Here is a 140962-nt window from a genome sequence, read left to right as displayed (position 1 = left end):
CCTGGATGATATAGGACCTGTGCCCAATATCCTACTTGAAATATCAGGAACATAATGATCTTTTTCTAAATGTCTTTTCTTTTTTTTTTTTTTAGGGTGTCACCCATGGCATATGGAAGTTCCCAGGCTAGGGGTCGAATCTGAATTGCAGCTGCCAGCCTACACCACAGCCACAGCAACACCAGACCCAAGTTGCATCTGTGACCTACACCATATCTTGCGGCAACGCCAGGGATCAAACCTGCATCCTCATGGATACTAGTTGGGTTCATAACCCCCTGAGCCACAATGGAAACTCCTCCAAATGTCTTAAAAGAATATGCACTTTCTCAAATTATCAAAGTTTCTCTCAGCTAACAGAGGTCTCAACCCATTACACAAGCCCATCTTTCATGGGAAATAAACTGGCATTGATAATAGCCAGCAGTTCTTTTGAATTTTTCTGAAAGAACTTTGGTTTCTTTCTTTCTTTTTTTTTTTTTTTTTGTCTCTTCTAGTGGAGGTTCCCAGGCTAGGGGGACTAATCACAGCTGTAGCCGCCATCCTACGCCAGAGCCACAGCAACACAGGATCCAAGCCCCCCATCTGCAACCTATACCACAGCTCACAGCAATGCCAGATCCTTAACCCACTGAGCAAGGCCAGGGATTGAACCTGCAACCTCATGGTTCCTAGTCAGATTCGTTAACCACTGTGCCACGACGGGAACTCCCAGAACTTTGGTTTCTATTTCACAGGTGTTCAGCTCTTCACATGCATAGCTGATCTTCACATCTGCTTTGGAAAGGTTCTCCTTTATCTTCGCAGGATAAATTCTCTCTAAATTGGTTTTTGGTGTAAATTTATTTTTCTTCCTTTCCTTTTTTTTGGGGGGGAGGGGTCTTTTTGTCTTTTTAGGGCAGTGCCTGCAGCATATAGAGGTTCCCAGGCTCAGGGTCGAATCTGAGCTGTACCTGCCGGCCTATACCTCAGCCACAGCAATGCAGGATCTGAGCCACGTCTTCGACCTACACCACAGCTCACAGCAACACCAGATCCTTAACTCACTGAGCAAGGCCAGGGATCAAATCCATGTCTTCATGGATGCTAGTCGGGCTCGCTAACCACTGAGCCATGATGGGAACTCCCTGTTTCTTTTTCTTGATACATTGCAGAAAAAGTTTCAGCCAGACTCTTGGCCGCCACCTCTCCCTATTCTTTTGTAACTGCAAGGACACATTTACAGACTTTTAATGTGATCTTTAAGTGCATCAATTAACTCACCTTCTTCTGTTAGAGTACATTTCGTTTCTTTTTTCTTCAAAACATTCTAAATAACTACTTCATTCACCCAAGTCAATCTATTTCTTCAAAACCTGTTTTGGAGTTCCCATTGTGGCTCAGTGGGTTAAGAATCTGACTAGCAACCATGAGGATGGGGGTTCAAAGCCTGGCCCAACTCAGTAGTTTAAGGATCCAGAGTACACATTTTCCCGAAGGAATCCATGAGGATCTAGGTCAGGTCTACATTCCTCTGTCTGTGCTGCCATCACCTGGCAGACTATCTCCAGGACCAGTATAACAGAGAGCATCACTTTGAACCTTTCATGTTCCCAGGACCCCCCTGCCAGCTACCTCAGACTACAGAGAACATGCTAGAACATTTGGCCCAGAGCCAAACCAGTGCCTGACAACAGGTGCAGACCTCATTAGAAGTGGGGAAGAAAAGCCAATGGACAATGGCTCTCCCTTTTTTGAGTAAATGTTTTATTCTAAGGCTCTGCAGGTCTTGTCCTGCCCACAAAGCTCAGAGAAAAACTCCCTATTCTCAGCTCCCCTCCTTGGTTTGTATCTGGCTGGCCTTTGAATGTGTTAGGGAGAAGGCTGTAGGAGTTACAGAGGACCTCACAAAGAGTTTAACTTATTTTGCTAATTTTACCTTTAAAAACTAAGGGGTACTACTCAGCCATAAAAAAGAACAAAATAATGCCGTTTGCAGCAACATGGATGGACCTAGAGACTGTCTTACTAAGTGAAGTAAGTCAGAAAGACAAATACCATATGATATCACTTATATCTGGAATCTAATATACAGCACAAATGAACCTATCTACAGAAAAGAAATAAACTCACAGATATGGAGAACAGACTTGTGGTTGCCAAGAAGGAGTGGGAGGGAGTGGGATGGACTGGGAGTTTGGGGTTAGTAGATGTATACTATCCCATTTGGAGTGGATAAGCAATGAGATCCTGCTGTATAGCACAGGGAACTCTATCTGATCACTTGCGATGGAACGCGTTGGAGAACAATGTGAAAAAAAGAATATATGTACACATATATGTGTATGTATAATGAGTCATTTTCCTATACAGCAGAAATTAACAGAACATTGTAAAACAACTATATCAAAAATTTTTAATTTTAAATCAAAAAAAAAAACAAAAACCTAAGAGAGAAGGGGCAGTTCCCACTGTGGCACATTGGATTAAGGATCTAGGATTGTCTCTGCAGCATCTCTGCAGTGGCTTGGGTCACAGCTGTGGCTCACATTCAGTCTCTGGCCCAGGAACTTCCATATGCCATGGGTGTGGGGGAGGTGGGGAGGAAACCTAAGGGAGATGCAAGTGACATTTTTAATGTCTTCACATTTCAAGAATGTGTAGTTCAGCTAGGATCAAAGAAAGCATGATTGTCAAACTATTCCTATACCCAGGCCTTGTGCAACTCAGTGAGTATTGACAATGAAATGTGGGACAGCTGGGAATTGGATGGTTTTAATTGGCACCAGGAATGAGTAGGTCTGACGACCCCAGCTAAATTTACCTACACATCTCAAAGTTAGCTGTGGGTGAGCTGATCTGGGTTGATGTGGGCAGTGCTGGTGATCTTGGCTAGATTTGTGCCTTAGGGTCATCGGATGTAGGATCGGCTGGGTAGACTAGCTCAATGTGTCTCCGGGTCAGCTGGAAATCAGCTGATGTAGGTTGGACTGAGCTGTGCCCAAGACTCTACCCTGTCTCTCATCTTCCCACTAGAGGAGTGGAAACGCCCAGTCACACTTTCACTTGGCAATGGGAAAGGCAGAAGAGAGTCTTTGCATGTCAGGAAGTTTCCTCTGACTATGAGACAACAACTATTTGGATGGTCTTTTCTTTTCTTTCCATTAAGTCCTTACTCTTAGGGAGACTAACGGCTATTTGGAACTGGCATATAAAGTAAGAGCAGCTGTGGATGCCCATATCTTCTTTTGTTTCTGAGGTTCACATCACCAGCTCCAGAACCACACCATCTTTGTCAGGATCTGCACCTGCAAAGGACCCAGCATGTTCCTTCTTTCCACATGGAACTCCACTCTGAAACAAAGTCTTGAATTTGGTTAGCAGAACCAGAATCACATGTCTGCATCCTAATGGGAAGGAAAGCTGGGAAAGGTAAATGGTTCCAACCTGAGAAGGCAGGATTTCTAATGTGAGGAAATATGATGGTGGAGAAAGAGTGGTCAGAAGATTTGGGGCAGCCATGAATGACAGATGCTCATTACTGTTGCTACACTGGGTTTCATGTGACCCGCTACTCTGGGTTTAACACTTTATCTATAGACTAAAAATAAGGAAAATATTTACCCTTATGAAGTGGCTTATAGAACTCTAATAGTGACAAAGAGGGACAAAGTGACACAATGTTATCCTCTGTCAGGGCATCTGAATGAGACATACAAAGAGGTAAGCACTTAGCAGACAGAGAAAAGTGGGGTTATGAGACTGGAGAGAGGATTTCCCGCTGTGGCACAACAGATCAGTAGCGTCTCTGGAGAGCTGGGGCATTTGATCCCTGGCCAGCCCAATGGATTGGGGATCTGGCAAGGTTCGCAGCTAGAGTGTGGGGCTGATTCCAGGACTAGAAACTCCATATGCCGCAGGGTGGCCAAAAAAGAAAAGAAAGCAAAACAAATGAAAACAAAAGAATGGAGGGAAACAAGAGCAGGGCACATCACATGACTCAGAAGTGATTCTAGCAAAAGCTGTTGTGCTATCACCAGATCTGCCACAATACCTGGATGAATATTCTAGTTTTATGTGGAGCCTGAAATAACATTTACATCCCAAAAGAGGCCATCTCGGAACCCATCTCTGCTCCCGCAATCTGATACCTGCAATGCTCTGCATCCCCTGAAGTAGAGCATACTCCAAGTGTCCAGTGGTTGCCCATTAGATTTGAGCTCCTAAGGGACCCACATCTGATTAACTTGTACCTCATCCCAAATAATCTCATGTTTATGGAAAACGCTCAGGAGATGTTTGTTGAAAATTGAAACGAGTGTGCAAGTGATCAGTGCTGTGGGATTCAGATGGAGAACAATGGCTATTCTAACCCCAATGTGCTCAGTATTCTGGGTTGGTCCTCTCAGCACAGATTCATGATCTGCAATCCTCTGCTCTGCTTTCTGGGCCTTAGAAAGATGACCTCCAAGGACAGCATGCCCTGCACCCCCTTACTTGTGGCTTTCCCTTGGGAATGGCTGAGGAGAAGCACTGCTTCTGATAACAGGCAGGAAGGAGAGACCTGGGAACTCATTGCCTACAGCCTGCAAGGTTCTGGCAGCAGCTGTGTCACTCTATGGCCACACCTACTGCCAGGCAATCTCTCTTCCATGGTTCTAGCTCCCTGGGTCTCCAGTGACACTGCTCACTTGTCTTGCTTTTTCAGGTGTTATGATGGTAAGAGCTCTAAACTGTTGCTAATCCCTGGGTACTTCACCAGCCTTTGTTGGGTGCCTTAACCCTGCTCTGCCCACACCCTGTAAACAGTCCTTGTTTAAACTCTTCAGTGTACCCATTTAGTGTACCATTTATTTCGAGTCAGCACACTACCCGATATTTTATAGTCATATTATAGAAAGAAGGAGATAGTACTGTACTTGTCCACATGTAGTCTTACCCCTTGGAAACAGGCCAAGTTCACACAGTCTGAAAGAATGTGCAAAACAGCCTTTAACTTTTAGCACTGGAGATAATGGACTGACTCCTCTCTTTTCTTATATCAGTTTTGACTCCCCAAATTCTTTCACCAGAGCCAGACCTCGACCTCTTTCTCCCCGACTTTATCAGAGAAATCTCCTCCCCTTCAGCTACAGAGGGGTTTTGTTGTTGTTGTTGTTTAATCTCCCTTTCCCTGGTTTCAGAGACCCATTGCTTCCTGTACCAATTGTGAGTCTTTTGACCTAATCAGGTTCCTTGCCAGATGGGGTTGGGGTTTCCAACGCTGGACACCCCAGATAGTAAGAGGAAAAAGAGAATTCAGTGGTCTGCCCTCAGGTTGTGGTATCTATAAAACAGTCAGATCATCCATGGATAAAGTTAAACATCCTGTAGGTGTTTCCTGAACCTGCTGGAAGTTGTCCTAAATGGCTGGATGTCTGCTATGAGCCTGGCCTGACACAGATCTAATTCTGGAAGAGAAAGGGAGGAGTTGAAGAGGGGACCTCCATCCTACCACCCTAGAACCTTCTTCTTTGGGGAAGAAGAACTCAAGCTTAGCTTTCAATAAAAACAAGACTAAATGAGGGATAAGGAAGAGGGCATTTTGGAAAGTAGAGAAGAATGTGAGCAGAAAAGATGGGAAGGTGGCAGTCAGGAAGAAATGAGTATACCACTGTGCTGGTTGATGTAAGCGAAGAAGAGGGAGATGGGTTTGGAGAACTGAGCAAAAGACCAATTTGGGAGGCCGTAAATGCCAGAATAAAGGTTTTTATTTTATTTATTTATTTATTTATTTATTTATTTATTTATTTATTTTGTCTTTTTGCTATTTTCTTTGGGCCGCTCCCTTGGCATATGGAGGTTCCCAGGCTAGGGGTTGAATCGGAGCTGCAGCCACCGACCTACGCCAGAGCCACAGCAACGCGGGATCCGAGCCGCGTCTGCAACCTACACCACAGGTCACCGCAACGCTGGATCGTTAACCCACTGAGCAAGGTCAGGGACTGAACCTGCAACCTCATGGTTCCTAGTCGGATTCGTTAACCACTGCGCCATGACGGGAACTCCCAGAATAAAGGTTTTGTTGTTGTTGTTGTTTGCTTTTTAGGGCCGAACCTGAGGCATATGGAGGTTCCCAGGCTGGGGGTTGAATCAGAGCTACAGCTGCTGGTCTATACTACAGCCACAGCAACGTGGGACCCAAGCCGCATTTGTGACCTATACCACAGCTCATGGCAACACCAGATCCTTAACCCACTGATCGAGGCCAGGGATTGAACCCGAAACCTCGGGGTTTCTGCTGCACCGTAACGGAAACTCCCAGAATAAAGGTTTAAGGAGTCTAAAAGGTACTTAGCAAGGCAATATTTCAGAATTCACGTATAAAATCAATTGGAGAGGTAGAGGCAGGATGGTAAGTTAGAAAATATATGAAGTTATCTAGATGTGAGGCTTTGAAGTTCTGTGCCAGGGTAGCTGTCCTTGAAAACATTACAAAGGAAGATACTATGCTTTGATTACAGGGTACATGTGGCAGAAAAGGGAAAGTAGAAGATGAGGATAAGTTTTGGAATTGAGACTGAGGGGCTGCACCTGCAGCATATGGAAGTTTCCAGGCCAGGGGTAAAATTGGAGCTGCAGCTGCTGGCCTACACCACAGCCACAGCAACACAGAATCCGAGCTGCGTCTCTGACCTATACCGCAGCTCAAGGCAATGGATCCTTAACCCACTGAGTGAGGCCAGGGATTGAACCCAGGTCCTCACGGATACTAGTTGGGTTTGTTACCACTGAGCCACAACAGGAACTCTCAGCATAGTTTTTGGATCTTCTCAGATCCCTACATATAAACAGAGAAATAGGAAAGCAAAATTAAAAGGGGTAGAGAGTTCCCTGGTGGCCTTGTGGTTAAGGACCTGTGTTGTCACTTCTGTGGCTCAAGTCACAGCTGTGGTGCCAGTTCCGTCCCTGACCCGGCACATGCCATGTGCACAGTGGCCAAAAAAAGAAAAAAGAAAAAAAAGAAAAAAACAGAGACAATATTTACAACAAAACAGGAGGATAAGTTGTCCCTACAAACCACAAAATATAAGCAAGTGGGGACGAATCACCAACAACCACAAACCATGATATTAGAGTTGATGCAAGAGAGAGGAAAGAGACATGAATCAGATATCTGATGGACCAGAGAACTGGAGAATCCCCAAGGGACACAAATAATTGCCTGAAAACTCAGTGAGCTAATCTGAGGATAGCAGCTGGAACTGGGAGGGGTTTAGCCATTCCAGTATCAGATGAATGCAAGGGAGTCCTCGTAAGACCTGAAAGGATTGGAACAGTTTCACCCATGAGTTCTCAGTACTGACCATCGAAACCCCCCTGCTAGGACACAGCTCTGAGGAGAAACTACTGGCCTTAGAATAAAAAATTGCTCAGGATAGAGAAAACGAAATAAGGAAGAGATCCAGGTAAAAAGTGCTTGAGGGGAACAGGGTCAGGAAATCTCAGAAAGCAGTCATAGGTTTAAGCATTACATAAGAACAGGAAGCACCACTGTCAATTTAGGAAAGCTATCTGAACCAAGCCTCCTAAAAGTTTATTTTATTTTATTTATGTTGTGCTTTTTTAGGGCTGCACCTGTAGTACATGTAGGTTCCCAGGCTCGGGGTCGAATTGGAGCTGCAGCCACTGGTCTACGCCACTACCACAGCAACCTGGGGTCCAAGATGTGTCTGTGACCTACACTGCAGCTCATAGCAATGCTGGATCCTTAACCCACTGAGTGAGGCCAGAGATGAAACCCACATCTGCCAGGATACTAGTTGTGTTCGTTACCACTGAGCCACATTGGGAACTCCCTGAAAGTTTAGAGAAACTAATTTTACTTAAGAATAAGCAACAGAAAAACATCAAAGTCAAATCCTTGAGATTACTACAAGACGAAAAAAAAAGGGCAGAATAACAGCTTTACAAAAAAATTAAAGCACACCGGAAAAACATATTCAAGAGACAGATGAAACCTGTGATATACTATTTCAAAATGGACTTTACTATATGAAGAAAACATTTTAAAATGTGAGAAAAAAACATAAATCAGAATTAGAAAAAGTTATAAATTAAGTAACCTAAATTAGGTAATAATACTCGAAAGAGAATTTGAAAAGAAAAACTTGTTTTAGAAATTAACACTAAACTAGGGGAAACAAGAGCAAAACACACACATACATAACACACATGGATGAATAGTGACTTATGAGAAATAGAATGTGAAAAGAAGGACATTTTAAAACTCCAAAAAAAATTTTTTTAGGAGTTCCTGTTGTGGCTCATTCAGTTGTAATGAGCCTGATTGGTATCCATGAGGATGCAGGTTTGATCCCTGCCCTCACTCAGTGGGTTAAGGATCCTGCATTACCGTGAGCTGTGGTGTAGGTCGCAGATGCAGCTCAGATCTGGTGTTGCTGTGACTATGGCTAGGCCAGCGACTGTAGCTCTTTTCAACCCCTAGCCTGAGAACTTCCATATGCCTCAGGTTTGGCCTTAAAAAGGAAAAAAAAAAGAATCATAGAACATATAAACTACTATACATAAGATAGATAAGCAACAAGGATTTACTATATAGCACAGGTAACTGTATTTAACACCTTGCAATAACCTATAATGTAAAATAATTTGGAAATACATAGAGAGAACTAAATCTCTTTGCAATGCCTCTGAAACAAACACATATTGTAAATCAACTATACTTTATTTATGAAAGCAAAATTGTACTAAGTTCCCTGGTGGCTCCGTGGGTTAAGGATCCAGCATTTTCACTGCTATGGCTCTGCTTACATCTGTGGCTCAGGTTCAATCCCTGGCCTGGAAACTTCCGCAAGCTGCCAGTCCAGCCAAAAATATATATATATATATATATTATAGAACACATAAAATCAAAAACAACAATAAAAGAGCTCTTACAGTCAGTATTTCTAAAACTAGCTTTTTTATTTGTTTTGTTTTGGCCATGACTGCATTAAGTGGAAGTTCCAGGGCCAGCAATCAAACCCATGCCACAGCAGTGACAAGACCAGATCCTTAAGCAGTAGGCCACCAGGGAACTACTAAAACTAGCTTATTTGAAACATTCATTCCACAGGAGGTTACTATATACTACCTCAAAATTAAAAAAAAAAAAAAAAGCTTAAATGGTCAAATACATAACTCCAAGGAAATGGAGATAAAGCGATATTTTTATTGTCCAATATCTTAGGGCTTTAAAAAATGAGTGTGCAATTTGATGCATTAAGAAGAGACTATAGGAGTTCCCATTGTGACTCAATGGGTTAAGAACCCAGCTAGTAACCAGGAGGAGGCAAGTTGGATCCCTGGCCTCACTCAGTGAGTTAAGGATTTGATGATGCCTTGAGCTGCAGTGTAAGCTCAAGCTGCCAGTCCAGCCAAAAATATATATATATATATATATTATAGAACACATAAAATCAAAAACAACAATAAAAGATCCTGCATTGCTGTGGCTGTGGTGTAGGCCGACAGCTACAGTTCTGATTTGACCCCTAGCATGGGAACTTCCATATGCTGCAAGTGCAGCCCTGAAAAGTAAAAAACAAACAAACAAACAAAGCAGATTATAGTTATATTACTTCCCAAACTTATTTGATCATGGTTTATTTTCTTTTCTTCTCAAAAGTTATAAATATTGCAAGTTTATTAAATACAGTAATGCCTGTCTCTAATAGAAGCAAAAAAGGGATTCTATTATGTTTATCATTTTATAATACAATCTTCTCAATGAGAACAGGGACTTAGTTCTATTTATAACTTTATACCCAATGCCTAAATCAGAGGTTTATATATAGTAGATGCTCAAAACAATGTATGAATCTGGAGTTTCCGTTGTGGTGCAGGGGAAATGAATCCAACTAGTAACCATGATGATTTGGGTTCAATCCCTGACCTCAATCAGTAGATTAAGAATCCGGCGTTGCCGTGAGCTGTAGCCTAGGTCCCAGATGTGGCCTGGGTCCTGTGTTGCTGTGGCTGTGGTGTAGGCCAGTAGTTGTAGCTCTGATTAGACCCCTAGCCTGGGAACCTCCATATGCTGCAAGTGTGGCCCTGAAAAGCAAAAAACAAAACAAAAACAAACAAACAAATTATGTATGAATCAAAGAATGATTTCTCAATATGGCAAGCAGATGGGACTAAAAACCTGTTTTGGAAGAAAATGAAAATCAAATTCTTTTGTCGATTTTGTAGAAACTCAAAGAGTAATGGCTTGATTAACAAATCTGCTGTTATTTCAGTGGCCTAATGTGTTTCTTTCAGATTACTGTGTTTTCACAAGTAAAAAAGTTATTTTGGCTACACCTGTGGCATTCAGAAAGAACTTCAGGGAGTTCCCGTCGTGGCGCAGTGGTTAACAAATCCAACTAGGAACCATGAGGTTGCGGGTTTGGTCCCTGCCCTTGCTCAGTGGGTTACGGATCCGGCGTTGCCATGAGCTGTGGTGTAGGTCACAGACGCGGCTCGGATCCCGCGTTGCTGTGGCTCTGGTGTAGGCTGGCGGCTACGGCTCTGATTCGACCCCTAGCCTGGAAACCTCCATATGCCGTGAGAGCGGCCCAAGAAATAGCAAAAAGACAAAAAACAAAAACAAAAACAAACAAAACAAAAAACAGCAGAAAGAACTTCAGGCCAGGTATTGAACCTGAGCCACAGCCATAACAACACCAAATCCTTAACCATTAGGCCACCAGGGAACTCCTCTCCACCAATAAATTTACAAGGATGATTATTTAAAGGAAGCTGTAATAGCCAAGTGCTAAGTTCTATTCCTTTTATGAATAACATATAAATTTACCATTTCTAGAAATTTACCTAGACTTTCATTTTATTGTCTAAACATTTTCTTTTGCACCTTTTACACTTCCAGGGAGGCAGTAAACATCATAGTTAATTAAGATTGCAGGCTTTGGATTAGGTAGTGATACTCCATTCTTCTTATTTCCTTCTATTCTTATAGGAGGAAATTTTAATACCACAACATATTCTGACGTCATGCTAGAAAAGGAACCAAAGACCGTCAGTCAAATTAACATATCAACCAGAGACTGTATTTCCATGTTGTCCAACTCTACTATTTATTTCAGCCTGGCATTTTGAGAGAAAAAAAATGATCTCATGAGTACAGCCTGGAACTAAAATTAGAGTACTATTTTTCATTTCCAGTGCTACCTCTGATAAGCCCTGTAATAGGAAAATTATTTACCTTAAGTGCATTTATTCCTTCATCTAAAGCAATGACAAAATTCTGATCTTCAGGGAAGCAGATAAGATGATAACAAATAACGTAATTTTGTGCTATTTCTTATCTCAGCATATTAAGGAAGAAGCAGGGTGTGGTGGAAAGTGCAGTGGGCTGAAAGAAAACTTGGATTCTAGTTGTGATATGTCACTAGATGGCTGGGGAGTCTTGTACACATTACTTAACCCCTGTGGGTTAGACTCTAGCTGCTAGATGATCTCTGGGATCCTTTCCAACTTTTAAAAAAACAGCCTAAGAGTCTAGTCATTACTCTGGGGATTACTATTGGGCGTGTCTAAAATGTGTCTGTAAATTCTTCCTTCTATTGACTCATGCTGGGGTGTTTGAGGGGACCAAAAACTTCCACCACTCTTCCCTGCCCTAATTCCAAGCCAACTGAGGAATAATACAGAGTATAAGGCATGAGGGGCTGGATGAGCCAAAATATCACCTTTATTATTAATAAAGACCAGAGTGGATAATATGGCATATACCTGTGGGGAATTGGACGTCTTAAAACTGAAGCCCATAGTTTTTTTTCTTTTCTTTTTCTTTTTGTTTTGTTTTGTTTTGTTTTGGTTGTGTTTGCAGCATGTGGAAGTTCTTAGGCCAGGAACTGAATCTATGCCATAGAAGTGACATGAGCTGCTGCAGTGACAACACTGGATCCTTAACCCACTGTGCCACAGGAGAACTTCTGAACTCCACACTTAGAAGACAGTTTCACTCAGGCCCAGATGTTGAACTGTCCCAGATCTCCTTACATAAAATCAGGTATAAGCAAAGTTTTTGGAATAGAAGAACAAGGAAGATGTGGGCTCCCAGGGAAATTTTTCGGTTTTGTTTTCCCCTTCCTTCCTTCCTTCCTTCCTTCCTTCCTTCCTTCCTTCCTTCCTTCCTTTCTTTCTTCCTTTCTTCCTTTCTTTCCGGCTTCACCTGAAGCATATGGAAGTTCCCAGGCTAGGGGTCAAATTGGAGCTGCCCATGCCGGCCTACACCACAGCCACAGCAACTCAGGATCCAAGTCTCATCTGCCACCTACACCACAGCTCAGGCAACACTGGATCCTTAAGCCACTGAGTGAGGCCAGGGATCTAACCCTCATCCTCATGGATACTAGTTGGGTTTGTTACTGCTGAGCCACAATGGGAAATCCTAGACCTTATTTAGATCCTGAGTCAACAAAATAATTGTAGGAAATTTTTATGAGATAATTTGGGAAATGGACACTGACTGGATATTTGTTAAATTTTTAAAATATGATAATGTTTTTATAATTATGCTTTAAAAAAAGACTTTACCTTTTTGAAATACATACTAAAATACCTAAGGATGGAAATGACATGATACCTAGAATTTGTTTCATAATATTCCTTTTGGGAAAAGAGGGGGCCATTGAATGAAGTATAAATGAACATCATTGACCATAAATGTTTTGTTGAAACTGGGTGTTGGGTGCATGAGGGTAGACCCCTCTTCTTTCAGCCTTATGATGTGTTTTAAATTTTCACTAATCAAAGATTTTTAGGGAGTTCCCATTGTGGGTCAGTGGAAATGAATCTGACTAGTGTCCATTAGGATGCAGGTTTGATCCCTGGCCTCTTTCAGTGCGTTAAAGATCCGGCATTGCCATGAGCTGTCATGTAGGTCACAGATGCGGCTCAGATCCCGCTTTGCTGTGGCTGTGGTTTGGGCCAGCAGCTGTAGCTCTGATTCAACCCCTAGCCTTGGAACTTCCATATGCTGTGTGTGTGGCCCTAAAAAGACAAAAAAAAAAAAAAGATTTTTAGGAGTTCCCTGGTGGTTCATTGGGTTAAGGATCCAGTGTTGTCACAGCTGTGGCTCAGGTTGCAGCTGTGGCCTGGGTTCCCTGGCCCAGGAACTTCTGCACGCCATGGGCACTCCAACCCAAAAAAAGGTTTTTAAGAGGTATTTGTGCTATTCCTATGTATTATCTCAATTATCTCATTTAATCATCATAACTATCTTATAAAATAACTGAAACAAATTTGTTTTATGGATGAAGAATCTGAGGCTCAGAAAGATTAGATAATATGCTTGAGGTGACACCTATAAGTTAGAGGCCGGCACTCAAATCCATGCAATATGCTCTAAATCCCATGTTATTCTCCACACCACACTCTCTATGATGAGCTGTACAGACATCAATCACCAAGCAATGCATCATCATGCATTGTTTAGTGGACAATAAAGTGAGAAGGATTGGAGAAACAAAGTACATACCATTGCTTTCCTTCAGAATGATGAATCTGTGGTATGTGCTTCTCTAATGAGAAAGAGAGTAATACCAAACCTCAGCTGCTCTGAGTTGATTAGTGAGCCCAGAGAGACACATACGACTAAATGGGATTGACTTAAAAGTTCCTGATGTGAAAGACAGGATGACTTTTTTCTATGTATCATTAAAGACCATAATAAAAGCAATCTAAGATATTAAAATACATCCTCAGGTCTGAGTTTACCCATTTCACCTGAGAGTTGACGTCAAAGGAAGGTACAAGTCAGGAATCAGGGAGTAAGATAAAAGGTAAATGGCACAGATTTATGAAAGAGTGAGTTCCAATAATTAAATAACTAAAAGGTAATACATAAGTAAGAGACATTGCCACACAAGTTGTAACCAAGAATGCCCTGCAGGAGTTCTCGTCATGGCTCAGCAGTAACAAATCCAACTAGGATCCATGAGGATGAGGGTTCAATCCCTGGCCTTGCTCAGTGGGTTAAGGATCCAGTGGCATCGCAGTGACCTGTGGCTTAGGTTGAAAACGTGGCTCAGATCCTGCATTGCTATGGCCGTGGTGTGGGCCAGCAGCTACAGCTCTAATTCGACCCCTAGCCTGAGAACTTCCATATGCAGCTACTGACCTATAACATAGCCATAGCCATAGCCATAGCAGTGGTGGATCCTCAATTCACTGAGCAAGGCCAGGGACCCATGTCCTCATGGATACTAGTCAAGCTCATTTTACCACTGAGCCATGACAGGAACTCCTAAGAGTCTTACTTAAAAAAAAAAAAAAAAAGCCTCAGGGCTGAACAAAAGGTCTTAAAGACTTTGCCACCTTCTAAAAATCATGAAATATTGGGAAAAAAATGACTTTCCTTATATAGGATTTAAACTTTTCTAAAGTAGTTCGACCCTCTTCAAAGGAAATTTCACACATAATTTGGAGGAATGCAAAGTGAAGGGAAAAATTCTTCATTTAGGGACATTTAGATGGTTAAAGAATGCAATCCCCACACCCCCCACACATGCCCAGTGGTAGTGTGATAAAGTGTTATTAGATTTCATACTGTTACGAAACAACGTTTCATAAAAAAATGATTAAGCATGTAAAATAAGAAAATACCTCTGATTTTTCCAAAAGAAGTAAAAATATTAAATGTCAAAAAGTAACTCCTGATTTATCATATCTACTATAGTCCCTGTTCACTCTGTAATATATTGCTTATTTATACAGGACAGCCCAGCAGATGTCACGTCTGATTATCCTACAGGTTTGGAGTTGTAGTTTATTTTTAGCTAGGATAGCAAAAGAAAGTTTAGTGCCTTGAATGAGCTTAAATTGCAAAAAACTTGAACCTAAACTTTGTTATATCTAGGACTTTCCTGAAACTTTAAGATTGATCTGGAAAGGAGGAGAAAGTGAACACTATTCAAAAGAAGTAGGACAAGGAAGATAGGGTGAAATAAGCATCAGTAGTGGAATTTTCCAGATTAACTATTCACCCTGGACGTGATACAGTTATTAATGCTGTATTAGAAAACCCAGTTCTGACCAATGAGCAAAAACCTTTCAATGAAAAATATCTGGCTATTATCTATAGTGTTTAGCACAGTTTTCAAATCACAGTATTCTGAATTTAATTTTACTGTTAGCCCCTCTTAATATTTGGCAGGCAGAGTTGTGCAATCTGGAAAAAACCATGATGGGTTACCAGGTTTTTTTACCATTAGCACTATTCTTTTTTAATTCCATCGTTGTGAAATAAAAACAACAAAAAACAACTAAACTAGTTTAGCTATCAAAACTAAATGTGTTAGGGAAGCAATCCCGTTTACCATCACATCCAAAAGAATAAAATACCTAGGAGTAAACCTACCTAAAGAGACAAAAGACCTGTACTCTGAAAACTATAAGACACTGATGAAAGAAATCAAAGATGACACAAAGAGATGAAAAGATATACCATGCTCATGGATTGGAAGAGTTAATATTAGCAAAATGACTATACTGCCTAAGGCAATCTATAGATTCAATGCAATCCCTATCAAATTACCAAGGACATTTTTCACAGAACACAAACAAAATACTTTAAAGTTTGTTTGGAAGCACAAAAGACCCAGAATAGCCAAAGACATCCTGAAAAAGAAAAATGGAGCTGGAGGAATCAGGTTCCTGGACTTCATACTATACTACAAAGCAACAATCATAAGAACTGTATGGTACTGGCACAAAGACAGAAATATAGATCAGTGGAACAGGATAGAAAGCCCAGAATTAAACCCACGCACCTACAGCCAACTAATCTATGACAAACGAGGCAAGGATATACAATGGAGAAAAGACAGCCTGTTCAATAAGTGGTGCTGGGAAAATGGGAGGGCCACATGGAAAAGAATGAAATTAGAACACTCCCTAACACCATACACAAAAATAAACTCCAAATGGATTAAAGACCTAGATGTAAGACCAGACACTATAAAACTCTTAGAGGAAAACATAGGCCAAACACTCTCTGACATAAACGACAGCAGCATCTTCTCAGATCCACCTCTCAGAGTATTGACAATAATGAACAAATGGGATCTAATCAAACTTCAAAGTTTCTGCACAGCAAAGGAAACCCTAAACAACATGAAAAGATAACCCACAGAATAGGAGAAAAATCTTTGCAAGTGAATCGACTGACAAGGGATTCATCTCCAAAATTTTTTTTTTTTTTTGGTCTTTTTTGGCATTTCTTGGGCCGCTCCCATGGCATATGGAAGTTCCTAGGCTAGGGGTCGAATCAGAGCTGTAGCTGTCGGCCTACGCCAGAGTCACTGCAACTCGAGATCCGAGCTGTGTCTGCAACCTACACCACAGCTCATGGCAACGCTGGATCCTTAACCCATTGAGCAAGGTCAGGGATCGAACCCACAACCTCATGGTTCCTAGTTGGATTCATTAACCACTGTGCCACGATGGGAACTCCCATCTCCAAAATTTATAAATACCTTCTGCAGCTCCATACCTAAAAAACAAACAACCCCATCAAAAAATGGGCAGAAGATCTAAACAGACAGTTCTACAAAGAAGATAAACAGATGGCCAAAAAACACATGAAAGGATGTTCAACATCACTCATTATTAGAGAGATGCAAATCAAAACCACTATGAGGTACCACCTTACACCAGCCAGAATGGCCAGCATCAAAAAGTCTACAAACAACAAGGGCTGGAGAGGGTGTGGAGAAAAAGGAACACTAGTACACTGTTGGTGGAATTGTAAGTTGGTGCAACCACTGTGGAAAGCAGTATGGAGATGCCTCAGAAAACTGAAAATAGAACTCCCATTTGATCCAGCAATCCCACTCCTGGGCATCTACCCAGAGAAAACCATGACTCACAGAGACACATGTACTTCAGTGTTCATTGCAGCACTATTTGCAATAGCCAAGACATGGAAACAACCTAAATGTCCATCGACAGAGGAGTGGATCAAGAAGATGTGGTACACATACACAATGGAATATTACTCAGCCATTAAAAGCAATGAAATACCAGCATTTTTAGCAACATGGATGGACCTAGAAATTATCATGCTGAGTGAAGTCAGTCAGACAATGAGACACCAACATCAAATACTTTCATGAGACACCAACATCAAGGGCTTTCACTGACATGTGGAATCTGAAAAAAGGACACAATTGAACTTCTTTGCAGAACAGATACTGACTTACAGACTTTGAAAAACTTATGGTTTCCAAAGGAGACAGTTCGGAGGGTGGGGGGGGGATGTGCTGGGGTTATGGGATGGAAATCCTATAAAATTGGATTGTGATGATCATTGTACAACTATAAATGTAATAATTCATTAAGTAATAAAAAAAACCTACATGTGACCCAAAGACCCCCAAAAAACAAAACCAGGGCTGAACAAAGGGCTGAACCATTTTCTAAAAATGACAATACAGGAGTTCCGTCGAGGCACAGCAGAAACGAATCTGACTAGGAACCATGAGGTTGTGGGTTCAATCCCTGACCTTGTTCAGTGAGTTAAGGATCCATCATTGCCATGAGCTGTGGTATAGGTTGAAGACAAGGCTCAGATCTGGCAGTGCTGTGGCTGTGACTTGGATTAGACCCCTAGCCTGGGAACCTACATATGCCTCGAGTGCAGCCCTGAAAAGCAAAAAAAAAAAAAAAAAAAAAAAAAAAAGACAATACACACACACACACACACACACACACACACACAGAGACTAGAAGTCACAAGGCAGTAGTTTGATAAAATATACTTCAAAACAAAAATGCCAGAGACAGAAAAGTATGGGTAAATGGGAACCTTCACTTACTGTCAGGGAAAATAGAAATTGGGTGATACAACTATTTGGAAGAGAAACTTGGCCATATGCAGTACAGAGGTGTACTGTACCACCTCACAAGTTAGCAGTTTCACTTGTAGCCAGATGAACTAGAGAAATTCTCAGACATGTGCACAAGATGCTATCTATATTCAACGCAGCACTGTTTTTACTAAAAAGAAAAGAAGAATCTAAATTTTTATTAGTTTTAAAACAGAAAATCAAATTCACAAAAGGGAATGAAAAAATCTACATGTATCAACATGGGTAAATTTTGAAGTCATTCTGAATAACAATGATGAGTTGCAGGAAAATATGCACAGGATGATGCAATTTATATAAACTTTCAAGTTGACAAAATTATATGTATTTTCAAAAGAAATAAACATGATGGAAGATACTATGAGAAAAAGGATGTATATGTATGTATAACTGGGCCACTTTGCTGTAGAGCAGAAATTGACAGAACATTGTAAATCAAATATAATAAAAAAATTTTTTTAAAGAAACAAATCTATGAAAAAAGTTTAAAACCATGGAAGCACACTGTTTAAGATGCTTGTCAAAATCACAGGTAAATCTTATGTGGGAAAAGAATCTGAAAGAGAATGGATATGTGTATATGTATAACTAACTGAACCACTCTGTTGTACAGCAGAAATTATCACATTGTAAATCAACTATAGTCCATTTAAACTTTAAAACAACAACAACAACAAAAAAAAAGAAAGTAAAAAAATAAAAACTTTCCAAGTGAAAAAAAATCACAGGTGACTCCCTTGTTTAGGCTAGGCCTAATTTAAATTTTTTACAAATAAGCAATGAGGTAGAAGTTTCAGAATTTTTTCAAAATACTAGAGATTATTCAAAGATTTTTTTCAAACTTTCTATTAATTCTTTCTGCAAAAGTGTTCAAACGTGCCCACACTGGTTGCATCACTCTACTTATGAAATTTCTTCTTTTTCATACGTCCAAGTGGATCCAAACACCACAGACCCATGACCTTTTTACAGAGGCAGACACAAGGGCTTTGATCTCAATTAACATAGGCTTCAAAGTGGGCAAAAAGGTACTGCGGCCATTTAAAAAATAATCTCTCCAGGGATCAAAAGAAATTATAGCATAATATATAATACATCCACTCATAACCTCATTTGATGGGTGGATTCTTCCCTGTTCTCTATTAGCAACATTAATCAGAAGGCTGGCATACTTTGTGAACAGCTTCTCATGGGAACTTTGCAAGCCCCCTTATTGCAATGACATGAAATTGATCTTAGAAATATGCTTGTAGATCCTGGTGAGACTTACTTGAGAACAACAGTTAACAGTCAATTTATTTTTGCTGTCTCCCCCTCCCCCCTTTTTCTGAATGACATAAGAAAATGTTTAAACTTTTGGCACATAAGAAGGGGTTTTCAGGTATATCTCCAAAACTAGTTGCACATCACCTTCAAGATGGTGGTTACCTCTGGAGACAGATGGAGAGGAATGGAACCAATAAGAATATAAAAGAAGCTTTGATTGTAACAATTTATTCTTTTATTTTTTAAAGGTGAAGCAAAATTGCAAAATGGTAACACTATCAAACTAGATGGCAGGCCTATAAGTGCTCATTGTATAAATGCATAAATGCACACACACAGAAAACATTCCTGTTTTATGTATGCTTGAAATGTTATACTTGAAAGAGAGAGAGGGAAAGAAAGGGAGGAAGGAAGGGAGAAAGAAAGGAAGAAGGAAAGAAGGAAAAAAGAGAAAGATAGGAAAGAAGAAAGAAAGAAAAGATATCAAAGAACAAACAAAGAACTTGGAAAATATGAGTTCCTGTCATGGCTAGTGGTTAATGAACCTACTAGTATCCATTAGGACATGGGTTCCATCCCTGGCCTCACTCAGTGGGTTAAGGATCTGGTGTTGCCATGAGCTGTGGCATAGGTCGCAAATGCAGCTTGGGTCCCGCGTTGCTGTGGCTGTGGTGTAGGCCAGCAGCTGTAGCCTGGATTCAACCCCTAGCCTGAGAACCTCCATATGCTCTGGGTTCGGCCCTAAAAAGACAAAAAATAAATAAATAAACTTAGAAAATATATTCATAACATGCAAGAAAATGGTCTATTTTCTTAATATATAAAGGCAAATCAATTAGGAAAATCCAAAAAATGATCCAACAGAAAAATTGGGAAAGGATTTGACTTGACAATGTGTATGAAAATAGTGAGTTTTTAAAAGAACCTAAGTATGTATGGATCTTTCCATGTGTGTTTTATGTATTATATACTCATTAAACAAATGCATATCAAGAAAACAATATTGCTTTTCATTTTCGTATTGGCAAAATTTGACAAAACAGTGTCAGCAGGAGTTCCTGTCGTGGCGCAGTGGTTAACAAATCTGACTAGGAATCATGAGGTTGCGGGTTCAATCCCTGGCCTTGCTCAGTGGGTTAAGGATCCAGCGTTGCCGTAAGCTGTGGTGTAAGTTGCAGACGCAGCTTGGATCTCGAGTTGCTGTGGCTCTGGGGTAGGCCAGTGGCTACAGCTCTGATTAGACCCCTAGCCTGGGAACCTCCATATGCCTCGAGAGCGGCCCTAGAAAAGGCAAAAAGACAAAAAACAAACAAACAAAAAAGTGTCAGCAATGGTGAAGAGAAATAATCTGTGTGTTTCAGAGAAGAGTATGAATTGCTATAATCACTCTGGAGGGCAATTTTTCTTTTTGCTTTTTAGGGCCACATGTGCAGCATATGGAAGTTCCTGGGCTAGGGGTCCAACTGGAGTTACAACTGCCGGCCCACGCCACAGCCACAGCAACGTGGGATCCTTAACCAACAGAGTTGGGCCAGGGATTGAACCCGCATCCTCATGGATACTAGTTTGGTTCATAACCTGCTGAGCCACAACGGGAACTCCCAAAACTATACTGGATCCTTTTAACCCAGTGGGCAGGGCTGGGGATTGAACTCACACCTCAGCAGTGACCCAAGCCAGTGCATTCGGATTATTAACCCATGTCGACACAGTGGGAGCACCCAGAGTTTTTAATGGTTGTATAAATGGACAAAGACATATGTGTAAAGGTATCCTTTATTAAAGTGAAAATTGAGGAAAATTAATTTCTATCAGTGGAAGACAGAGTCATTTGATGATACATCCAATGTACTCTGCATTGACAAATGAAGATGTCCATATACAACATAAGATTAAAATGAGCAAGATTAAAAGGAGCAAGTAGGGGAGTTCCCCTTGTGACTCAGCTGGTTATGACCCTGACACAGTGTCTCTGAGGACACAGGTTCAATCCTTGGCCTCAATCAGTGGGTTAAGGATCTGATGTTACCCTGAGCTAGACAAGCTCAGATCTGGCATTGCTGTGGCTGTAGTGTAGGCCATCAGCTACAGCTCTGACTTGACCCCTAGCCTGAGAACCTCCATATGCTGTGGGTGTGACCCTAAAAAGACAGAAAAAAAAAGGAATAAATGTATTGGCTCAATTTAATTGAAAAGTCTGTGAGACGTTTCAGTTCATCTTGAATAAGGGCTCCACAGTGTCCTATTTCTGGAGTTGACTTCATCTTTTGCTCATGTAAATGGTATCCTCTAGGGGTACATACCTGGTAGCCCTGGTCTTCTGGATGGCTTACCTGAAATTACCAAAGGCAAGAATGAATGCTTCTTTTTCAGAAGATTCTACCTACTGTTTCTTAGTGGTCCTAATTCATCAACTGTGGTCATGGGCTTGGGGTCAATTCCCACCAAATTAGATAATGTAGAATTGGCTCTGGAAATCCAAAGGAAGAGGGACTCTGGCCAGCAAACAACAGATGATAATGTTATCCTTAATGCATATAGTTTATCTATCTATCTATCCATCTATTTATCATTATACAGTCCCGTAATGCCTAGACTCTGAGCTCCACAGGAAGAGACTATGTCTGTTTCATTGGTTATCCTGTCCTTCAGGTCTAAGTTGGCACATGATGGGCTGTCAGATAATATTTGTAGAATGAAAACAAAACAAACTCCCTTGCAAATTCATACTCCTAATCATGGCTATGAATTAGAAACACTTTAGTCACAGAATGAGTATCATCAAGGCTATCTTCAACAGTATCTTCATCCAAAGTGATCAGAAGAGATGTTGGTGCAGTGAAAGATACACAACTTATAGCAGAAACACTGGTGGCTCTCTTATTTATTTACTTATTTATTTATTTTTGCTTTTTAGGACCCATCCATAATGAGAGAAGTGTACTAAATTGCTAATTACGAACAATTGGTATAATGGTATGATGGTAAGTCTACTGTTACTATTATTATTATTATTATTATTGCTTGCTAAGGCAGCACCTTCGGCATATGGAAGTTCCCAGGCTAGGGGTGGAATCAGGGCTACAGCTGCCAGCCTACACCACAGCCACAGTAATGCCAGATCCAAGCCGAATCTGTGATCTACAACACAGCTCAGGGCAATACCGGATCCTTAATCCACTGAGCAGGGCCAGGGATCAAACCTGCATCCTTATGGATTCTAGTCTGATTTGTTACTGCTGGGCAACAACAGGAACTCCTGATGGCTCTTTTAAAAAGATGCTGATATTGCTTTTTATTGGTGGAAATTATTCGATAGTTTGTTGATTTACTATTTCTGAGCTATTGCAATAATGGTAAACTCAGCAAATCCAATACTTTGTTGTTCAAATAGGGGTTTAGGGTCAGGTTAATTTATTTATTTAGCTTTGTTTATTTATTTATTTAGGGCTGTATTTGCAGCTTATGGAATTTCCCAGGCTAGGGGTCGAAAGAGCTGAGCTGCTGGCCTACACCACAGCCACAACAAATCTGGATCCAAGCCACATCTGCAACCTACCCTGCAGCTCATGGCAACACAGGATCCTTAACCCACTGAGGGAGACCAGGGATTGAACCCATGTCCTCATGGATGCTAGTCGGGTTCATTTCTGCTGAGACACAACAGGAACTCCAGAGAAAATTTTAAAGTGGCTTATATAAAATGTTTTTCATTTATATTCACTTCCGTTTCTTATTGAGGTATAATATTGAGTAAAATGCACAAATTTTAAATATATAGCTTGATGAATTTTTGTACCTATGTACCTATGAAACCAAATATGTACCTATGAAACCAAAACTCTGATCAAGCTATAGAACATTTTTAGTATCTTTGCATGTTTGTTTCTTTTTAAGACTGCATCTGAGGCATATGGTAGTTCCCAGGCTAGGGGTCGAATCAGAGCTGCAGCTGCCAGCCTACACCACAGCCACAGCAACATAAGGTCCTAGCCATGTCTACGACCTACACCACAGTACACGGCAACTCCAGATCCTTAACCCACTGAGCAAGGCCAGAGATTGAATCCACATCCTCATGGAAACTAGCCAGGTTTGTTTCCGCTGAGCCACAACAGGAACTCCTAGCATCTTTTAGTATAACTGTTTCACGACTCTGTTTCCTGTTGCTACCTTCAAGATAGCTCTCTGCCTAAATTTTTGGACACAGGCCTAATGTAGGGCTACATGATGCCGGTTTCTGGGCCTTCAGATGCTATCATATGGTGAGCCTGCTGTACTGCAACCTGGTTCCTTTAAAGAAGGGCTCCAGCAATTTAATGTTCAAAATGAAAACTGATGATACAGTTTCTGATGCAGCTAACACAGTAGGTGAAGGAATGTTTCTATTAAAAAATAAAAAAGATTCATCTTCCCAAATGAGGATTTAAGATCAGGAAGATAATGACATCATATACACTTATAGTTAAATTGAATATATAACTTTCTGCTTAGATATTTAGCAAATAAAGAAAATAAATGGCTTATTGAAAATATTATCAGCTGCTAGTTATAAAATACCTTGAAGCTGGTAATGCATAGAAAGTATAAGAATAAAATTATGTGCAAGTAATTTATTCAAACCTTTGAACTTATTCATTTTTTAAATTATTATACTGTATTCTCACTATAGATTGTTGTAATTTCCTTTTGAATCATGCAATTCTATAATGGTTACATAATAGTAATATCTCTTTAAAATGTATGCTGAAATTTTTGAAAGCTCACTAGGATACATCATTCATATACATCTTTCCAGTATTTTACATTTTCCAGTATTTTACATTTATGGAGAGAAAAGAGAACTCAAGCACTGAGAATTTTAATGATTATAAAGGAAAAGCATACAGATGATAAACTATTTTGTGTGCACATGTAATGCATGCTAAAGAATATGAGAGGGAAAAAGAAAACGGATGGGCACTAAACAATATTTTATTCCTCTAAATGTGGAGCTTATTAAGAATCTCCAGAAAAGATTCTAGGTCAAGATGTAGACCATGACACATGATTAACCCCACACCCTCCCACCTCCCACTGAAATTCCAAGACAGATTTTTTTTTTTTAAAGCACAAAACCATAACAGTAGAAAATGATTAGACTGTCATCAAGGTACCAGAAAATTTGAGGACTGCCTGGAAAATAGAAAGCAAATAGATTTGAATTTCATGAAAAAAGTCAGGAGGAGTTCCCGCTATGACTCAGCAGAAATGAATCTGACTAGTATCCGTGAGGACCCAGGTTCCATCCCTAGCCTCGTTCAGTGGGTGAAGGATCCATGAGCTGTGTTGTAGGTCACAGACGAGGCTTGGATCTGGTGGTGTTGTCGATGTGGTATAGGCTGGCGGCTGCAGCTCCAATTCGACTCCTAGCTTGGGAACTTCCATATGCTGCAGGTATAGTCCTTAAAGAAAAAAAAAAAAGGAAGTCAGGAGAGGAAACTGCATCTCAGGATACCAAAGGCAAGCCAGGTTCTTTCTAACAGATGCAGATACACTCTAGGCTCAGCATCAGCAAATTCTAAGAGAGGAGTTGTCTGTCGAACAGGCGTCAGTGTAGTTCATGAAAGATGCTTTCTGGGAATTCCCCCTGTGGCACAATGAGATCAGTGGCCTTTTGGGAGCAGAGGGACTCAGTTTCAACCCCTGGCCTTGCAGAGTGGATTAAGGATCTGGCATTGCCTCAGTTGTAGCTTAGGTGGCAACTGTGGCTGAGATCTGATCCCAGGCCCAGGAACTCCATATGCTGTGGGGTGGCCAAAAAAGAAGAGAAAAAAAAAAAAGGATGCTTTCTGGTGAGAGTACTAGGGCCTCAGAGAAAAATCAAAGCTAGACTTGTAGTAACTTCAGAATTTGGCCCCAAAACACAGTAAACAAGATACTTTATAATATTTTCTTTTTCTTTTTTTTTTTTTTTTTTCTTTCTTCTTTTTTTTTTCCTTTTTGTCTTTTGTCTTTTTAGGGCTGTACCCACGGCATATGGAGGTGCCCAGGCCAGGGGTCTAACCAGAGCTGTTGCTACCGGCCTGTGCCAGAGCCACAGCAACGCCAGATCTGACCCATGTCTTCAACCTACACCACAGCTCAGGCAATGCCGGATCCTTAACCCACTGAGTGAGGCCAGGGATCGAACCCGCCACCTCATGGATTCGTTTCCCCTGCGCCAAGACGGGAACTCCAATACTTTATAATATTGAAGGGGAAATTCACAATGGAGATATAAAATTTATGCACTGAAAAACATAGCATCAATATTCATCAAACAAAAACTACAGGCTATAGAAGGAGAAATAGAAACATACATGGGATAGAGGCTCCAATTCACCTCCCCCTTAATCTGTGTTAGACCCAATGGACAAAAAGTAAGACTATAGAAAAAAGTGGAGTAATGTCTTCAAAGATCTAAGGGAAGTTGCTTTTTTTTTTTTAACTTGGCCTTATTGGAGTTCCCGTTATGGCGCAGCAGTATGAGTCTGACTAGAAACCATGAGGTTGCGGGTTCAATCCCTGGCCTTGCTCAGTGGGTTAAGGATCCAGTGTTGCCGTGAGCTGTGGTGTAGGTTGCAGACGCGGCTCAGAACCCAAGTTGCTGTGGCTCCGGTGTAGGCCGACAGCAACAGCTCCAATTAGCCCCCTAGCCTGGGAACCTCCATATGCCTCAAGTGGGGCCCTAAAAAGACAAAGAAAAAAAAAAAAAACAACTTAGCCTTATTGTTAAATAAGTATGAGGACAAAATAAAGATTTGAGAATTAAAAATTTACCTTTCATGCTCCTTGCACAAAGAAAAATTTACTTGAGAAAGTGCCTCAGCACAAAAATAGAAATCCAAGGTACCAGATTATACAACAGTGATGGCCAATAAGCAGAAGCAGGAAAAAATTAAGGAAAGATTTTAGCAGCAAACTTTTAATGACATAGGATTCAGTTTCTTTCTAAATTGGTCGAAGCACAGTATTTGCTGTACTTAATACTTACATAATGCTTATGTAATCATAACAGCATATGTGCTACGTATTAGCTCCCGCTTTGGCATATCAAACGATCCCCAAAGCACATGAGATCTAATAATTACATTGCAGAGGTGCATATGAATGTCATAAATATGACAATTTAAAAAATTGTGCGGCAGGGTATAAAGCCAACATCTTCACGTATATAAGAAATATCAATTTATTCACTACACTGCAATTTAAATTTTGCTCTTGGGAAATATTCCCTTTGTTGCCCCACCTCCCCCATAAGACCCGTTGATGGGAAATGTAAGCACAGATACTGTTGGAGTTTCTCTGCCCTCCCTGAATGAGTCCCATCCAGGCACACAGTTGCCAAAGCATCAGAGAGAAGGGACACCCACTGGTCATTAGTAATCTGTCCATGCAGGTAACTGAGAGCCTCACCGAATGATTATTTCCCATGCAGCAGGTCTCTGCTCCTTTTGGGCCTCACAGGTGGCATGAGAGTCCTGGCAGAGGCTGGGAACCCTGTGCTAGGGGTCCTTCCTTCCTGAAATACCTGACACTGCTATAGTCTTCTGAGGCTTGCCTGCTCCTCAGGGCTCCAGCAAGAGCAGTGTTGAAGCTCTGTGCAGCTTCTCCCCAATACCCAACCCTCAGAGAGTCTCTAGGGGAGCAGCCTCCCCCACCTCCTGCTTCTCCAGGTCATCATGCTTCCTCTCTCATTTCCTGTGCTCCTCAGTGAGCTTAGACTTATGGAAAACAAAGCCAGCAACATTTTACAGCCTGCTTCTGCTTTCCTCCCTGTCCTATACCTCTCCCAAAGTGATCAAATTCAGAACCTGTTACTTACTTGAATGGAGAAATAGAAAAGGGAAAATACAAAATTATTCAGACACATATGAATATAACTAAGAAAAACTGGGAGGTAGATAGAAGTAGAAAGATATGTATCATTCTCATTGTTCGTTGGGAATGCTCAGTCCATACTAAATTTGACAAACTGGAAACTAAACATTTAAATATGTCTTAATTTTTCGTAGTGGACTATCAAAAGATTCTGTTACAGGTGGTAGAACTTAAAGAAATCTGATATTAAAATAAAAGCAGAAATTTTTAACAGGGGTGATTTTGGGGACATGAATTAGTGGCTGAGGAGGAGAGGGGGTAAGTGAAGAGGAGGAGAGTTTTTATTTTCATTTTAATTTATATTCCTTTCTAAACTAAGGCAATTCTGTTCTAACAAAAATTAGACCTATTACAAATAAAGACTATTTTATTTATTTGTTTATTTTAATTTTTTTTTTTTTTAGGGCTGCACCCTTGGCATATGGAAGTTCCCAGGCTAGGAATTGAATCAGAGCTGCAGCTGCCGGTTTACACCACAGCCACAGCAATGCCAGATCTGAGCTGTGTCTGCAACCTACACCTCAGTTTGTGGCAATGCCTGATCCTTAACTTACTGAGTGAAGCCAGGAATGGAACCCACATATTAGGTTTCTTACCGCTGAGCCACAAGGGGGACTCCTCAGACAGATTCTGAGGGAAGAATCATCAACAGTTTTTAATGATTGGTGGGAAAAAGCAGCAATAAGTGGATAAAAAAAGAAAGTTTGACTGAATTCTCTCTTTAAATTTCAAAATGGACATTTAGAGGGGAAAATGCTGATCCAAAGCAACGGCTTACAGTGTTATGAATTAAGCGAAATCTTACCCATCCTTTAAACAAGTAAAACTGATTGCAAGACATCTCTTATGTTTGTTTTCTAGAAAAACTCTACCAGTTTATAGTTGTGACCCACTAGTGCTAATTCTGTCATTTCTACTAATTTTTATAACAATATTTCTTGCCCTTTATTTCTCAATACTTGAAATAAAAGTGTACGTAGTTTAGACCACTCCTGCCTTTTGAGATGAACTGAATTCTGTGTGTGAAATATGTATCTCTCTAAATAAATCCACTTCTTACCTATCAAAAAAAAAGTGCACATAGTTTCTAATGGTGGATTCAAAATACTGTTATTATTGCTGTTGTTATCACTGTTATTATTTTAAAGTACCATTGATTAAAAATATATTATTTGCTAGGTATTTTATATAATGTACCTTTATCTTAAATTCCATGAGAAAGCTATTGTTATCAGACAGGTTTGGGAAGAATTGAGTCTCTTATCCAAGGCCATATGTGGTCTTTAATCTGTGGAATAAAAAGGTGGCAAAGTTGGGATTTTTTTTTTCTTTTTGGCTGCACCCAGGGCATTCAGAAGTTTCTAGGCCAGGGATCAAACCTGCACCAAAACAGGGACCCAAGCTTCTGCAGTGACAACACTGGATCCTTAACCGCCTATGCCACAAAAAAACTTGCAGAGTTGGGATTTAAACCCAAATCTTTCAGGCCAAAGCCCACATTCTTTCCACACAGTTCTATACTGATCTCCATAGCATGCTAATTCAAGACTTGGTTTACATGGACTCTGGAGCCACTAGGCATTAAAAGTTTATTAAGCATATAAAGTAAAAGCACCTTAAAAACCTGGGAAAACAGAAAAAGAGAATCCTTTATGTATAATCCCTTCATCCATTAATTCCAAAGGAGAATTCACAGCCCCTTTCACCCTCCTTTCAGATTTAACTGTTACAGGCAAATCGATTAAATAATTAAATCCCAGGTGTCATCCAACCCCCATTCCTTGCCTTGTCAGAAACAGGGTTGGTCCAAAGAACTGGATCTTTTTTTTTTTTTTTTTGGCTGCACCTGCAGCCTGCAGAAGTTCCCCAGCCAGGGACTGAACTTGCACCACAGCAATGACCAGAGGCACAGCAGTGACAGCCTCGGGTCCTTAACTCATTGAACCGCCAGGGAACTCCAAGGATTTGGTTCTCATCCTAACTTTTCCCCTTTGTGGTCAGCTAACAATAACAATTTTTTTTTTTTTTTTGCTATTTCTTGGGCCGCTCCCACGGCATATGGAAGTTCCCAGGCTAGGGGTCGAATCGGAGCTGTAGCCACCGGCCTACGCCAGAGCCACAGCAACGTGGGATCCGAGCCGCGTCTGCAACCTACACCACAGCTCACGGCAACACCGGATCGTTAACCCACTGAGCAAGGGCAGGGGCCGAACCCGCAACCTCATGGTTCCTAGTCGGATTCGTTAACCACTGCGCCACGACGGGAATTCCACAATAACAATTTTTAAGTGCTAACTATATGCCAGCTGCTATGCTGAGCTCTTTAGATAGGGTATGTCATTTAATTCTTACAACAACCTTACCAAGTATGTATTGATAAGACCCACCTCAATGAAGATTGAGAACAGACACTGAGCAGCTTCAGGACTCAGGTCAGGTTGGTCTGACTCTAAAACTCCAGGTTTGGGACTTTCCGTAGTGGCTCTGAAACAATAAACCCTACTAGTATCCTTGAAGATGCAGGTTGATACCTGACCTTGCTCAGTGGGTTAAGGATCCAGTGGGTTGCTGTGAGTTGTGGTCTAGGTTGCAGACAAGACTTGGATCTGGCATTGCTGTGGTTGTGGTACAAGCCGGCAGCTGCAGCACGGATTTGACCCCCTAGCCTGGGAACTTCCATATGCTGAGGTTGCTGCTCTAAAAAGACAAAAAAAGACAAAATAAGACAAAATAAATAAAACTCCTGTTTGTTTGTTTTTTTTCCACCTGATCTGAACAGTGTCTACCACGTACACCACAGTTCATGGCAACACTGGATCCTTAACCCACTGAGAGAAGCCAGGGATTGAACCTGCATCTTCATGGATACTAATCAGATGGTTTCCGCTGAGCCATGATGGCAACTCCAAAACTCCAGTCTTTATATTACAAGTAGTTCTTAAATCAGTGAATGATTCATTCCTCTTGCTCCTCTTTGGTACCAGCTTCAAGATTTCAAGACTTCTTTTCAAGATATCCATAGGCAAGGCCCATCAGATGAAGACCATCAGGAACACCCTCATACTTAAAGCTGATTTACCTCTTGCTACAAGAGAGCATGCAGTCTCTCCTGGAGATAGGATGACTTGGCCAGAGGGACTTAGGTGGGCTTACCTTAGGTGTGGGCCGAGATGAGTGATTCTGAGGAAGGAGCAGAATCGAGGCTCCTCTGAGGACGAGTGCTGTCACTTTAGCAACTGAAGTTTCTCTGTAGTCTTTGCTCCGGAAGCAGCAGGAACAAAGAAGAGCAGGCCATGTCACTGGTGAAAAAGCAGCGCACTGCAAAGGAGAGGAGCTGTAGAGCATAAGGAGAAACATTGTTTACCTGGCCTTGGCCTCCTCCTGTTGAAAACTTTTTTTTTAAGTTCTGATAGGAATATTCTAGTCTGATTACTTGTTTCCTTGGAAACTACCATTGAAAAAAACCTCTTTATTTGAAGCCCTGGGTTGGAAATTGAGGCTGCTTCCCTGTGTCAAAGCAGCCCATAGAGAGTGAGATGTTCCATTCTCCTTCATATTTTAATTTTTTTAAATATTAAAAAGAATTTTGGCCACTCCCACAGCATGCAGAAGTTCCCAGGCCAGGGATGGAACATGCACCATAGCAGCAATCTGAGCCACAGTAGTGACAACCCTGGCTCCCTTACCCCTGAGCCACCAGGGACACTGATATTTTAAGAAGCAAAGTTTTTCTTAAACTGTGCCAGCGTTTTCCACTCAAAATGTAATGTGAGCCACACACGCAATTTAAATTTTTCTAATAGCAACACTAAAAAGAAACAGGTGGGAGTTCCCATCATGCTGCAGCAGAAACCAATCTGATTAGGAACCATGAGGTTGCAGGTTCCATCCCTGGCCTTGTTCAGTGGGTTAAGGATCCAGCGTTGCCATGAGCTGTGGTGTAGGTTGAAGACGTGGCTCAGATCTGGCGTTGCTGTGGCTGTGGCATTGGCAGGCGGCTACAGCTCTGATTAGACCTCTAGCCCGGGAACCTCCATATGCTGTGGATGCGGCCCTAAAAAGACAAAAAGACCAAAAGAAAAAAAAAAAGCAGTCCTCAAGGACTGTGCCCCTGCTTGGAGGAGGAAGTGGAGAGTCTTACAGTGTTCAAGGAGCAGAGTGTGATCAGCTCATGGATATTTTCTTGACTGGTTGATGGAGAAGTGATTTGGAGTCAGCATCATCAACCTTCTGCTTCAAACCCATCTGGGGTCTACATGCTTGTAGGCTGCATACAGTTGACTTCTTCCACCTGGTGGGGGCTCTACCACCTGCAAAACAGCTCCAAGGACATGGCTCAGAATATTATCTATTGTCTTTAAGGAAGAACTAAAGGTCCTTGACTTTGTTGAATGGCTGAACAATTACTCTGTCTTGCTTGACTGTTTTCCTTTTTCCCTGTATTTTCTTCTCTGATTAAATTGATTATTTGACTAAAGTTTTTCTGTAAACAAAAAGGCAGATGGAGGATTTGAATGGGGGTCCACTCTGGGAAGGCCTCATAGGGTCCAGCTCAGTTACAATTTTAGTAACATACTTTAACTCAGTATATCTACAATTGATCCAAAATATTTCAATACAGAATCAGTATTTTAAAATATTTGATATTTCACTATTTTTCATAGCCAGTCTCCAAAATCCAGTATAGCAAATCTCAACTTTGACTAGATTTTCAGTGAAATAGCTGATCTGTATTTAGATGTCATAAAATTTACGGTTGAAAAAGTGTACTCACAAACCAAAGTTTTTCCAAACATACTTGAGTTTTCTAATAACTGAATCAAATACTAGTTTGTAAATTCAAATTTAAACTACTTAAGATTAAGTAAAATTAGGATTTCCCATTATGGCTCAGTGGTAATAAACCTGACTAGTGTCCCTGAGGATGTGGGTTGGACCCCAGGCCTCGCTCAGTATGTTAAGGACCCATTGCTGTGGCTATGATGTAGGCTGGCAGCTGCAGCTCCAATTTGATCCCTAGCCTGGAAACTTCCATATATCATTGGTGCGGCCCTAAAAAAAAAAAAAAAAATGAGGAAAAAAAAAAGATTAGGTAAAATGAAAAATTCAGTTCCTCAGTCACCCTAGTGACATTTCAGCCACAAGTGGCAGGTGGCAACCACATTGGACAGCTCAGGTCCATGAGTTTAGAGAACAAGTTTTCTCATCACCAAGCCCCTGATAGTAACTAACGAAAATACATTTTACTGGTTCACATTATCCTTAGTTCTTTCTTCTCCTAGCCCATCTTTTTGTAATCACACATTCTCTGCCACATAAAATAAACTCTCAATTTTCTTAGATTCCAGTTTTTCTCTTCAGCTGCAGGGCAGGCCCATCTACCCTAAATCAAAACTGGGGGCTGCTGATCAGCCCTGTTCCCTCCTCTTTGCATAGATTCCACCATCATTGTGAAATAGAGACTATCTTCTGCATCTTCCAAGTACATCTCTAACAGCATCAAGGAATTATAAAGAAGTTTTTCAAAACTCTTCCCTGAAATTAGATGCCATTACAGATAAGACACACCACAGGTTCTTTGGAACAGAAATAATTAGAAGCACCCTGAGTCAGCATTAAAGAGGTTTGGCAGACTCTGGGCAGCTGTCCTATCTATATTTGGCTGTTAGCATAGGGCCGTATCTCATGGAGTTCCCAGGCATGTTTGTACCTTATGATGATTTAATAGAGGTAAAAGTATACCCACAGTTGTGTTTTAGTTCTGCCTCTAATTATGAATCACTTGGTAGATAATTTTAATGAGTCTGTTTTCTGAGGTGTATGCTGATACTTGCTTCAGTGTTGCATGAACAGCTTCAATTTTCAAAATAAAAGAAACCAAAGAAAAACCATATGATCCGATCATTTGGAGAAGCAGCCTGGCGGTGTTCTAGAAAGAACATAAACATTGAAGTCAGAGAGATGTGGATTCAATCTATAGCCAGCTAGTTAAGGCATTAAGAAATGGTATTCCTTTAGAGATGGGCCAGTGGTACTGTTTTAAAAGGGTACTTGGAGTCAAAAAACAGCTACTGTAGCAGTCCCGCTGACTCTGTAATGCTCTGTTTCTTTAGATCAAGATTGGATAATACGTATGTATTAGATTCATTCTGGAGAAGGTTGAGCAAAGTTTATACAGCTTGTGTTCCCATGGAAGGGAGTGTGTATAAATAGGCTTCAAATGCAAACTTAAAGGATTTTGACACTCACTGAAAGAAACAGTCTGGGAGTTTCCATCCTGGCGCAGTGGAAACTAATCGGACTAGCAACCATGAGGTTGCATGTTCGATCCCTGGCCTCACTCAGTGGGTTAAGGATCCTATGTTGCCGTGAACTGTGGTGTAGGTTGCAGACTCAGCTCCGATCCTACGTTGCTGTGGCTGTGGTGTAAGCCAGGAGCTACAGCTCAGATTAGACCCCTAGCCTGGGAACTTCCATATGCTGCTAGTGCGGCCCTAAAATGACAAAGAAAGAAAGAAAAAAAGAAAGAAAGAAAAGAAATAGTCTGACTTTATCAATGCACTTCCTAAGTCACTTAATTTCCCCATTCAAACTACAAAATAAAAAAATTATCAAATAATCAATATGAATGTTCTCTGCATGCTTACCGAAATACATTGGCTTATAGCACTCCATTTATTATTTTTGAGCAATGTATTGATTGGAAATTTTGAATATTTTATTTTTAATTTTTTTTTCAGCCATAGCTGTGGCTTATTAAAGTTCCCAGGCCAGGGACTGAATCTGAGCCACAGCTGCAACCCACTGTGCTGGGCTGGGGATCAAACCAGTGTGGCCACAGAGACAAGCTAGATCATTAACCCACTGTGCCACAGAGAACACTTCTTAAATATTTTACTTTTAAACAATTTTATGATTACAAAACAATTTAGGTTCCTTATAGAAAAAATAGGAAATTATGTAGCCAAAAAAGAGAATGAAATATTGTTATAATATGCTCTAAATGTAAGAATTATTAACACTTTAATATTTCCTTCAAATATTTTTTTCTCCTTTCTATGTGTGAACTGGATCAGGTAACTTCAAGGCAAATTACTTACAACCTCTGTATCTCAGTTTCCTAATCCTAATTACTTTATAGGTTTCTTCTGAGAATTAAGTGGGTAAAGCACTTTCAGAACAGTGCCTGGCACCTGACAAGAGCTTATTAACTATTAGCAATTATTATAAATAGGTATAAATATTTTTATTTTCCAAAACTGGATTAAAACTATATTATAGTTTTATATTCTGCTTTTTTAAAAAGCAGATCACTGGAGTTCCCGTCGTGGCGTAGTGGTTAACGAATCCGACTAGGAACCACGAGGTTGCAGGTTCGATCCCTGGCCTTGCTCAGTGGGTTAACAATCTGGCATTGCTGTGAGCTGTGATGTAGGTCACAGACACGGCTCGGATCCGGCGTTACTGTGGCTCTGGCGTAGGCCGGCGGCTACAGCTCCAATTAGACCTCTAGCCTGGGAACCTCCATATGCCGCAGGGAGCAGCCCAAGAAATGGCAAAAAGACTAAAAATAAAATGCAGATTACTTTGACAGCACTTTCCCATCCCATTCTTTTTTTTATCTGAATATTTTTCAAAGCCTCATTAATAAAAGTTATTGCTCCAGGTAGCAGCAGAATCCTCTTCTTAGAAGAACTGTTTGGAGATTTATATGGGGAATACAATTCGCCAGCATCCAACTGAGATTGTACTCATTTAAATGATGTTTATCATAAAGTATTAAAAAATTACTCTCATTTAAAAGACTGAAAACAGGAGTTCCCATAATGGTGTGGTGGAAATGGATCCGACTAGGAACCGTGAGGTTGTGGGTTCGATCCCTGGCCTTGCTCAGCAGGTCAAGGATTCAGTGTTGCTGTGATCTGTGGTGAAGGTTGCAGACGTGGCTCAAATCTGGTGTTGCTGTGGCTGTGGCGTAGGCCAGCGGCTACAGCTCCGATTAGACCACTAGCCTGGGAACCTCCATATGCTGTTGGAGATGTGTGGAGGCCCTAAAAAGACAAAAAAGACAATAAATAAATAAACAAAATAAAAGACTGAAAACATTACAAGTTTAAAAAGACAAAAAGACAAAAAATAAATAAATAAATAAAGGACTGAAAACATTACAAGTTCACAGGTTATTAATGTTCATTAAAATTTCACTAATTTTAGTTTAGGTTTTTTTTTGTTTGTTTGTTTTTTTAAGGGCTGTACCAGAGGCATATGGAAGTTTCCAGGCTAAGGATCAAATTGGAGCTACAGCTGCCGGCCTAGGCCATAGCCACAGCATCACCAGGTCCAAGCCTCATCTGTGACTACACCACAGCTCATAGCAATGCCAAATCCTTAACCCGCTGAGCAAGATCAGGGATCAAAACTGCAACCTCATTGTTCCTAGTTGGATTCGTTTCTGCTGTGCCACAATGGGAACTCCTAGTTTAGTATTTAATAACAGTCATTCAAGAGGTAATTGATGGTTAGCTGATTAAGTGATTGCTTACATAAAAAAGTCCATGCTGAATGGGGTCACCAAAGCTCCTCTGGATTTAATACAAGGTGTTTATTCACCACTAGAGGAGCTATTTGAGGACAAGAACTGTATTTTATTCATTTAGGTTGTTGGCAATCTTAAAGACAGTGCATGGTACTTAGGGTTCAATGAATGTTGAATTAAACTCCATAAAAGAATTAAAAATTACATAACTAGATAATTAGATAGGTTCTATAACTGATAAAAATAGGTAAATAAATAAATAATGCTACAATTTGGTTAATTGTGGATTGTGGGTTCCACCCCATGGCCCCACTACACTACCATTTGATAACTATACTTTTAGGGTATTAAAAACTGCATAAAAATGGCTGTGCAATTGGAGTAGGGGAGCAAATGCCCTTCTTTCCAAACTGTGTAAACACACTGAGACCTTGTAATCTCCAAGTCTCCTAATAACCTTTGAACATGTTTAACATTTACAGTCATTGTGATCTTTCTTAACATTGACATTGTGGCAATAATTTAACACATCTGTAATTGTAAAGTATCAACACCTTACTATTGAAGTTCCCAGGCTAGGGGTTGATTCAGAGCTGTAGCCTCTGGCCTGTGTCACAGCCACAGTGATGCCAGATCTGAGCCACGCCTGCGACCCACACCAGAGCTCACGGCATCTCTGGATCCTTAACACACTGAGCGAGGCCAGGGATGGAACTTGTGTCCTCATGGACACTAGACAGATTCATTTCCACTGAGCTGCGACGACAGGAACTCCCTACTGTTGAACTTTTTGAAGCAGAGAAGAAAGAAAAATCTTCTCTTATCTCCACTTTAACACGGCTATTATAGTTTTGATATATTCCTGTTCACTTTTTTCAACAGCAAACAAGCACTGTATATTATTACATTTAACACTATGTCCTGTGCATTTTTCTATGTCCTTATTTGGCTTTCATAGGTACATTTTTAGTGTTTGCATAATATGCCATTATGTAGATTAGACTCGTTACTAACCCATTCTCCTATTATTGACATTAAAATAGCTTCCAGTTTTTCATTGTAGGGAAACTAGTGAACATCTTTAGGCATCTGATTTTATGGTAAATCATCAGAAATGGCATTTTGGGGTCAAAAAGTCTCTGAAGTTTTTACGGCTTTTGGCACATACTGCCAAAATGCTTTCCAAAAAAAATTATACTAATCTGCACTGTCATCAGATATGTAAAAATAGTTGTCCATCCACACACCTGAATTCATTGTTCTAAATATGATCTTGTCGTAATTTATCTGCCACATAGAAAATTACCAATTTATTTATAGCATTCCTTCTACAGTACATATTCATTTACTCTACAATACATACAAAGAGAATTTTTATATATGTTTAAGTGGAACTATGACCTCTTTTCCATAGCCTCTTTTTTAACAGTTATTTTTTTCCTTTCAGGGTTCCTACAATTACAGTAACTGATGATTCATTAGTTTTCAGTACTGAGATACCATTCTGAATTTAGGTCATCATTATTTTAGAGTGAATGCATCTTAAGTGTTCCACAGTTAAAGTTTATAGAAAAGACAATAATTTTGCAGACCTGTCCTTATTAACTTAAAAATGTTTCTTTAACTGGGAAGAATGTATCCTTCTGATGGTAACAATCTCAATTGAAAGAACTGTGCTATCTTTGCCAACATTACATAATTTAACCTAAAAGTGCTTGAATATAACATAAATAAATAAAATTCCATAGAAGTCCAACAATTCCCTTTGCTCAAAGGATCTCACTGTCTCCTTTTATTCCTATCTTGCTTGTTGGAACTATGGGCATGATTTATGAATTTGCTAAAAGGAAAAGTTACCCCCAGACATATATTTTCTGAAGAACTTCTATCAGAAGAGCCTAATTAGTAATTTTCAAATAATGATGTAGGTTGACCTTATTATTTATTTTTTTATTTACCCTTTAGGGCTGCACCCACGGCATATGGAAATTCCCAGGCTAGGAGTTGAATATGAGCTATAGCTACCATCCTACACCACAGCCATAGCAACCCAGGAACTGAGCCACGTCTGCAACCTACACAGTTCATGGCAATGCTGGATCTTTAACCCACTGAGGAAGGCCAGGGACTGAACTGGCATCCTCACAGATACTAGTCTGGTTTGTTTCCACTGAGCCACAGCAGGAATTACCTGACTATTATTTATAAACACCATTTCCTTCTTAATCCCAATTAAAAAGACTAACAATAGTAGGTTTTATCTGTACAGAGATTTACAGTTTTCAAAACATTTTCCAATGTATTATTTCCCTTTCATCTTTAACATAACTCTATCAAGTATGTATATAGATAGATATTATGATTCCCATGGTTTATATATAGGAAAACTGAGGTTCAGAACCATGATTTGCCCCAAAATAAACATGTAGTGAGGGGTATGGTCAAGACTAAAATTTACTTTTTAACTCTGGACCAGAAACTTTCTTTTTCTTTTCTTTGGCCACCCTGTGGCAAATGGAGTTCCTGAGCCAGGGATCAGATCCCAGCCACAGCTGCAAATTAAGCCACAGCTGTGGCAACACTGGATCCTTAACCCGCTGTGCCAGACCAGGGATTGAAACTGTGTCCCAGGGCTCCAGAGACGTCACCGATCCCGTTGTGCCACAGTGGGAACTCCATTGCCAAGAACTTTCCATAATGTAATGAGATGATACTATACACCTGAACCCCTCTCCTCTGACTACATATGTACATTTTTCTTGATTAAGAATTGAGATTGTTATGTTGCACCAAAATAGGATTACCCTGATGAAGTTTGAAAGAGTAAAGTCACATATTTATCTAGATGGCCTTCTCTGAATGAGATCGCCCCACATGCCTCAGGAAGAAGTGGCCATTTCTTCTTTCTAACAGGAAACTAGATGTGTGCAAGCTGGCTCTAGAAAAGTAGACAACTCTTGTCTAGACTTGTAAGAGCCGACTCAGGATGGTGGGCCTAATAGATTTGCCCCAAATATGAAGGGAAACAAGAAGGTGAAGGGGTAAAAATGATGCAAGATCTCTACTTCTGGGTTCCCTTGGGTCTGCACCGGGTCTGCAGCAAGTCAGATTATCGCCCATGCTTCACACACTGGAAAACACCTAATAACAGGAAAAGTATGGGGCTTCCCTCCTGGAGCATCTGTATTTGCTAATGATTTGGGGAATAAAATACTAAATAAATCCTATATAGACCTCACATTTTATGAAGAAAAATACATCAAGATGATATTTTAAAGAAAATTATGAGAGTTTGACTAATTTTAGAATGTGATAGGCCACTTTGAGCTGCTTCCTCAGACCCCTGGAAATACTAGGAACTTTCTTCTACACTTGGATCTACACAATGGAAAATGTTTAAGAAATGCAGCATAACAGGTATTTTCCTTCCATAATCCTCTAGCACTTACGGTCCTGATTGAAAATAAACCAGCCTTGTTTCAGTTACAAGGAATCAATGGATTGACCATGTGAGTGAAAGACTCTTAAGGGATGGTATATTTCAGGGAGATGAATGTGGTGCTGCAAAAACCAGCTGCCACGGCTTACAGTGGGAAACTTAGAGGTTCTTGCTTTTATTTTTAGTCAGGAGGGTGGCACTCTTTATACACACTTTCTTTCTTCTACTGAATTTACTATGAACTGAGTTGAAATAGGAATCTATAAAATCACTTGCGGAGTTCTCTTTGTGGCTCAGTGGTTAATGAATCCGACTATGAACCATGAGGTTGCAGGTTCGATCCCTGACCTCGCTCAGTGGGTTAAGAATTCAGCATTGCCGTCAGCTGTGGTGTAGGCCGTGAGCTATGGTGTAGGTCAGAGACTCAGCTTGGATCCCGTGTTGCTGTGGCTCTGGTGTAGGCCAGTGGTTACAGCTTTGATTTACCTCTAGCCTGGGAACCTCCATATGCCTCGGTACGGCCCTACAAAATACAAAAAAATAAAATCATTCGGGCCTGCTGTTTTATGATAACGTTTTAAACCAGTTTTAACTTTATTTATAGGACTATTTAAGCTTTTTATTGAATTTATCCATTAATCTAAGATTTCAGAATTGGCACATTGCTCTTGGTGGTATTCTCTTCCTGTCTTTTTAGCACTTTTTTTTTTTTTTTTTTTAAGGCCTCAAGTGCAGCATATGGAAATTCCCAGGCTAGGGATTGAATTGGAGCTGTGGCTGCCGGCCTGTGCCACAGCTTGCAGGAACGCTGGATCTTTAATCCACTGAGCAAGGCCCAGGATCAAACCCGAATCCTCATGAATACTAATCAAGTTCTTAAGCGGCTGAGCCACAATGGGACTCTGTCATTTTAGCACTTTATCTGTAATTATGCCTCTGCTGTTGGCTGCTAAAAATGGTTCCCAATGCATCATTCTTCCCTGTGTCCACTCCCCTTTGAACATAACGTTGCTACTCCTCACATAAGATTGAACCCACTTGCTTTGACCAATAGAAGAGGTAGTCATGACATTAGACTTTCAAACCCAGGTCTTAAGAGTTCTCCCACATATGCTGGAAAGGAACTCAGCTGCCATGTACAGAAGTCCAAGCTAGTCTTTTGGAGGAAGAGGTCGAGTGAAGAATTTGCTGGAAAATAAAAGACTAACCATGTGGAAGGAGTAGCCTCAGTTGATGGTCAACAACAAGGGCCCACAAAAGTGTGTGAGGCCATCTGGAATCCCCCTCTTCTAGGAGGAGAAGGAGATGAGAGGATGAGTAGAGAGAGTCCCAACATCCCCACCAGCAATAACAATTCAAGCCAGGTGAATGGTCCCACAGATATCTGCCCAAGTTTCCAACCCATCAAACCAAGAACAAATGATATGGTCATCATTGTACGCTGCAAATATTAGGATAATTTGTTACACAGCAATAGATAATTGGTATAGTCCCCTTTGTGCATCCTCATTCATAAATTACTTGTGTCTTCTTTTTTGAGTGAACATATGGGTGCATGTATCTTTTTCAATGAAAGTTTTGTCCAGATATATGCCCAGGAGTGGGATTGCTGGTTCATATGGTATTCTATATTTAGTTTTATGAGGTATCTCCATACTGTTTTCCATAGTGATAAGTTTTTCTTAAATGAAGTTGTTTAATAGAGATTTTTAATTATCTATTTGTTCTTAATGCCTAATTTTATTGGATGTCTATTCTTTGAAATATCCATTTGAACCTTTCTTCGTGGCCTAATATATGATTATTTGTAGTTCTTCTATATGTACTTGAGAAAAATATGTATTCTCTGATTGTTTGATGTTCATTTAGCCTTTTTTGTTGTTGTTGTTGTTGTTGTTGTTAAGGGCTGCACCTGTGGGATATGGGAGTTCCCAGGCTAGAGGTAAAATCAGAGCTGCAGCTGCTGTGACTACACCACAGTCACAGCAACTCCAGATCCAAATAGCGACTGCAACCTATACCATATACCACGGCAACATCGGATCCTTAACTCACTGTGCAGAGCCAAGGATCGAGCCCGAATCTTCTTGGATACTAGTTGGATTCATTACCACTGAGCCACAAAGGGAATCTTCATTTAGCCAAGTTTGCTAATTGCTTTGTTCACATCTTCTATATGTCCTTGCTATAATTTTGTCTGTTTGGCCTATCCATAATGAGAGAAGTGTACTGAATTGCTGGTATGATGGTAAGTCCACCATTATTATTATTGTTTTTGCTTTTAGGGCTGCACCTGTGGCATATGGAAGTTCCCAGGCTAGGGGTTGAATCAGAGCTACAAGTGCTGGTCTACGCCACAGCCATGCCAGATCTGCCAGGTCTGTGTCTTACACCACAGCTCATGGCAATGCTGGATCCTAAACCCACTGAGCAAGGCCACGGATTGAACCCAAGTCCTCATGGATACTAGTCAGGTTTGTTACCACTGAGCCACAGTGGGAACTCCCAACCCACTTTTATTTATTTACTTATATATTTAAATTAGAATCACTCATCTCATGTTTGGACTTAGTGAAGCTCAGGTTCTTTGTGCCTCAGTGCAGAAGGAATTCAGCAAAAGAAAGCGATGGGCCCTGTTTATTAAGATAGGACAGAGATACAAGCAGGCAGGCAAAGAAGCACTGCCTGGGCATTAGGTGGGCTACATTTTTATTATCCAAAGAAGATGGGAAGGAGAAAAGACCCCCCTCTTCCTTGTTCTATCAGGCTTACATTATTAGTTCCTCCTTCATATCCGGTAAGTAAGAGTATTTGACTCTATGTGGACAAACTAGGACTGACATGGTGCTTAATCAAATCAGCAGAAGGGGGGTAACATAAGCTAAAATATGTTGAGTCATCTCAGATTTCTGTATAATGAGGGTCTCCTACTTTGGAATGTCATCTTTCCCTTGAATTCCTGTCCTCGGTCCCAAGGATCATTATCTTGCTGAACTTGAATAGAGGCCTCATTTTATCTTTCACTTAATGACCTGAAGCATATCTCATACTTTTTAAAAATGGTTTTATAGTTAAGCAAGCCTACTTTCTTCTGATGGCTTTCTTGAGTGATTATGAACTTACAGTCATCTCCCCAAGTTCCCTAGGTTTCCCTCTCTATCTATGGTCCTCTATTAGGACTACTACAACTACTTGTATAACTATCCTACTCCATCTCTAACATTTCCAATAAACAAAACAGTACGGTACTGGCACAAAAACAGACACAGAAATCAATGGAACAGAATAGAGAGCCCGGAAATAAACCCACGCTCACATGGTCAAATTAATCTATGAGAAATGAGGCAAGAGCCTACTGTAAACTGGAGTTTGGCACTTGCCATCTGCTTTTACATGGATTAAATCATGACCCACTGCGGTTGCTGACCCTCAACACCCCCATTTCTTGCATTTTCTCATACTAGAAAAACACTAAAATCCTTCATGGTGATGTCTGCCTCTCACGACTAGTAGTTATCTTCACGAGACCAGCAGAAAAATTCTGTAAAATGTGTGGATAGCTGCATCCACCTCCCCCTTCACCTTTATCACATACAATGATATTACTTCCCCCTGCCTCTTTGGAGTGGTATTTCAGACCTATCTAAAGTACTGCCCAGGCAGTAGTTAAGTCGACAAAACAAAGGACATCACAGTCCTCTGCATATGCAGCTGCCTCCAACGGTGAGTCTGTGAGCTCTGAGGGAACTCAGGAAGGAAACAAAGAATACCTGCCATCTAGCAGCCATCAGACTGCAACCACTCCTAACAGTGAGCCCTGAGGAAATTCAGGCTGTGAAAACACAGGATACTGGCCGAGATAGCTAAGGTGCATAGTGAAAGAATGATTTCAGTGAGCCTAGACATTTTCATGTTCCCATAGAAAACTGATAAATTCCTTAACTTGAGATACATGGTTTTCTGTAATCTTTTGTTCCTACCTCCTGCAATTTGTTGCAAAAAAACCCTCCTATATTTCCTGACACCCCCCTTGTCTGTCCTCTTGGAGCAGTTTTCTCAGGGTTATTTGAGATGGTGCCTCCTGTGCTCAAGTCCTAATTTTGCCCCAAATAAAACTTAGCTCTCAACTTTTAGGTTGTGCATTTTTTTTTGTCTTTTGCCTTTTCTTAGGGCCGCACTCTTGGCATATGGAGGTTCCCAGGCTAGGGGTCCAATCGGAGTTGTAGCTGCCGGCCTATGACACAGCCACAGCAATTCAGGATCCGAGCCACGTATGTGAACCGCATCACAGCTCACAGCAATGCCGGATCCTTAATCCACTGATCGAAGCCAGGGATCGAACCCTCGAGCTCATGGTTCCTAGTCGGATTCGTTAACCACAGAGCCACAACAGGAACTCTTTGGTTGTGCATTTTTTTTAAGTCGACAATTCAATGGTGAAAAAAGTCTCCCTAATAAATGATAGGATAACTGGAAAGCTACATCCAAAAGAATGAAATTGGACCACTTTCTTACAGCATATAAAAAATAAACTCAAAATTGGAGTTCCTGGAGTTCCCGTCGTGGCGCAGTGGTTAACGAATCCGACTAGGAACCATGAGGTTGCGGGTTCGGTCCCTGCCCTTGCTCAGTGGGTTAACGATCCGGCGTTGCTGTGAGCTGTGGTGTAGGTTGCAGACGTGGCTCATATCCCGCATTGCTGTGGCTCTGGCATAGGCCGGTGGCTACAGCTCCTATTTGACCCCTAGCCTGGGAACCTCCATATGCTGTGGGAGCGGCCCAAGAAATCGCGCGCGCGCGCGCGCGCGCGCACACACACACACACACACACACACACACACACACACACACAAAATTGGAGTTCCCATAATGGAGCAGTGGAAACAAATCTGACTAGGAACCATAAGGTTGCTGGTTTGATTCCTGGCCTCCCTCAGTGGGTTAAGGATCTGGTATTGCCCTGAGCTGTTGTGTAGGTTGCAGACTTGGCTTGGATCCTACATTGCTGTGGCTGTGGTATAAGCTGGTGGCTACAGCTGCAATTCGACCCCCAGCCTGGGAACTTCCATATGCCAGGGGTGTGGCCCTAAAAAACAAAAAACAAAGCAAGCAAGCAAGCAAGCAAGCATAGGCAATAAACTTGTTGATATTCATCTTAGCAATATCTTTTTGGAGGTGCTTCCTCAGGCAAAAATAAACCAGTGGGACTACATAAAACTAAAAGGCTTTTCTACAGTGAAGGAAGTCACTATTGATTTAAAAAATAATTCCACACTTATATTTCCCCAAGAGAAATAAAGCATCTCACAAAAAGACTTGTACAAGAATGTTTGTAGCAACTGTCATGGTCTGTGCGTGTGGGCTGGAAGAATTTCTGGACTCATATCAGGGCAAAAAGAAAGAAGAGTTTTGTTTGTTGTTTTTTGCTTTTTAGGGCTGTACCTGCAGCATATGGAAGTTCGCAGGCTAGGGGACAAATCAGAGCTGCAGCTGCTGGCCTACACCACAGCCACAGCAACATGAGATCTGAGCCCCATCTGCTACCTACACCACAGCTCATGGAAAGGCTGGATCCTTAACCCATGGATCGAGGTCAGAGATCCAACACACACCATCATGGATACTAGTTGGATTCGTTACCACTGAGCCACAACAGGAACTCCAAGGGTCTGGCAATCTTGTCTTGGCCACAGGCTTGAGTTCAGTCTCCTTGAAGGAGCCTTGAAGTCCAACAGCAACTTTATTCATAACAGCTAAAAACTGGAACAATCCAAAAAATTCACCAACAGGTGAATAGATAAGCAAATTATTCAATGCAATACTTTTCAGCATTAACAACTGCTGATCTGTGTAATGGTAGGGATGGATCTCAAAATCATTATGATTTCAGAGAGGCAGCAGTGAGTGATGGCTTGGAGTGAGACCTTAATTTTCTGCTCAGGCACTGAACCTGGGCAGCCTGGATGAAAAACCAGGACTCCTAGTCACTAGACTAGCTAGAGGCTAAGAGTAGAATTACCCTGATTCTTGCCCCCTGTTGAAAGCAGAAAGACTGAAAACAGGTATAAAGTTTATTGTTAGAGTCACAGTACAACACGTGGGGAGAGCACACAGAGAAGTAGTTTATTTAAATCAGAAGTAAAGAAGTAATACACACCCTAAAGAGGAGTGCAGGTGAGGGCAGTACCCCTCAATGAGGAGTGCGCCAGAGAGGTGATCTAAATCGCTTTTATGGCACAGTTCTTCTGGGTCTTTGTTTACCTTTAGCCAATTATCTTGTTTTACTTCTCACTCCTTACTGGACACAGTACCCTCTCCGGTATATGTGCACATCTTTTGGCAAAGATGGATTCCAAAGCTAAGAGTGCAGGGATGGTATCAGGACTTATTGTGGCCTGGAACCCCCTCCCTTTTTGACCCCTAGGAGTCTTACTGCACACGTGTAATTTGGGAGGTCCCCTTGACCCCAGCAGTGATTGAAGTGGTCATCTTATCTTTCTACTCCAGCAGAGCTCAGGTCGTGCAGTTAACTTTTTCCTTGAAGTGTCAGAGAGAAACAAGTCCCAGCTCTTCTCAGTCCAGGGGCCCATTTACCTCCTACCTCAATTACACTGAGAGAAAGAAGGCAGACATGGAAGTGTACCTACCACTCCTATTCTTATGGTGATAGAAACCTGAATAGTGGTAGTCGAAGCGGTGGGGCGCTAGAGGGAGCTCTTGGGTGATGGAAATGCTTTTTATCCTGATTGGGTGGTGGTTACACTGTTGTTTACACTTAGCAAAACTCATCAAATCATATACTAAAACCACTGTGCTTTTCAATGTTTAAAATTTTTACTTCTATAAAAAAAAGTATGAGGGAAAAAAGACTGCTAACGTTGAAAAGGAACATTAAAAGATGTAGAGAGAAATATGGAGTGTTAATAAGCCCTTTCTTGGAGTTCCCTTTGCAGCTCAGTGGAAATTAAACCGACTAGTATTCATCCCTGGCCTCGCTCAGCGGGTTAAGGATCCGTTGGCATGAGCTTCATGCAGGTCGCAGACAAGGCTCAGATCAGATTCCACCCCACCCCCGCTGTGGCTGGGGTGCAGATCAGCAGCTATAGCTCCCATAGGGCCCAGAGCTCGGCAACCTCCATATACCACACCTGCGGCCTCCGCCCCCCTGGAAAAATAAAAAACAAACAAAAATACAACCCTTTCATTAAAGCGTTAAGCTTTTTTAAACGTTCATATTCGAATAATTCTTCTGGGCTTATATAATTTTAAAAAGATATTAAAAAGTCCTGCAAACTCTCAATTCCCTCTTCTTCTGAGCTCCTTTGTCCTTTCTGATACCCGCGAGGCCCTAGGAGTTCCAGGGCGAATTCGGAGTAGCCCGGGGCAAACACGAGCCACTCCAGCTCCTCCACGGCCTCAGCGACCCCCACGGCTCAGCCCCTCAACTAGAGCTTATCCGGAAGCATCCATTGATTCCGCTCATGCCCTCCCTCCGAACCGTCCGTTCCCCTTTCAATCAATTCAAAAATCGCGGGAGCGAACCAATCGCAAGCCTCGTCGAAGGGAAGAGGCGGGCATTTTTACCGGAAGCATTGGTTAAGATACTTCCAATCAGAGGCTTGGTGCGGGAAGTTTGAATTTTGCTGAGTCTTGGGCTCAGGGCGTTTCTTCTTCGGAGGTGGCGGTGGTCTCCTAGGCCCGGAGAGTTTCTTCACTTTTAGTTTGGTCGAGGTTTCTGCGTTAAAATCTGCCTCAGGTAGGTGGACGCTGGAGAGTTGAAGGGAAGGCGCTGGTCCTCTTCTTTCTAGAAGGTCTAGAAGGTCTGAGCACTGGCGGCTACGAGCTGGACGCGCGCGGCTCAGGGGAGGCGCCTCTTACTACGGTGTTACCTGTCTTTCCCAAGCTGATGTCACAGTCCTCCAGAAGAGTAAATATTTGTTCCTATGATCTCTGTAGCAGTCAACATTTTACCATCAGGGCGTAATTAGCATTTGGCCCGTCGTTATTCCTGTAGCTCCTTCCAGATTTTGTGACAACTAAAAATGCCTCAGTTGACAGCCTCTAAGCAACCAAGACTGAGGCATTCTAGGCTTTCTGGCTGGAAGAAACTCCAGTCAGCCAAAGACTGAACTTGGATGTACTGTGAAGAAGCCAGGCTCCCTGGTTTGGGATTCTAACCTTTCAGCTGCGCTCATGTGAGCAGTTAATTTACCTCATCTGTATAACGGTAATTATACTAACTACCTTTTAGGGTTTATATGATAATTAAATATACTTTCAGTTCTGTATATGGTGCTATGCTGTATTTTAAAATAACTAATACATATTTTTTAAAATTTAAAAATTTTTCTTAGCAAATTGATATTTTCAGCAATTGGAAAATCTAATTGTAGAGTTCTTCATTTTTCAAAAAAAAAAGAAGCACAGTCCTTTGTTACAGGAAATGACAATGTTATTAGCATCCAGGTCATTTTTTAAAAAAATATTCGTTGACTGCTTTAAAATCATACATTTTAATTTGTTGCATTTCTTGTGCAATTTTTCTTTCAGGATTCCAGTGGACTTTCTTAGTTATTGTTATTGAAGAGTATAGTGTGCCTATATCTTTTGAAACTTTCTAACGGCTATCCTCTGTTTTTGTTGTTGTTCTTTAATCTGACAAGACTTTTCTCTGGAGACTCAGCCCTCATTCTCCAGTTAGGCGTGGTTGTTCTCTATACCAGCTGTATGGGTGATGCCTGTAGACTTTCCACTTTTCTTTATTCCTTTCCTCAGCTGGACCCATGGTTTCTTGGAACTCAGGCCATCGTCTTTCTTATTCTTTCTACCTATATAATAGGTATCTTGTGTGTTTGTTTTGGTTTTTGGCTTGAGAAGAAATGTCAGCCTTCCTGCATTCATCACCAGGAGAAAGTTAGGGAAACTGTTCTGTATACTGTCCTTCACTTTTTTTCCCTGTTTTCATCTTTACTTCATACTCTGTTTTGCATCATTCTCTCTGGTAAGCCTAGAACTTCTTGTTTATATTCCAGACCTTGGCTTCCTGGGCTTCGCCATCATCTGTCATGCAAGTTCCCATTCAGAACCCCGAAATAGGTTGTAGTATCTTTTTAAAATTTTTTTAATTTTTAATTTTTTTTTTTTGTCTTTTTGCTATTTCTTGGGCCGCCCCTGCGGCATGTGGAGGTTTCCCAGGCTAGGGGTCAAATTGGAGCCATAGCCACCGGCCTATGCCAGAGCCACAGCAACGCAGGATCCGAGCCGCGTCTGTGACCTACACCACAGCTCACGGCAAAGCCAGATCGTTAACCCACTGAGCAAGGGCAGGGACCGAACCCGCAACCTCATGGTTCCTAGTCGGATTCGTTAACCACTGCGCCACAACAGGAACTCCAATTTTTAATTTTTTTTTTTAGGGCCACATCCATGACATATGGAAGTTCCCAGGCTAGGGGACAAATCAGAGCTGCAGCTGCTGGCCTGCACCACAGCCACAGCAATATAAGATCTGAGCCCTGTCTGCGACCTGCACCACAGCTCATGGCAATGCCCAGATCCTTAACCCACTGAGCAATGCCAGTGATCTAACCCGAATCCTCATGGATACTAGTTCACAGCGGGAACTCTGGGTTGTACTGTCTTTTGATAACCTCTTTCCCACTCTTCAGTCACATGTTTATTCTTTTTTGTATTTTAACATTTTTACTGATGTGGGATAGGATATGAAGTAGAATCTTAATTTTTTAAATAATAAAAATGAGATTCCATGTAAGTTGATTTTTCTCTCTTTTTCCTAATAGGATGTCTTTATCACATTTTGCCAGTCGACATAGAAAGGATTTAAGTACGGACATGATTAGAACTAAAATTGCTCATAGGAAATCATTGTCTCAGAAAGAAAACAGACATAAGGAATATGAACGAAATAGACACTTTGGTTTGAAAGATGTCAACATTCCAACCTTGGAAGGTAGAAGCATTCTTGAATTACATGAGACATCTCAAGAGCTTGTTCCAGAAAAGGCCGGTGTCAAGCCAAGTAAGTAAAGGTCTCTTGTAATTTTCAGTGCCTTGAAGAGTGAATAAAACTTGGTTTACTATCTGAGCTTAACAAAAATTCTGACCAGGAGTTCCCATTGCAGCACAACAGCATTGGTGGCATCTTTACAGTGCCAGGACACAGGTAAGCTCCCCACCTGGCAGAATGGGTTAAAGGATCCAGCATTGCATCAGCTGCTGTGTAGGTTGCAACTGTGGCTCAGATATGATCCCTGGCCTGGGAACTCCATATAGCCCCAGGGCAAGGGGGGGTGGGGACAAAAAAGAAAAACAAACAAAAAACAAAACTCTGGCCAGAAGAATGGAAACTATTCTAAATAACTTGGTGTTTTCTACAGCTAAATACCGCCTATTCCAAGTAAAGGCTGTGACTGTCCCTTGAGCCATTCACCTATGGCATATTGTAACACTTTTTAGCTTATACTGCCTTACAGGAATCCTAAAGTTCTTACTTCTAGAACTTGTGTAAGATAATTATTGACAAGACAAACTGATAAGGGACATAAAATTAGAACTGATTGAATTACAAACAAAAGGATACTTTACCAATGGGAGCATTTCTTGGAAAAGCAAAGAATTAATCCTTGTAGTTTGGTCCAAAGGATTTGGAAAGGAAAGGAAACAACCAACTAATAAAGAAAGGAATGATCTCAGAAAAACATAAAAATAATAAAAGTATAATGTCTTAGAAGGCATGGGATTCTACAGAAAAGGAGGAAGAGAACTGGGAAGTGACTTATGCATTTAATTGAAAGGAGTCACTGGACTCCTATTTATTTGAGTTTATATAGCAGGCACTAGGAGCTAGATTTTGGTGAAATAAAGCAAGGATAAATTGTGAAGAAATGGCAGGGAGATAAAGTCTTAGAAGTTTTATAGAGAAAAGAGATGTCCAGTTGTTGTAAGTGTTCATTACTTCACTTTTATCACTTTTCCAAAATCATTGTAGTATGTGACACATACAAGATACTCAATATATTCAGCTTAATTGATTTTTGTAAAAGAAGAGATTGGGGAAAACTGTTTCTTCCAGATTTGTCATTTTTGTGATTCTGAAGGAAAATGAGAAGGTAATTGTATTAAAGTGTTGTAGGGTTCTTATGTTTTTATTTTTGAGATGCAGTGATCTGTGCATGTTTGAAGGTCAAAGGAAATGGGTCGGTAGTTGAAGAGGACAGAGAAAAGAATAACATCTCTTAGGAGTTCAGAGGAAATGAAAATTAGATCATAGCATGACATAAGGTGGCCTTTGAAGGAAGAACTGGACATTTTCTGTCTGAGAAGAGGTGATGTTCCTGCCTTCTGAGTTGCCTCCTTGCCTCTCCTTGTGCCCTCTCAAATGCGCCATTCCTTGATCAAGATCTTTCTAATGACATTTAATCCTGTCAGTATGCTCATATAATATCTTTTTATTTCTCTTTTGCAAAGACTGAGAGGTAGGAGTGATCCTGATGTGTTCCATAGAAAGCAAGGAGGTCAGCATGGCTAGAGAAGGCAAACAGGTTAGCTACCATAGAGTCCTGAGGGCTACTGTTAGATGGACATTGATTTTTACTCTGAGTGAAATGAGAAGCCATTAATGGATTAGTGGGTGTTGATGTAATCTGATTTATATTTTTAAAACATCATTGAGGGAGTGCCCTGGTGGCCTAGCAGGTTAAGAGTCTAGTGTTGTCACTGCTGTGGCTCTGGTCACTGTTTGATTCCTAGTCAAGGGACTTCTGCATGCTACTGGTATGGCCAAAAAAATAAATAAAATCATCGCTTTGGTCACTGTGTTGAGACTGGATGAAGGGGTGGCAACTATGGCCTCAGAGAGACCATTTAGGAGACTATTGCAGTAATTTAGTTGATGGTTGATCAGAGTAGTAGCAGCAAAGATAGGTGGTTGCATTCTGGTTATATTTTGAAGGTCAAATCCAATAGGATTTCTTAATGGATTGGATGTAGGGTTGATAAAGGAGTCAGGATGACTCCAAGGTTTTTGGCCTGAGCAACTAAAAATATAGAGTGGCTATTTACTAACTTGTAAAGGACTGAGGGAAGAACAGATTTGGGGGAGTGGTAAGATTAAGCGTTTAGTTTTGGACATGGTAGATTTAAGATGCCTATTAACATGTAGGAGGAAATCATGGAAAGATAGTTGGATATACAAGATGAGAGAAGTCTGAGCTGGAGATAGAAATTCAGGAGTTGCCAACTTATACATGGTGTTTATAGCTGAATACTGGATGTGGTTACCCGGAGTTTTGGTGTGGTAAAAGGATAGAAGATTGAGTACTCCAGCATTTAGAGGATGAGGACACAGGGGAAAACTAACAAAGAATTGAGGAGAAATGTAAAGAGGACAACCAGAAGAGCCTGTATCTTAGAAAACAAGTGAAACAATCATATTGAGGAGAGAGTAGTTAACTGTGTCAGTGCTTCTCGTTAGGTTAACAAATAATGGAAGTGAGAATTTGGACTTCACTGTGGAGGACACTGATGGTCCTGATGAGTCGTTTTGGTGGAATGAAGTTCAGGGAGTGAAAACCAGGTTGGAATGGGTTTAGGAGAGAATGGCGGCACCATTGAGGACACATTTTTGCCCCCCCAAATTGAACATGAGTTAATTAAACTCTTAGATATAATTTCCAGTTTGTAGAAAATATGAGGGCTAGCAGAATGAATAAAAAACACAAGAAAGCAAACAGACAAATATACAAAGCAGGATATTCTGTAAGAACACTGACTAGTAATCCTCAACATTTTGACAATGACTTGAAAAGAAGGTGGCAGAGGATCTGTTTTAGATGAACAGATTTTTTTTTTCCCTTTTTTTAGGGCCACACTTGTGACATATAGAAGCCCCTGGGCTATGGGTCGAATCCGAGCTGCAGCTGCTGACCTACACCACAGCCATGGCAGCTCTGGATCTGAGCCACATATGCCACCTACACTGCAGCTGTGGCAACTCAGGATCCTTAACACACTGAGTGAGAACAGGGATTGAACCCGCCTCCTAGAGATACTATGTCGGGTTCTCAACCTTCGGAGTCACAATGAGATCTCCCAGATGAAGAGATTTAAAAGATCTAAATACAGGAGTACCTGTTGTGACTCAGCGGAAACAAACCCAACCAGTATCCATGAGGATGTGGGTTCGATCTTTGGCCTCGCTCACTGGGCTGTGGTGTAGGTTGCCAACCCTGCTCAGATCTGGCATTGCTGTGGCTGTGCCGGCAGCGGAACCTCCGATTGGACCCCCAGCCTGGGAACTTCCATATGTGTCGGGTGTGCCACCCCACCAGAAAAAAATAAAAGATCCAAATACATTGTATGGGGAGTTCCCGTGTGGCACAGCGGAAACAAATCTGACTAATATCCATGATGATGCAGCTTCGATCCCTGGCCTCACTCAGTGAATTGCTGATTCTTCGATCCCTGGCCTCACTCAGTGAATTGGTGATTTGGCATTGCCATGAGCTGTGGTGTAGTTAACCAACGCAGCTTGGATCCTGCACTGTGGCTGTGGTGTAGACTAGCAGCTACAGCTCGGAATTGACCCCTAGCCTGGGAACCTCCATATGCCACAGGTGTGGCTCTAAAAACAAAATACAAATACAATGTATGCATCTTGCCTGGTTCCTGATTTGAACAAACTGATGGTTTAAAAAAAAAAAAAAGACCACTTTGAAACGAACAGGGAAACTTAGATGATAGATGATAATATGGAATTACTGCTAATTTTGTTAGATGTGATAATGATACTGTGGTTATCAAAGAAAATGCCTTTATTTTTAGAGGTGCATACTGAAATATTTATGGATGAAATTTTATGAGTGGGAATTGTTTTCACATACTTGGAAAAAAGCAAATGTGGCAGAATGTTCATAATTGTTGAATCTGGATGATAGGTAAATGAGGTTTGTTAGATTCTACTTGTATTTGAAATTTTTCATAATTTGAAAAAAGTGGAGGGAGGACAGAAGAAGAATTGTAAATGAGAATATAGATAACTCTTGAATTTTGCCTTAAATAGGAATAATGAGGCAAATGGCTAATGAGAATGTGAGTTGGGAGGAATTACTGCATGTTTGTAACTTTCTGATGGCAACAACTGGTAGAGGGAGAAAAATGAATGAGAGGGTCAATTTCTAGAAGAATGTCCTTGAGTAGGTGAGAAGGAATAGAATCTAGAGCTAGGTGAAGAGTTGGCCTTAGGTAGCACACACTCAACTCCTCTAGGAGGGAAGGTGAAGCTCAGTTACCTGGATGGGAGCTTTGAATGCAGATGGGAGAGGAGGTGTTGCAGGTTGGAGGAGAGACTAATGTATGAAATAGTAACTCAAGGGGAAAAGGGAGTATCGAAATACAGAAATATAGGGTCAAACATTAAGTTTGTAGCCATAAATAGTCATCCCTTGGTTTGTGAGGGCAATTGATTCCAGTATACATGTTCTCCCTGGTCCGTAGCCCCCCGCGATATCAAAATCTGCAGATGCTCAGGTCGCTTAAACAAAATGGTGTAGTGTTTGCATAAAACCCACTGCACATCCTCCTGTATACTTTAAATCATCTCTAAATTAGAATACCTAAAAAAAAAAAATAAAAAAATTAGAATACCTAATGCAGTGTAAGTGCTATGTAAATAGTTGCCAGCGTGGCAAATTCAAGTTTTGCTTTTAAGAACTTTCCTGGAATTTTCTTTTCTGGAATATTTTCCATATGCCGTCGGTTGAATCTGTGGTCGTAGGGGAGGGCTGACTGTAGAAAGAGAAGAAGTAGCATGCTTTTGTGTGTTTTCCCAACCATATTCATTTGTGCATTGCAGGAGGAAGTGGGCAGGGAATGGCATTTAATTGGAATTTTGCCAAAGTACAACAATGTGAGAGAGGGTCCAAAAAGTTGAGGTGATTACTACTAAATTGTAATCATGGAATCTAAATTGGATAAAAAAATTCTTGAGGACATGAGGGAAGTGAGAGACAGTAGAAAGATTGGAGTGTAGATCATAGAGTGTAGGAAGATCCTGGTGGGGCCAAAGAGTTGAAAAGATAAGATATGGTAATCAAGAGAATAGATTGCTGAATTCCTGTTGTGGCTCAGTGCAAACCAATCCGACTAGCATCCATGAGGACATGGGTTTGATCCCTGGCTCCTGCTCAGGGATTTAAAGTATCTGGCATGGCTCGAGCTGTGGCATAGGCCAGCAGCTGTTGCTCTGATTCAGCCCCTAGTCTGGGAACCTCTATATGCCGAAGGTATGGCCTAAAAAGCAAAAATAGCTTGAAATTGGGCTTATGGAGGACATACAGTTATTCATCGATAATAATGAGGTATCAAGTGCCTCATTGTCTCACAAATAAATACTGGTGTGACAAGATGATGGTCTTCTCAGCCTTGAAGTTTCTGACAGGGCCTGGATTTATCAGAGCTCTTTCTCTTTGACTTGTTGTATTTGATCACAAGCATTGTTTATCTCTGTTCCATTGTGAAATGGTGTTTTTTAATGTGTGCCACAACATGAAAAAGTTTGAAAAACTGGTATCGATGTGACCATTGGAATGGGTAGCTGATATATAGTAAAGAAACGAGTTGGAGGAAAGAACATCTAACAGTTGAGAAGCCAGGTAACTGGAGGAGTCATCAAGATGTGTACAAGAATAGTGATGAAGACAATGACAGTGAGCCAGGAGTAAAAACCTTCAAGGAAGAAGAAACTGGAGGCAAATTGAGGTACTGGACAGTTTGAGCTGATGACATAAAATGAAAAGCTGGGATCCTTTAGTGAAGAGGAAGAAATAATTGGGAAGCAGCAATTAAGTCAACTCTCCTCTTTAGGTCCAGGGATGTTCTTTTGCGGGAGCAAAAACAGTCAACCACTTGATTAGGGAAGCAGTGTCTTCAGGGAAGAGGCAGGTTTTGGTTAGATGAAGAGATGAAGGAAACATTCAGAGAAGTTGAAGATAGGGTTTTTTGATGACTGACCACTTTATGGTCTGTGCTTTTGCATGTTCTGATCTTTGCTTGGATTAAAAAAAAAAATAACTTTATCAATTGAGGTCCAGTTTATTTATTTATTTGTTATTGTGTTTTTTGTTTTTTGTTTTTTCTTTTTTTTTCTTTAGGGCCACACCCAAGGCACATGGAGGTTCCTAGGCTAGGGATTGGATCAGTTACAGCTGCCAGCCTACGCCATAGCAATGTGGAATCCGAGCCACATCTGCAACTTATACCACAGCTCACAGCAACACCAAATCCTTAACCCTCTAAGGGAGGCCAGGGATGGAACCTGGGTCCTCATGGATGCTAATCAGATTTGTTTCCGCAGAGCCATGACGGAAACTCCAAGGTCCAGCTTACATAATATAAAATTCATCCCTTTTTTTTGGCTGCTCCTGTGGCATGGGCAAGTTCCAGGGCCAGGAATCGATCCTGCACCACAGCTGGATCCTTAACCCACTGAACCACCAGGGAACTCTAAAATTCATCCATTTTAAGTATATGCCTTTTTGAAGTAATTTTATTCAGATACACAGTTAACCTCTGGATTATTTTTAACCCTTACCCAGTGGGCAAACACATATTGTTCTGAACCCTTCTCAGGTATTCTCTCTTCTGAGAAGTCTTTTCTGATCTTGCTAAATGGCAGTTTGTACTAATGCTTTATTGTGTGTATTCTCCTGTTTATTTCATGCTCAACCAAACTGAAACTGTGTTGACTTGAATCCCTCAAGGGAAGAAATTTTCTTACTTATTCTTACTGTCTAACAGTGTCTCACACATAGTAGCCGCTTATATTTTTCATGTAAAAATGTCTCAATAAATGTTGCTATATTAAATTATATTAAATGAACATTATATTGTAAAATGTTTCATAGTTTAAATAAACATAAGAATATTTAGGTGGAAAACCTGAATTGAGCTCAAGAAACTGATAAGTAGCCCTGATATCAAAGAAAATAATGGTATTATTTCCCCCAAACTTAGTGACTTAAAACAATAAATATTAATTTATACAATTTTTGTGGGTCAGGAATTTGGGTGCAGCTTAGCTGGGTGGTTCTGGAGATTCCAGTCAGGATGTCATCCAAGGATGCATCTGAAGGCTTGAATGAGACTGGAGGATCTGCTTCTAAGATGACTCATTCACATAACTGGCAAGCTGATGCTGGCTTTTGGCAGGAGGCCTTAGTTCTTAGTCATGTGGACATCTTCATGGGTCTGCTTGAGTTTGCTTAAGGTTCCACATGGCAACTGGCTTCCTCCAGAGTAAATGATCCAAGAGAGAGCAGGGCAAAAGCTGCCATGTCTTTAATGACCTAGTCTTGGGAGTCCCACTCCATCATTTCCCACTTACTTAGGTCAGCCCTATTCAGTGTGGGAAGGGATGACACAAGGCATGACTGCCAGGAGGTGAGAATCACAGGAGATCAGCTGGGAGGGTGGCTATCATAGAAGTTAATTAACTTAAAAATGAAGTAATACATGCCTAGTACATAGCAAGCAGTTATATATTTGAACAAGTGAAGGCAAAAGATAAAGTGTTTTTTTTTTTTTTTGGCTTTTTAGGGGTGCACCTGCAGCATATGGAAGATCCCAGGCTAGGGGTCGAATTGGAGCCACAGCTGCCAGCCTACACCACAGCCACAGCAACATGGGATCCAAGCCACATCTGTGAGCGACACCACAGCTCACAGCAATGCTGGATCCTTAACCCACTGAGCAAGGGCAGGGATCAAACTCTCATCCTCATGGATACTAGTTGGGTTCATTACTGCTGAGCCACAACGGGAGCTCCTAAAAGCATTTCTAGCATCAATTGAAGTTGAAAAGTAAGATGTTTGCCTAAATTTTTAATTTGAAATGTTTTATATGCTGTTTCTTTTTTTTTCTTTTTTTTCCTCCCCCTACTAGGGTCATTGAAAACTGTTCTAAGTGATCAACGAAAACAGATGCTTCAAAAATACAAAGAAGAAAAGCAGCTTCAAAAATTGAAAGAGCAGAGAGAGAAAGCTAAACGAGGAGTATTTAAAGTGGGTCTTTATAGACCTGTTATGCCTTGTTTTCTTACCTCAAACCAGAATACTATGAAGATTGAGCCAAAAAAGGTAAGTTTACTATGCTAACTTGATAGAGAGGAATAGTTCTTTTAGCTGGAATTTTCTTTAAGAAATTAGATTTCTAAAATAATCATTTCTCTTGAGTCATTTATTCATTTAACTAGTTGGTAGGAGATGGGTATGATGTAATAGGAATTCAGAAGGTGAAAGCCAGGTCTCTTGATGTGGTATGGGTAAGTTGAGATTGGATAAAATTGGAAAAACTAGTAAAGCCAGGCTGAACAATGAATGCTATGCCGAAGTATTTGGCATTTTTCCTGTAGAATATGGAGAGTCAAGGGAGGCTTATCAATGAACTTGTACCATTATCAAAGTAATATTAAGAAGATTATGCTGGCTTTGAGGATTGTAGTCTAGAAAGGGAAGAGTTTATAGATAGGAAGATCAGTTGTGTGTCTACTGGCAGATATTCACTATGTATAAAATAGGTAGATGAGATAAGTGGACTGGGCCATTGGTTCAAAAAAATAGGTATATCTTTATTTTGAAAGATAGTTATCTATGACATTATATTAGTTTCAGGTATACAACATAATGAATTGTTACTTGTATATTTTGCAAAATGATCACCACAATCATTCTAGTTAACATCCATCACCACACAGTTACAAATTTTTTTCTTGTGTTGAGAACATTTAACATCTACTCTCTTAGTAATTTTCAGATATACAATACAGTATTATTTTTATTGTTTTTTATTTAAAAAAATTTTTTTTGTTTTTTAGGCATATGGCAGTTCCCAAGCTAGGGGTCGAATCAGAGCTATAGTGCTGGCATGTGCCACAGCATTGCAGGATCCAAGCCAAGTCTACGACCTATACCACTGCTCATGGCAACAATGGATTCTTAACCCACTGAGAGGGGCCAGGGATTGAACCCGCATCCTCATGGCTCCTAGTCAGGTTTGTTATAACTGAGCCATGATAGGAACTCCTACAATACAGTATTATTAACTATAGTGACCACGCTTTATATTACATTCCTGGGAATGACTTATTTTAAAACTGAAAATTTTGAAGTTCACTAATGGAGCAGTGGTTTGAGGATCCAGTGTTGTCACTGCGGTGGCTTGGGTCACTACCATGGCTTGGTTTCAGTCCCTGACCTGGGAACTTCCATATGCCATGGGCGAAGCTTGTACCTTTGACCATCTTCAACTGTTTCACCCATCGTGTACCTCTGTTCTCTATTTTTGAGGTTGGGTTTTTGTTTGTTTAAACTTTACATATAATGAGGTCATATGGTTTTTATCTTTCTCTGTCTGACTTAATTCACTTAGTATAATGCTCATTGTCCATCCATGTTGTCACAAATGGTAACATTTCCTTATTTTTTATGACATAAGAATAGTCCACTTTGTTGTGTGTGTGTATCGTATTTTCTTTATCCACTTACCCGTTGATGGACACTCAAGTTGTTTCCATGTCTTGGCTGTTGAAAGTAATGCTGCAGTATACATGGTGCATATAGCATTTTGATTTAGTGTTTATTTTGCTTTGGATAAATGCCCAGAAGTGGAATTGCTGGGTAATATGGTAGTTCTAGTTTTAATTTTTTGAGGAACTTCTATAATGTTTTCCATAGAGGCTGCACCAATTTACATTCCCTCCAGCAGTGCACAGGGGTTCCCTTTTCTTCATATCCTTGCCAATACTTAATGTTTGTCTTTTTTTTTTTTTACTTTTTAGGGCCACACCCACAGCATATGGAAGTTCCCAGGCTAGGGGTTGAATCTGAGCTATAGCTGCCCACCTACACCACAGCCACAGCAACACAGGATCCGAGCTGCTTCTGTGACCTACACCACAGCTCACAGCAACCCTGGATCCCTAACTCACTGAGCAAGGCCAGGAATCGAACCTGCGTTCTCATGGATACTAGTCAGATTTGTTTCTGCTGCGCCATGACAGGAACTCCCTTGGAAGACATCTAAAGAGATTTGATAGGACTAGGAGTTCCCATCATGGTGCAACAGAAAGGAATTCAACTAGGAACCATGAGGTTGTGGGTTCAATCCCTGACCTCACTCAGTGGGTTAAGGATCTGGCGTTGCCGTGAGCTGTGGTGCAGGTTGCAGACACAGCTCGGATCTGGCATTGCTGTGGCTGTGGCATAGGCCTTTGGCTACAGCTCTGATTCAACCCCTAGCCTGGGAACTTCCATGTGCTGAGGGTGTGGCCCTAGAAAAGGCAAAAAGACACCTCCCCCCCAAAAAAAGAAAAAAAACAAAATAGGAACTTTATTCCATAATGAGACAAGGAAGTAAGTTTTGTATCTGTGCTTTTTTTTTTTTTTTTTTTAACTTTATCTTTTGACTGTTTAAGGCTGTTGCATCTTCGGTGCGGATTACAAGGTCAAAGGCTAAAGACCAAATGGAGCTGACTGAGGTATAGTTGATAGTGGGTCATTGTTACTGAAAGGACAAATTGTACTTTTTTTCTTAGAGTAAGTAAATTCATTTTTAATCTTTTAATCTGGTACCAGCTTCAAGCACAGTGATTATTTTACTAGAGTTAATAATACCAAAATCACTGTTGTTGGTATTGTGACAGGACTGATTTGGCTAGATCTTAAGGAAATGGTCATTTAAAATATTCTTGGAATTCCTGTCGTGGCATAGCGGAAATGAATCTGACTAGGAACCGTAAGGTTGTTGGTTCTATCCCTGGCCTTGCTTGGTGGGTTAAGGATCCAGCGTTGCTGTGGCTGTGGTGTAGGCTGGCAGCTGTAGCTCGGATTGGACCCCTAGCCTGGGAACCTCCATATGTCGTGGGTGCAACCCTAAAAAAGGACCATAAACAAAAAAGTTCACTCTTGAAGTTCCTGTCATGGCTCAGTGGTTAACAAACCCAACTAGTATCCACGAGGACTCAGGTTCGATCCTTAGCCTTGCTCAGTGGGTTAAGGATCCGGTGTTGCTGTGAGCTGTGATGTAGCTCAGAGATGTGGCTCGGATCCCGTGGTGCAGTGCCTGAGACATAGGTCAGCAGCTGCAGCTCCGATTCGGCCCCTAGCCTGGGAACATCCATATGCCGAGAGTGCAGCCCTAAAGAAAGACCAAAAAAAAAAAAAGCTCACTCTTGGAGTTCTCGTCGTAACTCACTGGGTTAAGAACCTGACTAGTATCCATGAGGATGAAGGTTCAATCCCTGGCCTCGCTCAGTGGGCTAACGATCCAGTGTTGCCATGAGCTGTGATGAAGCTCGCAGATACAGCTTGGATCCTGCATGGTTGTGGCTGTGCTGTAGGCCAGAGACTGCAGCTCTGATTCAAGCCCTAGCCTGGGAACTTCCATATGCCATGAGTGGTGCAGCCCTAAACAGACAAACAAAACCATTTCTACTTCTCTAGACTTCATTCAAAATGCCATCATCTCATTGAGGCCTGATCAAAATTCCACTCTACATCTACTTCAGAACTCCCCATCTCCCCTCTAATTTCTTCTTTTAAATCTTGCCCGTAGAATTTGGGTTTAATAGATGCAAACTAGTGCCTTTGGAATGGATTAGCAATGAGATCCTGCTATGTAGCCCTGGGAACTATGTCTAGTCACTTATGATGGAGCATGAGAATGTGAGAAAAAAGACTGTATACATGTATGTGTAAACTGGGTCACCTTGCTGTACAGTAGGAAATAGAACACTAAACCAGCTAAATATAAAAAAATAAAAATCACTGTAAATGAAAAAAAGAAAATCTCACCCATAATATTAAATGCTTTTGACTGACACACTATATAGTCTTTTTTTTAGTGCTTAACTCACATGTAAGCTCCTTGAAAACAGGGAATTTTGTTTGTTTTGTTCACTATTATATCCTAGAACCAAGAGGGAACATGGTAGTGACTCAAATTCATTGAACACTGAAACTTAGCTTACTCACCTGACAAAGAGGCATAATACTATTTCCCTCCTTGTCCACTTGACTTTGAGTAAGCCTCCTAATAACTTTATCCATTAACAGTGTTTTGAAGACCCTTAAGTTTATAACACCCACCCTATGGCTTTTATATCTCTGTCTATACTTACTGGTGACACAAATGTGTAATGAAGCCCAGTAAACAGACAAAAAAGAGTGTGGCATGGATATGTTAATATAGATCTCAAAAGGGATGCCTGGGTGAAGAATATTTTATTTTATTTGTTTATTTTTTACGCCTGCACCACAGCTCATAGCAACACCAGATCCTTAACCCACTGAGCAAGGCCAGGGATCAAACCTGAGTCCTTGTGGATACTAGTCAGGTTTGTTAACTACTGAGCCACGATGGGAACTCCAAGAATGAACTTTTGAAAAGAGCTTCCTATCCAGGAGAAGAATTTTCCAGTCAAAATTCAAAGGTCTTGAATTAAAAACGTGTCTAGTATATTTAAGGAGTCTCAAAAGATTATAGTCAGTTATTTTTAGTAGCCTAGGTTATTGACATTTTCTAAATTTTAGAATTCTAAAAAAGCTTATAAGGAAATTTATGTAATTTTATTTGGGGTAGGTTTTTTGTTGTGTCATGTATCAGATTTTAGATGGGTCAATTTACACATTAAAACTGGTGTTGGTTCATTATGTAATTAAATCACATAGCACCTAACCTTTTAAATAGATTGATACACGGAGTGATGTTCGAGCAGTTCGACCTGGTCAAAGACAGACTTCTGAAAAGAAAGTGTTGGACAAAGAGAAAAAAGGTATAAGTATTAGCAGTATTTATAAATTTTGATGTTGCCACACCAATAATTTAAAATTACCAAAAGCATTTGATTTTGTTATTTTTCCCGCAGCTATTCAACCTGTAATACCACCAATGAGAATGACTCGGTCAGCTACTCAGGCAGCAAAGCAGGTTGCCAGAACAGTCTCATCCACAGCAGCAACAAAGCCAGTGACAAGAGTTGCTAATGGTAAGAACAATGTCTTTTTTTTTTTTTTTCCCCCACTGAGAAGTGTTTTTATTACATATAGTAGAGAGGGAAGAGAATGGGGGATAATACTTACATAACCACTAACTGGCATATATTTTAGCCATTCATTTCCACTTCCAGGGTCCTACTTCCCCTCTTGTCATAGAACTTGTAACTAAAGCCAACATGTGCTGTGTTAGTCTAACTGGAAATGAACAATTCATAATTTTATTCTATAAAGATGTGGCTTATTTGTGGGTAGGAACAATTTTTTGATCAGTGACTGAACCAGAATGTTTTGGTCCTTGAGCATTTTTCTCTGTTCAATTTTTTTTTTTTTTCTTTTTAGGGCCATACCCGTGGCATATGGAAGTTCCCAGGCTAGGGGTCAAATTGGAGTTGCAGCTGCTGGTCTACACCATAGCCACAGCAATGCAGGATCCTTAACCCACTGAGCAAGGCCAGGGGTTGAACCCATGTCCTCTTGGATGCTAGTTGAGTTTGCTACTGCTGAGTCAGGACGGGAACTCTTACTGAGTTTTTTCTGTGTTCAGTTTTTAAAATCATCATGCACTTCTTTTAGTAGGAGAGGAGGAAAGGGAAGGTTCTAATTCCTAAAGATAGGTTCTGTTCTTTGGTGTCTCTTTAGCACACAGTGGGTGCTCAAATGTTGAAGTACTGCCATCCATTTGAGGGAATATAATTTTTTTTTTGTCTTTTTGCCTTTTCTAGGGCCGCTCACTTGGCATATGGAGGTTCCCAGGCTAGGGGTCTAATCAGAGCTATTGCTGACAGCCTACACCAGAGCCACAGCAACATGGGATCCGGGCCGCATCTGTGACCTACATCACAGCTCATGGCAATGCCGGATCCCCAACTCACTGAGCAAGGCCAGGGATCCAACCCACAACCTCATGGTTCCTAATTGGATTCGTTAACCACCAAGCCACGATGGGAACTCCTATAAAAAAATATTTTAAAAAACATGGAAAAACATACTCAGGTGTCAACAGTGATTACCACTGAGTAATATAAGCCCGAATAAAAAAAAAATTTTTGTTTTTTGGACTTTTTTAGGGCTGCATCCGTGGCACATGGAAGTTCCCAAACTAGGGGTTGAATCACAGAGCTATAGCTGCCAGCTTACACCATAGCTCACAGCAATGCCAGATCCTTAACCCACTAATTAAGGCCAGGGATTGAGCCCAAGTCCTCCTGGATACTAGCTGGGTTCGTTACTGCTGAGCCACAACAGGAACTCCCTTGAGTAAAATTTTTGATTGTTGTTTTTTGTGTTTCTTAGAAACTTTTTCTAATTTTCTGTAGTAAGTATGTATTTTATATTTAGAGGCAAAAGGTAAAATACTATTATACCTTTTGTTTTGTTTTTAAAACAGATGGCCTAGCAGGAAATTTCATCTATTTTTTTTTTATCTTCTTTTATAATGTGACTTTTAATCATAAAATCCTTTAAGACAGAAGTTCCTGTCATGGCTCATTGGTAATGAACCCAATTGGTATCCATAAGGATGAGGGTTTGATCCCTGGCCTGACTTAGTGGGTTAAAAATCCAGTGTTGCCATGAGCTGTAGTGGAGGTTGCAGACTCAGCTTGGATCCTGTGTTGCTGTGGCTGTGGTGTAGGCTGGCACCGCAGCTCCAATTTGACCCCTAGCCTGAGAACCTCCACATGCTGAGGGTGCAGCCCTAAAAAAGACCAAAAAAAAAAAAAAATCATTTAAGACATTCATTCCTATTGTGTTTTTTTCCCTTCCCATACTATCTAGTACTTTTAATGCAACATTCTCTATGTAGTCAAAATGGATGTCTTATTTCACTTTTATTTTAGATAATGAAGGAGAAAGAAAGTTTTCAAATCAAGGAAGACCTGCCAAAAAGATAGAAACAAAACTTGATAAGGTAGAGTATAAACATCTCTTTATTTCTAGGTACTTTGGACATTTCATTGCTACTTTCATGAAGTTGAAATTAAGCATATAGAACTGCTTTAAGAAGTTGTGTTAGCAGGTCCTGTTGTGGCTCAGTGGAAATTAATTCAACTAGTAACCATGAGGTTGTGTGTTCGATCCCTGGCCTTGCTCAGTGGGTTAAGGCTCTGGCGTTACCATGAGCTGTGGTGTAGGTCACAGATGCAGCTCGGATCCTGTGTTGCTGTGGCTATGGTGTAGGCTGGCAGCTGTAGCTCTGATTTGACTCCTAACCTGGGAACCTCCATATGCTGCAGGTGCAACCCTAAAAAGCAAAAAATATATATAGTGTTAAAAATCTCTTGAACCATAAGAAAGCATCAGGAGGATTTACTGCTGTTGATTTTCAGATTTCTTTTCCCCAGAACTTTATAGGTAGAGAAAGCATAATTTGGTTAACAGGAAATTGAGAAAAATAATAAAAACACAGCTAACAGAAACCTTCATATGGGAATTAGCTAAGAGATAGGATGGAGCAGGGTGAAATGCATTGACTTTGGATTCAGTTAGGCCTGAGTTTGACTATTGTCTCTGCTTCCAATTAGTTATATAACTTTGGGCAAATTATGTGTTTGTTTTCCCATCTCCAACACATAATACCTACATAGAGTAGTTAAGAATTGGAGAATTCCCACTGGGGCACAGTGGGTTAAGAATCCATGGAGTTCCTGTCATGGCACAGTGGTTAACAAATCCCACTAGGAACCATGAGGTTGCGAGTTCGGTCCCTGCCCTTGCTCAGTAGGTTAAGGATCCAGCGTTCCCGTGAGCTGTGGTGTAGGTCCCAGACGAGGCTCGGATCCCGAGTTGCTGTGGCTCTGGTGTAGGCCGGCAGCTACAACTCCAGTTAGACCCCTTGAGCCTGGGAACCTCCATATGCTGTAGGAACGGCCCTAGAAAAGACAAAAAAGAATCCAACTGCAGCAGCTCAGGTTGCTACAGAGGCACAGTAATCCCTAGCTCAGTGCAGTGGGTTAAAGAATCCATTGTTGCTGAAGCTCTGGCATAGGTCACTGCTGTGGCTCAGATTCAGTCTTTGGCCTGGGAACTTCCATATGCCACAAGTGTGGCCATTTAAAAAAAAAAAATCTAATATTTCTTATAGCTTCCTGCATAGTGCCTCGTAGAGTCTTAAAAAAAGAGCCATCGTTTGGAGGACCCAGCGCCTTAGTTTATAATCCATGCTACAGTTCCTTAAAAAAAAAGTTATGCAGGGTGTTCCCTTCATGGCTTAGCGGTTAACAGAACCCGACTAGGATCCATGAGGATGCAGGTTTGATCCCTGGCCTTGCTCGGTGGGTTAAGGATCCAGTGTTGCCATGAGCTGTGGTGTAGGTTGCAGGCTTGGCTTGGATCCTCATTGCTGTGGCTGTGGTGTAGGCAGCTGCTGTAGTTCCAATTCGACCCCTAGTCTGGGAACTTCCATATGCCACAGGTTCGGCCCCTACAAAAAAAAAAAGAAAAAAAATAGGAAAAAGTTATGCAGAAGTTTAAGAAAGTGGCTAGATTCTTAACTAAGAATAAAGATCCTCCAAGGAAGGCACAGTTTAGGATGAATCTTTACAGATAAGCAGGTGGCACTCATAGTCCTCCACTGAGATTGATTTTTTCCCTTAAGGATTACCACTTGTTTTTACTTTCATTGCCACTCTGGCCTCACGGACAGTGTTACCCTCGTCCAAGTTGAAACACTCTGGGTTCAGTTCATATTGCATAAAAAAGCAGAAATGTAAAAACCTCTAACATTATGTTTACATGGTGAAACAGGTGAAAGTGGTCAAAAGGTACAAACTTCCAGTTACAAAATAACTAGATCCTGGAATGTAATGGACATAATGGTGACTATGGTTGATGACACTGTATTATATATTTGAAAGTTATGAGGAGGGTAGGTTGTAAAAGTTCTCATCATGAGAAAATAAAATTATAACTGTATAGTGACAGATGTTCACTAGACCTACTGTCTAGATCATTTTGTAGTATATATAAATATCAAATTATGTCATACACCTGAAACTAATATAATGTATATGTCAATTATATTGGAACTAAAAAGCTAAAACAAATTGACTTGAAAAACAAAAGAAGCTGCACATTTTATATGGTTAAAATTACTGTGTCACATTTAAGAGATATTTTTGCTCATATGATAAGATTATTTGTAATAATCCAAGGTTATTTGGAAAAAGGATTTGGTCCTTGACAATAGTAGCCATCCAATAAACACTGGATTTTTTGAATCTTAAACCATTGTGATTATCAACATAATTTAAATACAGAGGTAAGTATTATGTGGGTAATTTTTCCACCTTAATTTTCATATATTTTAATTTGCTACAATACCTTAAACATTTTATTTAGTCCTTTTAATGAGGATTGGTTCTTTCTCTGGTAATAGTGGTTCAGCTAGCTGATCTTCTGATTCCATATATACATTTAATTTTATTTGTTTTTGTCTCAACTTATGTACATGAGATACTTATTTCAATTTTCACATTTTTTCATATTTTAAAAATTGGTTGATTATATCCCCAGAAGAGAAATTCTCACTCTATTTTGTTTCCTCACATCTAGGTCATTTCTTTTAAAACCGAGTTTAGTAGTTTCTTCACTGAAAATACTTTGGATTCACAAACTAGTGCAACAAATGAAATGGATCCAGATGGAGTCTTATCAAAAACAGAAACTTTACCTAAAACAGATACTGCAAAAATGAAAGGGAAGAATTCCTTTGCACCTAAAGATTTTATGTTTCAGCCACTAGATGGTCTGAAGACCTATCAAGTAACACCTATGACCCCCAGAAGTGCCAATGCTTTCCTGACACCCAGTTATACCTGGACCGCTTTCAACATAGAAGTGTAAGAATTTAATGGTTTTTGTTTTGTGGGGTTTTTTTTTAGCTTTTCAGGGCTGCATCTGAGGCATATAAGTTCCCAGGCCAGGGGTTGAATCAGAGCTATAGCTACCAGCCACAGCAACTCAGGATCCCAGCTGCATCTACGACCTATACCACAGTTCACGGCAATGCCAGATCCCCGCTCCACTGAGCGAGGCCAGGGATCAAACCCACATCCTCATGGATACTAGTCAGATTCATTTCTGCTGCGCCACAACGGGAACTCCCTGTCCTGTGCTTTTTAAAAGTTATTATTTAGTTAGTAAATGATAATTGTAAATCATGAAAATTTGGTCTTTAAAAAATTCTTTAGAAGGCTACAGTAATGTATTTGACAGTTTTTGAATTTCTTATACGTTGTTACTATTTTCACAGTACACTTTGTGGGGTTTTTTTTGCCTTTAATTTTTTTGTTTGTTTGTTTGTTTTTACTGCCACACCTGTGACATATGGAAGTGCCCAGGCTAGTGGTTGAATTGGAGCTGCAGCTGCTGGCCTATGCCACCGCAGCACTGAATCTGAGCTGCATCTGTGACCCACGCTTCAGCTTGTGGCAACACCCTATCCTTAACCCACTGAGCAAGGCCAGGATGGAACCTGAGACATCATTGGGTTTTTTACCTACGGAGCCACAGCAGGAACTCTCTGCCTCTCTTTTTTTTTGGTCTCTTGTCTTTTTAGGGCTGCACATGCGGCATATGGAGGTTCCCAGGCTAGGGGTCTAATCAGAGTTACAGCTGCCGGTCTATGCCAGAGCCACAGCAATGCCAGATCCAAGCCACATCTGTGATCTACACCACAGCTCACGGCAACGCCGAATCCTTAACTCACTGAGCAAGGCCAGGGATTGAACCTGCAACCTCATGGTTCCTAGTCAGATTCGTTAACCACTGTGCCACGACCAGAACTCCCTGTTTTTTGTTTTTTGGTTTTTTGCTGAGTATTACTTTAGGAAAACTACTTCTAAAATGTTTTGATTTTATCCCAGTTTTTAAAAAGCAACATCATTTTGAAATCCTTCAATTAGATATATGAGGCTCATGTTTCATAAAGTATACTTTTGGATTGTTTTTAGTGATAAGACTCAAGCAACAAAAGAAATCTTGGCACAAAAATGTAAGACCTACTCTGCCAAAACAGAACATCAAGATTCAAGTAAATTACAATGTTCTTTGGATTCTGTAACAGTTTCAGATAAAGGTACCATATTTTAATTAATTTTTTACTCTTCTGCTTTGACATTTATTAGACTGTTTAGAGCTTTTTCACCTTATAGTTTAAGGATGTGATCTTGGGGCTGGGATGGGGAAAACGTGGGGCAAAATATCTTCAGAGAGAAAGAGTTGGAATAAGGAATACAGACTGAGAAGGTGGGGAGAAATAAGTATAAATTTGAAGAGGTGAAGAGTATTGGGAGACGTTTTAGAGGATCTGTGGTGAATGAGACAGAAGTAAAGTTGTTAAATTCAACATTGAAAAATATTGAAGGATTTAAAAAATTTATCCTGTGGGGGATGTCATTTTAAGAGTTGCTGTTTTGAAATTTATATATAATATTTTCTTTTATCTTTAGAACATGTCTTAAATAAAAATGAATTTACTAATAAAAATTCAAATAGCCATTCAATAAAAGAGGTTGTCCCATTACTTGAAATAAATGAAGATCAGATACCTCAGCCACATGATGTGCCATACTTCAGGTGTGTCCATTTGTTCCTAGTGTAAGAATTTTGTGTTAATGTCTAGACATTTAAAATCAAAATTAAACTATTTTTAATCTGAATATAGTAGATGAATTAGGGGAAACTGGATTTCTGTGATTTTCATTAATCTTTTACATTTTCATTCTTTTTTTCGGTAACTAGTACATTAGTGTGGTTCCTATCTCAAATGGTAGAAAAAGTTGTAAGTGGGAAATTTTTTTCCCAACTCTGTCTCCCATCCCTGTAATTCAAACTTTTCTCGGAAGCAAGTGTTACTCATTTCTTGTGGATCCTTCCAGAGGTGGATAATGCATATGTAGGCTAACAAGCATATATGTTACATATTTTCTTTTGTATAAACAATAGCATACTATTCTATTTTCATTTAATATTACATGTAGTAGACATTACATTTTTATTACTTAAAGAGCTTTCTCATGTTGTTTTGTGTGTGCATGTGTATGTTTAATGGTCACATAGTATCCAGTTATTTGAATTTACCATAATTTACTTAATAGGTCCCCTTTTGATGGTTATTTACATTGGGTTCAGTCTATTACTATTACAAACAGGGCTGCGAAGAACAGCCCTGTCTATGTTTTAATTCTCTCGTGTGCAAATTTATATAAAGATTTTAATTTACATTCACTCCATCAAGGTATGGGAGTTCCTATTTTCTCATACCTTTTCCCCCCACTACAAGGAACAAAATTAAAGTTTATGAAAGAAGGATGATGGGAAATGGTAGGAAGCCCATCAAATCATGAGACAGAATGATATTTCTCCAACTGTGAAGAGAAAATTAACATCTTATTTGGAGATCTTCAACATGTTACCTAAATGCCTTGGAAACATGTCAGAGGCCTACATTTAGCAAAAGGCCTCTCAACATTTGATATCACATAGAAAATGATTCTTTTGTATTATTTTTGAGTGAATGTAGCAAGAAAACCCTCATACCTTTTCCAATACAACATTAACAATTTTTTGAGCTTTGCCAATCAAATAGATAAGAAATATCATCTTGCTCTAGTTTTAATATCCATTCTTTCTGTTTTGAATTAGTTTCTTTTTATATGTTTGGGAGCCACTTCAATTGTTTCAGGGTATAACATTTTAGCCTTGTAAAGTCTTAGAGTTTAGCCAGTCCATTGTCATTTTCAACTGAGACACTGAGATAATAAGCAATTTACCCAGCTAAATAATATCAGATCTACTCCAGGTCTCCTTTCTCATTAATTAAGCTATTCTCTGTTGCCACTAGATATAAACAGCTAAATTTTTCTTCTAAGAAATAAATACTATCCTCAGTTTTCCTTCTTGGATGATTTTATTTTTTAAAAAATAGATTAAATTTTTTTGAAGCCAGGGTTTCTTTCTTCTTTTTTTTTTTTTTGTCTTTTTGCTGTTTCTTTTGGCTGCTCCCTCGGCATATGGAGGTTCCCAGGCTAGGGGTCGAATTGGAGCTGTAGCCGCCAGCCTATGCCAGAGCCACAGCAACACGGGGTCCGAGCCGCATCTGCAACCTACACCACAGCTCACAGCAACGCCGGATCCTTAACCCACTAGCAAGGCCAGGGATCGAACCCGCAACCTCATGATTCCTAGTCGGATTCGTTAACCACTGCACCACGACGGGAACTCCTGAGGCCAGAGTTTCTTAACCTTGGCACTATTGACATTTTAGACTGCATAGTTTTTTTGTTTTGGTTTGGTTTTTGTTGTTGTTTTTTTTTTGGATCACGTCCGCAGCATGCAGAAGTTCCTGGGCCAGGTACTGAACCTGTGCTGCAGCAGCAACCCAGTGCTAGATCCTTAACCCACTGGGCCACAAGAGAACTTCCCTACACTGGATAATTCTTGCTTGGGGTCCGTCCCCTGTGCTGCAGGATGTTTTGTAGCAATGGCTAGTATCCCTGCTCCAGTTTATGACTATCAAATACGTTTCTAGATATTGCCAAATGTCCCCTGGTAGGAAAAACTGACTGCAGTTAAGAACCACTGCCTTTGAACAAAAAAAGGCATAATAGAATCTGTAAGGGCCTATCACTTTAAATCGAAACAATAGTTTTTAGCCTAAACTTACTCTTGGAAATTGGATTGGTCTTAGTTCCATGCAAAATAGAACTAATAACGGAACTAAGGAATGTCCAATTCTTTCTGCTCAGGCACTGAAAAATAAGAACAGAAAAAAATAAAGAATATTAGGTTGAAAATGGGCTCTTGGCATTAACTATCCACTTAAATTTTAGGTGTAGAAGTATGGACATATATAGTGTCGACTTGTCTTTCTGGATTTTAATATGTCATAGTTGATAAAAATAATTAAGCATCCATTCTTGGAAATTAATATTGTGTAAGTGCTATAATGCTAATACTTAGATATTAGGGTGAGAAACATTTACAAAACTGAAATGTATGTCATAATTTTAGAAATATTCTCCAATTGGAAACTGAGAAGTTAACTTCACACTGCTTTGAATGGGACAGAAAGCTTGAATTGGACATTCCAGATGATGGTGAGGGAACATTTGTTTTTATTTTATTTTATTGTCTATTTAGGGCTGCACCTGTGGCATATGGAAGTTCCCAGGTTAGGGACTGAATCACAGCTGCAGCTGCTTGCCTGCATCATAGCCACAGCAACGCCAGATCTGAGCCACATCTGCAAACTGCACCACAGTTCATGGCAACATCGGATTGAGGCCCAGGATTGAACCCTCATCCTCATGGATACTAGTTGGGTTCATTACCACTGAGCCGCGATGGGAACTCCTGACATTTATATTTTTTAATGCCTTAGCTTTGTTTTAATATGAGTACATTTATGTGAAACATAAAAACCTAATGTCCAACTTTATAGTCTCATTGTTATTCAAAATAGCAAGAATTTTTCACATATGTTCACTAATTCTTGTGTGCAAAAATAGTATCTGACTTAAAAGATGTAAGTAGTTAGAATATTAACTATCATTCATGAGTTATGTCTGCCTACTACTAGATTTTTTTTTTTTACTATGACTTTATGAATGACATCTATATCTGGTATTGTTTAATTATACAAAAAACATTTTCTCGACAAAAATTACCTAAATTAACATGACATTTTCAGAAAAGTTCCTTAATTTTACCTATTCAGGAAAGCTGTTTAGAAGAAATCATTTGTGTGCTGTCTGCTTGAAGTCTTTTGGTACTGATGTGCATTGAGTTGTTTGAAGTTGAATTCTTATAAAACACAAGGAGAGGTAGAATGCTTTTTACTATGTAGCAAAATATAAGGGTGTGTATTGCTAATATTTAGCGGGAATTGAAGCAGATAGTAAATGCTCAGTATTTGTATGACAAAATTCTATAGTAAATATTTTTTGTCTTACTTGAAGAATTTGATTCTGTAACCCTTAGGATATTTGGAATGACGTTGTCTTAGCTGGTTGGCTTGCAATAAAGGTCCTGTTTTGTCCTTTAACTTTTAAAAACCCTTTATTTCCTTTAGCTAAAGATCTTATTCGCACAGCAGTTGGCCAGACAAGACTTCTCATGAAAGAAAGGTTCAAACAGTTTGAAGGACTGGTGGACAATTGTGAATATAAACGAGGTGAAAAGGAGACTACCTGTACAGATCTGGATGGATTTTGGGATATGGTTAGTTTTCAGGTATGTGATCAAGTATTTTGAATAAATATATTCAAATCAACATAAATATATTCAAATATATCAAATATACCTTTGGGCCTACTTTTTGGAAAATGAGGTCACAGTAGTATAAAAGGGTTAACAGTAGCTGCTTATGTACCTATAATATTAAATGATATATTAGCACCTTAATAAACTGAAGCATGGTTTAAATTTTCTTTTTTGGCTGCATCCATGGCATGTGGAAGTTCCTAGTGCAAGGATTGAACCCTTGTGACAGCAGTGACCTGAGCCCCTCCAGTGACAAAGCTGGATCCTCAACTGGCCATGCCACATGGGGACCCCATTGTGCTATTTAAATTTGATGACTGATTTCTTCTCCCCTATATTGTCAATATAGTTTCTATTTGGGTGGGAAATTGAGATTATATTCAACTGTTGAATAATCTATAATGATTCTACATGTGGGAAAGTGAGTGAACATATTCTTTAGTGGTTCAGTTCATCTAGCAGTTACTGAATTCCTACTTATGCCAGATATTGTGCTAGGCATTGATAAAATAAGGCACATTCTCTGTCCCAGAGGAGTTTGTAGTATGATTAGTGAGTTAGACAAAACATAATTCCAATCTAATGTGAAAGTGCTATGAGAGAGGGAATCACTGGTAGGGTCAGTAAAGACGTGGGAGGAGATGATGCTATTTAGCTTTTTGAGCATATTTTAAAAATATGCATACAAAATATGATTTCAAAAACATAATATCCAGCATCTATTAGACATTTTAAGAAAGTTTCAAACCCGAAAGAAAAAAGCCAAGCAAACATAAGAAGAAAGCTGTTTGGATGGAGGAAGAAAACTGTTAGAAAGAGTATAGTATCCAAATAATAAGAATTCCAGAAAAAGAATATAGAAAAAAATAGAAAGTAAATGATCAATGACATAGCTTAAAAATTTTCCCTAGAACTAGAGGACATGAATTCCAGATGGAAGAGCCCATTAATTGCCCAGCATTGTGAATCAGAATGGCCCCACACCAGTGCACGTCATTAAGTGTAACTGTACAACTCGTGGGATGAAAACTCTAGAAGTCTCCGTAGAGAACAATTTCATACAAAGGATCAAAAATCAGAACGAGAGTTCTCATCATGGCTCAGTGGTAACAACCCAACTAGTGACCATGAGGTCAAAGGTTTGATCCCTGGCATTGCTCATTAGGTTAAGGAGCCGGCACTGCTGTGAGCTGCGGTGTAGGTCGCAGACATGGCTCAGATCCCTTGTGGCTGCAGCATAGGCCAGCGGGTATACCTCAGATTCAACCCCTACCCTGGGAACTTCTATATGCAGCAGTGCAGCCCTAAAAAGCCAAAAAAAAAAAAAAAAGAATCAGAATGACCTTGGATTTCACAACAGCAGCATTTAAAGCTGAAGGAACGAGGCCCTCAGACTTCTGAAGAAAATAACTTCCTACCTGAAGTTCTCTAGCCAGCCAATCAAGTGTGAGGGTGGAAGAGCATTTTCTAAACATACAGTCTCAAATATTACCTCCCCAACAGTCTTTCTCAGGATGCTAGCTGAGAAGGTACCTCACAAAAGTGAGGGGGTAAGCCAAGAATGGGGAGGAAGTGGGGTTGATCCCCAGAAAGGGGCCAAGAGTATTGAGGCCTAGCAGGAGCCAAGAAAGTGTGCAGCAAGCTGAGCGAGCAGTGGCTCTGATCAGAGATGGAGCCAAGGGCTCTGCCAGATCTGTCTCTGGAAAGCTGAACTGAGGAAAATATCTGATTTGTTTCTTAAACTATGTTAAGAGATTTATACGTACTGTGCAGAGTTTAGAGTGAATTGATGATAGACTCATGAACAAGTAACAAGAAAAAAAGCAAAATAAGTATTAAGTCTAGAGAAAAAGTAAACAGTCTCAATATTTATATGGCCCAGATGTGAAGAGTGTTTATGTTGTCATAATAATGTAAGCATTACTTTATGACCAGTATGTATATATTTACCAGTTTTCATATCATTGAGTTGGTTACTAGTATCCTTCATTGGTGATCAGTTGATTTTGCGGTTTTTTTTTTTTTTCCTTTTTTCTTTTCTTCCTTTTAGGGCCTCACCCATGGCATATGGAAGTTTCTAGTAGGCTAGGGGTTGAATCGGGGCTATAGCTGCCCGCCTACACCACAGCCACAGCAACATGGGATCCAAGCTACATCTGCGACCTACACCAAAGCGCATGGCAATGCTGGATCCTTTACCCACTGAATGAGGCCAGGGATTGAATCTGCGACCTCATGGATGCTAGTCAGGCTTATAACTGCTGAGAAACAATGGGAACTCCTGATTTTGTGTTTCTTAGTGTGATTATTAATTTGTGGATTTAAAAATATTCAATATGTTTTTATTATTTATAGTTACTGTCTTTATTGATACTCATTTGTCAGCTTTGGCCATTGGGAGCCTCTTCAACTTGGCTTCTAGGCCTTTTTTTTTTTTTTTTTTTTAAGAGTTGTATTGGAAGTATAATCTACCTATCATAAATATGCCCATTTTAGGTGTACAGTTCAGTGATTTTCCACATATTTAGAGCTTTGCAGCCATCACTATAATCCAAATTTAGAACATTTTTATCACCACAAAAGGATCCTTCCTGCCTATTTGCAAGTCAGTCCCCATTCCCACTCTGAGGCCTAAGCAACCACTAATCTTCTTGCCATCTATGTAGATTTGCCTTTTTTGGACACTATATAAAGTAGAAGAATATAATATATTGGCTTTTCCATGTGGTGGCTTCTTTCACTTAGCATGATGTTTTTGAGGTTCATCCATGTTGTAGATACATTTATCTGTACTTTATTTACCAATGGATGAACATTTAGATTGTTTCCCCTATGATGATTTTGAAGTCTTATGAATGCTCATATACAAATAGTTGTGTGGACATATATTTTCATTTCTCTCGGGTAGATACCTAGATATCGATGATCATATGGTAAATTTTGTTTAGTTTCTTTCTTTCTTTCTTTTTTTTTTTTTAAGAGCCGTACCCACAGCATATGAAAGTTCCCAGGCTTGGGGTCGAATCAGAGCTACAGCTGCCAGCCTACACCATAGCCACAGCAACACCAATCCCTAACCCAATGAGTGAGGCCAGGGATCGAACCTATGTCCTCACGGATACTAGTCAGGTTTGTTTACGCCGAGCCACGACAGGAACTCCTGTATAACTTTTTAAGAAACTGCCAAAGTATTTTCTAAAAGTGATTACAGCATTTTACTTTCTCACGAACAATGTATGTTCCCCTTTCACCATATCCATACTTGTTATTGCCTTTTTTTTTCCTTTGTCTTTTTAGGACCACACCCGCAGCATATGGAAGTTCCCAGGCTAGGGGTTGAATTGGAACTGCAGCTATTGGCCTGCACTACAGCCACAGCAACACTGGATCCAAGCTGAGTCTGCGACCTATACCACAGCTCACGGCAACGCTGGATCCTTAACCCACTGAGTAAGGCCAGGGATTGAACCCGAATCCTCGTGGATCCTAGTCGGGCTCGTTAACCACTGAACTTCAATGGGAACTCCTGCCTATCTTTTTAGTATAGCCATCCTAGTGTGTGTGCAGCCTCTCACTGCAGTTTTGGTTTGCATTTCCTTAATCAGTAATGATGTTAAGTATCTTTTTATATGCCTATTAGTCATTCATGTGTCTTTTTTGGCAAAAAGTCTAGTTGTTTCTTTTGCACGTTTTTAAATTGGTTTGCCTTTTTATTATTGAGTTGTGTTTTTCATATATCCTGGATATAGTCCTTTTTTTTAAACATTTTTTTCTTAAATTTTAAGTTTTTGCTTTTTAGCGCCACACCTGTGGCATATGGAAGTTCCCAGGGTAGAGGGTGAATCAGAGCTGCAGCTGCTGGCCACAGCCACATCCATGCCAGATCTGAGCCTCATCTATGACTTATACCATAGCTTTCGGTAATCTGGATCTATACCATAGCTTTCGGTAACGCTGGATCCTTAACCCACTGAGCAAGGCCAGGGATCGAACCAACATCGTCATGGATACTAGTCAGGTTCTTAACTTGCTGAGCCACAACAGAAACTCCTGGATACAAGTCCTTTATCAGAAATATTATTTGCAAATATTATGTCCCAGCTTGTGGCTTGTCTTTTAATTTTCTTAATGATGTCTTTTGCAGTGCAGATTGTAGTGCTTTCGATGAAGTTCAATTTACCAGATTTTTTCTATTGTGGTCATGTCTAAGATCTCTTTTTGCTTAACTATAGGTCACAAAGATTTTCTCTCAGGATTTTTTCTGAAAGTGTTATAATTTTAGCTCTTACAGTTAAGCCTGTGATCCATTTGGAGTTTATTTTTGTGTCTGGTATTGGTATAAATCTAAATTCATCTTTTTTCTTGTAGATATCCAATTTTCCCAGTATTGTTTATTAAAAAGACTGTTTTTTCCTCATTGAATTGCAGTGGCAATCTTGTCGAAAATCAATTGATCATAAATGTAATCCTGAGTCTTTGACATTTAAAAAAATTTTTTGAGAGAAAGATTGAGAGTACATATGAATATAAATGCATAGTAAGGGGACTTGAAGCAAGTTTACCAAACTGTTGACAGTGGTTACCTCTTTGGAGATTGGAAATACTAAAAGGATGGGGATATTGTTTGAATCTTTTAAAATGGAATTGTGTCGGGAGAATGAGAAGGCAAGCCACAGACTAGGAGAAAGTATTTGCAAAAGATGTATCTGATAAAGGACTATTCTTCATCAAAATATACAAAGAACTCTTAAAACAACCTGATTTTAAAATGAAGAAAAGTCCTGTACAGACACTTCTCCAAAGAAGATACGCAGATGACAAGTAAGCGTATGAAGAGATAAGGCTCAGAGTTCCTGTTGTTGTGCAATGGAAACAAATCTGACTTGTATCCATGAAGATTCAGGTTTGATCGCTGACCTCTCTCAGTGGGTTGGGGATCCAGCATTGCTATAAGCTGTGGTATAGGTCGCAGATGCGGCTCTGATCCCAGTTTCTATGGCAGTGGTGTAGGCCAGCAGCTGTGGCTCCAATTCAACCCATAGCCTGGGAATTTGCATATACCACGAGTGAGGCCCTAAAAAGAAAAAACAAAAAGAGAAATGAGTATCAACATTCTATGCTAGTAAAACTACAGTAACTATAGTGAGATACCACTGCACGCCTATTAAAATGGCAAAAATCCAAACCACTGACAGCACCAAGTGCTGGTGAGTATGTAGAGCAACAGGAACTACGGTTGGTGAGAGTACAAAATGTACAGTCACTTGGGAAGACAGTTTGGCTGTTTCTTACAAAACTAAATATGCTCTTATACAATCCAGCAGTCATAGTTCTTGGTATCTACCTAATTGATTGAAAACATGTTCACATAAAAAAGTGTACACTATTGTTCATGGCATCTTTATTCATAATTGCCTAAACTTGGAAACAGCCAAGATGTCCTTCAGTAATAAACTACAAAAAAAGAGAGTGAGGAGTTCTTGGTGGCTCAGTGGGTTAGGGATCTAGCTGTTGTCGCTGCTGTGGCTTGGTTGCTGCTATGGCACAGGTTTGATCCCTGGCCTTCGGGAACTTAACACATGCCTTGGGTGCGGCAGAAAAAAAAAGAGAGGGAAAGATTATGTTGTGTTCACTTTATGTAATTTAGGAAACAAAAACATTTAGAATATCTCTCCTACCATTTTAGGGATCAAAAATAATTTAGAAGAGTTATCCATATATGACATCCTTTATGTAAATTTACGGAGGTTTATAAGACCAAAAATAAAAAGGAACAGTTTTACTTGAAGAGTTTTTTACTTGAATACTAAACTGAGAATGACTTAGTCTAATTTTATGTTGACTTTCTCAATTTCTTTTGAAGCTTCAGTTTATTAGTCTGTAATTTTAATGTGGTTAGCAGTAATATGATAAACTTGTGCTTTACTAACAGATAGAAGATGTAAACCAGAAATTTAACAATCTGACCAAACTTGAGGAATCTGGATGGCAAAGCAGTAACAATACAAGCAAAAAAGTTGTTAGAGTAAGTTTGTGGGTTTCTAATACGGATTTTCCTAATCTAGTGAATTTTTATTTTCAAGCTTTAAAAACATTTAGCTTCAGATTTTTCATCATTTTATAAAATAAGTTTCATATATTGCTTACAATGTCCTGATTGTCTTTGAAGAAAGAATAAAACCAACACAAAATTCAGGATGGTTATTTCTGGAGGGAGGAAGGATTGGGGCTGTGATTGGATTGGGGCATCCTGAGAGCTTCTGAGTTGCTAAATAGAGGGGGGGGGTGTATGTGTTTGTTTTATTCTTTAAACTGTGTTTATACATTTGTTGTAATAATAAGAGTAGATAATGTATATAATGTTTAGTATGTGCCAAAATGTTGTTCCAAGTAGTTGACGTTTATTAACTCATTTAATCCTTAACATTCATATTGAGGTGGGTGTTATCCTTATTTTACAGTTGAGGAATATGAAACCCAGAAAGATTAGGTTACTTGCCTAAGGTGGAGTTGCATTTCAGGCTAGACTTGCTCATTCCAGAATCCCTGTTCTTATCCAATAGGCTATGCAACCTCTTTTGTATGTAATATTTCAAAATTTTTTAAATAGAAAAGAGGAATAATGGCTCTTTAGAACATCTTTCTTCTTCCTTATACTTGATCTTATAAAACTTCCTATTACTTTTCTCTGTAAAATTTACTTTATCATGATAGATTCCTTTCTTATCTATTTGTTGAATTCTTTTCCAGTGATGTTTTAAACTCAGTTTTTGGTTCAGATGAATGCTTCTCAAACCACCTTAGAGCATTTCTGGCTTTCCTTTTAGATTTTAGAGAAATGTCTGCGGTTATAAAATCAGGTTTCTAGGTTGGTACTTTATTATGCTATGTAATCCAGATAAAAACTGTTTTGAATCCTTAGGAGTTTAAGATGTTGGAGTGTTAAAGGAACTTTTTAATAAAGTTATTTTAATGATTGTTATGACAAAGATTCTAAGGAAATTGACCAAATTGATTGAATGAATTTTAAATCTGCTAAATGGTGACAGATGCTTGAACATTTTGAAGATACTGTGGGTATTTCTTACTGAGTGCCTAATTCTGGAAACATTAATATCATCAGTGATACAGATAATGGGTGTAGCAGTATAGCAGTGTATCAGAGCCTTGTAATTCTGTCTCTTATCACCAGATGTCTCTCTCCTCCTACTTTATTTTATAGGTGACTGTTAAATTTTATTTCTTCCATGATCTTTTCCTTTACCTATCCTTTGATACCATTCCCTTCTATCTCCCTATCTCCTATTCATTTACCTCTCATTCCATCACTTAGCCTTGTTGCCTTGTTTTCTGTTTTTCCCGCTTTTTTTTTTGCTTTTTAGGGTTGCACCTGTGGCATATGGAGGTTCCCAGGCTAGGGGTCCAATCAGAGCTATAGCTGCCAGTGTACGCCACAGCCAATAGTGCAGGATCTGAGCCGGGTCTACGACCTAAACCACAGCTCACAGCAATGCCAGATCCTTAACCCACTGAGTGAGGTCAGAGATCCTCATGGATAGTAGTTAGGTTTGTTACCACTGAGCCATGACAGGAACTCCATCTCTGATGCTTTTTCTCATCAGTTTAAAAAACCTTTTTTAAAATTATAGTTGATACACAATTTTTTGTCAGTTTCTACTGTACAGCAAAGTGACTCAGTTGTACATACATACATATACACATATGTTCTTTTTTCATATTATCTTCCATTATGTTCCATCACAAACAATTGAATATAGTTCCCTGTGCTATACAGCAGGACCTCATTGCTTATCCCATCAGTTTTTAGATATATTTAAGGGTCTTATCTTTGTTTACATTAAAACAAACAAAAAAAAATCGTGGAGTTCTTGCTGTGGTACAGTGGATAGAGGATCCAGCACTGCCCCTACTCGTGGCTTAGGTCGCAGCTGCGGCTCAGATTCGATCCCTGCCCAGGGAACTTCCACATCTGTGGGTGCGGCCAAAAAAGAGGAGAACAAACAACCAAACCTGTGGTGTCCACATCTCCCTCCAGTTACTTGTACCTCCCTCTCCTCCTCCGCATTTTTTCTTCTCCGTCACAGACAAGCTTCCTGAAAAATTGTCTATGCTCTGTTCTTACTATTTTGATTCTCACTTCTCCACCTCACTACAATTGATCCTCACCCTTTTCAATGCCCCTAGAACAGTTATAACCAAGGTTATTGATCAACTAATTGCTGCAATTATTAGGCACTGACTTAATTATAAAATCTAATCCCTTGGCAGTATTAAATACAGTCTACTCCCTCTTTTTTGAAATTGTGTTCAATCAACTGATTTTCCTCCTCCTTCTACCTATTTTTCAGTTGTTTCCAAGTGCCTGTTGTCCATTTATCCCTTAAGTGTTTGTAATACTCAAATTTCTATTTCAACTCTCTTCTCTCCTTCCATATTTTTCCTGTGCTATGTTAGCCACCCTATGATGATTCCCAAATGTGTATTTCAAACCATACTTACTGCTAAACCCTAGCTCCATACATCATGACACGTATTTTAAAATCAGTATATCCCAAACTGAAACCATCTTCACCCATCACTGTTTCCCTGTCTCGGAGAATTATTATCCCATCGGGTGTCCAAGATAGAAACCTGGCTGTCTTCTGTGGTCCTTTCATTTTTGTATTTCACCATCTTTACCCACACTCGTTTAAAAGATCACTGAGTTCTCTCAATTATACCTCTCAAATGTCTCCTGAATCTACTTTTTCAATTTTAATCTTTCTTAATCTTACTACTATCATCTTTTTCCAGTATCACAGCAATAGTCTCCTTCCTAACTGGCTTGAAACTCTCCAGTCCGTTCTCCAAACTGGTCACAGAGTAACCTTTCCAAAACATAAATGTTAACCTCCAGATCAAAAAAATCAAAAGTAGTCTATTCCTTTGACTTCTATACAAATGTAGCTCCTCAAAAGTGGTTACATGTGTGTGAGGGATTATAATTAGCTATTGGTTGTCTCTTGCCAACTCCTCCATGCGTTCTTTGATTTTTGGTTTTGCAAACATGCTATTCTCCCTACCTGGCCTTTTCTTCATCCCATTTTGTAGCTTGCCAAGCTGTGATTTTACCTAAGATGCCACTCCTTGTAAGCCTTTTTGGTGCCTCTGAAGTTTGATTAATTGATAAACTCAGGCTCTAGATTTCTTTCCTTTTTTTTTCTTTCTTTCTTTCTTTTTTTTTTTTTTTAATATTTCTAGGGCTGCATCTGTGGCAAATGGAAGTTGCCAGGCTAGGGGTCAAACCGGAGCTGCAGCTGCCAGCCTACACCGCAGCCATAGCAATGCCAGATCTAAGCCACATCTGCGACCTCTACCACAGCTCACGACAATGCTGAATCCTTAACCCACAGAGTGGGGCCAGGGATTGAACCTGTATCCTCATGGATACTAGTCAGGTTTGTTACCACTGAGTTACAAGAGGAACTTGTGGATTTATTTCTAACATGACATTTCTTCTTCTCAGTGTCCTTGTCTAGTTCGTCCACTGTGAAGCTGAGACCTCCTTGAGGGCAGGAAGTTTGTCCTTTACCTTTTGACCCCCAGAATTTTAGCATATACTAGGAGCTTGATAAGTATATGATGAATGTTTCTACGTTTTTTTCTTTTTCTGCCCCACCTGTGGCACATGGAAGGTCTCAGGCCAGGTATTGAGTCCAAGTTTGAGCTGCAACCTATGCCACTGCTGTGGCCATGCTTCGTCCTTTAACCCACAGCACACGGCTCGGGATCAAACCTTTGCCTCCACAGAGACAAGATCATTAACCCACTGTGGCACAGCAGGAACTCCAGTAGATGATGAATGTGTGAAATATTTTATGTAGGCTCTATTTGTTTTTCTTGTAAGGTGGTAATAAGTAGCTTTAATAAGCGTTATAATTTCTCTTCACAGAAAAAACTTGTCTCAGGTACAGCAAGTAAACCCAAACCAGATGATGGTGGAAGACTTGCAGCTAGAAATCGCCTGGCTGCCATAAAAAACAAAATGAGAGAGAGAATTAAGCAGGAAGAACATGCTGAGGCGGCAGCCTCTGCCATGCCAAAGGAAGTTGATAAAATAGTGTTTGATGCTGGATTTTTCAGAATTGAAAGTCCTGTTAAATCATTCTCAGGTTAGTTTTTCTGCTGAGACTAATATTTGGGTTGAATAGGTAAGAGGTGAAAAATAAGTTTTCACATGAAGGTTTATATGCTTTCTGTGATTTCTGAGAAATAGCTTATGGAAGGTGGGTTTGGTTTAATTTTCATTTATATTAAAAATTTTCCAGTTCCTGTTGTGGCTCAGTGGTAATGAACCTGACTATTATCTATAAGGATGCAGGTTCGATCCCTGGCCTCAGCGGGTCGGGGATCCTGTGTTGCCATGAGCTGTGGTATAGGTCGCAAATGCAGCTCGGATCCCAAGTTGCTGTGGCTGTGGTGTAGGCTGGCAGCTGCAGCTCAGATTCGACCCATAGCTTTGGAATTTCCATATGCTGCGGGTGCAGCCCTAAAAAAAAGGGGAGGGGGGGGGCAAAAAAATTTTTTTTTCTCTTCATCTTTTTGAAGTGTAGTAAATATACCAATTTCCTAATTTTAAAATATTCCAATATAACTAGTTTTAATACTTTAGGAAATTATTCTTCAGGAATCCTAAGGTCTTTTGTAACTCTGGCTCTATTTTTCAATTTATTTACTTAGATTGAAATTATTTGCATATAAGCTGTTGGATGAGAGGTCATATTGAAGTAATGTGTTTCTTAATTTTGGTAGATACTTTTGTCAATACTTTTGTCAGTGCTTTAAGTGCTAGATGTTTATTTTCAAGGAGAAAGGGGCTATGTCCTCTTTAAGTACTAATCAGCAGAAGAGATTTTTTTCCCTATTATTTAATGGGGTCCACTAGGAAGATATTTGACAATAAACTTGATTTGCTGTCTAATATTCACATTCAAATGTAAATCTGTGACCTCAACTATTTTATCACCTCCCTGTCAATTTAGATATTTTAGTTTGTGGTTTTGGGTTGTTTCCTTTCCTCTAAGCAGCTGTACCTCCATGGACACCCAGGAATCACCTCACTGCTATGACATGGCTCCTTGCGATTTACTCCACAAGAATCCTAGTGGTTTCTACGATTATGAGCTCATTGCTGTCTGTTATACACCCATCTTGGCACTTATGAGTAGAGAGATCATGGTTTTTGACCAAAATTGATCCTTTTGAAATTGTTTTAGTTATAGAACACATAGTTTATATGAGGCAACACAAAACAGAAGTCCCCCAAGAAGGCTCTTCTCATCCCATTTGTCACTTCCTAAAGGCAACTACTTCGAATGCCTAAAGGAGTCTTAGTGTGTTATTTATGGTCCCCTCTAAACAAGGTAGAGGATTTTTTTTCTTGAATTGTTCCTTTGCTTTACAATCCTTGGTTCTCTCTGCTCTTTCTTTCAGAAACATGTATTTTTCCCCTGGTAATTGGACTATTTTCTATTATTCTTTGCTATACTTGTCATTTTCTTCTACTTCCTGAATTTCTTCAACTTTCCTGTTGGCTCTCATGTTAATTCCCAAGAGCTCTTTCTCATTCCCCACCCCCCTTTTTAGGGCCGCAGCTGCAGCATATGGATGTTCCCAGGCTAGGGGTCCAATCAGAGCTATAGCCAATGGCCTATGCCAAAACCACAGTAATGCGGGATCTGAGCCTCATCTGCGACCTACACTGCAGCTCACAGCAATGCCAGATCCTTAACCCATTGATCAAGGCCAGGGATCGAACCCGAGTCCTCATGGATGCTAGTCAGGTTTGTTAACTGCTGAGCCACAATGGGAACTCCTAGGATTAATTTTCTTGGGTCTACCAAGTAATATCCCACTCATCCATCTACATTATGCTTCCAAAAATTTCTCGGTTTTGTTGTCTTTTTTTAGTTCCCTTTGTCCTTGAAAATTATATTTCAAAAAATAACCTTAAAAAAAAGAATGCTAGTCCTTGTATGTTCTACCTTTCAAAATTATCTTTGTTACTGTTTTAGTAGTGGGATGTCAAGAGGAAGCAGTTTAACGTATGCATTCAGTACTAGCTTTAATGCAAAGTCCCAAGCATTTGACTTTAACAAACATTGTTTTACAGGAAAAGAGGCTAATTGGTAGGAGAATAGGAAGAATTTGCACTGTCTTTCCAGTTACAATAAAAAATGAATGAAAGCTTTTTGCTATTGAGATGATTTCTCTAATCTTCTAGGACTTTCTTCTGAACGTCTTTCTCAAAGACTGGGAACACCTAAGTCTGTCAGCAAAGCTGTGGCTGAGGGCAGGGCTGAGATGGGTCTTCTGAAACAAACTACAACATCACCAGAGAATCCTCATCCTCAGAGTCCCAAAAGTGAACATATTGATAAGACTTTGATTTCAAATATTCCTGAAAACAGGTATTTTTTTTTTTTTTAAATAGCTATTCTTTTTTTTTTTTTTTTGGTCTTTTTGCCATTTCTTGGGCCGCTCACGTGGCATATGGAGGTTCCCAGGCTAGGGATCGAATCGGAGCTGTAGCCACCAGCCTGAGCCAGAGCCACAGCAACGCGTCTGCAACCTACACCACAGCTCACGGCAACGCCGGATCGTTAACCCACTGAGCAAGGGCAGGGACCGAACCCGCAACCTCATGGTTCCCAGTTGGATTCGTTAACCACTGCGCCACGACGGGAACTCCTGAAAACAGGTATTTATTTCATGTGTTATTAGTAAGAGTTTAACAGATGGAGACATTAAATACCATTTCAGATTGTTAACTTGGTTAAATATTCAAGATATATATTATTAAATTTCACAATGACCCTGTAACATAGGGGCAATACTGCTCTTTCTTTCTCGTCTTTTTAGGACTGCACCAGTGGCATATGGACGTTCGCAGGCTAGGGGTCTAATCAGAGCTTTTGCTGCTGGCCTACGCCAGAGCCACAGCAATGCCAGATCCGAGCCATGTCTGTGTCCTACACCACAGCTCACAGCAACGCCAGATCCTGAACCCACTGAGCGAGGCCAGGGATCAAACCCACAACCTCATGGTTCCTAGTCAGATTTGTTTCTGCTGCGCCACAACAGGAACTCACTCTCTTTCTTTCTTCCTTTCTTTCTTTCACGTGCAGTTTATGGAAGTTCCCAGGCTATGGCTTGAACTGGAGCTACAGCTGCCAGCCTACACCACAGCCACAGCAATGCTGGATTCTCTCAACCCACTGAGCAGGGCCAGGGATCGAATTGAAGTCCTCATGAATTCTAGTTGGGTTCATTGTCACTGAACCACAATAGGAACTCTTTTTTGCTTTTTAGGGCTACACCCATGGCATTTGGAAGTTCCCAGGCTAGGGGTGGAATTGAGAGCTGCAGCTGCTGGCCTACACCACTGCCACAGCAACACAGGCAAGCCACATCTGTGACCTACATACACCATAGTTCACAGCAACACCAATCCCTGACCCACTGAAGAAGGCCAGGAATCAAACCCGAATCCTCATGAATACTAGTTGGATTCCTTTCCACTGCACCACAATGGGAACTCCCCAATACTTCCGTTTCATAAATGAGGAAATTAATGCTTAAGATTCCAGATTGGTAAATGGCCATATTTGGATAGGCAAACTAAATTCTACAGAACTAAGAAGAAGCTCAACAGTCCTGCAATTTATTGCTTGACAGATCTGAGCTCAAAACCAGCTGTACAACCTTCTATGTAACTTAGGTACAAGTTTTCTTAACTCACTTAGCTTCTGTTTGATTATCTATAAAATAGTGCTGAGACCTCCCCAGAGTTATTGAGAGGTGGGCATTCTGTACCAGGCTTTATAGAAGATACCTTGAGATTGCTGACTTGACAGATGGCAGAGCAGAAAGAGGTAGCTAATGTGTACTGAACAATTATTATGGGCTGGGCATGGTTCTAAGTTCCTATCATATGATCCTACTATCTCATTTAACCTCAGAACAACCATGTGAGGTGCAAGATCCCTGTCTTTCAAAAATGAGAAAACCTGAAAAGTTAGTAACTTATCCAGGTCAGCTTACAGTTGTTGAGAGTGGATGCTGACTGCATTCTTTCTGCTACATAGTACTGCCTCTGCAAATGTGCATCAAAATTACCAATATAGTCCTTAGTTCTTGTTCATGACATGTAAATATACCAAAAATATGATAGGAAAAAGACAAAGTAGAAAATCAAATTGTAGTCTGGAGCCAAAAGAGTACTATTGGACTTAACTATTAATCTGGAGGTGGGACAGCATTGACTATTGAGTCAATGTAGCAGACAAGGCTGTCCAAAAATAAAGAACACGTGTGAATTGAAATAGGGGAAACAAATGAAAGTCTTTGTTCTTAAATATCCCATGGAACATGTTTCAAGATTTCTACTTTTCAGGGGTTCTTTTATGGAGCAGTGGGTTAAGGATCCAGTGTTGTCACTTCAGTGGCTTGGATCTCTCCTGTGGTGTGGTTTCAGTCCCTGGCCTGGGAAATTCCACATATCATGGGCACACACAGCCAGGGGGAAAAAAAAGAAAAAATCTAATTTTTAGCCTTTATGGAGACAAAAATATTTTAGGTGTTTTAGAAATCTATGGGTTATAGAATACCAATTTATTGTCTTTTTTTTTTTCTTAAGATTACACCTGTGGCATATGGAAGTGCCTAGGCTAGGGGTTGAATCAGAGCTGCAGGCCTATGCCAAAGCCACAGTAGCAACACCAGACCTGAGCCACATCTGTGACTCACACCACAGCTTGCAGCAACTGAAGCCAGGGATCAAACCAGTATCCTCATTGATACTAGTCAAGTTCTTAACTGACTGCCGAGTCGTAGTGGGAACTCCTTACTGTCGTTTCTTAAATGCAAGTTATTTTACTTTGTATATCCCGTAGTTCATTATCTTGAAGATCCAAAATTGTATTTAAATGATATTGCAAGTACTCATAAAAACTTTTTTACTTGATGTTCAAAAATAGCCCTGAAAGAGCATTTTACAAATAAACTACTTTGTACAATGTGGGCAAACTGAACCTGAAAACCAGAAAAATAGCATATATTAAAAAAAAAAAAAAAAAAACTCCAAGAGGTTGAGAGAGATTTCTAATAAAATGCAAGTTAAAAACTTTAGGATTAGAATATATTGTGCTAAAACTAACAAGTAAATATAGCCAACTCCAGCTATACAATAATTGAGTTGTTGCTTCAATCCCCCAGATGTCAGCTTTATCCTAACTTATCCTACTATATGGCTCTGGATTTGGCCGAGGTTCAAAAGATTGCCAGTGGACTGACCAGCATGGGACCAGGTTTATGAGCTTTCTGAGAAAAAAATATGTTTGGTTTGTAAGGCCATCCAGCAGTAGCTATTGTCCAGAACTAATCTATTTGTATCAGGCTTGATCTTGGATGAGGCTACATCTTTGATGCATAAAAGTCTCAAAACACAAGTCAAAAAATAGCAATATATTTAATTATCTGAGTACAATGCTGCTTTTTTTCTTTTTCAGGAAGAGCATAGTGAAAGATACTAAGTGTCCTGGATTACAAAATTTAATTGAAGTAAACCATGTAAGTCCTACTGTGCAATAGCTAAGCCCATAATGTTATCTGTTTATATCATTGTGTATAGTAACTCCATAAATAACCCCCACAATTTCCATTGGAAATCTAAATCAGTCATATAAAATGATAGTTCTTGCTACAAAGACCTTTGCTTTTTGGGTTTTTGTTTGTTTTGTTTTTTGCCTTTCCTAGGGCTGCTCCCGTGGCATGTAGAGGTTCCCAGGTTAGGGGTCCAATCGGAACTGTAGCCACCGGCCTACACCAGAGCCACAGCAACATGGGATCCGGGCCGTGTCTGCGAGTTACACCACAGCTCACGGCAACACAGGATCCTTAACCCACTGAGCAATGCCAGGGATCGAACCCGCAACCTCATGGTTCCTAGTCGGATTCGTTAACTACTGTGCCACGACGGTAACTCCTCAAAGGCCTTTGGTTTGTTTGAAATCATAGTGCCAATTTGTATGTCAACTCACATCAAGATTATTTTTGTAGGAGTTCCCATCGTGGCGCAGTGGTTAACGAATCCAACTAGGAACCATGAGGTTGCAGGTTCGGTCCCTGCCCTTGCTCAGTGGGTTAACGATCCGGCGTTGCCGTGAGCTGTGGTGTAGGTTGCAGACACGGCTCGGATCCCACATTGCTGTGGCTCTGGCGTAGGCCGGTGGCTACAGCTCCGATTCAACCCCTAGCTTGGGAACCTCCATATGCTGCAGGAGCGGCCCAAGAAATAGCAACAACAAAAACAACAAAAAAAGACAAAAGACAAAAAAAAAAGATTATTTTTGTAAATAAAGTTTTATGGTACCACAGCCGTAATCATTTGTTTTATCTGGCTACTTGGGAAATAGAATGGTAGAGTGTTCGGTGATGGTGGCAGAGACTCTTTAGCTCACAAAGACTAAAACATTTAGAGTTGACTCTTGAACAATGGCAAGAGGCACTAACCCTTTCCAAAGTCCAAAATCCACGTACAACTTAAAGTTGGTTCACCTTTATACTTGGTTCTTCCATATTTGCGGTTCTGCATCTGTGGATTTGATCAACTGCAGATCAAGTAGTACTGTAGTTCTAACACTGAAAAAATTCTGCATATAAGTAGACCCTCATAGTTCAAACCAATGTTGTTCAGGGATCATCTTGGCCCTTCACATGAAGTGTTTGCCAATCTCTGCACTGAAGTTTCTCTGGTACTTACTGAGAAACTATGCTTCAGTTATACTATTGCTATAGTATTATCTGATCTAATTGTTCAAGAAGCAAGTTAGTAGGATTTACAGTGTTCTTTAGCTTGTGCTCAGAATGCTATCCTTCTGTTATTTCTTACTTTTAATAGCAATAAGACATGTTTATTTCAATTTTGGATAATTAATAACCATTTTTACTTCCAGGATGTAAATAAGATAAACTTTGAGATAGATTGTTTACCCAGTGAAAGAATGAGTTGGGCTCTCCTTGCTGGCAAAGTGGCAGATGATGTTAACACTAACAAAAAGGAAGAAATTTCAGATGTGGAAGGAATAGAAGTAAATTCAGTTACATCAGAGGATATTTTGATGACTACCCCTGAAAAAAATACACCATCACAAAAAAATGTCTCACTGGAAGAGGAAACAAAAATTTCTCAGTCAGGTAAAGTCTTTTTAATGTATTTAAATGTGGCTTTGTTAAATAAATGAACTTGGACTATAGATTATTACAAACATTTCAAGATACAGTTTCTAAGAACGAAGGTTGAAAAATTGGATACTTGCAGTAAATATCTTATGAGAATTAGTTTTTATTTTAGTACCCTACTCTCCACCCCACACCTTTTGAGATAAACCTATTAAAAATCAGTAATCTGCATTGGATGTCAGTAGCATTTTACATTAGACCTAACTATTTGGGAACCTTTATTAGTTCTATATATATATTATTCATTATTTTATATATATATAATCATTCATTGTTTTATATATATATAAAATCTTTTTTGTTTTTTTAATTCAGTGAATTTTATACTTATTTATCATTGTACAACCATCGTCACAACCTAATTTTAGAATGTTTCCATTGCAAACCCCCAGTCTACTACCCCTCCCTACTCTCTACCTGTCCCCTTTAGAAACCATAAGTTTTTTCAAGTCTGTGAGTCTGTTTCTGTTCTGCAAATAAGTTCATTGCATCCTTTTTTTTAGATTCCATGTGTAAGTGGTATTATATGATGTTTATCTCCAACTGTCTAACTTCACTTAGCATGAGACTTTCTAGGTCCACCTAAGTTGCTTCAAATACCATTATTTCATTCTTTCTTATGACTGAGTAATATTCCATTGTTTATATGTACCACATCTTCCTTATCCACTCCTCTGTCAGTGGACATTTAGGTTGCTTCCATGTCTTGGCTATTGTATATAGTGCTGCAGTGAACATTGGGATACATGTATCTTTCTGAGTCATGGTTTTCTTTGGATAGATGCCCAGGAGTAGATTGCTGGGTCATAAGTATTTCTATTTTCAGTTTTTTGAGGAACCGCCATACTGTTTTCCATAGTGGTTGCACCAATTTACATTCCCACCAACACCCTTTCCAGCATTTATTATTTGTAGACTTTTGGGTTGATGGCCATTCTGGCTGGTGTAAGGTGGTACACTTTAGTAGTTTTGATTGGCATTTCTCTAATAATGAATGATGTTGAACATATTTTCATGTGTTTTTTTGGCCGTCCGTATGTCTTCTTTGGAGAAATATCTGTTTAGATCTTCTGCCCATTTTTTGATGGAGCTGTTTTTTTGATATTGAGCTGCAGGTGGTGTTTATGTATTTTGGAGCTTAATCCCTTGTCATGAGCTTTATTTGCAAATATTTTCTCCATCCTGTGAGTTGTCTTTCATTTTGTCTAGGGTGTCCTTTGCTGTGTAAAAATGTTTAATTAGGTCCCATTTGTTTTTTTGTTTGTTAATTTTTTTTGTCATTACTCTAGGAGGTGGATCTGAGAAGGTAATTGCTGTGGTTTATGTCAGAAAGCGTTCAGCTTGTGTTTTCCCCTAAGAGTTTTATAGTATCCAGTCTTATATTTAGATTTTAATCCATTTTGAGTTTATTTTTGTGTATCATGTTATGTCTAATTTCATTCTTTTACATGTAGCTCTCCAGTTTTCCCAGCACCACTTATTGAAGGGGCTGTCTTTTCTCTATTGTGTATTCTTGCCTCCTTTGTTGTAGATTAGTTGACCATAGGTACATGGGTTTATTTCTTGACTTTCTGTCCTGTACCATTGATCTATTTATTTCAGTTTTTGTGCCAGTACCATGCTGTTTTGATGAGTGTAGCTTTATAGTATAGTCTGAAGCCAGGGAGCTTGATTCCTCCAGCCCCGTTTTTCTTTTTTTTTGTCTTTTTGCCATTTCTTGGGCCGTTCCCATGGCATATGGAGGTTCCTAGACTAGAGGTCGAATTGGAGCTGTAGCCGCCGGCCTATGCCAGAGCCACAGAAATGCAGGATCCAAGCTGTGTCTGCAACCTACACCACAGCTCACTGCAACACCAGATCCATAACCCACTGAGCAAGGCCATGGATCAAACCTGAAACCTCAGGGCTCCTAGTCGGATTTGTTAACTACTGAGCCACAACGGGAACTACCTACCTCCATTTTTCTTTCTCAGGATTCTTTCAGTGACCGATTGGTTGTTTGGTAGCATGTTGTTTAGTCCCCAAGTGTTTCTGTAAGTGCCTCTCCTACCGTCTTGATATGGCTTCTTCTTTGTCTTTGGGTGTAAGATATCTTTTTTGGTAGCTCCCAGTCTGTTTTGTTGATGTGATTTATCAGCAACTGTTTGTAATTTTGGTGTTTTCATGAGGAAAGGTGAGCTCCATTCCTTCTACTGTGCTCTCTTTGGATCCTTCATTATTTGTGGAGACTCAGAAATAGAGAAATTCCTTGGAGTGTTTTAAGTTCTCTTCTTTTCCATTAAACGTCCTCAAACCTTTCTTTAAAATACATTATTTTTCTTCCCTAATCCCTATTCCTACCTACTTTGTTGCAGTTGTTCTTCAACAGGAAATAGCTCTTGTATTTTTGTTACAATGTGTGATGATTTCACCTGCTACTCCATGGTGCTATTCTGACTGGGGCCTAGGGCAAAATAAACATAATCTTGGCCAGATATTTAATGCACTCCAGCTATTTTGTGCTACTAGCATCTTTTGGGTACATTTTAATTACAAGCGTGAGGAGTTCCCTTGTGGTACAGCAGGTTAAGTGTCAGCATTGTCACTGTTGTGGTGTAGGTTCAATCCTTGGCCTGGGAGATTCCAAATGCCATGAGTGCACCCCCCAAAAAAATTAAATTAAGTTACAAGCATGATATTTGTTTATACAAGACTTGTTTTGGGGCAGGGGGCTAGGGGTGCACATCTGCAGATTCCAGAAGTTCCTGTCCAAGACCAGAGATTGAACCCAGGGCCACAGCAGTGAAAGGACCAAATCCTAACCACTTGGCCATCAGGGAACTCCTATAGTAGATTCTTTTGATACTGAAATTAAGGATGAGAAGTTTCAAAGATAATTTAACTACAGTTAAAAAATGTGATAGTAGGGAGTTCCCATAATGGCTTAGTGGTTAACAAACCCAACTAGTATCCATGAGGATGCGGGTTTGATCCCTGGCCTCACTCAATGGATTAATGATCCAGCATTGCTGTGAGCTGTGGTGTAGGTTGCAGACATGGCTGTGATCCCAAGTTGCTGTGGCTGTGGTGTAGGCCAGAAGCTACAACTCTTATTCACCCCCTAGCGTGGGAACCTCCATGTGCCTCGGGTATGGCCTTTAAAAAAAAAAAAATTGTGCTAGCATGAAATGACTCATATTTTTCTTAGCATTTGATACATGGAAATTTTCATACCTTTCAAGGCTTTGTTCATCTCTAACAACCTTTGCGTGTGTGTGTGTCTCCAAAGTGTGTGTAGTGTTTTTATTGGGATGGTTTTCCATTCATCTTGATTCAGGGTGCTTTTAAGTGCTGCTTCCACCTGAAGGAGCATCCTTCTGTGAGCCGGCCTTTTCCTTCTGTGGGTTAGCAGAGGACAGTGAGTAGCTAGCATACAAAAATACTGTTTGTGCATGGCTAAAGACTGATTTTATAGCATCCTGGGCCTTTCACATCCATAACATAGGAATGGGGCTCTGCACCAGACACTTCTTGTGTGTCGTCTTTTCTTCTGGAGAGGGATGGAGGAAATCCTTTGCAAGAGGCGTGTTCTCATGGGGAGGTCATCACTGCCAGAAAGACTCTAGCCACCCTTAAGTGCGAGAATATTTCTTACAAAGTTAAAAATTATTTTAAACAAAATCATTTAAAATGCAAACAAATTTTGTTTTTCAGTACTCTTTGACAATAAAAGTCTCACTACTGAATGCCATCTCCTTGATTCAGTAAGTTTTCCAACTTTATCTGAAAAGTTCTTTATATTCTGGATTTATTTTATAAAATGATTATTGCTTTTCAATTTGTGTGCCTAGTTTAAAATCTACGTTTTGTCATTGTTTTATTTACTCTGAAATCCACTTTTATTCATTTTTTTCTCAAAATGAGAACTGTTTATATACTTTATTATAGTATGCTTTAGTATTAAACTCTGAAGATTTAATTCTCCGTATGATTTATGTATCAAATTTTTGACAAATTGGTTGAATACTTGAATATCTAATATGTAGCTTGGATTATGCTGGGTATTTGTCAGTAATGCAAGCAAAATAGATGGCAACGTTTCTACACTTTTGAAGCATACAGTTGGGGAGATAATGTCCATTCTACTTTCAGCCATCATTGATTATTCTTTTACATTACTATATTTGAGTCCTGCTATTCTCTTTGGAAGTTCTCCAGCCTTTCCTTTTGGTGACTTTTTGCTTCCAAATCTAGTTCAAACATCAGCCCATCTGTGAAGTCTTCCTATAAAAGATCTCATCTCATGAATGTTAATTTCTATACAGGCATAGGTGCACAATGTGCACAGCACACACATTTAATCTCTTATGAAGATTATAATATGAATAGATGATACCTTGTTCCTAAAAAAACATATTATAATTTCAGGAATTTACTTCCCTCATTGACCACAAATTCCCTCTTAGGCAGAACTGTCTGGGTCATGTTCATGGATGCTGGCACTGTGGCACGAATGGAGTAGGGCTCTCTTGCCTACTGAGTGCTGATGGTGTTGGTTTTCAGCCCTACTCCCATATATTTTTTATTTCAGTGATCTGGATTAGGACCTTCATCAGGCGATTCTAACATGTAACCAGGGTCACAACTCTGTTTTACAGCCTTACCTTGAAATTTTCCACAGTCAGTTTCTAAAATGAATCAGGATGACCTTGGTTTGCTAATTCAGAATGTAAAATAGGAGTTCCCGTCGTGGCGCAGTGGTTAACGAATCCGACTGGGAACCATGAGGTTGCGGGTTCAGTCCCTGCCCTTGCTCAGTGGGTTAACGATCCGGCGTTGCCGTGAGCTGTGGTGTAGGTTGCAGACATGGCTCGGATCCCGCGTTGCTGTGGCTCTGGCGTAGGTCGGTGGCTGCAGCTCCGATTTGACCCCTAGCCTGGGAACCTCCATATGCCGAGGGAGCGGCCCAAAGAAAATAGCAAAAAGACAAAAAAAAAAAAAAGCATGTAAAATATTCACTAAGGCAAATGTGGGCTCAAGTAGCAACAATTTTTGTTAACCTCATGAATCCTGGTGAATGCTTAGCTTCATTGTGCCACTAATTCCTTGAGGGCCTTGTGTATTGTATTCAGTTTTCTGAGCTGCCCTGCATCTCAGGAGCAGAATGAGGTGTGTTACTGTGACCACACTGTTCTTTCTTGGTCTAATCCTCCTTTGAGCATAGACTGAGACCTAGAGGGACAGAGACTTCAGCATAAGACTAATTTATATAAACTTGATTAAATCTTCTCCCCAGATCTGAACTCTAAATGATTGGTTCTGATAATATATGATAAGTAAATCTGGAAATAAATGAATCATAGTGTTCTCTTTTAGTAATGTGATTAAAACTGCTTCACAGTTATCACATTATCTTGTTGATAAATCTTAGTATCTTATAATTCAGTCTCCCTATGATTTATATTCTACTGCCATAAATACTAGAATTTCAATTTTTGGATTTTTTTTTAAATGGATCCAACTATTTTATACCCACATTTCTACTTGGCCTATAGCATCATTTTAACTTGAGGTAGGGCTTGAGAGGGAACAAAGAAAATGTTCCCAGTAGAATCACACTAGTAAATGCAGTTATATGGCTTAGGATTTGTGGAATCTGTATAAGTAGTTTAGGATATGGCCTCAATTTTATGCCTCCTGCATGTGTTGCTTTAGTCTACTTACATTTTACTAATCATCTTTTAAGGCATATAGTCCTAAAATTCCTTGTCAATTAAAAAAAAAAACAACCTATATATTTGAAATTAGATCCACTAGAAAGTAGCATAATCATTGTCACTAATAATGCTATCATTATGTACCAAAAATGTCATTTATGTTATTAATTGACCCACTGTTAACTTGGAATGTTGAAAACTTAATTGGTGAAACTCTTGACAGTTACTTAGTGACTTCTCTACATTTATTCTCTAGCCAGGCCTAAACTGCAATCACACAGTCACTCAGGTGGAGAAGAGACATCAAGAATGTACCAGACACATTTCCTTTGGTGGTAACCTGATTACCTTTTCACCTCTAAGGCCCCTCAGTGGAGAACAACCAGAAGAAATCTGAATTTAAAAATAAATACAGGTGTTTTCTTCATGTTATCAATCCTGTGATATATTAGAATATTGAAAAGTTGAAGAAAATGTATTTTCTTTATGTTCACTTCTCTTCAACACATTTATATAGCATCATACAGTTGGCCCTCCATGTGCAGATGTAGAACCCATGGATACTGAGTGCCTACTGTGCGGGACTTGAGTATTCTCGAATTATGGTATCCCTGTGTGTGTGTGTCAGGGGAGTCCTGGAGCCAGTTCCACTGAGATACTAAGGGATTACTGGGTACTGTATTAATACGCAGTATTCATCAAAGTGTGTTTTAGATATGATACTGTTTTTCAAGGGTAGTTGGGATATTTTGTGTATTAACCATGCAGAATAAAAATGTATTTACTTAGTGCCTTGTCTCTCGTTTAAAATGTATAAGCTTATGAGTTCCCTGGTGGCCTGGTGGTTAAGGACTTGGTGTTGTTGCTGCTTTGGTAGGGGTTAGATCCAGGCCCGGAAACTTCCACACATGTGGCCAAAGAAAATAACACAGAGTTCCCATTGTGGCTCAGGTTGAGAACCTGACTAGTATCCATGAGGATGCAGGTTCAATCAATCCCTGGCCTCTCTCAGTGGGGTAAGGATCTGGCATTGCCACAAGCTGCAGTGTAGGCAGGCAGCTGCAGCTCCTTATTCAGCCCCTAGCATGGGAACTTCCATATGCTGCAGGTGCAGCCCTAAAGAGAAAAAAATAAAATGTATAAGCTTAAAGTTAAGTATACCTACTCAGAACTTATGAAAATTCTTTAGTTTAATCAAAATATAAACCTTTGAAAGAAATATTTGCATTCTTTTATACTTAATTTGAACTCTGTTTTTTGTATGTTTGTTTGTTTGTTTTGTCTTTTTGCCTTTTTCTAGGGCCGCTTCCCACAGCATATGGAGGTTCCCAGGCTAGGGGTCTAATCGGAGCTGTAGCCACCGGCCTACGCCAGAGCCACAGCAACACGGGATCCGAGCTGTGTCTGCAACCTACACCACAGCTCACGGCCAATGCCGGATCATTAACCCGCTGAGCAAGGCCAGGGATCGAACCCAAAACCTCATGTTCCTAGTCGGATTCGTTAACCACTGCGCTATGACGGGAACTCCTAGACTCAGATTTGTTGATGTTCAGCAGCTCTGCATATTACATTTTCTATATTGAGTTTCTTTAGATAAGCTTTCTGGATTCTGAAATCAGTTTACATGCTGCAGTTTCAAACTGTTAAATTATAAGAGGTTCTAATTAAATCCTTGTCTTTTTCTTGTCATTTTCCCCTTGATCTGACTAACAACCTTTGAAGGAATTCCCTTAAAGGGAATTATATCAATCACTTAATGCATTTGAAATATTTTCTCTTTTATAAAACTCTTAACTATAGGATTGTAGTAGACAGCAATCAGAATAACAGAGCACTCAAGATGACTCATAGTAGCTAAAGCATGTAACCAGATCTGGGTCTATTTATTTCTGCTGCACAGGAGGTGAGTATTGGAGGTATTCATCAAACAAGCATCAACTTAATGGATAATCCTTTAAGATTAGGGGTTTCCACATGAGAAAAGAAAGCACATCTGCTTTTGTAGTCAAAGGAAAGTATGTTAGGCTTGTGGAAAATACAGTATTTATTATCAAGACCATGTGAGCAGTTAGGAAGCTATGTAAGGTGCTGGCTTAGAAGAATATTCTCAGAATACCTAGTCTTAACAAAATATAAAATCAGCTTTAACAACTCATTAATAGATAATTCAAACAAGGCATATAGAGCAAAGAAACATTTTATGTAAAAGTTAGGATTTTCTAAGGGCCTGGGGCCATGAGCATGTAAAAGAAATTAGTACAAAGCAGGCCAAGACTTAGCAGATCCTTTTATAAAGCAATATGCAACATATTAGTAAACTAATATTTGCCCTCAAGGATAAAGTGGATGAGAATAAAACAATGTCAGTAAACATGATTTTTTTGTGTGTAAGTTTAATAAGATGTACTATTGAATCATTTAGAAAGCTTCTGGCTGTTAAGTAATAGTAAACTATACTCAAATTGGTTTACCAATAAGGAAATTTTTTTTTTTTTCAGTTGCACCTGCAGCATATGGAAGTTCCTTAGCTAGGGGTTGAATCCGAGCCAGAGTTGCAGCAACATTGGATCCTTCATCCACTGCACCAGGCCGGGAACCTACACCTGGAATCAAACCAGCGCCTCCACAGAGACAAGCCAGATCTTTAACCCACTAACCCATAGTGGGGAGCAGAAATAAGGAATTTTATTATTTCACAAGTTGTCAGGGTGATTTCAGGCACTTTACAGTCAACAAATTAATAATGGCATCAAAGACCACCGTCTGTTTATAGTTCACTCTAGCATCCTTGGTGTTGGCTTCTCTAAAGGGTCATAAGATGCCTGCTAGTTGTAATCAGAGTTATGTCCTTCCTTTTATTCTGGTTAGGCCAACTAATGCCACATCTCCATCTGTAGATCAGTAGGGGGTTTGCTTAAACTAATCATGATTTCCTGTTTTATCTGGGATTGTACCTGGATAAAACCAGGACTGTTAAGCAATAAGGTGGAGTTTCCATCGTGGTGCAGTGGTTAACGAATCCGACTAGGAACCATGAGGTTGCGAGTTCGATCCCTGGCCTTGCTCAGTGGGTTAAGGATCCGGCATTACCGTGAGCTGTGGTATAGGTCATAAACACAGCTCGGATTCTGCCGTGGCTGTGGTGTACGCCAGCAGCTACAGCTCTGATTGGATCCCTAGCTTGGTAACCTCCATATGCCGCAGGTGTGGCCCTAGAAAAGATAAAAAGCCAAAAAAAAAAAAAGAAAAAAAAAGAAAAGGCATGTAGACTCCTGTTCTGGCTCAGTAGTTAACAAACCCAACTAGCATCCATGGGGGCACAGGTTTGATCCCTGGCATCTCTCAGTGGGTTAAGGATCTGACGCCGTGGCTGTGGTGTAGGCCATCGGCTACAGCTTCAATTGGGCCCCTAGCCTGGGAACTTCCATATGCCATGGGTGCAGGCCTAAAAAAAAAGGTAAAAGACAAAAAAAAAAAAAAAGAAATAAGGAATGTGTTGGGTTGACAGCCATCAGTATACCCTACAGCCAGAGTGTCACAAGATTATGAGGTATTAAGAAAATCTTTAAAGATAAAAATAAAAACGCTGAATAGAATAAGAGCCTTTCCAAAAATGAAAAAAAAAAATGGAATTTCTGTTTATTGAGGACCTACTATATGACAGCACCTTTGCAAACAGTATTTATTCAATGGTCACAGTAACCCATTTTATAGAAGATGTATTACACCACCCATTTTATAGACAAAGGAATCAAAGCTCAGAGAATTTAAGTAATTTTGAATAAACCAAATTCCCTCTTTTCCTCATAGCTTATTATATTCTTTATTTCATCATTGGAATAGAACAGTCAAGACCAGAATGTTAGATTAAGGAATTAACATACCTTTTGAAGTGAGCTGTGATGTGCTGCTCACATCCCACTAAGGATTGAAGGACAAATTTCTTCAGTTGCTGAAAGTGCTGCTAGTAGGCAGCCCTCAGGAATCATCCCATGTGAGAACTGCCTCAGGAGAAGAGAGCCACTTCATCCAGGATCTTACTGCTTCCTAGGTAGCCTGAACTCACTGACTGATAATATGATGATATGAAGACCTGTCCCTCTCTTGACATCTCTAAAGGGTCATTTCCAGCTTCAGAACCCCTGTAGGGTAGGCTGAGGCATGGATGCTCAACCGCTCTTTCTGCCCAGTTATGTACCTTCTTGTCTCCCTCAAAAATCTCTTGCATTCTAATCTCTTTGCTTCTTGGGAAACCCAACATGTAACAACAAAGGATTTGAGAAGATGGTATTATAGAAACAATAATAGATCAAACATTTTTGTCATTTATAAAACGAAGCCGTGTGAGCAAATCCTAGTTTTGAAGTTACATTAATCTTTGGCCTTGCTGGTAGCAGGGAAGGGCAGAAAGGCATGGGTGAGAACGCTAACAATGCAAACTATTAAATTTTTCAAGCTGATTTTATTTCTATTTAAAAACCTAATCCCCCACCACCACCAATAAATCTGGAGATTTCATAAAAACCAAGAAAACCCATGGGAAGATTGTCTCATACTAGTATTAACTATTGACTTGAAAGCAGTGAAGTATATAGTTTAAAGAGATAAAATAGCTTAAAAGGGAGTGTCCTGGGAGTTCCCGTCGTGGCACAGTGGTTAACGAATTTGACTAAGAACCATGAGGTTGCAGGTTCTGTCCCTGGCCTTGCTCTGTGGGTTAAGGATCTGGTGTTGCTGTGAGCTGTGGTGTAGGTTGCAGACGCAGCTCAGATCCCGTGTTGCTGTGGCTCTGGCGTAGGCCGGTGGCTACAGCTCCGATTAGACCCCTAGCCTGGGAACCTCCATATGCCGTGGTAGTGGCCCAAGAAATAGCAAAAAGACAAAAAAAAAAAGTTAAATAAATATACCAGAATCCCAACAGTAATTGTCTGTGAGGGATCTCTAGGTGAACTTTTTCTTTCTGCTTTTCTGATTTCCTGAATATATTATGTTTCCTTAGGTAAGAAAATAGAATGTTTTCCTTGTAGCATCTGCTGGTTTTTATGAAACCCTTGAAGAGAGAGGTTAATTGGGGGATAGTATTTACTCCTATTTCCCTTTAAAAAAATATTTGAGCAACTTTGGGAGAGTCCAGTATTAATTGCTACATATTTCTTTTTCAGTTGAATCCATTGTGCATTATCAAGAATAAACTGCCCCAATTAAATGACAAATAAAGACAGGTAACTCTTATTTATTAAATGAGTAATTTACAAGGACAATGATGAATAAAGGTAAAATTTTTCACTCATAGTGAACATGAAACTTTTGAATGTGTAAGGTTTATGTTCAATTTCATTTCTTTAAAAAGTATCTGCCCATTTAAGATTATATCATAGTGTGCGAAGCACTGGTGAGAGTTATGTCACCAGAAATTCCCAGTTTGCTGATTTCCCTGAGATTTCTCATCCGATGATTGTACTGCAACAAGTGAGCATCATTGACCGCAACCTTGAAGTGGTCAGGTTCAACCAGGACTTGTATCTGAAACGGCATATACACAAAACTGTTAGGAACACCCATTCAGTTCAAAATCCATCTGGCCTGACTGTGGGATGTCTAACATTTTTATCTTTATGGTCATTTGTAGAACTGATTAAACTCAGAAAAAGTAACCTGACAGCAAAATAACCTCTAAATTATACAAAGATGGAAACAAAACAAAATGATATTGTTAGTAGGATACATAGTTGAAGTCACAGAGGAAGAGACTAATAATTTACATAAAAAAGTTTTTGCATGGCCTCAAACACCTAAAAGTAAAAATAATAAATGCTAAAATAGGAATTCTCTGCTTAGAGTGAAAATGTTATGAAGATTGATAATACCAGCTTTGGCAAATGTAAGGGAAACACTAATAATAATCCAATAATAGTCAGTGGATGTGTTAATCCTTACATCCTTTTGGAAGCAGCACCTTGGCAATACCTTTATCTAAAATTTAAATTTTTTTTCTTTGAAAAAAAGTATTCTAGGAAGCAAAGATTTATAAGGATAGTCATCACAGTATTTTAGTAAAATAAATACAAATTTCCAGATTTTATTTGTTTGGAATATTTCTATACTCTAGTCAGTAGAGTACAGGGTGAACTCTCTCATATCTAAACAATGCTGGCAATGTTCTAATAAGGAAAGATGTCCACCAGATGTAGAGTATGGTCCTTGTTGGTCCCTTTAGTCCCTGCCCTGAGAAGCTTATAGTCTAGCTGTTTTATTGCTTACTCTACAGTCAATCCTGATAGATATGTGGGCCTAATATTTGTTGAGGCAGTGCTTACAAATAAATGCGTTGTCATAGAAAAGACTGGAAAGATATTCAAGTTGCAACCTTTGTGAGTATGGGGGAAAGGGTAAAGGATGGATGAAGTTTCAATGAAAATCTAGAAATTTTCTTTTCATAAAACAATCATGTGTTAATTTTAGAATTTAAGAAAAAATGTTTTTTAAACGGCTGCACCTGTGGCATATGGAAGTTCCCAGGCTAGGGGTCAAATTGGAGCTGCAGCTGCTGGCCACAGCCACAGCAACGCAGGATCCAAGCCACATCTGCCATCTACACCACAGCTCATGGCAACCAGATTCTTAACCTACTGAACAAAGCCAGGGATCGAACCTGCATCCTCATGGATACTAGTCGGATTCATTACCACTGAGCCATGAAGGGAACTCCAAAGAGTTTTGGTTGCCATGTTAACTATGTTGTTTTAAGGAATTAAGTCTCAGTCCAACTGTACCGTAAAGACTTTCTGCCCTCTTTATTAAAGATGGTGTTTTCCTCATGTCAGAAAAGCTTAAACTCAGAGGGGTAGTAACAGGGACGACAGTGAAGTGCCTGAATGGAGTTAGGGGTGTGCTACTGTTCCTGAGACTGGTCTCCTGGAATGAGGAGCAGATGTTAGGTGTCCCAGGACAGCTGATGAAAATTCACTTCAAGTGCATTGTGGTTTAAGAGTGACTCCCTATGAGAAATAGACATTATCAATACATTAAAAATAACTTACTTTGAATGGTTTACCACATTCAAATGGAAAAACCATCTGTCTCTCTTCCCTTCCCCAGTTATTATCCAGCTTGGAATTGCAAACAATGACTCTCCTGTTGTCCTCGTTGAAGCGTGGGTTAAAGTGGAAAGCAACATCATTCCCCTTCTTGAAATCTAAAGCAAGTCTGTTTTAAACCAAAGGCCAGAGTTAGTAAAATAATTCAAGTTGTATCTTTGTATCAAAGTGAAGAACATACAATTTTTTTTTTTTTTTTGGTCTTTTTAGGGCTGCATCTACAGCATATAGAAGGTTCCAGGCTAGGGGTTGAATCGGAGCTGCAGCTGCCAGCCTATGCCACAGCCACAGCAATGCCAGATCCTTAACCCATAGAGCAAGGCCAGGGATCGAACCTGCATCCTCCTGGATTCTAGTCAGGTTTATAACCATTTAGCCACAACAGGAACTCCATGAACATACAATTTTCTAAAGAGCAAATCTTTCATAAAATACAGGGACAATTTCTAAACAGAAAATGAGTGGTTCAAACTGGAAAGTATGCTGGACCAAATACAGTGGTCCCCCCTTATGCATGGGGAATATGTTCCAAGACCCTCAGTGGATGCCTGAAACCACGAATAGGACCAAACCAAATTGTCTGCCTATCTATCTACCTACCTATCCATCCACACTTTTTTTCCTATACATACACACCAATGATAAAGTTTAATTTATACATTAGGCACATTAAGAGGTTGACAACTAATAATAAAATAGACCGAGTAGAGCAATATGCTGTAATAAAAGTCATGTGAATGGAGTTCTCTCTCTTGAAATATCTTACTGTACACATTTAATGCTTTTTCCATCTTAACCAAGCACTTAATGCACTGGAGCCGTACCTTTGCAATTTGAGGTATGACAGCAAAGAACAACAACTAGCATGAGTTTTGTTTTCCTGTCTCACAACTTCAAGGGCAGATCTGTCCTTACTGTAGATCTTGGCAACCTCAGCATACAATTTTTTTTCCTATGTTGAGACCTTTCCCCCTTTAACTTAAAGGAAGCACTTTAGGGCTTCTTCTTGGCGTATGTGAATTGCCAGTAACACGACTCTTGCTCTTTGGGGCCATTGTTAAGTCAAATAAGGATTACCTGGACACAAGCACCATGATACCAGGGCAGTGATCTGGTAACCAAGAGGACCACTAAGTGACTAACATGCGGGATATGCTGTCAAAGGGGTAATTCCTGTCCTGGGCAGGATGGGGCTGGACAGTTGATGTCATCATGCCACTGAGAATGCTGGCAACTTCAAACTCATGGCCTGTTTATTTCTAGAATTTTCTACTTAATTTTTTCAGGCTGCGACTGACCTCGGGTAACTGAAACTGCCAAAAGCCAAACCTCAGATAAGGAGTGGACGACTCTATTCTCTGCACTAACACTGCATCTCAAAGTAAATGACAATATGTGCCAAGCTTTTTGGCCTCATCTTCAGGCATACCCTCCTACTCAGCTGTAACTGTCTTTTTACTACCTCTACACATGAAAATGGTCAAGGCTTTGTAGAGGTTTGGGGCCGCATTGAAGGCACTTTATACCTAGCATTGCCGTAATAGCAGCCACCTCTCCTGCCCTGCCAGGTTATTCTTAATCCCAGTTAAAAGTAAGGCAGTCACTTAAAAAAGTGCTATCTTTTTAAAAATACCTGGCTTCTTCATAGTTAACCAAAAACCCAGTCCTGAAACAGGAAGAATGAGATGATGTAGTTAATGTTCAGTATCATGTTGCTAAGTTGTAATGTCATAATAATGCGTTAAACATTCCAGGATGCCAAGTGGGATGAATGGAAGTGCTGGCTAAACGTTTCACTCCATTCTTTCTGCTTGGCTGTTAGCGCAAACACAAGTTCTCTGGTTGTTAAAGTACTAAACCTACCCCTTGTTTCTCAAAGTGTGCTCCACAGAGTGCTAACATCAGAAGCCACTGCTGGTGCTCTTGTCTGAAAGCAAGGCTTGCACTCTAGACCTATGCACAATGGTTCTTTGGGTATTACCATTTGCCCAGTAACAGACACATACAACCACCAATGATTAAACTCACAGGGAAAGGACCCATATAGTCAAATTAGCAATAGAATTTGTATTTGACAAAATACCCAAAGCCTCTATCTTCTCAGCAGTGAAAAGGAAGATAACTGTCATCTCTACCACGTTAAGGATCCTTTTCCTTCACCTAATTCCTCAGATTTTGCAGAACAAAGCAATAGATTTTTTTTTTCAGTTTACTGCCACCTTAATAATTTCAACCAACATTGGCTTTGATCTGCCACAGTCTCAGTCAACATCTCAATTATGATCGGAACTAACTTTTCTGATCACAACAAGGCAAAGATGCTAATGTGGTTCTGCGCCACAGCTGCAGCAGGAGGAGAGCAGATATTACCAAACTGCGAGTGCTGTCGGCACAGGTTAAGAGTGTTGGCTCCTATGTCATTTTGGGAGGCAAGATGGATAAGCACAGAGTTGGAAGTTATATATGTTTTGTAACAAGCTTTATTGTGCCAAAATGCTGTGTTTAGAAGCTGTATGGGCTGTGCAGAAAGAAGAGCCGGCTTAGGAAGATGACTACCATGTAGAACCAGAGGAGGCTGGCTGGAGGTAGAGTGAATGGCTAGAAGAATGTTAAAATGATCAAATCAGAATCTGAGTCCACCTCCTGATAACAGATGAGGTGGCTCCCATTGAGTCACTAAGATCAACAGGACAGGCACTCGTAGAGGCTGTTTAGGGACTCTTGAACAAACCTGTGTGCGTGGCTCAAATTTGTACCTTTTGTGTACTGTCTATAAGACCCAGAATCAGATTAATTAGTGGTTGTAGGAGCTTTACTGGTTTCGTTAACTTCAGGGACAGACATACTGGATACCTTTGGGATAGTCTTAGCCTGCTTATATATATGTAAATATAACCAGTGGTGATAACCAGAGCCAAGGTCCCAGGGCTGCCATTAAGTCAGCATGGATTTTCCTAAATGAGCTCAAAAGTCTTATCCCATCCTAGCTCACCTCAAGCAAACCAGTATCAATGGTGGTTTCATTTGTTCTGACAAAAGTTTTTTTTTTTTTGTCTTTTGTCTTCTCAGAGCCACACCCGAGGCATATGGAGGTTCCCAGGCTAGGCTTTGAATTGGAGCTGCAGCCACCGGCCTACACCACAGCCACAGCAACACGGGATCTGAGCTGTGTCTGCGACCTACACCACAGCTCACGACAACACCAGATTCTTAACCCACTGATCGAGGCCAGAGATCAAACCCGAAACCCCATGGTTCCTAGTCAGATTCATCTCTGCTGCGCCACAATGGGAACTCCAGTTCTCGAAAGTCTTAAACTTATAGAGTCTTTTTAAACTTTTTAGTGTCTACTCAGGAAGACTGGGGTTCCCCATCTTGTCACATCATCTGCAGACAAGGCTGACAATAGGGGAAACTGACTCTGTTTCACCCAGAATGAAGATGGAAATGGCAGCTGGGCTCACAAATATGAGTGCACTGTGACCTGCATAACTGCAGGGACATTTGTAAGAAATATGAGGATAGAATGGTATAATATTTTTTATTTTTATTTTTAAAAGATTTTATTATAGATAATTCACAATTTTGTCAATTTCTGCTGCACAGCAAAGTGACCCAGCCAGACATCCATATACATTCTTTTTCTCACATTATCCTCCATGTTCCATCACAAGTGACTAGATATAGTTCCCTGTGCTACACAGTAGGATCTCACTGCAGAGTGGTATAATATCTAAGCTCTCAGATCAACTAGGCATCTTTTTGTCTTTGACTCTAAGTTTTGACGGCCTTTGTTTTTTAGACAATATATGGCTCAGAGGTAGAGGGATAGCCAAACATTACATTACAAAGGCTCTTTCCTTTAATTCTAAAGCTTTCATTGCTAGGAAGAACCAATAGAATGGGTTTTTCTGCTCTTCCTCTTTGTCCTCACAAAGGAAACTTTTTTAAGTCTGTTTCTGGGAGAAAAACAAGATTTAGTGAGGAAAACTTTGTCTTCTTGGTGGGAACGTGTATTGATTTATGGGAAAATTCCATACTGTGGTATAGCCAAGATTCTAAATGTGTAATTTTAAAAATTCTATTAAAATTCAAAACAGATCACCCTTTATTCCCAAAGTAATCAACAAATGTGTTAGACTTGCTAGTTTTGCTCTTTACCTGTTTGCATTGGGCTTTACTGTGCCCAGAATTGTTATCAGCATGCGAGGCATGACTCCTCCAGGCAAAGGCAGGTCATATGGCACATTCTGCAAATAAAACATATAGGTGTATATATATATATGTATATATATATATATATGTATATATGTATATATACACACACACACACATATAAAGGAGTCATATTTTCTTGAGGAAAGAAAGAAAAAGATGTTGCTAAAGTTCAACCACTATTAATATGTGTGAATAACATATAACCCTGCTGAAAGCCGTCTTTTCAGACTCTTAGGCCAGCTTGCCCAGGGCCTGAAGAGAAGATTCCCTACGCAACTACAACTAATAATTGAGAATAAGGTCATCCGTTAATTGCTACCAAAGGCAGACCATGTCCCCTTTGGGAGCACTGGATCTCTCATGATGAGGGCCATTCCAATGTAAAACTCATGCATTAGCTTACTTTATGAGAAGGCTTAAGTTAGGCCTTGCAATCAACATTTTTGTGCCACTCTTAAGATCCTTTTCATCCAACATGATTCACTGTGGTTATTCTGCCTCCTGAAGGCAGACACTGTGGCATCTTCTGGGCTTCTGAGGTCTCCTATGGTCCACTCACACAGGCCCAGTGGAGTGCTTTGAATGTGGCAGGTACTCAACATTTGTGGAATGGTCACTTCCCAGTTAATGCATGCTCCAGTTCATTCTGCAAATATCTATTGACCATCTATGTTCAAGGTGCTGTAAGTATTCCCAATGCTCTGCCTTTGGCCTCTTCTCTTTTTCCTAAATAATTACTTCCCCCCAAGCAACCGTCATCTAATTCTCTTTTCTCTCTAGACTTGATCTGTACGAGACCTGTGCTTCCTCCTTGTCTGGCTTTGCTACTGGTGCTGCAAATCCAACCAGTATGAACTGGAATTTTCTCCCCTGCTCCTCCCCAATCTGGTCCCCTTCCTGAGTTCCTGGTTTGGGCTGACCTTTGGCTGGTGCTCTCCTTGCCCAACCTTAAAAAGCCAGAATCGTCTCTGACTCCTAAAACTTAACCATGAGATCCTGGGGTTCTTCTGCTGCAATCTCTCCCCATCCACCTCTTCCTAAGACTTAACCACTAGATCCTGGGGTTTTTTCTCTGCAATCTCTCCCCATCCACCTCTTCCTTTCCACAGCCTCCCTTGTCCCCCTGCCTCAGGTGACTACATGTCTGTGGTCCAAGCTCTGCTCAAAGCCTCCCATGCCCCCAGCGCTCTCTCTTCTCTCCTCTAAGCTGACCTACAAGCAGATCAAATGCTTCCTGTGCCATCATAGTGGGACACATCCTGAAAGGGGCTGATCCCACTCTACTATTGAACTATTTCCTCATATTAGTACATTTCTCCCAACTAGACTATCTAGAAGGGAAGGATCTGTGTCTGAGATGTGTCTGGGATCCCACAGAGTTATATTTTTATGCTTACAATTGATTTATTAAAATGGTTTTTACTATAAAATGAAAATTCAACCCTTAGATCACAAAATTCTCTTTAGAAGGTTTTTAAAAATGAGATTACCATGGGTCCTTCAAAGGGTCCCTCTAAGGCCATGGAAATGTGGTTTAACTCTTTATTGTACCATTTCTTCATTTTGTAAAGTGGTTTTAACAATAGTATTTTATGGGGAGCTTATGGGATTGAATGAGATCATCCATGAAGAGGTACACAGCTGGCACGTTAGGTACCCAGTGTTTATTAACAATAGTAACAACCCACACCTCCCCCATCTCTATGACCTTAACTTGATTTATATTAAAGCTGCTTTACAGATGCCTTCAAAAAATACATTAGCTCCTCTTTGTACTAACAGTCCACATGCTTAAACTCAACAGGAACAACAGTCTTTTCTACTGGACCAACATACACTGTGGCTGGTGGTTGCACAGCGGTTCTAGGCAGTGAGTTGAAAGCTTCAAGTCTCCCTGAAGCCCTTTGCAGGTCAGGGCCCAGGGAGCACTGCAAAGTGATGGCACCACCACCTCAGACAATTGCTACATTCTTCATTAGCTATGTCCCTATCACTATATCCAGGTGTGTGAAATGACCAATTCCTCTTACCAGTGGTCCAGAAGGGGTACCATAGGGGCCAGTGGCAGGGTAGGCTCCAGGAGCACTTGGCTGTGCAGGAGGCGGGTAGGCGCCAGGCCCACCTGGTTGCCCAGGGTAGGCTCCTGGTGCGGCTGGGCCAGGATAACCAGGTGTTGTTGGGCCAGGGTAGGCCCCTGGAGGTGCCTGTCCAGGGTAGGCGCCAGGAGGCCCCTGCCCAGGGTAGGTGCCAGGATAGGAAGCCCCTGGATAGCCTCCTGGCCCAGCAGGCTGGTTTCCCCATGGACCAGGCCATCCTTGAGGATTTGGTTTTCCAGATCCGGATAAAGCATCATTAAGCTGGAAAGAAAGACATAAACCATTACAGGATGAAAAACACAAAAACAGAATTTTCAGGTAAATAGGAATATGTAATCTAAGAATTAGAAGGATAGGGTGAAGCTATGAACTTCCTATGAATAAAATTTCCCCACCTATTCACTGAGTTCCTAAGACTAAAATTAGACTTTGGGATTATACCTGCTTATCACTTTATTCTTGCCTCCCATCATCTCAGATCATTAGGGTTGCCTTTTCCTAAGTTGCTGAAGTTGGGAGCTAGCCATCCTCTATGTAAAAGCACATATGTTCTCACTGACATGAGGAAAATAATCACAAAATCAGGATGCTTTTGGGCTGCAAGAGCTCCACCCAGCTGGCCCTGCTTGCCTTGACCTTCCCTTTGCTGGGTGTCTGCTGTACGACTCCAGCTAATGAGTGGACCAGGTAACTGACCACCTAGTGGCATCCAGGCTAGAACTGGAGAAGCTGCCTTGTGCACAGGGAGGGGCCTGGGAAATAGAGTCATAAGATTTGGTTTGAAATCCAGTGCCATCCATCAAGACCTCCGAAGGCTTGGAGCCATCATGTTACCTGGATAGAACTTGTGTCTTTGTTTGTAAAATGGGAGTGATGATCTCTTTCACGAAATTACAGGGATGAACAAGTGAGGCAGCATCTGGGAGGACTCCGTATAGACTGCAAGGTGCTGGGCCAGTGTTTGTTGGTGTCCTTTCTCTGCAGGAAGAGACACTGCCTTCTCCCTTCCTGTCTCCTATGGTATTTAGCAGAGTAATGTGGTATTTACGTGATACTCAGTAAAGATTGCTGTGTTGATTGATTATCATCCATTAGGATTGTCTGATCTTTTGTGTTTTGGGGTTTTTTTGTTTTCTTTTTTGGCCATGCCCATGGCATGCAGGAGTTCCCGGACCAAGGATTGAAACCACACCACAGCAGTGACAATGCCAGATCCTTAACGCACTGTGCCACCTTGGAACTCTGACAGTCTGAACCTTTGATGCATTAGGAACCCAAGCCCAGACCTGGTATTAGAACAACAAGCCGAGGCTGTAAAGGGAGCCCAGGGGCCTGGGGGAAGGGGAGAGAAAATCAGAGGGCTTGATGAGGAAACGTAAACTGGATTTAGGAAAATAGACTCATGGCTGTAGGTGGGGTGAGTCATTCTGTTAATTTGGGAATACTAATGGGAATTTATTTTGACTGCTTCTTAGTCCAGCATTTGGGAAGGGAGGAGGGGTAGAGGGCACCACAGTATTAAAGAAAAAAATCAGGATCTGAGACAGCCCTTTGCTCAGTGGATTTCTTAGCTCCTGCCAGCAGAATCCACCCGCTTCTGTCCTAGGCAGTTCAGTAAAGGGGTTACTGTTAGTGAGGCCCAGGCCTCTCTGCCTGGCTTTCTTCCTGAATTTGTTGCTGGAAAAACACAACTCCAGCTAACGAGTGGTGGGAGAGTTAGATGGAAACTCTGGTGACTAAAAAGAAAAAGAAAAACAAACAAACAAAACAAAACCCTCAACCTGAATGAATGTCTACATATGAAGGTAGGAAAACAGACATAAAACACTTACCGAAAAACCGTCCGCCATTCTCCTAAAAGGAGAAGAAAAAAAAAAGAAAGACCCACAGGTTATCATTTGATCCTAAAAGATTTTTGGTTTCTGCCTGAATTTAATGTCACAAACAGCTCACTGAGCAGGACTAGTCCATCTACAGGGATTCTAACACAAGCCAGTCTAGTCCCCAAATACACCTGAGTCAGTAGTGGGGAGCCACAAAAATGTCTCATTTCATCGTGGGGCGGGGTCATGCTCTGCCTGGACTGTCACACCCTATTTAACTTAGAACTAAACTCTAATCACAAGAGCCTGTGGCCTGAATCACGGGAGTAACAGCCATGCTCTGCTGCCAGGTGGGAGGGAAGGAGTGAAAGTAAACAGTTTCCTAGGTAATACGTGTTTGTCCTGGTTGTCTTTGGTCCCCCTTCACCTTCCTTCCTGTGCTCTCTTTCCACCACCTCCTAAAAAGTGTTCAGTGCATTAATATCACTCCCCTGGTGAACAAAGGCCAGGGTTCCCATGCCCTCCCCTGGGATTTAGGAGGAAAGCAGTTGGTTGATTCCTATATTCCCCACTTTCCCCCCACAAGACGTAGTTGCTGCTGTTGGTTTAGTCCTTTATTTGCATACATTTATGCCTCCTGTGGGCTCCTAACTGGGTTTGAAGATGGAGGCGGTCAACATGTATGGTCCCTTCACAGGCCAGACGAGGTGAAAGTGATTGACCCTGTGGGCCAGACCGCATGCCATGGGAAGTCACAACTGGAAAGATTACTTCCAACAGGGAAGGGACAGTGTTGTTTGAGCTAAGCCTTGAAGGAAAGGTGAGACTGGAATGTGGAGCAATAAAGAGGAAAAATGGGCACAAGTTGCTTTTTTTCTTTTTTAAAAAAACAGTTGTTATTTCAAATGAAATCTCTCACAGTAAAATGAATGAAATTAAAAAAAAAAAAAAAGGTCAGACGATGTAGAGGAAACCATTTTGGGTAGGATGTTACAAAAGAGGGTCAGCCTTGCCCAACGTTGCCCCAAAGGGTAGCAGCGCTGATCCTGCCCACTGTCCCCACCCTGATGCCAAGGTGCCAAGTCCCCAACCAAACAGGATGTTTTACACCTGCTCCCACTGCTGGTGTTCTAGTGATGAGGGCAGAAGGGCAGCTTTGGACTCCTCAGGCCTGAATGAGTTGTCTTGACTCAAGATCATCTGGGTATGGCCAAAATTACCCAGATCTTAAAACAATCAGAATCTTTTTCCTTAAGTGGCTTACTTGCCATAGTTCTCAGTTATTTAAAGAAATGAACCAATAAATGGTGGCTACTTGATAGGTTCTTAGGTTCCTTGATCAGCTCCCAAGAGGACAGAGACAAACCCCTCCCACCCCCCAAATATGGCTGTTCACCTTGGAGACCTGCCATGGACACCACTCCCGGAATGTGGATGCCCAAGTTGGGCAGCAAGAAACATTGGCAGAAAACAACTGCCCACATAGATTAACCACCTGTAAGGATTAACTGCCCTCTGTCATGGAACTCAACCTCTACCCCTCCCTTGATCTTCCCCTCCTTCTTCTTCATTGTTCCTGCCACAGGTTCCTGCCATGAACTCCGCCACAGATCCTTTATAAGCCTAGAACCTCAATACAGTCAGGGCTGGCACCATCTTGAGCTCAGTCTGTGCCCCTCTGATGCCTTAATAAACCTCTCTTGCTTTATCAACTAGGCCTTGCGTGTTCCTCCCTCAGCAAACCTAACAGTTCTAAAAATGTAAAATACTACATTTTTTGGTTAAAAAAACAAGCAAGCAGAGCTCCTAGAACTTCATGTGTGCTTCATTTAAACACCAAGTATTTTATTCTACTCTGCTGTTCTTTATAAGAGTTAGATATTACCTCCCCCCCCCCCTTTATTTTCTTTTTGCACATCTTCTTTTTAATCTGGGTATTCTCAAACATATTTAGAAACACTCAGGTCATCACCGTGCCCAGCTTCCAATGTGGAAATTTCTGGCAATTTGGGAAGTCATAGTAATACTCTTCCAGGGCTTACAATCACGGTATTTAGTATATAGTATTTGATTTTTCTAAAGCAGAATTTGGGTGTTCTTCTGTGTTTCCTTCTCCAAAAGGCTGCCACTGCTTACAAAATTGTGCTCCTACTATAGGAGGAATTTGAGTTGTTACAGAAAAGGAAAAGACATTTTTAATAGATTATTTTCTACTTATTATTATTATTATTATTAGTCTTTTAAGAGCCGCACCCACAGCATATAGAAGTTCCCAGGCTAGGGGTAAAATCGGAGCCATAGCAGTTGGCCTACACCACAGCAACGTGGGATCCAAGCCACATCTTCGACCTACACCACAGATCAAGGCAATGCTGGATCCCTGACCCTCTGAGCAAGGACAGGGATTGAACCCACATCCTCATGGATACTAGTCGGGTTTATTACTGCTGAGCCACAATGGAAACTCCAGAAAAGACATTTCTTAAGTCAAGAAAATCAAGCTTCTCATTTTGGATGCCAATAAAAAACGATCTTGAACTTTACAGTAGGCAGAAAGCTTAATTCCTTTGATTACACATTCTTTTTCCACTCTTGAGCAACACACCAAAGACTCAGCAATAACTTTATGTTTTCACTTCTTTTAAATATCCCCATTGTGTACAGGCTTATTCTCAAACTCAGTGCCACTGACATTTCACATGTGATACTTTGTAGTGAGGGGCTGTCCCCTGCATTGTCATATGTTTGGCAGCATCCTTGGCTTCAACATACATGATGCCAGGAGCACTGACTCCAGTTGTGATAACACAGAATGTTTTTTGTCTTTTTAGGGCCACACCTGCGGCATATGGAAGTTTCCAGGCCAGGGGTCGAATTGGAGCTACAGCTGCTGGCCTACACCACAGCTCATGGCAATGCTGGATCCTTAACCCACTGATCAAACCCACTGATCAAACCCAGGGATCAAACCCAAGTCCTCATGGATACTAGTCAGGTTTATTACTGCTGAGCCATGACAGGAACTCCCATTCAGAATGTTTTAAGACATTGCCAAATATCTCTGGAAAGGGCTGGAAGAGGGCAAAATTGTGCCTGTTTTGAGAATCACTGGTCTAGGCTAATTAGCATGTATCTCTCCATATAAATGTACACATGAAAGTTAGTTTCAATTGTTCAAGCTAGCTAAATGTGTACCACTGGCTAATGACATGTCTTATTAACAAAACTGCAATTAAACTTAGATGTGTTTAAAGGCTATTCACAATCAGAAACACACAAACAACATTTTCAAAATTGAACATTTATTCTTTTCAAAGTCCCTATTCAAGCATATTCAGTTTCTTTCCCAGAGCAAAACAATTTGAGAAACAAAGCGGATTCCACTTTATTTCCACTGTGTTTCACATAACACCAACGATGACAGTTTGGATTGTGTTGTGACACATTAGACAAGCCCATTAGAATAATGACACCCTGTACTTGTGCGGTGCTTTTCAGTTTACAAAGCACTTTAACACACCTTGTCTATTTTGATGCTGATAATAATCTTATGAGGCTGACAGGGAAAAGTCAATATCCTCACTTGAGAGGTGAGGAAAGTGAGACTCAGAGAGCTAACATGGTGACTCAAGCCATTCTGTCATTAGCAGGCCAAGGACTAGGGTTCGAGCATCCTGACTCCTAATTCAGGCTGATTTCATACTAGCATAAAACCTCACACTTTGAAATTTTAAAGTATAGTCCTTTGAAAGTGCTAATTACTTCATTTAGAAATTAATTCTCTGGCTTATTCATTCAGAACTGCATAACATGCTGAAATTGAAAACAAATGAAAAAAGATCATGTTTTTGTCAGAAAAGTAGCTGAGTGACTCATTCAGTGTGCAATGATATTGAACATAAGGATGCCATTTTGCACAGTCACTTGCCTAATTGTAACCACGTTTAAACTGATCAAGTACTTTTCCAAAAATTAGGTATGCATTGTTTTGATTATGTCAACTCCCAACCATCAGATTTCTGGTGGAAAGGGTTCCAACCAATGTTCTTTTGAAATCAAGGTTAGCAACCTTATATCTCAAGAACAAAAAGAAGAATCAAAAAAACAATTAAAAATTATTTGGATAAATATCTTCCTTACTTGACAGGAAAAAAATTTTTTTCTGATGAGTAGTTTACATGTAAAGAGATGAGAAAATGTAAAAAAGAAAAAAAGAAGTTCCACTCTACAGTACTATAGGTATGTGAACTCTATCCTGGCATTCCCAGAATCAGAATTTCGAAGAACGGGAAAAGAAACATTACATTAAAGACAAACAAATACATAGAGGAAATACTACCTGAGACTTTATGATGGGAAAAACCTACAGGAAGCAGTTCAGCATCACTTTGGAATAAGAGATTTAAACATGAGTAAGAACACAGATCATTTTAATCGGCTACTAATTGTAGCTTCTCCCTTTAATAAAGAGTGGCTATCTACTGTACTATGCTATTCTAGGCCCACCTAAGCAATTAATCCAGTTGCCTGGCCTCCCAGGAGCACTTCTGAAATTTCTGCCCACAAAGGGCCCCAAGATTTACACAAGCTGGTAACGGAAGTAGATCATGACTGTATTTCCTTGGAACCGCAAGCACTGTCCATACTATTCCAAAGAACAGGAGAGGTGGTCTACTTCCTGGCCATACTGAAATACAGAATAGGGCTTGAGGAAAGCCCCCTAATTAAAGCCAAATTCAGGGATGCTGAGTTAGAGCAAAGAAAACTGGTCCTTTACTAGGATTCTTTTTTCATCATAGTTCCTCAGCATCAAGGAAGGTAAAGTTACTCTGCGCCTTTCAGTTAACTGATTTTTTTTCCCTTATGGAAAAGCTGAGTATCAGTCGAGAGAGAACACATGATACTTAGTCAGCAGCAAATTGGAATTACTGCCCTGGCAGGCTTACTATTCAGAATTGAATGAGAAGAACAGGTTTGGGGACCAGGCACAAAATGTTAACTAGCTATCCTCAACAGAAGCCTGTGTCGCAAACTATCACAGGAAAGAGAGGCAATATTTTAGATCAGTTACCACGAGTCTCAGGTACATGAGGTTTACAAGCCAATTGGTATTTAAGGTAACATGAAAGTCTCAAGTTTTACTATAAGAATATAGATTTCTGTTGCAGTTAAGATGTAGAGTCTGGCTGATGAGGGTTCTAGGGCAAAAGGTATCTAAGTAATAGGCGGAACCAATATTGGCTTTTTGATCCCACTAGCAGTAAGAAAAAATTCTTTCTAAAGTACTTCTGCATATTTGTGGCATAGAAAAATTATCATTGATAAAGGATGCCTTAACAGAGTGAGATTTGCCTATTTCACTAAAAAAAAAGGCTAGCTTTCGGGGTCAATCTACAGGCAGGTGCCCCCCCCCCGCCCACCATTTATATAACCTAGTGAGGAATCCTCCTAGTATTTCTAAGCTCAAAACATTCAAGAACCATCATCAAACTTCTCCCCTGAATATGGAGTAAGCGTTGATTCTAAGTGTAACCCCCACACCTTATTAATGTAGGAAGCAGCTCTAGTCTCCTATAGATCAAGGGTGAGTCATAGACATCAAAGGAATGAAAGACTCTAGGGATTCAAAGTCCATGCCTGAAAAGGAGACTGTTGTGGGAAATTAATTTTTATTTATTCGTTTATTTTAATTTGCGGGGGGGCACCCCTGGCCATGTGGAAGTTCCTGAGCCAGGGATCAAACACTTGCCACAGAAGTGACCAGAGCCAGGGCAGTAAAAATGCTGGAACTTTAACCTGCTGAGCCACCAGGGGACTCCAATTGTTATTACTGAACTTTAACCTTTATGGAAACACAATTTCCATAGTATGAAAGACAAATTTATACACTTGAGGTGAATGAGTCAGAATTTTGGAAGTTGGTAAAATCTTCTCTCATGCTCTGTGCCAAATGGTCGATTTTTATTGCTCTCATTTTCTCTAGAACTAAATGAGCCTGTATTCCATTCCTTTTCCAGAATCCTAGAAACAGAATGGGTCACTGAGGTCCAGCCTTCCTCATCATCCAGCAACCTAACTCCCAGGAATCACTTTACACATATTCCACGTCTGGAATAGGAACTGCCAACTTTAGGGAAAGACATGAAACCTAAGTCACAGTGTCAACGCCTGTGTTCCTAGCTCCTACTCCTCAATGTGGATGCATTTTAGAGCTTTTATTTGGACAACTCACAATTTGGAATAAATCCTCACACGTTTTAAAAGCCCTCCCCCAGCCCCCACCCCAGCTAGTCCTCTGCGCACTTGCACCGACATTCTGCCACATCCCACATATCTTTGGCACATATCTGAGAACGTTAATACCTAAGTCTGGGCAGGGACGAATCACTGATTTGCAAAAACTGAGGGTGTGCAGACTTTGCCAAGCTGGGTACATGCCCACTTAGGCCTTGGAGCAGCACCTCTTTCTTTCTTTTTTTTTTTTTTTTTTTTTTTTGCGGGATCAGCATCCAGAGAGAGGCTGCAGCCCCTGACACCGTTGGCCTGGTAGCACAACTCATTCGCATCCCACAGCAAGATCAAGTGGCCGACAGCCAAGGCCGGGGTAGCAGGAGCCGTCCGACAGAGTCCCGGGGTACTACTGCTGGGGGCGGGGGCAGGGGGACCTGTTCTCACGCGCAGCTGGGACGAGCTGCTGAGAGGCTGCGCGTGCGCCCACCAGGCACAGCCAGAGCTGGAGGCTGGAGGGAGCGACGCGGAGGATGAGACTCTCAGCAGCCGCTGAGGTGCCCTGAGCCCCGGCAGCGTCCGCAGACACCTCCACAGACACCCCCGCAGGCCTCGAGGACGTACAGGTGAATCTTTGTAAGGCGTTGCTAACTTTTCCCCAATCTCTGACTCCTCTTTCGAGGACAGACGCGGGCCCAGAACGCTGCCCTCGGCTGCCTGCCCCCGGCTCCCGCCCGGCCCTCCAAAGGGGGCCGCGCACCGAGCAGCGCCCAGGAGCTCTCGCCCTGCCCGGTGCCCGTCCCAGGCCCGGCGCCCCGCGCCACTCACCCGACGCCCAGATACTCTCTCGCTCGTCGCGGGGATAGCTTGCGCGGAGGTGGTAGCGTCCTAGCGGGGTGGTGTCTCCGCGCCTCAAATACACCCGGCCCGGCCCGCCTCTCCCGGGGCGGGGCTGCCACCCCTACCGCCCCGGCCTCGCCCTGCGGGCGAGGCTGGGCGAGTTCCCAGCCCCGCTGGACACCTGGGCGCCGCGGCTCCAGGGCCCAGAGGAGACGCCCTACCCGGAAGAGCGGCGGGTGGGACCCTGACTGGTGACCCCCATCCGGGCAGCGTCTAGTTGGTCTCCTCGGTAGCCTCTGGAGATTGGGGTTCACCGCCCTTTCTCCAGATTCACCTGCTAACTGCTCAGACCCAAATGGAGTCTGAGAAATTTGTAGTGTGTGCTTCTTTGGGGGAGTTTGGCTTGCTTATTTGCTGACTTATATCGTGTTCACTTATTTTCTGCGTGAATCGGAGGCATCCTCATCCTTTCTGCGCTTACTTCACCTAAATCTCCTCTCAGCATCAAGGCCTTGGCACAGTGACTTTGGTCACAGGAAGGGCCCTGTCAAGTTTTCTGAGCTGCTAGGTGAGATGCTCCATGTTGTTGGCCTTGCTTTCATTCCCTTTATGAACTGTGACACAGGTGCATACCTTCTCAGACCGAGAGCTCTGAATTGTTTTGCTGTTTGCTCTCTGTTGCACCCTCAGCATCTACCCAGTGTCTGGTTCTCAGTAAATATTTGAATGAATGGTCGAAATAATGAATCACTTCCTAGAAAGTCTGTTTTCTCAGAGATTGGGAAGAGTCCTGATGAAGAAGGGAAGAGTTAAATACAAACGTACCTTTGGAAAAGGCAGGAATAAAATAACATAAAGCTGTGGCTCTAAGAAAGTTTGTTAAAAGTAGTGATGCTTCCATGAGAGGTGATATTTATTCAGTAGCACTTTGCTGGATAATAGCTGAGTGAAATGGCTAAGATTGTCCAAGATTTTTTTTTTTTTTTCAGTTCAGATAACCACTCACAAAAATTAACTCGACTCACAGACATAGAAAACAAACTTATGGGGAATTCTGGTTGTGGCTCAGCGGATTAAGAGGGTGAGGATGAGGGCTGGATCCCTGGTCTAGCTCAGTGGGTTAAGGATTTGACATTGCCACAGCTGTAGCTTAGGTTGCCGATGCAGCTGGTCTCCAGGGTTGTTGTAGCTGTGTTGTAGGCATAAGCTGGCAGCTTCAGCTTTGCAGCTCCAATTAGACTCCTAGTCTGGGAACTTCCATATACCACAGGTGCAGCTTTTAAAAAAAAGGAAGAAAGAAAACAAACTTATGGTTACCAATGGGGAAAAGGATGTGGAGTGATAAATTAGGAATTTGAGATTAACAGGTACACATATAGGTAATCAATAAGGACATAGTTGTAGCACAAAGAACTATATTCAATAGCTTATAATAATCTATAATGGAAAGAAATCTGAAAAAGAACATAAAAATATATATGAATGAGTGAATTGCTTTGATGTACACCTTAAACATTGTAAATCAATTATACTTCAATTTTTAAAAATTATGGGATGTTGCTTGGTGGTCTAGTGACTAGGAGACCCACAGTTTCACTACTGCTGCCCTGGTCTGGGAACTGAAATCCCACATCAAGCTGTTGCATGCCACCAACCAAAAAAAAAAAAAAAAAAAAAAAAAAACTCAAAATGGATTAAAGACCTAAATATAGGAGTTAAAACTATAAACGTCCTAGAAGAAAACAGGGGAAAAACCTCCTTAACAATGATTTTAGCAGTATTTTTTGGATATGACACCACAAGCAACAAGTGATAAAAGGTTAAAGTGAACAAGTGGGACTACATCAAACCAAAAAGCTCCTGAACAGCAAAGAAAACTATCAACAAAATGAAAAAGCAACCTACAAAACTGGAGAAAGTATTTGCAAATCATATATCCAAAGACGAGATCAATATCCAAAATATATAAGAAACTCATACAACTTGATTGCAAAAAAAAAAAATCTGGTTGAAAAATGGACAGAGGGACCAGGAGTTTCCATGTGGTACAGCAGAAACAAATCTGACTAGGATCCATGAGGCCACAGGTTCCATCCCTTTTCTCATTAGCTATGGTGTAGGTTGCAGAGGTGGCTCGGATCCCGTGTTGCTGTGGCTGTGGCGTAGGCCGGCAGCTACAGCTCCGATTCGACCCCTAACCTGGGAACCCCAATATGCCGCGGGAGTGGCCCTAGAAATGGCAAAAAGACAAAAAAAGGGGGGGGAACCAAATTGACATTTTTCCGAAAAAGATACATGGCCAACAGGTACATGAAAAAGTGCTTATCATCACTAATCATCAGGGAAATGCAAATCAAAACCACAGTGAGATATCACCTAATGGCTTTTAGAACGGCTCTTAACAAAACAGCAATGCAAATCTAAACCGCAATGAGGTATCACCTAACGCTTTTTAGAATGGCTCTTTGAAGAGGATGTGGCACAAAGAGAAACTTTGTGAACTGTTGGTGGGAATGTAAATTGGTGCAGCCACTGTGGAATCAGTATGAAACTAGAACTACCATATGATCCAGCAATTCTACTTCTGGGTTTTTATCCAAAGGAGATGAGATCACTCTCTTGGAAGAGCTATCTCCTCCCCTATGTTCATTGCAGAATTATTTCTTTTTCTTTCTTTTTTTCTTTTTTCTTTTTTTTCCCTTTTGTCCTTTTAGGACCGTACTGGTGGCATATGGAGGTTCCCAGGCTAGGGGTCAAAAGGGAGCTATAGCCGCTGGCCTACACCAGAGCCACAGCCACTCGGGATCTGAGCTGTGTCTGCAACCCACACCACAGCTCATGGCAGCGTTGGATCCTTAACCCACTGAGCGAGGCCAGGGATTGAACCTGTGTCCTCATGGATACTAGTCAGATTTATTTCCACTGAGCCACGACGGGAACTCCTCATTGCAGAATTATTTGTATGAACCAAGACCTGGAAACAACCTAAGTGTCCATTGATGGCTGAATGGAATAAAGAAAATGTGAAATATAGCTCTATATCTCTATCTATACACACTTATACATACATATATACTGAAATATTATTCAGTCATAAAAAATGGCAGGAAGGAAATCCTTCCATTTGTGACAACATGGATGGACCTTGAGGGCATTATGCTCAGTGAAGTAAGTCAGAGAAAGACAAATACCGAATGATCTCACTTATATGTAGAATCAAAAAAGCCCAGTTCATAGAAACATAGTTTGGTGATTTCCAGGGGCTGGGGGATAGGAGAAATGGGAAGATATTGATCAAAGGGCACAAACTTCCAGTTACAAGATGAATAAGTTTGGGGATCTAATTACAGCTTGGTAACTATAGTTAACAATACCATAGTTAACAATAGTTAACAATACTTGAAAGTTGCTAAGAGAGTAGATCTTAAATATTCTTATCACATTCACCCACAAAAAAGATAACTGAACTGATGAATGTGGTAACTATTGTAATTATTTCACATGTGTATTTATTCATTATATATAACTATATCCCATAATGTATATGTAAACAAAGTTCACATAATATCGGCTGCTACTGTTCATCAAACATTTATGTGCTTTGTATTATACCTAATGCTTTACACACATATATGGGAGAAGCTATTTTTATCCCCACTTTAAAGATGAAAAAACTGAGGCACAGAGAATTAGGTATGGCCAATGTCCCAACGTAGATCAAATTGAAAGTATGTCAGGGTCTAAGAAATTAGCCTTTGGAAATGGGACATTTGCTATTTGACAGATTAAGACAAAGAACAAAGCAATGAAGAAAGGAAGGAGGGGTGTTCCCGTTGTGGCTCAGCAGCTTAAGAACACAACTAGTATCCACAAGGATGTGGGTTGGATCCCTGGCCTCACTCAGTGGGTTAAGGATCTGGCATTGCCACAAACTATGGCATAGGTCACAGATGCAGCTTGGATCTGTCCTTGCTGTTGCTGTGGTGTGGGCCGTCAGTGGCAGCACTGATTGGACCCCTAGCCCAGAAACTTCTACGTGCCATGGGTGTGGCCCCAAGAAGCAAAAAAAAAAAAAAAAAAGGAAAGAAGGGAAAACACCATCAACAACAGGCCATCAAAAGTTGGTAGATTTAGAAATTGGAAGGGGACATTCAGAAAAGGAAAGAATGATTGACCACGTGGCGAAATGTTCTCTGAGAGAACAGAGGAGCAGACTTGCTCTTTTGATTCCAGTGTTTTAATTCTGAGAGGCAGTTTTCAGTCTCACAGTGGGAGACTGTGTCTGGCTGATGGCATATGTGAGAAAGCCTCTACACTTGCTTGACCTGTTTCTGGGAGCTTTGGGATTTTTGGCTCGAGGAAGAAGGGACCTGGTGCTAGACAATGGAATAAGAACAAAGGACAGAGGGAGGGGAGGTCGGAATCAATGCCAGTCCAGCCCCTTTTGCTGGGTTGGAGCCTCAGAGAGGAACGGAGCCAGAGGCTGATGGCACTGTCTTTGTGAAAGCTTTTTGAGAAGTTGCATCAAGGCCCAAGTGACACAGTACAGCCCAGGGGTGTAAAGCAGCAGTTCCCCCTTCTGCACACACCTCAGGGTTTTCTGGCTTTTTGCAGATTTTCAGAGCAATCTCCTAGGACAGATATTAGTATCCAGTGGGAGAACCACTGGCAGTCACTGGGAGTTCTTCAAGTAGGTAATGGACATTCCTCAAGGGGTGGGCAGATGCTGCAGCTGCCAGGGGTTGGCATACTAATTTGTTAGCATGAAAGTGGTCCACATTGGTCACTTGTTTGTGCTGCACTGAGCAGAGGAGAGGTTTGGGGAGAGCCCTGCTTTTGCAAAAACAGAACCATGGGGATCCTATAAATAACCTCAGTGGGACAAAGGAGACCTAGTTAGAATTGGCCAACTGGTGTATGTGATATAACTTGGTGATACAGTTACACATGTATGTTTTGGGCAGGGAGTTCACTCAGTAAATCAGAACGGGAAATGGAAATGTGGTATCATTATGTAATCTCTGATACAGTGTTATTGAAGGATGGACATTTATGAAAAGTCCAAATTACATTTTTTTGTGTTTTTGTTTTTGTTTTTCTTTTTTTTTTTTTTTAGGGCTGCACCTGCAGCATATGGAGATTCCCAGTCTTGTGGCCTGGGTAAGGATGAGCAAGGGGAGGCTAATAAGACGGAAGTCAGAGTTAGACTCCAAATGTAATTGTTCAGTTCCTTCAACTTTCTTTGAAGCAATATACCTTCTTTTTTTTTTTTTTTTGTCTTTTTAGGGCCACACCCACAGCATATAGAGGTTTCCAAGCTAGGGGTCCAATTGGAGCCGTAGCTGCTGGCCTACACCACAGCCACAGCAACACCAGATCTGAGCCTCGTCTTCAACCTACACCACAGCTCACAGCAACGCCGAATCCTTAACTCACTGAGCAAGACCTCCCTGCACCCAAGATTCACCATGACTTAGCGTCCTTGCCCAGGTCATTTCCTATATCTGGAGCTCACTTCTCCCATTACCTACTGCCTGTCTCTCTAACCTTCACATCCTTGATCAAAGGGCACCTTTTCCATGAGTTACTGTTTTACCACCCTATTGTAATTGCAGCTCAGGAAGTTCCCATTGTGGCTTAGCAGATTATGAACCAGACTAGTATCCATGATACTAGTAGCAGGTTATGAACCAAACTAGTATCCATGGGTTCGATCCCTAGCCTTGCTCAGTGAGTGGGTTAAGGATCCAGCATTGCCATGAGCTGTAATGTAGGTCACAGACGTGGCTTGGATCTGTTCCTGCTGTGCCTGTGGTGTAGGCCAGCAGCTGCAGCTCTGATTCGACCTCTAGCCTGGGAACTTCCATGTGCCACAGGTGTGGCCATTAAAAAAAAAAAGCAAAAATAAATAAATAAAAATCACAGCTCAAAAGTTCCTCAGTTCCTCATACTACTGATCCCCCTTTTCCCTGCTCTAGGTTTTTTTTTTTTTCCCATAGATTTTCTTTTTTTTCATAATTTATCAAATTACAGCATGCTCTAGAATTTACTTCTTATATCTACTCTTTATTGTTGGATCCCTCTGCCTTTCTTCTACTCCCTCCACCCCCCCAACCACAGAGTTCTCTGCTCTGTTATTCACTGATGAATCCAAGAGGCACACGGTAGGCACTCAATATTTGTTAAGTAAATAAATTCATAGTATAGGCACTGGAGAAAAGTCCTGTGGCTGTTTGATTTTATCACTTTCAATGCTCTTCCCTCTAATTAACTAATGCCTCTTAAGAATTATTAAAAATTTGGAGTTCCCATCGTGACTCAGTAGAAACGAATCCAACTAGGAACTGTGAGGTTTCGGGTTCGATCCCTGGCCTTGCTCAGTGGGTTAAGGATCTGGTGTTGCCATGATCTATGGTGCAGGTCACAGACACAGCTCGGATCTGGCATGGCTGTAGCTCTGATTGGACCCTTAGCCTGGGAACCTCCATATGCTGTGTGCAGCCCTAAAAAGACAAAAGACAAAAAAAAATTTAAAAATTTAAGAGTGAAGCATTCAATTAGTAAGTAGCCATATTTGTAAAATATGAACAAAACCAAAAAAATTAAAAACAAAAAATTTTAATGTCTATTCCCCAGGGAACTAAAAGTTGACCACTTATTTTAGATAAATAGACCTAGTCTCAATGCAACTCCATTATGAAGCAGTTATCAGCCAGCTCTCTTTAGTACATTTTGCATGAGAAAGTCAAATTACATATACATTCCTTTTAACTTTGCCCTTTTTTAGGGCTGCACCTGCAACATATGGAAGTTCCCAGGCTAGGGGCTGATTTGGAGCTGCAGCTGCCAGCCTACACCACAGCCACAGCAATGCCAGATCTGAGCCGTGTCTGTGACCTACACCTCAGCTCATGGCAATGCCGGATCCTTAACCCCCTGAGTGATGTCAGGGATCGAACCCGCATATACATGGATACTAATCGGGTTTGTTACAACTGAGCTACAACAGGAACTTTATCTTTGCCTTATTTTTTGTTGGAAGGAATAGATACGTATTATCATCTCATTTTTGCTGCTAAGGAAGGTGATTTCCGTATCTGCACTCACCCATGTCTAGGAACAGAATCCAGAAGCTAACTTTTACAACTCTTCTAGAAGAATACTGAGCAAAGAATCCTTGTAGGGATTGGCTTAAGTAAACCAGGGAGGAAACCGGGTATAATCTGGTCCCTAAATAATTCCTGTTCTCCTTAAAACAACCAAATAATTAGTTGATTGTGTAAAGATGAATTCTCCCGTCCAGTTTTCCACTTTAGGAGGGAAATAAACATGCGAAGGGCTGACTTGTTGGAACTGAGAAGGTGTCTCACATTGTTTAAGATACATTTGAAAATGACTTAGTGGCTGGTACTGTTTTTCCATCACTGTCACCTCTACGCTTACACATAGAAGTCCCTGTGGGCTGGAGATTCTTTATGAAAATATAACCCCTTCTCTGATGAGGGCGCCTGGCAACCAATTTGCTTGAAAGTAAATGACTAACCTTTGAGTATTAAAAAGGAGTTACCCACAGGAATGGCCTTTGTCTCTTAAAATGCTGTAAATCTTAAGACTTTGAGTCATGAGGCCACAATGCCAGGAGTGGCATTGCTGCCCTTTAGAAGGCTAGCCTCTGGTAATAAGAAAAAGGGATAGTTGAACTGGTTGTTATGGAGACAAAGAATGAGTCAGTCTCTTGCCTTCTTCCTGGTAATCTTTAGTCTTTTCAGGGATGTATAAAGCTCAAGTCCTTGCTACATTCTGGGCTCACTTATACGCTAATCATGTGCTCATGCATCTTTTTGGCTTCACTTCCTTAATTGCCCATCACCATGTACTACTCTTTGATGCCAAATCCATGCCCCTTAATGCTAACAAAAGGATCGTGCTATGATCAGGGTGTGCCTGGGAATTTATAATTTGTACACATTCAGTCAATGGCTCAACCTAAAGCCTATATAATGTCTTCTAAGATAAATATGAAGAGCAATCGAATGGCATCAATAAACGTATCACTGAATAAGTCTATGTAAATCACTGTGCTATTTAAAATAAGGGACAAGCCCCGTATTCTCTTGTACATGTTAAGTTGGCAGATTTTTACCCATAGAGTGATGTTAGGACCCTGATATGAAAGCAAGGACCCTGGGAGAAGCATCTCACCAGGAAGAAGGAGGAACTTCAGGGAGGCTGGTGGCATGACAGAAGGTACCGAGGGCATTGTTGAGGGGAACTATTGTGAGAGCAAAGAGGGATTCTCTAAGGGTGGGTAAAAAAAAAGAAAGAAAACATAAAGGGGAGGAGAAAAAAATTTTTTTTTTCCTTTTGGCCACACCCGAGGCATATGGAAGTTCCCAGTCCATGGATCAAATCTAAGCCGCATCTGTGACCTACATCACAGCTATGGCAATGCTGGATCCTTAACCCACTGCAACGAGAGGGGATTGAACTGGCTATGCCACAGAGACAGACCAGGTCATTAAACCACTGTGCCACAGTGAGAATTCCAGGGCCAAGTTTTGTTTTGTTTTGTTTTGTTTTGTTTGCTTTTCGGGGCTGCCCCTGCAGCATATGGGAACTCCCCAGAGCCAGATTTTTAATAGGAAAATAGAATTGGAGAGGAAGGATAGAGAGAGGACTGTAGGGGAATTGTGGACATATTAAAAGTGTGAATGAGCCAGAACAAGCCAGAAAAGAGGTGGGAAACTACTCAGAAATTAGCATGACAGGGGGCCAAATAAGGAAAGAATGTCTGACAAAAGATGAAGCTCTTATGAGATATAAACAAAAATAGATTGATAGTAAGTCTTATAGACAGCAGAATACAGGAACAGACAAATAAGGGAAAACAAACAGGCCTTTCCAGTTTGCACACTTGGACTCTGGAGAGCTGAGGGCAAGTTTGGTGATTCAGTCTGTGTCCACATAGTGTCAATGCTTCCAGGTGACAAGTGAGAAGTTGAGTCAGGCAATGGGGACATTTGGTCTCTCTGGTCGAACAACTGGATTCTGAGGTTGGAAGCAGGAGAAACATGGCTGGCTGACTGAGGGACTGAAAGAAATGCTGGGTGTTATGGGGGACAGAGTCTGTCCTGTGAAGTGGAACAATTTCCAAATCCAGAACAAAGGGACTGTGCCTGTATGCTCTTGTTATTCCTGGTTGTTTGCACTTCAGAAGTGTTTAGTGAGGGCCTAATATGTGCCTTAACCATTTTGCAACCCCCACCCTCACCCCTGGAGGTCACAGGATGATGGGTTCATCAAAGCCTGGTCAACAAGTGAAACAGGGTCAGTGACGGTGACATGCCCAGTGCTGATTTGCAAGGTCCCCCACCATACTTTTAACTATATCCCCATTCAGGGGACAGTGAAGGCCATGGCTTGCTTAGAAGGGCGAGCCTCTCTTCTTGGGTGAAGACAGCAGCACCAGGGAAAAGGTCTCCCCAGTGCCACAACAGGTAGAAAGGCCCTTCTCCAGCCCAGCCTTGCCCTGGACACCTTAGCCGTGCCTTATCTGTCCCTTGAGCCTGACCCCAGGCCTTCTGTATGCTCTAGCTACTGCCAAAACCCCCATGCCTGCCACGGTCACTTCTCTATGTCCCCAGGGCTTCAGGAAATCCATGAGGCCCTGTCACAGCTGCTGCCATCACTGTTGAGAGGGCTCAGAGCCAGGGTCTGTGCCCCAACCACTATCTCAGCTGCCTCTTTGAGGAAACATCAAACAAGGAAAGGGATAGAGAGTGTATTCCTGTGCTAGGGTTGCAGTTACATCATTCCACAGACCGGGTGGCTTAAACAACATAAATGCATTTACTCACAGTTCTGGAGGCTAGAAGTCTGAGGTCAACGTGTCAGTAGGGTTGGTTTCTTCTCAGCCTCTCTCTGAGACTTGCAGATGGCCGCCTTCTGCCTGGGACTTCACAGAGTCTTTTCTCTCTACGTGTCTTTATCCAAATCTCCTCTTCTTGGGAGTTCCACCATGATGCAGCAGGATTGGCAGCGTCTCAGGAGCGCTGGGATGCAGGTTCAATCCCCAGCCTGGCACAATGGGTTAAGGATCCAGTGTTGCCACAGCTGCAGCATAGGTCGCAACCGTGATTTGGATCTGATTCTGGTCAGATAGCCAGTCTCCAGGGAAGTGATATTTGAGCTGAGCTGTGAATAATGAGGAGGGAGAAGCCATATAAACATCTGAGGAAAGAGGGACCGGAATGGCAACATTGAGAGCAGCAGCAGAGACAAGTGACAGGCTGGATATCTCCTGGATGGCTTCTCCTGCCCACCTCTCTCAGAAGTGCCCCCTGCCATGCTCGCAGGGGTGGCTCCCAGCTGACATATCTTTTTTTTTTTTGTATTTTTAGGGCCACACATGTGGCACATGGAAGTTCCCAGGCTAGGGGTCAAATCGGAGCTGTAAGCACCGGCCAACGCCACAGCCACAGCAATGACAGATCCAAGTCACATCTGCGACCTACACCACAGCTCACAGCAACATGGCATCCTTGACCTACTCAGGGAGGCCAGGGATGGAACCTTCATTGTCATGGATACTGCGTCCTCATGGATACCAGTTGTTTCCAGTGAATCATGACGGGAACTCCATGCTGACGTGTCGACATCTTGTTCTAGCTGGAGTGGATAGGATCAGGAATGAACTGTTTTGTTGTTGTTGGTGGTGGTGGTGGTGGTGGTGGGTTTTTTTGGCTGTACCTGCAGCATGTAGAAGTTCCTGGATCAGGGATTGAATTTATGCCACAGCAGTGACCTAAGCCATCACAGTGACACTACCGGATCCTTAACCCACTGCACTACAAGGGAAGTCCAGGAGTGAACTCCTGATACAAGGTGAGCGTTTGGATGCTCTCACCTGGGAGCTTAGATTTGGGCCCTAAGAGATCATCAGTCAGTCAGTCTGTACAGGTGGCTTCATCTGTACCATGGAAACTTGGGAGCCACACAAAACGTTCTGCCACACAAAATGAAGAGCAGCGCAAGCTGGTCCACAGAGATGGGTCAAGAGGCTGCACAGAGAGAACAAACAAGACATGCACAGAGTTCTGACATATTTAAATGTCTGGTTCCAGGCCTTTTCAGAGACCTAGTCTTATTTCTGCATTTGGATTTTATGTCACTCTTATCTGCCACCACACCCTCTTGACTTGCCTTTATAAAAAAATCCTTTTTCCCCTTGGGCTTGCTGAAGCTGGTTTCTGTCACCAACCACTATCGGGCCCTATAGAATATAGGCCCTCATGGGGCTTCACTGAAGTCCATGTGACATGGGGATGGCTGGGCCTCCTCCTTTGCATGCATGCTGCTGAGACTTGAACCAGAGAGAACTGCCTTTTAGTGTTGTCATCGTTACTGCTATTTGACTCACATTACAGGATTTCCCCACTGAATCCCATACTGCCCACCCACAACTCGGTCCTGGGAGACACCCTGCTTCTGGGAAGTCTTTTCTGGGAACTTGGCATTGGGCTGCACCTCCTCTGCTAGGCGGTCTGTCTGCTCTCAGCCCAGGCTTGCTCAGATCCACAATTTTCTGGTCTTTGTCCCCAACAAATACTCATGGGTGCTGGCCTCCGCCTAGCCGCATTCTCCAGGACCTCCATTCTCCTTGCCACCCATCCCTCCGCAGATTCTATCCTCTTCTTTTCTCCCTCCCCAAATCATACACACACACCCAAAATCATATGACACTCTCCCCCACCCCACCCCCGCCACCCCGTCCCTTCATAAAAGCACATAAGCTTGCTTTACATGGATTTCCTCCACCTTTTACCAAAACTGAAACAGTCAATACACTTTCCAGGTGTGACTTCTCCAAGCTGCCAGTGTGTTAGATTACGGAAGCAGAGAGGAGGAAGCCAGCTGGAAAGCATGTCTGCCACCATTGATATGCATCTCCTCCTTGGAGCCATGGCCACACTCAGTGCAAACACAACTCTGGACATTGTAGGGCTGTGGCAGGGTGGGGCGGAACAGGCTGGACAGGCTCCTGCTCAGAGATTCTTCCAGATCTACACACTGGCAGTGTGATGTGCATGTTTTCAATACTTCTGTTCGTCAGCAAACATAAATATCTTTGTGGAGTGAACTTGGAGATCTGGTTTGTGCAGAAAATGGGAGAACCTGGAGGAGGCTTTCACCCCCTCTGCACTTCGAGGGGCGTGTCATGTGTTCTGAACCCACAAGTGCAGAACCAAGGTCATAAATCTTAAGAGAAGCTAGGAGACACAGAGTTATATGCCTGGCTGTTTACTATAAACTGTGGAACTCTATTGTCTACAAAAGCACATTCTGGATCATACCTGGAGTGTGAGGCAGCACACAGTGGTAAGTACTTTTCAGAAGAGGCCTAATTCTTTCTAATCCAGGTTCTAAGTCAAAACTCTTCAAATTCCTTGTTAGCATTAGCTGTGATGACAGTCATGATCATGGGGCCTTCAGAGCTACTTGTCCATGTCCCATCAAGAGTAAAGGTCACATGGGAGTTCCCTTCTGGTGCAGAAGTTTAAGGATCTGGTGTTTTTTCACTGCGGTGGCTCAGGTTCGATCCCTGGCCTTGGATCTTCCAAAAGCTGTGGGCACAGCCAAAAAAAATGGGGGGCTGATAAGGGTCATGAGTCTTAGAGTCCAATAGTAGTTTCCAGTTGTGCCAAATCTATTATAGAATTGGAGGTGGGGGGGAGATTGGGCAATGAAAAGTGCAGTTTGTGTTTATAGAGATAATAATGAACACTATAATATTTATTAGTAAAAGCCCTTCCTGGGGACAAGGTAAATGTCAGAGCTAGAGTTCCTGCTGGGGAACAATGGGATTGGAGGCATCTCTGCAGAGCCAAGATGCAGGTTTGATCCGTGGTCTAGTACACAGTGGGTTAAAGGATCTGTCATTGCCACAGCTGTGGTGTAGATTGCACCTGAGGCCTGGATCTCATCTCTGGCCAGGAAGTGCATGTACCATGGGCCCACCAAAAAAAAATTTAAAAGTCAGAACTGAGTGATTGATTCCTGGTAATTTATTGATATAAAAGCAAGAAAAAATATACCTGCTACTGGTATTGGATGCCAGTAGATTAACTATTATTTATTATATCCCTTATGGATAAACCAGTTTCAACTATAATCATTATTACTACCTGGTGCTCATTCTGCCCCTGTCAACTCACTCCTTCATTCATTCATCATGTTGTCATTCAGACATAATCATGTCTACTATTTTGCAGACACTGCAGTAGAAGTAAAGAACATGAAAGTAAGACACGCTGCCATCCAGCTCTCAACCTTCTCTTGTGAACCTTCCCTGCCCTCAGGGTGCCCCCAACCGTTGGGTCAAGCACACACAAAAAGAACTAAGTACAGGAGTTCCCACTGTGGCTCAGCCGGTTAAGAACCTGAATGATATTCATGAGGATATGGGTTCGATTCCTGGCCTCACTCAGTGGATTAAGGAGCCGGTGCTGCTGTGAGCTGTGATGTGGGTTGCAGACTCGGCTTGGATCCCAGGCTACTGTGGCTGTGATGTAGGCTGGCATCTACAGCTCCTATTCGACTCCTAGTCTGGGAACTTCCATATGCTGCACCTGTAGCCCTAAAAAGCAAAACACAAACAAGCAAAAACTAAGTACAGTGCAGTGTGATAACTGTTGGAGTAGAGGGGTATGACACATCCTGGAGGAGGGGACATAACAAGGAACAATTTACTCTTCCTGGGAGTGGGGAGAGGTGGGGCAGGGACAATGGAAACAGCCTGACCAAAGTCACTGGAGTAAGTGCGTCAGGCGTGGTAGCAATGATAGCAGTGAATGTTGACATTGAGTTTGTAACATGCCAGAAGCTCTTCTAGTGTTTTCTGTCCTTTAACTCATTTAATTCTTACAATAATTCTATGAACTGGGTATGGTTATTCTCATTTTGCCAATGAGGACACCGAGGCACAGAGAGTCAAACAACTTTCTCAAGGTCACAGGACCAGCAAGTGGCAGAGCTGAAGTCTGAACTTCAAGGGGTGGCCTCAAGTCTGTGCTGTGAACTATGATGCTCTCTCTACAGCCTGATCTGGGAGGCTGGGGGGCAGTTTAGTCAGATTCTAGAGGGTCTTTAATGCCGTATGTAAGAAAGCCTTTTTAATACAGGCATGGATAGATAGATCTTTGCTTTGGACAGATAAAGCAAAGACTGGATGATTGGTGAGGTGGAGAAGAGAGAGACTGAAAGGAGGCCACCCACAGAGACTACCATAATATTTAAGAGTATCCAGAGCAGTGGCAGTGGGAACAGGAAAGGGTTATCTCATTTGTGCACCAGAGAACGTTTGGATCTGGATAGCACATACCTGGCATGTGTACTGCCACCCAAAGCAGAACAGATATCTGAAAAAGCAAAACTGCTTTTTCTTGGTGTAGTCGCATGCTACCTTGGCATCCTTCTCAACACAGAGGTGCTCCAGGCAGCCACTTGCTTAGAGTTGGTACATTCAAGGAAACCTGCTTGCCATCCCTTGTTGGGATAGACATCTTAGGCCTGGCCTCTAAGAGAACTCGATGGCAGATAGAATGCCTGAATGAGGGGGAAAGTGTGGTTGCAGATAACTTGGAGGCTTCTGACTTGGGCACATGAAAGGAAAGGGATATTACTGATTATGATAGAAAACAGAGAAGAAGCAGGGTGAGAGGGAAAACCATGAGTTTTGTTTTGTGCATCCTCAGACTTGAAGTCCGACAGGGCATCCAAGAGTAAAGGTTGAGATGGAAAAACGGATCTGAGCCCAGGAGAGACTCAAACTGGAACTGTGATGAGAGAGAGTGTTGCTGGGGCCTTGAAAGGGAATGGCATCTCCTAGAATGGAAAGAAGACAGAGGGTTGAGGATGGACCCCGGAGAATGCCGGTCACTGGGTGGCGTAAGGGGAAAGCACCATCCGATAGGGAAGAATGTTTGCAGATGTAGCCAGGGGGTTAGATACCGGGAGAGGTGAGAACAACAGGAAAGCTGCAATGAGGATTCATTAATGGGGGAATCCCATTGCCAGTCATGAGAGAGCATTTCAGTAGAATGGGGTGGGCAGGAACCAACGTAATGTGGTTTGAGGAATATAAAACTCTTCTGTTAAGATGTTTGGAAGCAGAATTAAAAGGAAAAACCATAATGTGACAGAGAAGAAGGTGAACAGGATGAGACTGATGTTGGAGACACAAGGAGGGAACAAGGGATGAATTAAGAACTAGGAAGATTGGAGTTCCCATCGTGGCTCAGCGGAAATGAATCTGACTAGTATCCATGAGGATGCAGGTTTGAGCCCTGGCCTTGCTCAGTGGGATAAGGATCTGGCATTGCCGTGAGCCGTGGTGAAAGCTGCAGATGCAGCTTGGATCTGGTGTTGCTGTGGCTGTGGCGTAGGCCAGCGGCTACAGCTCTGATTCAACTCCTAGCCTGGGAACCTCCATATGTCAAGGGTGTGGCCCTAAAAAGACCAAAAAACAAAAACAAAACAAAAAAAAACCGAAGAGGATTACAGTTCTTTTGTGGCACAGCAGGTTAGGGATCCAGCGTTGTCAGTGCAGCAGTTCAGGTCAGTGCCTTGGCATGGGTTCTATCCCTGGCAGGGGAATTTCTGCATGCTGTGGGAGTGGCCAAAAAAAAAAAAAAAAAAGGAACAAGGAGGATTTCTTCTTGGAAAGATAAGCACTTATCATAGAGTGTAATTTTACATCTGTTGGTGTGATTCTGACCACCAGTTCAAGGCTTTGTCTTTTTTTGGTCATTGGATCCCCAGTACCCAGTAAAACACCAGGCATTGAATGAGTACAGGTTGAATAAAGTGATACGTGATTGAATGACATCCCTTTTTCTTTTTCTTTTCTTTCTTTTTTTTTTTTTTTTTTGTCTTTTTAGGGCCATACCCACTGCATGTGGAGGTTCCTAGGCTAGGGGTTTAATCAGAACTGTAGCCACCAGCCTACACCACAGCCACAGCGATGCCAGATCCAAGCCGTGTCTGCAACCTACACCACAGCTCACAGCAACGCCGGATCCTCAACCCACTGAGCGAGGCCAGGGATGGAACCTCATTGTTCCTAGTTGGATTCGTTTCCGCTGTGCCACGACAGGAACTCCAGCATCCCTTTTTCTTAGACCTGAAGGAAGGACTCACTTAGACTAATGTTCTCGAGATGGGGGTGGAGAAAATCATTTTCTCTGGTGATAAAGAAGGTTGTGAACAGTGTGGGTTGTGGACCAAGGCACTGGTGGTCCAGTTATGACCAAATCCATCAGAATTCATGTAAACTCTATACCCGAATTTTCACTCTTTTGCAGGGGGCACACCCACGGTATACATAATTTCCTGGGCCAGGGATTGAACCTGTGCCACAGCAGTAACCCGAGCCATAGCAGTGACAATGCTGGATCCTTAACTTCTAGGCCACCAAGGAACTCCCAGAATTTTCACTTTTTTGTTTGTTTGTTTGTTTTTTTGGCCAAGGCCGCAGCATGCGGGGGTTTCCCAGCCAGGGATCGAAACCGAGTCACAGCAGAGACAATCTGCAAGGCCACCAGGGAACTTCTTTTTCACTCTTAAAGAAAGGAAGGCAATGATCAATATTTCCTTTATAAATACACACTAAAAGTCGTGTGACTAGGGGTTTCCAAAGTTCAGATTAAGACTGATATGGCACTTCCTTTATAATCTTCTCTTTTTTCAAGAGAGAATACCCCAGACAAACATAGAGTAACCAGCCATGTCTTCTAGCATCTCTCTGATGGGCAGAAGCTTTCTAAAATAGAGGTGCACTACTTCTCAAATCTAAGTGTGATCAGGGTCTGGCGAAAATGTGTTCCTTCCACTTGTGTCATTTTTTTCCCCTTGGTATTAAAATTTGTTTTTAATGTTTTCCTTTTTGCCATAGCCAGTGAAAAAACAAAACTACGTAGCTGTTTGCCAAAAAACACAATTCTGACTCCTACATCATCATATTTGTACCTCCTTATAATTAAGATGATGTTTGAAAAAATATTTTTATTCCTTTCATGTAATTGTAGATACTCTGTTATTCCTTCTGCTCTTTCTCATCTGCTTATCTGTGTTTTCTGAAGGGTCAGTGCTTTTACGTATCAGTGATTTCCAGGTTACTTAGATCTTTTAGACAGCCTTCTCTAACTGCATCACTCCCCTTTCCTCAGCACCTCTTCGCATTTTCAACTGTCAGTGAGCTCTGGGGCAGGAATCAGGTCCACCACCCTAGGACACAGAACAGGCCCCAGGGCCTCAGAGTTCCCACTTCTCAAAAGAGACAGAATCTGTGTGTGTGTGTGTGTGTGTGTGTGTGTGTGTTTAATGGGGACAGTATGAGTTGATTGCTAAGTCCTTAATTCTCTCCAAACAAATTTGAGATTCTCAGAGGAAAGTTGTTTTTTTTTTTTTTTTTTTTGTCTTCTTAGGGCCACACCAGTGGCATATGAAGGTTCCCAGGCTAGGAGTCGAATCGGAGCTATAGCTCCCTGCCTCCACCACAAGCACAGCAATGCCAGATCTGAGCTGCGTCTGTGACCTTACACCGCAGCTCAGGGCAACACCGGATCCTTAACCCACTGAGCAAGACCAGGGATTGAACCTGCATCCTCGAGGATGTTAGATTCATTTCCAGTGAGCCATGATGGGAACTCCAAAAAGTTCTGAGTAAGGAGAATCCAAGAAGGTTTTGACTCATAGATCAGTTGGCATCATAGGAGCCCTTAGGATACGCAACCCCACAAAGCTGGAGAGGAAGCAGATTCAGCCATTCCAAAGAAATGGGTCCCTCTGACCCTTGTTCCCTAAACCCAGAATCTTATAGAGTAGATGTGTTAATGTTTTAGGCTAGGTCCCTTTGACTGTTTTTAAAAAAGAGAATCCTGGCAGTTCGTCCTGTTATCACAGTGGCATCGATCATGTGTTTGGACATCAGGGCACCTCCAATGCTTGGCTCAGGGGATTTAGAGGCAGGTGTTGTGTGCCCAAGGCAAAGAGTCTCTCTGGGAAATCCCTTCCTCTGTTGCTGCAAGTGAGTGTATCCAAGCATTTATAAATAGGGCATCCTCATAATTTTAGTGTATGTGAGGAAACCACAGATAGAACTCAAGCCAAGCATCATGGTTTACTGGCTGAGTTGACAGCAAAGGGTCTCATGATCCAGGAAACAGACTTCAGACAAGGCCAGGGTGTTGCATCAGGTCATAGCCCCTAGGGCAGTTCAAAGTTCCAGGCTCAATTTGAAGTCAGAGGGAGCTTCTATGGGAATGGGAATAGGGGACAGTCTGACATTGGAGCCATAAGGAGCTGAGGTTTAGTCCTCTTGCATCTGGGCCTGGTAGGGAACAAGGGGGGGAGGCTTCAGTGGAATTGGAGGCAAGAGACCTAGTCCCCATGTTCATAAAGAGTCTCAAATTTGAACTTCTGCACTGTCTGCAAATGAGGTTATGAATTCGGACACAAAGTTGTAGTTGCAGGTGGAAAAGAAGGCAGTATTCATCCTATAATTTTAATCTTAAACATTAAAATAGACTGATTTTAAAATCTTGTTCAGCCATTTGTTTTGGGGTTTTTTTTTGTTTGTTTGTTTTTTTGTTTTTTTTTGCCACTCCCTTGGCACAGAAGTTCCCAGGGATCGAACCCTCACCACAGAAGTCACCTGAGCCACAGCAGTGACTGTGCCAGATCCTTAACCAACAGAGCCACCAGGGAATTCCTATTCATTTTTTTAATATACCATGAGCCTCAAAAGTGGAATCGACGGGCTTTCTCTCTGCTTTCCTGCTAGCAGAGGGGCTGTAAGTATGGACTCAATAACTAGGAGCCAGGGAGTCTAAATAATACATGCTTTTGGAGAGTTTACCCAGAATATCAGTTCTACACCCTTGTTCTGGCAGTCAGGTGTGCCATGTTCACTCCTGGGAGTGTGCTGCTCCTAACACCACAGCCAGCTGCTCCCACACCAGGGCTGCCAGAATGGCATTGGGCCCCACACTGAGCCCAGCAGCTCTGGCACAATCCTCAGCCTCCTCCCAACCCTGGCTGCTCCTGTGTGGCCCCACCCACCTATAGAGCACCTCAGGTGGTGAGGAGACCAAGATATATCTGGAAGAGGGCACATTATAGAAGACATAATGATAGTACAGGCTTCTCCCTCTGCATGAGGAAAACAAATCTCATGATGATGTACAGTTCATGTTTTGATGTCCCCCAAGGTCTTTGGGATGAAAGACAACAGTAACATTCATTTCTCCCTTGGCTGTTCACGCATCATGGGTTGTTGAAGCTGCACCTCAAGCCTTTCACCTAGAAATACATTTAGGTTCATGAATTCAGAGTATTGGTATAACCAGCCACAGAGCTTTGGTATACAGGCTCTTTCACTTAAAGAGTGTAAGGCCCAGGACACCAAGAATCACCAGTAAATGCAGATGGACAGGCAGTGGTATCTCTAGGGGTGATAGGAATGATAATCTCTTTTTAGTTCGATCCAACAAATATTTATCTAGGCTTAGTCTGTGTAAGCACTGTGCTGGGTCTCAGGAGGAAAGAGAACTTGTTTCTTGTTGTCAGGGACCTTGGAAGCAGTCTGGTGTCATTCAGACTTCAGGCTTTGGAGTTAGACCAACGTGCAAAAATGCTTGGCAGAGAAACTGTCACATTTAGGATCTGAGTGAAGGGTGTGGTTCCTTTTCTTTTTTTTCCCAGAAACTTTGCTCTCACCAGCCATTTCAAGGACTGGCCTCCTGCCTCTGAGTCTCAGTTCCTGGCTTGTCCCTGCACTGTGTTGCCAAAGCTGGCAGAAGCCAGGGACCTTCTTGGCCCTCTGCTCGAGTCTGCTCCTTATGACTTGACACCGTATTCCGTCTGCTGTCCAGGATGCTTATCTGTGGCCAAAGCTGAACTCCCTAGATGCTGACTACCTGTATTTCTAGCTTCCATCTCTGACCTGGCCTGTCTTATTACCGACTACATCTAGGCTCTGTCGATTTTACTATTGAAATAATCTCTGATGTCCCCAGTTTCAGGCAAATCAGACTTCTTAAACCTCACCTTTGGTCATATTACACCTATTCAGAAACTCTCAGTGACTCTCCATGACCTCTAAATTAAGGTGAAATCTCGGTCCGAGGGTCTCGGTTTGGCACAGTCTAGCCTAGCCCACCTCTTTCATTTCATCTTTCTTCCCACTGTGTGTAACATGCCAGCCAGAGTAGTGGCTCCACCCCTAGTAGTCTCATGGCATTGCTTAAGTATAGTCTGACCTTCCTTCTTGTGTCCTTTGCTCCTGCTGGACTTTGATGGGATTTCAACATTAACAGATAGAGGAGATGGAGGAAAATGGCTGAAGGGAGCAATATGAGCACAGACATAGATATGGGAGTGTATGGCGACTGGAGAGGAGATAGGTTTGGTTACTGCATGTTGGACCCTTACAATCCCAGAATCATAGCCCTTAAAGAGGGAAATAAACTTACTGTCTAGTCTACCTCTGGCCTTCGTGCTGAGGAAATAGTTTTGTTCCTCTTCTGTGTATTAGACCTCTAACCTTCAGAGAGGTTAAAGTGATGTAAATGGAGGTAAGGAGAGAAATTTCTAGCCAGACAAATTAAGGTTATCCTGCAGAAGTCTTAATGCCAGGTTTAAACGACGTACTGAATTCGGTCAGTAGTGGGGACTCTTGAAAGCTTTCACTGGGGTAGTGACATAATTAGAGTTAGGTGGGGCAGTGTTCTAAAACTGTGGAATATGATCCATTTGTGTGTCACAAAGTCAATTTCATGGGTCGTGAATACAAAAACATCAGAGTGCACTCTTGTGTGTTTGGTATGTGTGTACTGGATTGTGAGGTAAAATATATTTCTTATTGTGAGTCACAGCCAAAAGATTTTGAAAGCCCCAGAGTTAGGAAGATTAATCTGATGGCAAATCATAGGCTGAATGAGGGGTTCAGAGGAGGAACCTGGAGGCTGGGGATCTGGTTAGGGCGCTGTTGATATAGCCTACGTGGGCAGTAAGAAGGACCTGAGTAGGAAAGAGAAGCCATGGGAAGGGAAATGAGGAGAAATGAGGGGGAGCATGCGAGGTCCTCTATGTGGTAGGAATGTAGGGTCTTGGGAATTTGGATTGTGGGGGCTCCAGGAGAGGGAAGAACCAGCCAGGGATGATGGAAAGTCACACTTGAGTGCTTGGGAAAATGCTGGTGCCCACAGCCAAGAGGGGGATGTTGGGAGAAGGGAGGACCAGCACGAAAGATGGATGGAAAGACACACAGTCCTGTCAGCTACTGGATCACTCAAGGTCCCAACAAGAGAAGGAATCCACTGACATGGTTCCAGTGCAGAGACTAATAGAAGAGAGGATTTCCAGAGTTGTAGGCAGGCTTAAGGGAACCATCCTGGGATGATGGAGTGCCCAGAGATTAACCACAGAAGGAAGCACTGCCTCTCAGATTCTTCTAGGTCCCAAAGTCATAGGGCACCACACCCCAACTTCTCTTCCTCTCCCATCCCTGAAGCAACGACCTGAATGCCATTTGCTTTGTCACTGTCATTACTCCTATTAATTCTACCCTCACCATCAAAACAGGCAAATGTGCATTTTAACTTTTACCCTGTGCCAAGGGCTTTTCAGGCATGATTTCTTTTAATCCTGTTTACCTCATGAGTTCTGTTTTTTTTTTTTTTTAAAGGGAAACCATTTTCAAAAGTCATTTCCTGAAATGAAGTGGAGGGGGAAGGCATGGGCCTGAGGGCAGTGAGTCATTAGAAGGCAGCTGGAAGAGAGTTGAGGGCCGAGGGCATGAGCTGGGAGAGCCTTACTTCATGCTACACAGAACCCTCAGATCCAGGAGCTGAGCAGGACATTGGCTCTTCTGATGTGAGAAGAGGGCCTTGGGAAAGCTCAGAGGGGACTGATGTATAGGATGGTGGTCAGCTGGGGGCTGCTGGAGGTCCAGGTGGAAGGCATACAGGTCCTAGGATGTTGGCTGGGGCCCCTCAGCTGCTGGGAAATGAGGTTCACAAAATTGCTTGGCCTGCATGAATTTGGATTTAGGATTGAGCGTCAACACTCCATCAGGTGACACCCATTATAGGCGTAGGGCACAGGGATGTGAACTGGATCATGGAAAAAAGGCAGGACTTCCAAGGTGAGAAGTGGAAGAGGGCATGGGAGCAGAGGGGGCAGCTCTACAAAAAGCACAGTGGCCTGAGGCCTGGAGAATGCCCAACTGGGTCTAGATTTAAACAACTGCAGAGTAGAAGGGTTAAGAGGAGGCCCTGGCCAGAGTGAAAACCGAGGACATCCTAGAAGAGGCTGCACAGCCCAAAGTCAGGCAATTAGGGCAGTCCCCCACCCCCACCCCAGCTAAAAACTGGAGATCATGACTCTAGCAGCTGACCCTGTGGGCGGTGGGTGAGTGGGAGGATGATTTTCTAGATAAAACCTAGACTGGCAAGTGCTACTAGAGCTTCTAAGAAGGAGCTGGGGGAGTGAGACCACGAGATGCCTGGCCCCACTTGTATCAAAGTGTGACATCACTAGTGACTTATTTGAAGTTTTGCTCTGTTAACTGCCTGTCATTTGCTACCTTTGTTTTCTTCTGTTGATTAGTAATGAGGAGTACATTGAAGTGATTGAGAAATCAGACTGCCTGGCTTCATATTCCAGCTCTGCCTCTTTAACTGTGTGAACTTGCCCAAGTTATTAAATGCCCCCTAAGTTTCTACTTCTTTATCTATAAGTTGGAATATTGAGAGAAAGAACTCATGAGATAAATATGATTAAATGAAATCATTTAAAGCCCTTGGCAAGAGTTAAAATACATGTTTGCCTGTTGTGACAGGGAGGGTAGAATTAATACTAGGAGTAATGACAGTGACAGCAAATGGCATTCAGGTCCTTGCTTCAGGGATGGGAGAGAAGAAGAGAAGTTGAGGTGCAGTGCCTTGTGAGTTTGGGACCTAGAGAATCTGAGAGGCAGTGCTTCCTTCTGCGGTTAATCTCTGGGCACCTCTGGGCATCATTCTCACCTACAGGGATTAAGAACTACAATCCCTGGAGTTCCTATTGTGGATCAGCGGTAATGAACCTGACTAGTACCCATGAGGATTAGGGTTCGACCCCTGGCCTTACTCAATGGATTAAGGGTCCGGTGTTGCCATGAGCTGTGCTTTAAGTTGCAGGTGTGGCTCGGATCCCAAGTTGCCATGGCTGTGGCGAAAGCCAGCAGC

At 41.2% G+C, this 140962-nt stretch overlaps 2 protein-coding genes and 1 pseudogene across 4 annotated transcripts; 1 reads left to right on the top strand and 2 right to left on the bottom strand.

The window, feature by feature from the left end:
- The first annotated feature begins 46655 nt into the window (after positions 1-46655).
- Positions 46656-96165, top strand: DLGAP5 (DLG associated protein 5). Of its 3 annotated transcripts, none has more exons than XM_047767397.1 (19): positions 46656-46796; positions 48841-49079; positions 56999-57192; positions 59529-59591; positions 61802-61886; positions 61980-62099; positions 63948-64018; positions 66661-66947; positions 68061-68185; positions 68559-68685; positions 71122-71207; positions 72182-72342; positions 78305-78397; positions 82325-82544; positions 84656-84842; positions 87942-88002; positions 89388-89628; positions 93367-93416; positions 95626-96165. In XM_047767397.1, the coding sequence occupies exons 2-19, from the start codon at positions 48842-48844 to the stop codon at positions 95764-95766; spliced, it is 2550 nt and encodes an 849-aa protein (XP_047623353.1). In that variant the 5' UTR covers positions 46656-46796; position 48841; the 3' UTR covers positions 95767-96165. The 3 variants fall into 3 exon arrangements, with proteins under 3 accessions (XP_047623353.1, XP_047623355.1, XP_047623354.1); XM_047767399.1 differs by having other exon boundaries at positions 46663-46796; positions 95630-95692; XM_047767398.1 differs by lacking the exon at positions 59529-59591 and having other exon boundaries at positions 46663-46796.
- Positions 92935-93248, bottom strand: LOC125121447 (40S ribosomal protein S27-like; annotated as a pseudogene).
- Positions 96166-100589: 4424 nt separating the features above from the next.
- On the bottom strand, positions 100590-117787 carry LGALS3 (galectin 3). The gene is made up of 6 exons (XM_047767396.1): positions 117663-117787; positions 110616-110637; positions 108718-109044; positions 106631-106719; positions 102413-102578; positions 100590-100895 (listed from the first exon to the last, which is right to left on the bottom strand). The coding sequence occupies exons 2-6, from the start codon at positions 110631-110633 to the stop codon at positions 100740-100742; spliced, it is 756 nt and encodes a 251-aa protein (XP_047623352.1). The 5' UTR covers positions 110634-110637; positions 117663-117787; the 3' UTR covers positions 100590-100739.
- Positions 117788-140962: the final 23175 nt, after the last annotated feature.

Source organism: Phacochoerus africanus, chromosome 2, assembly GCF_016906955.1.
Source record: "Phacochoerus africanus isolate WHEZ1 chromosome 2, ROS_Pafr_v1, whole genome shotgun sequence".
NCBI lineage: Eukaryota > Metazoa > Chordata > Mammalia > Artiodactyla > Suidae > Phacochoerus > Phacochoerus africanus.
This window is presented reverse-complemented; position numbering and strand designations above follow the sequence as displayed.

Coding starts and splice junctions, on each gene's coding strand:
- DLGAP5 (XM_047767397.1), top strand. CDS start 48,842: ATGTCTTTATCACATTTTGCCAGTCGACATAGAAAGGATTTAAGTACG. Junction 62,100..63,947: donor AGTGACAAGAGTTGCTAATG/GTAAGAACAATG, acceptor CTTTTATTTTAG/ATAATGAAGGAGAAAGAAAG. Junction 71,208..72,181: donor ATTGGACATTCCAGATGATG/GTGAGGGAACAT, acceptor TATTTCCTTTAG/CTAAAGATCTTATTCGCACA.
- LGALS3 (XM_047767396.1), bottom strand. Junction 102,579..106,630: donor GTAAAGCCCAATGCAAACAG/GTAAAGAGCAAA, acceptor GGTTTAAAACAG/ACTTGCTTTAGATTTCAAGA. Junction 100,896..102,412: donor AATGTGGTAAACCATTCAAA/GTAAGTTATTTT, acceptor ATGCCGTTTCAG/ATACAAGTCCTGGTTGAACC.